Source organism: Choloepus didactylus, chromosome 7 (genome assembly GCF_015220235.1).
Source record: "Choloepus didactylus isolate mChoDid1 chromosome 7, mChoDid1.pri, whole genome shotgun sequence".
Lineage (NCBI taxonomy): Eukaryota > Metazoa > Chordata > Mammalia > Pilosa > Megalonychidae > Choloepus > Choloepus didactylus.
Genome location: NC_051313.1, coordinates 73,414,300 through 73,555,479, shown reverse-complemented (window position 1 = coordinate 73,555,479; position 141,180 = coordinate 73,414,300). Strand labels below are relative to the sequence as shown.

Genomic DNA, 141,180 nt, shown 5'->3' with positions numbered 1-141,180 from the left:
ATTGAAGTATCTTACATATCGTTAGGTCTACTTGATAGAGAAATCAAGATTAATTTAAAGCTAGCCAATAATATGCTACTCATCTGCATATCATTCAAGAAAAGAAAAAATATGCCAATGTACAAGAATACTGAAATGTTTTTTGTTTTCCATCATCTTGAAAACAATTACTAAAATGTAATCCAGGATTTTATTTCTCTAGCCTGGCTCCTCACTTATACCATGAAGGTGATGACATAGGCATTAACTCTTCTGAATTTCATGATCTATTATTGTTCATTGTGCTTTTTAAGTTAGGTACACACCTATATACCCCTTATGCTCTTCCCACTATTCCAATGGAATAGTGTCACTGTGCCCTTCCTAACCCAAGTATGTAGTCTAAATCCAAATGGAGAAAGCTGGATACTTCTTCCCAATCTACCCCTTTTGTTAGCCATTTCAGAAACAGTAAGAGATGATCTGCCTTCTCCATTGCACTCATCAGTTCAGACATACAGAACAGCAAATAGAACAGATTTACATGATGCCCATGTTTTCATATTTCTACACTCTGGAACATGCACACTTGCAAATAATCAGCTCAGGGAATGTTAAGAAGCCCTCAAAAATTAGGAATAATATCTATAGTATAAAAGAATTCAAAAACATTCCAAGTAGTCCCTGAGCACACTGTTCATTCCAGCAAGAGGTCTCCAGAGAGGTAATGAATGAAAGGAACAAATTCTCCAACTTGAGTATGGCTGCATAGTACAGGAGATGGTACACCAGCCAGGCTAATCAAAAGTTCTAATTAATGACATCTCCCCCCAAGTTCCAATTGTAAATCTTGTGCACTGGAAAAACAATCTAATGTTGGATGTAAACACAACACCTTTGACTACAGAAGTGGCAGCTGGGGTACAACAACCCTTGCACAGAAGATAACTTCAAGTCTCCTCTTCTTCCTTTTCCAGGAAATCAGTCAATGTTCCATTATCAACAGGAATTGTTAAATATTCCACTCCATCTGTTCCCTTCTTTGTTCTTATAAGCTTGTGATCCCTAAATTCAGTTAGCTGTGCCCAGAGTGTCAGATCACTACTGACAAGGAATGCCTCCTGACACTGCTGGTAAAAATCTTGAAATGAAAGTCCAATGTAAGGGTTATCCTGGTTATCCAGCTGATACTTTATAAGTAGCCTGAAAATCCCCCTTGAGTTAGGAGTAAGGCTTCATAAGACATGGGTTAGGGAACTAAGTGGTAGTGATCCAGACTGTTTCACCAGAAGAGAATTCTCATAGGAGGTTTCTTCAGTCTATGGACTATATGTAGTAGTTTCATACCAGAGCCAGTTATAAAGACTCTGCTTTGCATGATCCCACATCAGAAGAGCATTGAAGTGATCAATAGATGCTATAAGGTATATGTTACGCAAGGATGACAACTGTCCAATAATTTGCTGATTCTTGTCTCCTCTTAACATTTGGCTATCCAAATTGTGGATGAGCAGGAAGAGTTCTAAAGAAGAATCTTCTTTAAATTTGTTTATTATCCAGTCTAGCTGATCCAGTACACTGTGGAAAGTACCCACATGTTCAAGGACTTCTTCTGTTATACAATTCAGGACTGATTTCACACTGATTCCAGGGAAAAAGCCATTGATGACAACATGAATGGAATCTTGTACCATGGTGGTTTGAAATCTTTCTAGTAAATCTTTCTTAGAACCCAAACCATAAAGCACAATGTTGAACCCCAAGTGTAACTGCAACATCCATTTATGAAATAACTGTTCATATTGTTGATTTAGTTGTGTAAGTTCAGCAGAAAAGGAAGGAGAAACTTTGCTCAATAAGTTATGCAAAGTTTGCTGATCCAATTTAGTTCTCTTTAGTTTCTGCAGCGTTCTATCAGAGGTTAAAACTTTTGAACTGCTGTGAGCTTCAAAATACTCTTCTACTAAGTCACTTGTTTTATCTCTTTTCATTTTCTTAGAAGCTGTTTCTTTGCAAACAGGAGGTGAAACTACTCTATTCTGCGCTTGATTTGGCTCAGTATGGCTTCATTAACATCCTCTTCATATGCCTGTGCACCCCCTTCATCATCCTCTGAGATGGAAGCAGAATATTCACTTTCACTGTCAGAATGAGAACTTGGAACTATTAATCTTTTCCTTAGACCACTAGGTGTTGTTGACAGAAATTCACTTTTGTCATTATTCTTCAACTGAATTTTGTCTGAAGTAGAATGCCCTTTGCTACTTTGAGGATCGCTTATCATTACTAAGGGATCATCCTTTAGATTGCATGAAACACTTTTTCTTGGTGTTTTTGCTAGTTCTGAAGCTAGTTTAGCCAACTTTTCAGAGTGTTTTCTGTTCTGAAAAGAAAAAAGTTTATTGCCATCATCTGCAGCAGAGCCATTTTTCAAGGATTCTTGAACATCTCTTTCCAAGACTTCTACATAGTTTTGATCTTTTAAGACTTCCTGGTCATCTTCCTCCAAGTCATATTCTGGCTTCGTTATTATTTCTGGGGGGGTTGACCAAAAGCTGAGCTCGCTCCTTTCTTAATTTTGCTCCTCCTTCTCTATCAAGAATGTGATTTAAGAACATCATTGTCTCCCACGAATTGAACCTCCAGCCTCTTGCCTTCCTTTAATTCCAGTTTACTCATCACTGTCAGTCTTTAAAGTTACTACACATTCTGCAGCTGGAAAATACAGGGCGTGTCTCCTCAGGAGCAAGAGCTAAGAAGAAGAGGGAGGCAGACTGCCTTGGCGCCTGATAAAACACCGCCAGGTTCTCGCCCGTCGCGACTCCGGCCACCTCGCACTCCTCGCTGGACGCTGCCGGAAGGCGGCTTCAGCCCCAGCCGGAGGAGCAAAGCTCTCAGAAGAAACGAGCAGGGAAGAGCAAGAAGAGCCTCAGATCCAGTTTTATCAGAAATGATCATAGGTTGGGTTGGCACTTAGCACATTCACCTGTAGCATGCACAACAGCTTACACTGCAGCAAATACATTACTTTACCCGAGCCTCACAGTAACCTTGAGAGGGAAACAGAGCAACTATTATTAGCAGAGCAAGGAAAAAATCTCATGGAGAATGAGTAGCATTTGTTGGAAAATTAATTTTCCAATATCCATTTTTCTCCTTATTGATTGGAATGTTGAAACACTTGAAGATACATTAGGTTAAATATTAATGGAAATTTAAAATTTGCTATAATGATACTGCTGCAGTCAGCAAAGCTGTTCCCTAGCTTCTGGGACAATGCAGGTTAAATGGCACATTTTAGCAGAGACAGCTGTGGTTGGTAGAGCAAGGCGATAGCATTGCACCTTCTTAATTAGATGTGACACATTAGTCTGAAAGAATTTTGAGAATTATGGCAGAGTCATTCTTAGCGGATTCCTCAAAATAAGATCAAAACTAAAAGGTATGTCATCACAGTAGCAGGAGTGCAGGAATAGCTGCTGGAAGCTGCTGACTTAGTTTACCACTACGTCGACTCACAGGCCTCCTAGGATGCATTTTGAACTTCACAGGCTAGAGTTAAAAGGGCCTTTAAATGTTCATTTAGATGTCTATTCCAAATGACTCTTAGAAAAGACAGATCCCAGAAAGCATAGATTCCTTTAAATTTCTAGGGCAGGAGATAATAGAAAAGACCTCCTTCCTATGATTTATTATTTTTACCTTAATGGCTATTTTAAAGAATGTGCCAAAGACATACTTCTAAGGAGCCTATCACAACCACAGCATGGCACAGGGATTGGCTGGGCAGGAACTGTAGAGCTCATTATGTCTGGTGGCCCAGTCTCCAGTGTGTGGAGGGAAATGCACAGTCTTCTCCCAGCTTTTTCAGTATTCTCTTCTGGAACCAAGCAAGACACAGCTTCAGGAAAAATGGCTCTCAATGAACTTTGCTGCTGATGGGGTCTTCCGGATTGAGAGCAAGAGTGCAGCCTTGATAGAAGGGAGTGTCAAAAGCTGTCTGCCTTCAGGGCCTCGGCCATCAGCCAGTCTGTGGTCAGGAGAATGGGGCTTCCCTGTTCCAGCTGATCCCACCCCCAGAACTACTGAGTCTTATCACTGTCATAATCCAACTCCACCTGTTCTGTTAATTATGACTATAATTGTTACATTGCACTGTATGGTTGTCAGTACTTGGAAACATTCACATTTGGCATGGACAGCAACTCACATGGCAAGCCAGGTAAGTGGTACCATGCCCATTTTGCGGCGAGAGAAACTAAGGAAGAAGTTAAACAATTGGGCCAGAGGACACTCTGCTAGCTAAGGACCCTTGGCTCCCACCCTTTAAGCCAATGTTCCTTCCTTTATCCTCTATCCTTTTGGCCCTGTGCCATATATCAATGACGCAATCTGATAAAATCACTAACACCAATGCGAGATCAGGACTTCCCTTTAGGCTTGTCTTTCTAAGGTCTTATGGAATCAATATTTTAAGATGGTCACTCTTTTGGTGGGTATTTTAGTCTGGAAAGGACAACATTTTCTCGTCTCTTTTAGAAGTGGTGAAGAGCAGTAAGTAAATGTGCATCTTTGTTTTAATATATGATGTGGAAACACACCCACAGAATTGTTGGGCCATTCATGAAAACTGCCCAAGATAATAGAATTCTGCTACAAAATGGGGGGAGAGAATGGAGGTGTTGGGTAGTACATCAATTAGATCCAGGAAAGTTACTTGTACATATGAAAACTCCTGGCCAGAACATTGTAGTTATTCAATTATAGAGTCATTTAGGATGTTTCTTGTGAAAAAGAGGGGCAATTATTCTCACAAACTTTATTTCTAGTTTCACTAGATTTAAGTAGCATTCTGGCAACCAGTACAGCGGGAGCCAGGAAACAGTTTTGAAGTGCTGTGGGATATGACCAGGAAAGAAGCCTGGCAGGGCTTGGTGGGACTCTTTAGCTAAATGAGCCTTGCTCCAGAATATTCATGGCAAACAGAATTGCTGACTGGGTGGATTAGTCTCCTAGGGCTGCCATAACAAATTACCACAAACTGGGGTAGCTTAAAACAGAAATTTATTGTCTCAGTTTTGGAGGCTAAAAGTCTGAAATCAAGGTGTCAGCAAGGCCTTCTTTCTCTGAAGGCTCTTGGGGAGGAGCCTTCCCTGCCTCTTCCTAGCTTTGGGTGGTTGTCGGCAATCCTTGGCTATCCTTGGCTTGCAGATTCATCACTAGAATCTCCACGTGGCATTTCCCTGTGTCTCTGTGTCCAAATTTCTCTTTTCTTATAAGGATACGAGTCATTGGGTTGGGGCCCACCCTAATCCAGTATGATCTCATCTTAACTTGATTACATCTGCAAAGACCCTTTTTCCACATAAAGTCACATTCACAGGTACTGAGGGTTAGGACTTGAACATATTTTGGGGGGAGGATGCAATTCAACCCACAACACTAGGCTTTCTGATAAAGAGAAAGAAACAGAATCCTAAGGTATATTTTTGGAGTCTTACCCAGTACAGGGTTTATCCTGGAAGCAGGTGGCCTCCATTAGATTAATCCCAATAGTCTAAGAGTCTTCCAATCAGGAAGCCATGGTTTTCCAAATTAAAGAATGGAAAGCTGAAAACAACATTTTCCAGAGTTATTTAGACCTAGGGTTCTGGATACAATGAGGTGTTCATCTTCCTCCATTTTGGGGCATTTTTCTGCTAGCAACCAATGCTGTGGAGACCCCCAAATACAGTCTCCAGCTGTTGCCAGGGCAGCAGGAACCAGACTCTGGGCTCTAGTGTCCAACAATCATGGTGATGGTGGCTTTTTGATCTGGCTTTTTATTCTCTGAATCACAGCTGTGATGATGTGTTCCCGGCATTGCAGCTGTGATGATGTGTTCTTGAAGTCGTGCACTTTCTGAATGTGACAGAGGAAGTAGTTCCCTTGGTGGGTAAAGTCAGACAGTGTTCCAGGAGCCACTCTTGAAAGCCCAGTCTAGAGCCTATTCCTCCAGTTCTTCCAATTTCACAAGCATCTCATGCCTATTAAATTCTTTCTGTTTAAAATATCTAGAGTGGTTTTTGTTTCATGTACTATATTCTCTGTACTTAGAGTACCAGGAAAAATAAAAAAGACCTACACTAAACATGTCCTGTTGACATTTTCATTTCAGTAATAAGGAAACAAAATCTAGGCAAAGAAGTTATTAAGGGGAAGAAATTTGAGTTAGAATAATAGTTGTTCCCTATCACATTAAATACCAAAAGAAATGCAGTGGTATCAAATTTGGGAACTGATACATGCCCCTCTTAGAGATTCATAATTTATAACTGTAAAGTAACAGACTCTGAGAAGCTTGCAATAAAGAGACATCCTTGATTTTGTTTAACCTACTATTTCCCAAACTCATTTCAGAATAACAGTCATTATTTGGGAAATGCTAGTTTACTTAAATTTGAGGAAAAAGTATGATACTGATATAATTTACTGAGGAAATAGGACACTTAAAAACAAGCAATATTTTAAAAAAAGAGAGATGGTCTGATATAGAAGAAATGGCAGTAAGCAGTAAAACCAGGACAACAGAGTAACAGCTAAAGAATTGTTAATACGGTTATTAAACTTAATATGCACATGAAGCAAATGTCTTGAAAGGGAACATAAAGTAAAATAATAATAATGTGAATTTTAAATCCTATATTATTTCAACAAAAACCAAGTTGTGGGAAAGGGGTGGTGGTGAAGGGAAAGTAGGCTAATTTTTATATCTTTCCACAGATTTGGGGGCTGACAGAGAGGGGATCAACAGATGTGGGATAATTCTTGATCCTGATAGAAAAATTTTGAAGTAGATAAATAAATATTTAATGGTAAGGTAACATAAAAGTAGTAGGATTGATAACTTTCAAATCAATAGAGAGAGAAAAAAAGAAAACCTGAATAAAGAAAAATAGATACATCAAGAAATCCTAATATTAGATGATCAAAGTAAAACAAAACCCAGCAAGTGACAACTATAAGTATGAAAAGCAAAATCTCTTATACTGGAGATTATAGGCAACCTAGCAAAAACAATATCATACAGAAAGGAGAAAATAAATCAAGAGATGGACAGATAGGATAAATACAAATCAAAGAGAGGTAGAGAATCCTGTTATCAACATCAAAGTAAAATTTAAGGTAAAAAAAATTAATTGGAACAAAAGGGAGATTTTGCTGTTGCTAAAAATTACGCAGTAATGACAAAAGGAAAGGATACCAATTTCTCCCCCTCTCTGAGTGCCTGCCTCCCTGAAATGGGAACTCCCCACCCCCACCTCTCAGAAGTGTTAAATTCAAGCCTCCAGAGTGTCAAGTGCAAGTGCTTCCCTTTCTTTCTCATTTTTTCTTTCCACGGGGATGAATTATTTGGTCAGTGAAATTAGAAAAAGGTCATTGGGCATTCATGGACTCCTCTCTGACCCACTCTCTTCCAGCCACCTACTTGAAAACAGAATGCGCTCGGTGTGGAAAGCTCTCTGGAACACACACTGGCGTCATCTATGTGTGGCTTGGTAGAGATTCAGCCCCTCCCCACCCAAGTCATCCAAATGAATACATAAGTAAAATACTGGCTTGCTTTGCAGACATGGCTTCACACTCTTCCAACCATATACTTGTTCTTACTTCCTGTTATCTAGAAGTTCAGGGGCTACCACCTTTTCCCATCCTTTACTCCATTGAGGACTGAACAGTTAAAGTGTGTAAGTAGTAGAAAGTCTATTCTGCCTGCAAATCCAAGCTAAATCCTCCAATTCAGCTTAGCATGCAATGAAGCTGATATTTCATCTCAATCTGATTTAAGAATCTTTTTCAATTAGTTTATAAACTGGAAAGAATAGGGCTGTGGGTAATTAACACTCTCTGAACTCCAAAAAGTGGGCCATTAATTTTAATGAAAATACATTAAAGCAATATGCAAGAAAAAATTGACAAAACCACATTCTAAAAGGGAGACTTAAATACTCTCTTTCAATCCTTAAGTGAGCAAAAAGACAAAGAGCAGAACAGGAGATAAATGATTTGAAAAAAGAATTTGAATGAAAAGATACATTGAAATTTGTGCTCTACAAACAGAGAGCATACAAATTCTTTTCATGTAGTCATGGGGGAATAAAACTACAAAACTTGATCATATAGTAAGACACAAACAGAATCTCAATGAATTCTATAAAAGGAATTGAAATATTCTGACTGTGAAAATAAAATTAGCAACATAGACAACAAAAACATAAAATAAAAAATGGATTAGAAATATTAAATACCCTAAAACCTCGAATCAAAGAGGCAATCAAAGTCACAGTTTCAGGTAATTAAAAATTGTATCAGCTGCCTCTTGAGTACCACCTTACAACCCCTTGGTCTCACCTCCAGTTCCAGCTATATCTGTGGTAAATACATTCACACACATTTCAACTTGTTTTGTGCAGACAGTAGCTCACCTCAAGGGTGAGCCATACTGAGCACTCATGGATTCTCAACCAGGAAGTGTGGGGAAGTCCTTGAACCAACGGGGGATGGAAGCCAGTGGAGAAACATTTGCCCCCTTTGTCCCTTGTGGGTACAATGCTATCCAGTCCTCAGAATTTCCCGGTGGAGTCGAGGACCATTTGCTGACAATGATGAGCAACTCAATAGTGCATACACTTGTTGGATTTCCCTCCTTTCTCTGTTTCACGCTTCCTGGTCCCTTGCTCGTGCTTCCGAGGATCACCACTCAAATAAACTACTCGTACACAAATTTTCATCTTTCCCTTTCCCAGGAGCATAAGGTAATTCAGGAGTGCTACTGAAGAGCAGACCCTCAGGGTGGGATCTGGAGCCCAGGAATGGACTTCAGAAAATTGAGAGATGACTGGGGCATTACCACAAAAGGGCTGTCTATGAGCACTGAATATATTTAACTACAGGATTAAGACTGAAGTACATGCAGATTAAGCATCAGAAGAGAATGTAAATGTTTTATGTCCTGATACTATAGAAATGATCCAATAAAAGTTGGGAGTAGAGAGGAGAAAGAATTAGGAGCTATATAGCAAATTCATTAACTACCTCAACTGTATTAGTTTAGACTAAAAGATATTATTTAAAGCTGACTAACCAAGTAGTAATATAACAATATTTAGCAATATAAAGGTAAAGAATAAGAGAGAGAATATTATCAAACAAAAGCTTTTGTTGAAGGAAAAGTGGTCAGGGCAAGAATCATGCTACTTTTTAACTGTTGGATAGGGAACTAATAGATACTGTTCAAAGTAATAGAAGAATAAAGAACAAATACCAAACTTATTTGAATATCAACAAATGTAAAGTTATTTAATTTATACATTGAAAGAGATTTTCAGATCGGATCACAAAACAATACCCAACTCTATACTTAATACAACAGACATATCTAAAACAAAGTGATCCTGAAAAGTTCAAAATAAATACCAGGCAAATGCCTCCTTCCCCCCACCTCCAAGTTAAAAAAAAAGGATCAGGTGATGTAAAGAGAGAACAACTCTTTAAGTTTTATGTTCCTTTTTCTCTTTTTGTACAATGATTTTTAGGTGATGTTCAATATTCTTTAAGCAACCTAATATAACTCTTTATATAAATGCCTGTATTGTTCAAAAAAAAAAAAAAAAAAAAAAAAAAGGATCAGGATCTTAATATTATAAAAGATGGAATTCAGAACCAAAAAAGCATTAAACAACACATGGAAATAAGTACTTTCTTTAAGCTAAAAGGCACAATTCACAGTGAGGTTATAATTGTGAATTTCTTTTATGCACCAAATAACTCTTCTGCAAATTTTATAAAGTAGAGATCACAGAATTTAGGAAGAAACATTGACAGACACACTCTACTAATATAATTCATCAGATTATTACACTTAAAGAGACAATTGTATAATCCCATCTATAGCCTCCAAGAAAGCATTTGAAAAAAAAATCGAACCATTCTTGATAAAAATAAAGAAGTAAAATGGGAAAAGATGTATATTTGCTTAACATGATAAAATAAATATATCTTAGTTCCCGTATCAGCATCATCCTTAGGGGAAAACAATAGAAGAATTCCTACTGAAATTATGTAGAAGACAATTTTGCCCACTATCACCATTATCATATAACAATGTGCTGAGGTAGGAGTCAATGTAATTAGCCAAGAGAAGGAAATTAAGAGATGTGTAAAATGGAAACAAAGAGGTAAAAACTATCATTATCATTATGATTACATGCTTTGGAAAACTCAAAAGAATAGCTTTTACACATACAAATAGCAATCAGAAAAAAGACATGATGAAAGAAAAGGCCACATTTACAAGAAAAGATTAAAAATCTAGGAATAAACTTAGAGAAATGTGTAAGACTTATACCAAACATAACACAAAGCAACAGAAAAAACTTTTAAAACATTATTGAAGTATATAGGAAAACTGAACAAATAAAAAGACATACTCTATTCTTAGGTAAGCAGGGCAAACATCATAAAGCATCAATTTAATATTATTTTAATAAAAATACCGAAAATATTTTTTACAATTAGACAAAATTATTCTAAAGTTCAGAAGGCAAAAAAACCAAACACCTATACGAAAAACTCTGAAAAACATGAGATGAGTAATGAGATGAAGGGCCTAGTGCCAATAGATAGTAAAATATATGTTCTAGTCTTTAAAATTAAAACAGCTGATATTGGCACATGAATAAACAAACCCATAGAATATTAATTTGAGAAATAGATACATACAATAATTTAGTACATAATAAAGGTGTAACTTCAACTCAAAGTCCAAAGATGGAATTTTTAACAATGTCAGGACAATTGGATAGCCATTTGAAAAAAAATAAATTTTATAGAAAATGAAACTGAAAAAGAGAGTTATATGAAAGTAAAAGAGAATTCTGTTATAACCCTAGAGAGAGGGAGGCCTTTCTAAACATGATTCAAGAGAAATGACTGATAAATTTTACATAAAAATAAAAAAGTATGCATGGTGACAAACAAAAATCACAATAAACAAAATCAAAAGATAAGGGACAGATTATATTGAGGAGAAAAGTTCCAAGTCATATCACATATAAAGGATTAATTTCTCTAATATATAAATCAATTCTAGAAATAAAGATCAATAACTTAATAGAAAAATGAGGAAAGTATATGAACAGACAGTTCAGAGATGCAAATGGCTCTGTGTTGGCACAATAAATGAAATTCATTGCCTCACAGTTTCAGAGCCTAGAAGACTTGCTTCCTCCAGGAATCAGTAGTGCTGTGGCTGGCTGCTGGTAATCCTTGGGGTTCCTTGACTTTTTTGTCACATGGCAATGTTCTCTCCTTTCTCTCCTGGATTCTTACTAACTTCCGGCTTCTGGCTCCTCCCACGGCTCTTTCTCTATAAGGCCTTCAGTAACAGGATTAATATCCATCCTAATTCAGTTGCCCACCCTTAACTAAAAATAATACCTTCAAAAGGACCTATTTATAATGGGTCCACATCCACAGGAATGGATTAAGAGCATGTTTTTTTTCTGGGGTACGTAATTCAACCTATCATAGTCTCTTAAACTCTATCTCACACTTAACAAAGGAAATGCAAATAAAAATGAATCTGAGATGTCTATTAGATGGTCAATCTAATGTAGGAAGAGTCCAATGTAGATGGACACTTACATTGCTGATGATTGTGTCAATTTGTTAAAACCATGGACAATAACTTGGTAGTATCTGTTAAAATAACAAATGATACACTTTTGACCCACAAATTCCATTTCTTGGACTTTGTATTACAGATATACTCACACACATATGAAACTGCATGTACAAAGTCATTCAATGAAGTCATTCTTGTTTGCAATAGCAAGAAACTGGAAGTATCCCAAATGCTCATCAATAGAAGACCGGTAAATTAACTCTGATATCTGTAATAATAGAATACCATGAAGCTATAAAAAAATGGAAGATACTTTCATGTAATGATATGAAATCATTAAGAATACATTAAGTGAAAAAAAAATCAAGGTATGCAACAATGTATAATATATGCTACCTTTTGTGTACAAAATAGGAAGAATGAAATTTGTATTGCTTACTTTTGCATACATTCTGGAAGGATTCTCTAGAAACCAATATAAAACCAATAAAGAGGTAAATTATGTGCATTGTATGTGTAACTGATTCGATTAGGGACAGGGGTGGGAGCAAGAATTTACTATATACATTTTCATAACACTGATTTTTGAGGCATGGAATATATACTTAGACAAAATATTTTATTAAAAAAAGATGCAACAATAAGATATGTGGTACAGAAGCAGGAAAAGGCAGATCAATAGAATAAGATACACAATCTAAAAATACACAATTATATATAATGAAAGTGGCATTTCATGTAAGTGGTAGGTAGATCTAGAGGTAGATTTTTTTGTTCTTTTGCCTATATGTATTTCCTATTTCCTCAATGACCTTTTTCTTCAGTAGCAATAGATAAACAATTTAAAATTGTCTTTAATCCCTTTTGGAAAGTCTAGCAGAGACAAATGATTGAGGATTCAAGTCTTTTGAGAATGAGAGAATTCCTCTTCTTCCAAAAATATTTAAAAACTGATAACCTCTCCTATTAAAAAAAAAAAGGATACATTTCTTACCTCAAAGGATTTGAAGAGAGGAAAGCATGAGAAAGGCCCAGCAACTTCATTAATAGTCAGTTTAGGTGTTTATAAGACTCAGAATTAAAAGTGAGAAATGTTCTTTAGGGAAACTCCATTTTTCCAAAGTGGAAGCTGTTTGAGATGGGCCATTTCTTTGGTCTTATTGACATGCTTCTATTCATAGTTTTTATACACTGAGTGACCTTGTGCAGACCCATGGTTACAAATTATACATGAGTGTAATTGAATCCCAAATCAGTATCTCTGGTGGAGATCTTCATTCTGTCTGCTGGACATGTCAATATGGTCATTCCACAGCAAATTCAACATGTTTCAAATGCAACTACTCACTCCACTCCCCACCTCCCCAAACTGCTCTTCTCATAGCCACCATCTCAGTCATTGTCATTGCTGTCTCCTCAGTTGCTGAGCCCTCTTTCTCTCCCCTCTCCACATCCATTTGATTACCAAGTGGTGTCAATTCTCTCTCATAAATAACTCGATGATTCATCCACAATGTATACCCACTGACTCTTTCATTACATCTTTTCTGTAATTCCTGAATCATTCAATCCATCTTTCATATTAGCATAGCAGTGATTTCCAAAATGAAAATCTTATGCCATAATGCCATCAAAAAATCTTTTTATGACATCTAGTAAATTATATCATACATAAAAGAAGCTTAAAAAACACTTGTTAAATGGATGAATAAATGGATGACTGCATGATGGGCACTGAGTAGATCCAGACACAGTTATTCCAGACTATTATTAGCCATAAAACAATTGTTAGAAGAAATGCCATCTGGTTAAAGCCATTTACCAGTCCTCAACCTCTGCAACAACTGTCCATAATACATCAAACTATTATAGATGACTTGTTTTTCCTTTGTTTCTCAATTAAATTTATTAAAGTAGTGCTAAGCTTCCTCTAAGGACCTTTGTTAAGATAACATATGAAACAAAATCTGATGCCAAAATTATATAATTTCTTAGTTTTGTTTTCCAAGATAAAACAGTATTTCCAAACAACAGATTCAAGCTGCAGCATATACTGAAGCTATAACACCATAAACTTTGTAATACATCTGTTAAGCACATTTTTCATACAGAAAATAGCAGTGACCAAGTTTCAGACTTGCACTTTAAAGATCAGGAAAAATGATCACATTGTATATGAAATTTTGGAATTGAATATGCCAATAAATAGCAAATCATAATAACTACAACAGGGTTTCTTCAAGGCTACAGACACAATGGAGATGTTCTTTTCTAGTGGCGATTTAAAATTCAGAATTCTTTCAGCTTTAAATCAGTATACAATGAGTAACACAAAGGAATGCTTTTCTTAAAATAAAAACAACTAATTTTCATCCAATAAACTGTTATTCGAAGCACATTCTTTGTAAGTGTACCTAACCACTATTTCTGTAAGGCTAAAAGTATTCAAAGATATACAGCATTCATCTTGCTATAAATTTAAATGCAATCCTGCCCTGTATTTTTATGAATTAATAAAAATGTAACTTGGGCAATCAGGTTTTTACAGTTAATCAAGAGAATTGTAGCTTTAAAAGAGTATCCTAGCAACCTCTCAGCAGCTATGTAAAGACCCAAGTGACAGTGTACACCGATTTAATTATGCTGCTGATCTCCATCAAACTTTGCAGTTAATCCAAAAGATACTTAGAAACAGAAATTAAGCCATAGCTGAAAGAGGTCAGTTGGTGAAGGGGAGTAAGGGAAGAATTTCACAACTAAAATGAGAACTCACCACTCCAGACATGTTTTTGAACAGAAAAGCATGAAAATTGGTAATGTTATGATTCCAAAGGGGTGTCAGAACCAATATATTAATTACTCTAAGATATTGCTAGTCCCAGAGCCAAAATTACATTAGGCTAATAGCAGCTTTATGAATATATTCAAAACTTTCAGCCCCACTACATTTTTATTGGCCCATCCCAAGGTACATTTGCTAGTGGTGATACATTTGATGGGACCCAAGCCCTGTAGAAAAACGTTTTCTCTAGTACACATTTGGAAATTCCTATTTTCATCACCATCACCTCCACCAACCATCATTTCTCCACCATGACTGTCACCATTTTACGTGGCCTAATACTTGGTACCATATAAACAGATTATATAGGTCTGTCCTAGATGATTTCTGTTTTGTAATAGACATAAATTAAGGAAGCCAGAAAAAGACATAAGAAGATTTTGTATAGCAAGCAAAATCCAGACTCATGAAAACATGACCTACGTTGTCTGTAAAGAAACCTTCCTCTGGTTGTATATAGGAATTCTTGTTTATATATATATATATATCTGTCTTTACAGATGCTAAAGAGGGGACACATGAGAAACTGACTAACAGAGGTGAATAGGTGTTTTAATTTTTTGTCTTTCATTTAAAATATTTCCTGTATATAGCCTAATTTCCTTTGGAAAATTTTAATATTTTTTAAACCTCAACCACAAGAACTACCTCCTGGACCATTAAGTACATACACAGAGACACATACACCTTTCTCAAAATTTCAAAAAGTTGAAAAATTTAAATTTATTCATTTAAGCAATGTTAAGAAACCAGTTGCTACAACAAAATGCTCACAAAGAACATCAAATTTACACCATATTGAATAGCTTTTCTTGGGCAAATGCTTTAAGGACAATGTTTTGAAAGTTTTTCTGAACGCTTGGGGATTATAGGTTCTGTGGAGTGATGACATAGGAGCTACCCAATCTTTTGGGGGCTGGTCATTCCAATAGCATTCCTCTTTCTTGAATTGTCAAATCTTCTGACAAATTACCACAGAGAGCTGACAGTTACAGACCATAACTGATTGTAGCTATTTAAAAAAGAGACTGATTTTTTTCTGGTCCAGACAGTGAGCAGTGTGAAGAGGCAAAGATGAATCCATATACTGTACCTGCACACTGTGACCTCAAACCCTAGGTGCCAGATTTGAATATGCAAACGCTACACGTATACATTTCTGAATATAAAGGTACACCCCCACTTCCTTACTAGTGTTACCTTACAGCAGTGGCTCTCAATCTTACTCTGCATCAGAATATATATACACGTATTACATAAGTTAATTTAACAAGCCTGGGCTTGTTAATATACAGATTGGGGTGGCACCTGAAAAACTGCGCTTCTAACAAGTTTCAAGGAGACACTACTGCTACGATTTGTATTTCAATAAAGCTGGATCTGTTCTTCAAGAGGAAAATGGTGGTTATTGTCCAGGGAAAAACCACCACTTCCTGTCTAGGACTAGTAAGTGCATGACGTTTATTACAAAACTAGACCTCAGAGTTATGGGCCCCATCATTCTATGTTGTGGATTCAGTGATATAATGTTTGAAGCAATAACATTAACAGATTTTCCTGGCCTACATTCTTTGATACAATTGATTCTGTTTCTCTGCTGAAGAATATTTCAGATAAAGAGCATGCACGTTTGTGCTGATTACTTGAAGGAGCTCCTCCGTTAAGTGCTTAAGGAGAGTAAATATTACAGATGTCACATAGCTTAGAACAAATATTGAAGCTAAATTTAAGATTTGGGGAGATGTTCTAATAGAAGAAAAAAAAGACTTCAATAAACCTACGTTACTGTGTGTATCCAGAAGTTTTCAGTACCCATGATTGCTGACTGTGATTGTAACTCTTGGGTAAATATATTAAATCTGAAATCTATAATATACTCTTACAGATTATGTGAAAAGTATGCCTAACCAGCATCATGATCAACTGGGACAGGAATTCTGAAATTTGATATTCAGGTCAGTTAAAGAGAGAAGAAAGGCAGCCCCTTTGGCCTTGCTATTCAGGGCATTCCCCTAGCTCTACTGGCCAGAGGCTCCATCCTGAATGCTAATAAACTGCCTTCAGACCACAGTGTGGGCTCTTGATTTGTACCTATTACTCCTCCAGGGAAGTGGCCAGTGAAGCAAAACTGTGTGTAAAACTGCTTCTCTCACAGGCTACGCATTCACAATAGAAGCCTTAAAGCACCTTCTATGGAAAACTGTAACCCTTGCCTGGTCTGTAAAAGCAAGGGCTGCCTCAATCAAACATGGCAAATTATGGGATTAGCTAATACACATTTAGCTTTTTAAATTCCATATGACAAACTTCTGTTGTTAAAAAACGTTTGGGGTGTTGATACATAAATTTAAAAAAAAAAAATGCTGACTAGGTAATGTTCTCCCTCTATGGTTTATCTCATATTATTCTCTTCTCTCAAAGACACATCCTCTCATTTAACCCTCACAGCAAACTTATAAGATATGATCAGCCCCATTTTACATCTGAGGAGCCTTAAGAAAAGTTAAATTATTTGACCAAGGTTGTACTTAGAAAGTGGCAAACTCCAACACATGTCTTGACCCCATTGCCAGTGTTTGTTCAGCCCACCCTGGCTGCCCACTTCTAACTTTTGTTTTTAGATTGAAATAGGACATGTTCACTTATATATGTGGATATATATTCATAAATGTAGCATTTAGTATGGGAAAATATATATCTGGGTGTCAGTCTTTTCTATGAACTCTGAAGTGTAGTTTAAAAGTCTTGCACACTCATTTTACCTACTGAAATAGCTGAAATAGCTCACCTTTTAATAACCAATGCACTTCTTAGTGCAACCCAAAGGGTTGTAATCAAATCTTATTTGTTACAGGGAATAGGGTTGTTGGTTAAGTAACGAATGCTTACTTAATCGTTTAGTAATTGGAAAATATAGTAGATGTGTTTTCTTTGAATGCCCCAAATTTCTTTCTCTCTTCAGTTCCACAAAAATCCTGTTTATTCCATGGAAAGGGTTAACAGTAAGGAGTCCACCCTTCCCCTGCACAATGCCACCCTATAGGCACATAACACGTATTGGGCCAATCAGACTTCACCCAGCACCACAAGAAAGACTTTTCTTTATCTTTGGGATTGCCAACTGAAGGGGCGATACGGGTTTAAGGCTGCCAGTTGCAATATTGTTACCAAATGTGAAGTTTATCTGAAAATAAGGCCTGGCAAGGCTAAGAGACCAACAGAGTAAGCTCTAATGATATCACCAGATCCAACCACTCTTCCTTGAGCTGTCTGGATTAGTGACAAAAATAATTTCCTTATTTTGTTTAAGCCAGCTCAATTCGAGTTTCTGTTACAACTTAGGGTGCTAATGCAAAACTTCTTCTAAAATATTTATTTCTCTGAACTTTTAAAATTGGGATTATTGAATGCAATCTATTACCTGTGTAATCTAATTGTCTGTGTAATTTATCACCCATATATTACAATGTATTGTAAACTCAACTGTAAAATAGGAGTAATAATGTATCTACTTGGAAAAAGCTTTGTGAGGAATAAATAAGCTAAAGTACATTAAAACTACCAAGTACCATGATTAGCATTCAACAAATATCTCTTTTCTCTCCCCTTTTCCAATGATCTCTCTAAAGCAACAACAGCAGTGAACATCTGAGTGCTCACAGTTCTAAGCACTTTTCATATATTAACTCATTTAATGTCTCCAACTACCATAAAGTAGGTACTATCATTAGCCCCATCTTATAGAGGAGGAAACAGAGGTGAGAGGTTTTGTAATATATCCAAAGATATAAATGAATATTGTGGGAGAGCTGGGACACAAACTGTCACATTATGCAATCGTGAAGTCATAAATATTCTGGATTTTGTTTTCTCTTTGCTCCAAGACCTTCAATTCTCACCTCTCCTGATAGCATTGAACCCGTCTTCAGAAGATCTTTCCAAAGTTTAGTTTTTTTACTCTTCTGTGGAATTAGGAAATAAGTTCATCAAGCTTACTGCATTTTTAATGCTGAATAAAGTAAGGAAAGTTCTAAGTACAGACCTAAGAGGCACAATATACTTACTGCAGATGTTTTGTGCTAGCTAATTCAGTTTTAGAAGGTTTTTCTACTTATATCTTGTGCAAAGTATAGTGTCAATGTACTATATAGATGTATATACCCTCTATATTTTTTTCAATTAGTCCCTAAAAGAAACTCATAGTTTGCTATGATGATAATCGCCAATGTTTAATAGCCAGATACCCTGCCAAGCATTAACCTAACTATTTTATTTACTCCTTATAACAACCTTAAGAAGTATTATATGACCCCAAAACAACTGAGGAAGCTGTAGTCCAAGAATATGCAGGGAAGGCTGGTGTGGGACCACGTGAGGTCTGCCTCCACTGTGCACTTCGTCAACCTTTTGATGCTGCCTCCATGAGGGCAGGGGCCAGGTCTGTCTTACCCTGCTCTCCTGGCACCTAATGCAATGCAAGGCATCCACACACAGGAAGCACTCAGTAAGTATTTAAGGAATATATAAACATGCTTTAATAAAAGGAGTGCTCTTTCAAATGTTATAAAAGGGGAACTTACACATGAAAGGGACATTTATTGTATATAGGTAAAAAGCTATAAAAGGCAGGTCCTTTGACAATTAATAACTTCTTTAAACCTAAAATTCTATGCTATCACCATAACACAAATTTCCCTTCCCTTTTTCAATGGTGAGATTTGCATGCTCTTCCCAACTAACACCCAACTAGGAAGACCAGAAGTTACAATGTCTGAAAATGAGATGGAGAGAAGCAAAAAAAAAAAAAAACAGCAAGTCACCCATGAAATAAGTTTGTTTTTATTTCATGATTCAACTTAATCTTCCTTACTGCCTTTTTTTTTATTATAAGCAATATGTGCCAGTAAGGATGAAAGGATTAATTAAAACCATAATTATCTGATAGCATACTTTCTAACCTGTTTCAGGGCAAATTAAACCAAAATTCTACTTTAAATTCTACTTGAACTAAAAATACTGGACAGGCAAGGAAAAAAAAAAGGTGAATAATGAAATAAAAATAAACCTCTGGTTTCTGTTTCCACTACAAATTTTTCAGGTAACCTAAGGTAACACTCAAATAAAGAGCCATAGTATGTTTTTAATTTTTATTAATAAGAGTTCTTAGTACAAATAACAAATTTAACTTGATGTTTAGGAAAAAAGTGATTCTCTAGGGTTTGTTCATAAAGAAAAACTGTTGTATACACATTAATCTCCAATTTTAATGCTTAATACCATAATGCTTCTAAATCTATAACTTAATTTCAGGTTTAATTTTTATAATTCTGTCTGTCTGCATCTAGTTAAAGAGATGAGAAAATATAAAGTTAGAAAAAGCAGGAGATTACTTTAAATGACCTGAATATAAACCTTCACTTTTTAAAAGGCTTTAAAAAAATTCTTTAAAACAAAACAAGTTAAAAATTAGAATACCTTTGGCAGAAAAATTAGCAGCTATAAACAAAATTAACATTACATAATAATTACATTTTATCAAGAACTGTGTTACAATAATGTTTTAGGTATTAGAATGATTTGCAACATACTAAATGTTTATTTGTATTAGACATAAAAATCTCTTTATTAAAAAAACTTTTTAATATAGTTCAGCACTTTGGGGGGATTCTGTTCCCAATAAATGACAGGAACACAATTTTAGAAGATGATAGGTGATGCATCTTTTAATTAGAGGCCTAACCAGGTAAGTCTTGTCAAATAGTTATAAAATGGTATTCAATAATAAGCCATTATAAAAATTCAAGATAAAATGGTAACTCCAGTCTCTGCATCAAAATATATTGCTTGGCATCAGAAATCAAACTATTATGAGCAAATATGCAGTAAAAAAATTCCTGAAAAAAGAAGCTCATTTTAGAGTAAGTGCCTTAAATATTTTATTCTTCCCCTGACATACTATTTCTACCACTCTTCATTTTAACAGTGCTTTCTCCTTGGTTGGTGGTGTATTATTGCTTCTCAAAGACTAATAATACCCAGCATAATCCAAGGTCATCAACTCCTTTGTAGCTGAAGTGAACTACAAAGAGCCAAAAAAAGAATGCATTACAATAGAAAACCACTACCCTACTTAGCAAAGCAGAAGCCCCATCTCTAAAAGACTTTTATCCAAGATTGCTTTAAAATTAGTCCTTTAAGTCCAATAGTATTACACTATTGTTGTCCCCCTGGTTTGGGGGTAAGTTCGAATCTTAAAAAGTACATATTAAAATTTCCAAATTACATTACTCTGGAAACATAACTGAGTTGAAAATCTTTCTATATTGGGATGAAATTTCTTCTATTCCTTTTATTTGGTATGAAATTTCACACCCACTCATTGAGATATAAAGAGTGTAGGAGAACAAGAATTACTCATTATACTGTACCCAAGCCTCCAGGAGCCACGACTGGGGAACTGTCCATGCAAACAGACAATGTCTTCTAAATACAACCTAATATGCTACCACAGTTGTATGTTAGTGATTTAATGAGATTTGAAATTGAGAAATGAACAGAGTTTAACTGGGCATTTCCAAAGTTACAGGAAATTCCAGTGTTGTCACTATTCCTACATAAGAGTGCCTCTGACTTACCAGGTAAGACAGGGTCTCCTACACACCTAGCCACAAAGAACAGGGCTCCTAGGTAGCACTGATTCTCCACCACGTGGGAGGTACACTTCCCAATACAGTCTCTCACTCCTACTTTCTATTAGCATTGTATTTAGCTCTGTAGGATATGACCAAAAACAAATAGGGATAAAAGTAGAAAATAAATATGACCTCTAATGGAGTAAAGCTCCCCACAGAGATGGTTTAAGAGGTAAAACATATTTGAAAGTAAAAAGTCAAATCCGTCTAAGATACCACTCACTCACTCAATTTCCGGTTTCACTCAAAAAAGCCTCCTTAACTCTTGGCAAACTAGCTATGTGGTATGCATATGGTCTACCTTTTTAAATTTGCATTTAAAAATCACTAAAAATCATTCCTTATTAAGGACGTGTCAACATTAAAACACCTAAATGTTTATAATTAAAACTGTATTAAAATATTTTAATATTTACAATTGGAAAAAATATATACTCTAGCCAGTCATCTCAGTGCTACTTCTTCAATTTCATCTTCCACAGAATCAACTGCTTTTACTGCTGGTCTACTGTTTGCAGGTTTTAATCGATGTCTATTTGGATTAAAATTTCTTCCTTCGCTGAGGAAAAAGTCATCATCTTCATCTTGTTCTCTGCCCCTGCTGCTTTTATCCCCAGGGAGAAAATTTAGAGGGTCAAAGTCTCCTTTGCTGGCAGTGAGAGAATTTGGGTCACTGCTTTTAGAGGAAACGGTGCTGCTGCCACTGGCACCAAATAGCTGTTCCATCAGATTAGCCTTTTTCTCTTTTCTTGTAATTAAATCTCCATTGTCTTCACTAAGTTTTTCCATACTATTTCTTTGGAAATCCAAAAGGCCACTTTTTTGGCTAACAGGATTTGACTTCCCTGTTGTTTTTGCAAATGAAGGCACATAGCTACCAAATGCAAACTCACTTGGAGAGGCTGGGCTTCTAATATCTCTTTGATTTCGACCTTCTTTTGTAGTTAAAAAACCGATGTCGTGCAATTGATGCCCATTAAATAATCTCTCTGAGGATTCAGAGAGCATGTATGTTTTAGGGCTTTTCTCTGGGGAGCCCAGTTTTGATTCCAAATCAGGCAGCAATGGGAGAGGAGGGCATTTGAGGTTCCGAGAATCCTGGAGTTCTCTATTGATCTCATTCAGTTTAGCAAGTAGCATTTCTCTCTTCAGTCTTTCTTCTTCCTCTTCTTCCAATTTATCAATATTTTGAGTTTGGTACATTTCCATTTGGTATCTTCCAGTTTCCAACTCTGGCTTTTCTTCTCTCTCCAGTAAAAGTATGTTTTCTTCTTGCTTTTTATCAAGGTCTTCTCTTTCCCATTCTGTATGAAATCAAATGTTAAAAATGGGATTTTATAGCAGTCAATATTTTTAAATAGGCAAATTCAAACTATCATCTTTTATAAACAGTCATTATCTAATTTGGGTATTATAAATACAGTGAGGATGGACACCATAAATTCCATTTCTGTACTTATCTTCTGGGATTTCAATAGAACATATTTAGTGTGTATTGGATCTAAGTTTTGCATTTATTAAAAAAAATGTGTTCTTCAAGACAGGGTCAGGCAGTGTGGTAGTTTCACAAGAAGCTAAGTATGTGGATGTCATAAGGTCCTGCAACCTCATTATGGGGTATATACTTGGATGATCTGAGAGAAGGGACACAAATGGACACTTGCACACAGGTGTTTATGGCGGGAATATTCAAGATTTACAATGGATGGAGGTGGACTAAGGGTACATTGATGGATGGACAGAATGGTGAACTGTGGTGTATGCATACAATAGAATATTGAGCAGCTGCAAGAAGGAATGAAGTTGTGAGACGCACAACTACATGAATGTATCTTGAGGACAGCATTTTGAGTGAAGTATGCTAGAAACAAAAAGACAAACATTATAATGCTTCACTAATACGGACTAACTATAATGTGTAAACTCAGAATTGAATTTGAGAGCACAGCTTATCAGGGAAACGCTTATTATAATGGTCCCTAGACTGTAAGCTCTTACAGCATCACATCTGTTCCTAAGTTGTAATGCTTATCTCCAAAAACCGAAATGCTGAACTCTTTGTGTATAACCCAGTTGGTCTCTGGAACTTTTGGTATCTGTGAGACACCTGAAACTCAGAGCTAGAGCTCGGCAACTATGAATATCAGCATTACCTCATACAGCAATGGTTAAAAAAGCTGAAAAAGAGTTCAGACTTCAATTAGAGATATGAATGAAGACGATCCGGTTAGGACTAAGGCAAATCAGGCCAAGGGGTAAAGGATGATACTGACTGTGTTTTAAAACTTCAACTTCTTTGTGAGACCAAGGGAAGAGATGTTTATTTGGTTCAGGATCTATATTTTCTGCAGCACACTAAATAATTTAACTTGTACAGTTTACTCAAACACCATAATTACATGGAACTTTGAATGGGAAGTGAGATCTGGTAGGTTTACACAGGTTAGTGCGAAATCCCAATATATCCCAAAGTAATTGGGCAGAGAATAAAAATATATTCGCAGGGTCCTCCTGAGGAACTAGGGAAAAATGCAGAAATGTTGGACTTCCCCACCTATGTTATTACTGCTTTTTCTCACAAACATTGAGGACTAACAATTTAGTAGGATGAGCCCTCGATCTTCGGGCTTGCCCTTGTGCTGCTGCAAAGGAGAGGCCAAGCCTACTTAAAACTGTGCTTAAGAGTCTCCCCCAGAGAACCTCTTTGTTGCTCAGATCTGGCCCTCTCTCTCTCTCTAAGCTGACATGGCCGGTCAACTCACTGCCTTCCCCACTATGTGGGATATGACTCCCAGGGGGGAAATCTCCCTGGCAATGTGGGACATGATTCCCAGGAATAAGCTTGGACCTGGCATCACAAGATTGAGAAAATCTTCTTGACCAAAAGGGAGGAGCGAAATGAAACAAAATAAAGTTTCAGTGGCTGAGAGATTTCAAATGGAGTCGAGAGGTCATTCTGGAGGGTATTCTTATGTGCTATATAGATACCCCTTTTTAGTTTTTAGGGTATTGGAATGGCTAGAGGGAAATACCTGAAGCTATCAAACTGCAACTCAGTAGTCTTGATTCTTGAAGACAATAGTATAACTATGTAGCTTACACGGTGTGACTGTGTAATTATGAAAACCTTGTGGCTCATACTCCCTTTATCTAGTGTATGGACAGATGAGTAGAAAAATGGAGACAAAAATTACATAAAAAATAGGGTGGGATGGAGGAATGGAATGTTTTCGGTGTTCATTTTTTAATTTTTATTTTTTTGGGACTAAGGAAAAGATTCAAAACTTGATTCTGGCGATGAATGCAAAACTATATGATGGTACTGTGAATAATTGATTGTACACTGTAGATGACTGTAGGGTATTGAATATATCTCAATAAAAAAAAGATAGGGTAAGGGAAGAAAGTTCAATGCCTATTTTTAATACCTAAAATAGAGCTGTAAACTGAATGGTGGGTGGTAGAGTGGATGGACTTTTTAAAAAATAAATAAAATCTCTGGATAATGTATTTTTTAAAAAATAAATGGGCCTGTATGTGTCAATAATATCTATTTCATAATATATAAAGGTCAAGAAGTTGTTTCAGATTAAAGGAGACTGAAGAGCTATGATAACTAAATGCAATCCATTATCATAGGGAGAAAAGGAAAAAAAAAGCTACAAAGGACATTATTGTGTCAACTGACAAAACTGTAATATGGACGGCACATTAGACAAATGTGTTGCATCAAAGTTAAATTTCTTGAAATTGATAATTATATTGGAGTTACAGAAGTGAATGACCTTGTTTAGGGGAAATATACATGGAAATATTTAAGAATGTGGGGCATGAGGTATATGACTTACTCTTTTCCTTTCCACCTTTATTAGAGAAATTGTGGTTTTACAGAACAATCATGCATAAAATACAAGATTCCCACATACCACCCTATTAACACCTTACATTGGTGTGGAACATTTACTACAATTGATAACATATTTTTATAAATTTACTATTAACTATAGTCCATAACTTAGGGTTTGCTGCTTTTGTAGTCTAGTTCCATGGAATTAAAAAAAAAAATTTATTCTATTCTGTTACCATATACAATCTACCATTTCCCCTTTTAATCACATTCAGATATGTATGTATGTGTGTGTGTGTGTGTGTGTGTGTGTGTGTGTGTGTGTGTACATCACTACAGTTAATTACATTCAAAATATTGGGCTACCATCACCACCATCCATTATCAAACATTTCTGCCATTCCAAATAGGAACGCTGTACTTTTTTAAGCCTTAACTTCCCACCCACCCCTGGTAACTTATATTCTGGAATCTGACTCCATGAGTTTGCTTATTCTAATTGTTTCAAATCAGTGAGATCAGACAGTATTTGTCCTTTTATGTCTGTCTTATTGCATTCAACATGACGTCTTCAAGGTTCATCCAAACCTTACTCTTAAATGGTTCTTTGGCTATTCTTACCACTTTTCTATAATTTAAAAATTATTTCCAAATGATAAATTAAAGATATTTATATATGCAAGAGCACTACAAATTTGGTAACTTTGGTAAATGGTATACATTCTCACTGACATGAGAGAATATTCCACACAGACTCCAGGAAAAAAAAATCGGTCACACGAAACCAAAAAACGTGGTACTTCTCTGTTGCATTACTCCTTTTCCTGTTACTTATACTGACCATAATACCTAATTTCTATTCTATAGGTTAACATGTGAAAGCATATTGCAACAATTAGGCCATGATTTTATGTTCCATTAACATCAGCTCAAGAAAATAAAAGAATTTCTCTGCAAGCAGCTACTTAGAATTAACAGAACAAATTCAATAGATTTCAATCGTTTTGGCTCACCCTTTCTTATACCTTTCAAGACATATTATCCAGTTGGAAATGAATTTATCCCTAAACTTTATTTCCAGTATCTGAAACTATGTGACTTGGTTTACCAAGCTTCCAAAGTAATGGTTGAACATGTTACAAAATTAACTTTACATTCTAAAACTAAAGAAAAATTATAAGAATACATTCAGAACTTCATAGTGTTTTTGTTGGTTAAGCCAATAAAGGTTATCTTCCAGACATCTCTTCCTCAAACTTTTACTTAACACACAAAGAATGTTTTGTCTCCTTCACCTGAATTCCACTTTATGTAAATTTTCTGAAAGTAACTTATCCTTATTCTTTAACCCCATACAGCAACTGACTTATAGTCTTTAATTTTTTCTTTCCCTAATAACTTCAGTCAAATTTTTGTGATTCCAAATATACTATCCCCTACCACTGTATCAACCTTTTCTCCTTTTGTATAACCAATTAACAGGTCAAAGAAAATACCAGGAGAAACCAACCCTTTCCCAAGGGATGCTGACTTATCAGCTCGCGTAAACAAACTCATTTTCTTACCATTCTTCAAATTCTTAATCTCCTGTCTTACAACATGGAGTCCTTGATCTTTCACAAATTTTTCTTCTCTTTCCACAATTGGGTTTAGAATTTCTGCTTCTTCATACTCATCTCTCTCTTGGGATTTCAGATCCTAGTATACATTTTTTAATGCAAGGTCACATGTAGGAAGGGGAAAAATATTTAAATATCATAGATTTATCTTCTGTTGTGCATGAATATATACCAACTAAGTGAGAAATTAAAGCAAATTTTCAATTTAGTAAACCAGTAAGTCACAAGTCATCATCCTTTGAATGATGCTTCAAAAACACATGATTATTTCTTACTTTAGCTAAAATTTTAAGAAGCATTTATAAGACATATTAGAACCAATGAAATCCTGACGAGACAAGTTCAAAGTATCCTGGCTTTATACATTTTCCACAACAAAATCTGTTTAATTCCATTAACCAGAAAAGGCTATTAACCAACCGTGGTGACTAAGTGAGATGGGTTGAACAGTAAAAACTGCCATGAATCTTTCAAGTTTATACTAGGCCTAAAGCCTCCAACTGATTAATTTTACAATATTTAAATCAAATAAAAATGTTATCAACTTGTTCCTTGTTTCTTACCTATTCTTTCAAATATGTGTGTGTATGCATGTGCACACACATGTATGTGTAATTTTTCTTATAAAAGTAAAATAACAATAAGCTATTATTAGGAGAGACGTGAATTGTACTCTAGTATCCATCTTCCCCTTCTTCCTTTTAGTAACAGAGTCCCCTGAGTTTTAGGAAAACATAGGGCTGATTAGCTGGACACTACATTTGCTAACCTCCCTTGCAGCCAAACAGGACCAATAGGATGTGAACGGAAATATGTGTGCTACTTCTCATCATGTTTATAAAAATGAAAGCTGCTTGCCTCCCACTTCCTTTTTCCCCCTTTCCACAGAAGTGGTGAATCACTCTTAATCAAACAGAGTAGGACTACACTCTTTAAGATGGTAGGTAGTACGATAAGATAGAGGATGACTACCATGGAACAAAGCTGTCTACCTATCCTGGACTTCTACAGACCTTCATTCTATTACGAGAAAGAGAAACCTGTATCTTGCTTGAGCCACTTTATTCTGGGTCTCTTTGCAATAGCAACTTAGCCCGTACCTTAATTAATACAGCTACCATTTTATGAGGCCCTTTAAAGTGGCAGGATCAGTCTTAAGCTTTATAAACTTGATTAAACCCTTACCACATCCTGAAAGGTAACCCACCCCCATCTTATAGGTGAAGAAATTGAGGCTCCAAGAAGTCATATAACTAAAATGCTAGGAAAGAATTTAATTAAAAGGTGGTGTGACTCCAAGGTGCAACTCTTTACTATACCAGGTTGCTGCCTGCTTAGCTGACTCTTTTAATATTAAGATGAAAACGTTTTATCCTTTAAAAGTTAAGAATGACTTCTCAATTTCTATCCCACACTACCATTTTCAAAGAGACAAATCAACATGATCTAGTATTGGTAGCGCAAATACAGAGAGAAACATTTAGTAGACCCAGCTAACTTGTCTAAATTGTAAAATGAAAAACAAAACAAACAAACAAATAAACTAGAGTATAGAGAGGAACAAAATAATCTTTTCTACAGCACAAGAAGAGATCTTAGGGTCACTGGAAAAATACAAGGCACAAAAAAATATAAGATCTATATGAAATACGCTGGATTCCTCATATATTGTTGTCTTCAGAGTTTAAACTGAATACTCTAAAGATAAAATCCACTTAGAGAAAAGGACATGTGATTCAGTATGTAAGCCCTTTGAAATAAAGGTCTGACACAGATCTCCTGTATTCCACTCTAACTTGAATGGTATATTCAGCATTCATCTAAACTGTAAAATTCTCCTACAAAGGCAGCTGAAGAAAATAGATATAGTCAAATTCCAACAAATCAATTTCGAAAACTACTAAAATTTGCTATTAAACATAAAAGCAATGAGGATTTTTCAAAACTATTTGTGGTCATAAAAGGTAAGAAACTTGGAAACTTTGCCTCCAACCCAAAAGGTACAATCATCATTTCTGAAATATCTGAAACACGTGATATGAGCTAAAAGACTCAATCCAAAGAAATTTAATAAAATACATAGACGTTATCTCTTTTCTTTAAAAGGCTAGTTACATATTCACACAGATACAGTACTAGCTGCATGGCTGAAATTTTAAAAACGTTTAATATTGAGTTTTTAGGAATAACTTCAAACCTAGAATTTGGTATCTAATCATACTGCTGCACTCACCAAAGTAAGTTGTTCAGTTTCTTCTTGTTTGTTTTCATAACACATAACAGTTTGTGGCATTATAGGAAATCCTCCCAGCTCAAAGTCTTCACTGGTTTGCACTCCTTTCGTACACTGGTCTGTAAAATCACTCTGGCATGCAGCTACCATGAAAATTATAAAAGAACTTATCTAATTACATTGAACAATGGTAAGAAATATGGAATTCAACTGGTAAATGTTCATCATCTAAATGAGACAATGCAGGTTTTATTCAGCTCAATGAATGTTCACTATTACTATTTTTGTTTCTAGGATTTACTGGCAATTGTGATTTGGGGCAATTCTGACTATAAATCTTATTAAACCACAAGATTGTTCTTAAATGTTTGCAATTCACAGGGGAGGGCAGTATATTTTTTGCTAAAAATAAAGATATGCATAACATCAAAGTATTTATGAGTGACATGAAATATGTGGGATTAGTTTTGAAATAGTTTCATGAAAAAGATAAACTGGATGGAATAAATTGGCAAAATGTATAACTGTTAAAGCTAGGTAATACATACATGAAGGTTAATTATACTATTCTCTCTACTTTGGGATATGTTTACAATTTTTCACAAAAGTGTAAAAATAAATTTAAATAAGAAAACTTCAAAAATATACATAAGACATAATTTTAATGACCTCTCCTCAGGTGAAAATACTGAGGAAGTCTGATATGATTTCTGAAAATCAACTATAAGTATTAAATTTACATTATTAAAAAACATTTAATTGAAATTAAGTTCAATAAGGTTCTTTCTTTTTCCTCCCTTCTACTTGAGAGTTAATTTATTTTATTATTAATAAATAACTACAATGCTGTTTTTTCAATAAGAGCGATTTACCATTTTTTTTTGGTGTAAGGTCTTTTTCTTTTTTTGAAGACTTCGGCTGACGATTAGAATATATGTTTTTTATATCAAGTTCTCTCTCCTTTTCCTGAAAATAAACCCAATACAAGTAACCAAGGATGTGGATTCTCAGTTCAAAATAAAGCAAATCCCTCACCTTCTCAACTGGCACTTTCCTCACCAAATTGAAATAAAGCTGGCTCAGATTCCTTTCATAACTACCAAAGTACAAAAAGGAATGGCTCTAGTACATATAGGTTGGGATGGAGCAGTAAATTTTCCTAAAATGTTCAGAATGTCCTGGCAGAAAATGAACGCAGATAAGGCAAAGTCCATTTTCTACCCACTCTTACTTGAAAGAGATGGTATTGTGTTGACTGTCTTCCAGGCTTAGCCACAAGGACAAAGAATTTAGGTAGCATCTCTCAAACACTCAATTTTGCACAAAATTTCAACCCATCAAGGACCTCTACATAGAGTTAAGAACACTTGCTTTAACAAAATTAATTTGAATGCCTTCTCTAAACACTAAAAATGAAGGAATTATTTGAAACAACTTTAAAAATAAGTTATCATGGGGTCATCTGGAGAAGAACACTGAATTATTCAACCATAAAAGGCAGAAAAATTCTATTTGTCCTAATTTTCTTCCAAGATTTTAAACTTCATTTCATTTACATCATTCCTAATATAGTCAATATTTCACTTTTGGCATGTATAAACAGTGATTTATAACAGACTTTTCCTTTCTAAGTACTAAAGATGATATTAGAATTTTGTAAATTATAGCATACCAACTTATGAGTAGTAACAATTACTGTTTTAAAATATTGGGTTTTCATCTAATATTACAAGGAAAATTAAAGCAATTTAATAAAAGCACTTACCTTTAATTTGTGATATAATTGTTGTAACTCCTTTTGAAGGACTTTATTTTCATCATAAGCCTCACATGCCCTTTTCCTCTCAGCAAGTAACTGTCGTTGGAAACTGTTTGTACTCAGTTCAAGGTTTTTCGATAGCTCCTATGATGTGTTTATAAATAGAAAAGAAAAATAGTACTTAAAAAATAATCCAGGAGGGGTGTACATCTCCCTGGCACGCAGGATATGACTCCCGGGAATGAATCTGGACCCGGCATCGTAGGATTGAGAACATCTACTTAACCAAAAAGGGGATGCGAAATGAAATGAAATAAAGCTTCAGTGGCTGAGAGATTTCAAATGGAGTCTAGAGGTCACTCTGGTGGACATTCTTATGCACTATATAGATAACACTTTTTAGGTTTTAATGTGTTGGAATAGCTAGAAGTAAGTACCTGAAACTACCAAACTCCAACCCAGTAGACTTAACTCTTGAAGAAGATTGAATAACAACGTAGATTATAAGGGGTGACAGTGTGATTGTGAAAACCCTGTGGATTGCACTCCCTTTATCCAATGTATGGATGGATGAGTAGAAAAATGGGGACAAAAACTAAATGAAAAATAGGGTGGGATGGGGGGGATGATTTGGGTGTTCTTTTTTCTTTTTATTTTTTATTCTGATTCTGGTTCTTTCTGGTGTGAGGAAAATGTTCAAAAATAGATTAGGGTGATGAATGCACAACTCTATGATGGTACTATGAACAGTTGATTGTACACCATGGATGACTACATGGTATGTGAATGTATCTCAATAAAACTAAATTAAAAAAAAAATAATCCAGCAGTAAAACACTGCAATTAGCAGTGTCAAAATGGTATTTGTAGTGGTACTATACAAGACATATAAATAAGGCTGAAATTTATGTTCATGAACATAAAATAAACTGGGGAATAGATTTACCCACAATTATAAGATACCTAATCTATTAGTCCTTTCCCTGTTTTTCACAATGATTTGTAAATACATTCTTAAGCATTTGCCTGAAGCATACATGGATAGTCACTTAAATTGGGAGAAAAGACAGCCAAAGGGCACAAAGAGAAATAAGTCTTTTAGAAATCTTTGCTTGGGCAAATAATTAGATAGTGAGTCAACTAAAGTCACACAGCACTACTCAAGGCACAGAGAGTACCTCTTAAAGCATTTCTAGATAAAAACAATAGTCATTTCTCTTATCTTCAAAAAGTCCCATGACATATATGAAAGAATATAAATTAACAAATCTTCTTTAAAAATAAATTTCAATATGCCATTCCTAACTTCTGGATTAAAAGAAAACCTCTTAAATATAAAAAAATGTTATTACAAATACAATAAATATTTATTGTAAAGTATAATAAAAATGCAAATAAATATAGAAAATAAAAAGCAGTTACAATACCCTCACTTTGTGACAACCACTACCAACATTTTAGTATATATAGTTTGAAACTTTTATGTATTTATACTCTACTACCACAATTTTAAAATGGAATTATATTCTATTTTGTATATGTAACATAATTTATTTAAGCAAATTCAGCTATTAAACATTAAGGTGTTTCCAATTTTTCCTATGGTGAACAACACTACAGTGTATATGACTTTGAGTGTATCTTTTATTATTTTTAAACAGGATAAATGTTTAGAAATGAAGTTGCCAGGTTAACAGATATTTGTACAATTTTAAGGCTTTTCAAAGGAATTCCAAAAATGCCTCTGGAAAGTTTGAAACAATTTTCATTTTTCTTCAAAAGTCTAATGCCCTTTATTTTACTACATTTTTGCTATAATTGGATAATGTAATTCTTTAAACTAATGGATTAGGCCCCCCAAAAGCCTATCATTTTTAGTTTGTCTTTTTTTTATTACTAGTGAAATTAATTTTTGATGTTTATTGGCCATCCATATACTTTTTGAATTGATTTTTCATACTGAGTGCCAATTTTGTTTTATTGGTGTGTTCACTGGTGTTTTTTTTTTGTTTTTGTTTTTTTTTGTTTTTTTTACTATGAGTGTTCTTTATACATATTAAGGATATTAACCCAATTTCATACATATTACAAATATCTCTCCCCAACACCAACACACATATACTTTGTCATTTGCCTTTGAGTTTAAGCCATGAGATTCTTAAGGTACACCATTAAGAAAATAATTGAAAACTAAAATGACAATTAGAAAATAAACATCATCTACCAAATTAGCAAATTTAAAAGTAAATGATATCCAGTTTGACAATAATGTTCACACATTACCAGGTGTACTGGTTTGTATATATTATGTCCCCCAGAAAAAGCCATATTCTTTGATGCAATCTTGTGGGGGCAGATATATTAGTGGGGATTAAGTTGAAACATTTGGATTAGGCTGTTTCCATAGAAATATGCCCCACCCAACTGTGGGTGATAACTCTGATTGGATAATTTCCATGGAGGTGTGGACCCGCCCATTCAGCATGGGACTTGATTAGTTTACTGGAGCACTGCATAAGCTCAGACAGAAGGAGCAGGCTTGCTATAGCCAAGAGGGACACTTTGAAGAATGCACAGAAGCTGAGAGAGTAGCTGTGGATGAGAGGCAGTTTGAAGACCACCATTGAAAGCAAACTCTTGCTCCAGAGAAGCTAAGAGAGGACAAACACCCCAAGAGCAACTAAGAGTGACATTTTTGAGGAACTGCTGCCTAGAGAGGAACATCCTGGGAGAAAGCCATTTTGAAACCAGAACTTTGGAGCAGACGTCAGCTAACAGATTTTCCGGACACCACTGGCCATCCTCCAGTGAAGGTACCCTTTGTCGATGGACACTTTATGATCTTAAGACTGTAACTTTGTAACCAAATAAACCCCCTTTTATAAAAGCCAATCCATTTCTGGTGTTTCGCATTCTGGCAGCATTAGCAAATCAGAACACTAAGTAAAAATAAAAATTAAAAAACTATGTTTGTATTATCTATCAATCATTACTCACCTGTTTGGAAAGCAATTTGATTTTATGTATCAGGAGACTTAAAAAGGATTTATGCCCTAATACACAACTTACCAATGTAAAGTGCAGTAGGCAGTTATTGCAAGATATTTTTTAATTCTTATGAATACCAAGTATTGTCCAGAGACAAATAAAATGTCTACAGATACTATGTTTCAAATGTATAGTTTATAAAATACAAATTAATTTTTAATATCCTTACACTTGGTCTAATAATTCCATTTTCTAATTAATGAGAAAATGTTATAAATAAATATGCTCATCACAGCATTATCTCAAAAATATGATTATGAAACCAACAAAGTATTTAAAAAAATGGAGAACACCAACATTATGCATCATGTTGAACTGAGCTAACATAGACTGGATCTCTTCCCAATATGAATACATAGAAATGCCAGATAAAATACAGTAATAATAACAAACAAAAATAACCTATTTCAAAAGAAAGGCAGGGACACTCTTGTACTACAAAGGGAAGTGAGAAATGCAAATCACTGTGGACCAATAGCAACCTACAAGACCATGACCTGAATATAGGCTCTAGGAGCTGGAAGCTAGGGGTCTAGCCCTACCAGGGAACTGTGATATGATCTTTGGCTTAGGTGAAATAGCGTTGGGTAATGAGAAGAATTTGGAATTAAACCCTCTACTTACAACCTCATCTGAGATAAGATGACTAAAAAACTCCAGCTATGATATGCCAAGAAGCAGAAAGATGCTTGCCTTCTTTCCTGAGCTCTGTATATAATAAAAAAGTTCCTGTGAGAAATAAAAACTCTAGCTCTATGCCATATATAGGCATGGCATTTGAATTTATGCTACCTGCGTAGAATGAAAAATTAACTTAAAAATTGATCTACTACTATTGAAATCCCTAAGGATCCACAGTAGCCAGTATGAAACAACTTCTGTGGTGTATTTATCATAACCTAGGGCTCATAGAATTACCACAGGAAAAAAAAAATCTCTCCCTGCTAAAGATGAACTCTCAATTCAAAATTATAAAACACAGAAGGAAGTGAACCACATAAATGCAAGTCATACAAAACAAACAGGAATAATAACATATAAAGAAGTAGAAATACTAGAATAACCAGAAAGAGATCAATAAATAGATATGTTTAGAAGGAATAAAGAGATCCAGAAACTATGAAGAATACATTATGAAAAAAGAATAGTAGATATGAAAAATAATAAAATATAATTCCTACAAAAGAAATTTATATTCACCAAAATATAAAAATTAATGGACAGAACACAAATGGGGACGATATTGACCAGCCTGGGCAAAGTCTAAGCAGAGCCTCCAAGGACAATAAAACTTACTCAGACAAAAGAGGGGAGAGGCAAGTCTAGGCAAAGGTGTGGAAGTATGAGAAACCAACTATAGGAAACGGAGTGTTTCTGGACTATATCAGGGTAAAACTTGTAAGCTCTTCACTTCTTAACCACATGCTGAATGGATCCATCCCATGATTCAGTATTTATCTTAGAGCCATTTATTCTGGTGGGGGAAATGAAAGTACTGCCGTTTCAGTATACCATTGTTTCAAAATACCACACTTGGTTGGCTGGCTTTCTGGCTATCATATCTTTGTCATCCAAAATGGATGCCTCATGTGCTGGTGGTCACCAGGTAAGGCAGCAAATCTAGCCAGAGATCCCAGGAATGTCACAGGGCAGTCAAGTAAATATTTAGAGAAGGAGAAGAATTTTATCAGGGAACTAGGAAAGCTCCTCCACATATGGTGGCGGTGGGATAGAACACTGGAGTGACAGAAAGCAGAGTCATGAAATGGTCCTGAGATTAGAGGCGAGACTGTGGTGCCTGCTCCACTTTGAGAGATGAGCCTTCTCTTTGGCTGCCTAGCCTCTCCTCGCTTGCTGCTGCTCCTTACACGTGTGAGGTCACCCATGACTGGATGCCCCATGCAGGAGAAAGTATTACCATGACATCCATATTTCCCAAACTGTCTCTTGAGACTAGTGCTCTGATAAGTGAGTGAATTATGAGGAAAGCAGACAGAATATTTAAAACAGAACTTCTCAGAGAAAATGGGATGGAGAATACGTGCCTGTGTGAACTGGACTTGGGGGAACAACGGGGGTGACCTAAAATCCAAAGTTGTATTCAAGGGTATGTCTTCCTCCATCTCCCTGTTCCCATCCCCATTTTGTTATAAAAGGCTTGGGATTGTTTAAGAGATCCTGCAGTCATATTTGACACTGGTGAGTCAACATGGAGGGGAATTCCTGGGGTAAAATGTTCTCTTCAACACTGGGCTAGCAACTAGTGACAACCTGATTACTCTGGCAGTGGCTAATTCTTTGGAGTTTAGAAAATGGAGATGCTAAAGAATGACATTGTTGTTTTGGTATTATAGACCTTACAAGAAAATGTTTTACTCCGCATTTAGTGAGAAAGTGTAATAGCTTAGAAAGTATTGCCTTCTGCATTACTTTATGATGACCCTCTATTAAATTCAGGAGAATGAACTATTACAATATTGATCTATGAGCTAGAATATAAGCTTTTTCTTGTGTTTACTGATGTGTATCCCCAACTACCTAGAAGAGTTTCTGGTGCATAACAGATGTTAGATAAATAAATAAATATTTGCTTAACTGAGTATACTGTGTAGAGAGAATATAAAATTGAGTTATTTTCCCACTATTTCATGAGGTTATATTCAAGTTAATGGGTCAGTTTTCTTGAAAAAGGTCTCAAATTTTGTTCATTTGTAAATCATAGAAATCTACAGCATTAGGTTGGGCTTTGAAGTTTTCTTGTCTATTAACTGAAAAAAGAATTGAATAATGTTATCTAAAGGTCCCCTTCATTCTAACAGCCAACAGATCTTTGATTGCAGGTTATTTCTCAAGACTCTTACACTTATAACATTCCATGGTTCTTATAAAAACACAGAAAAGAAGAAAATATATCCATTGGTCCTACTTGATACTTACTTGATCAATAGGAAAAAGCTTTGAAATTCTGAAAAAGCAAAGCAATATCTATTCATCTTTAGTGGTTGTTCAATATATCACCATGTATAAGAGAAATGTTAATTGTTACTCTCAAAAAAGTTGTAGCTCATTATCTGGTCAATTCTTTATCAAGGAGGATGTACCATTTATTAAACCCTTTACAAGCACTGTGCTAGTGCTGTTTGGGTGGCATGCAGAGGTGAGAAGCCAAACAAAAAGCATGGGCCTTCATCAAACAGCCTAGGGCAAAAGTTTATCTGCTTTAAGTCTACAAGAGCACCCAAGAGAAGGAGAAAGTCTACTTCACTGAGACTAGAGGGGGCATTCAAATTCCTGTAAACAGGGGAAATTCTAAGGCCACTAGGAAGCTCAAGTCCAGGAAAGGACACAGGCTCAGAAAAGACAGGGAGCACTCCGTACTTTGCATTCATCCCAGGCTGACCTTCTTGACAGGAGGGCTGAACTCTGAAGGACAGCACTGGCCAATGCAGAGCCAATTTGCAAAGACTGTGAAAGGTATTTTTTGCATTTGTTTGTTTTTTTTAGCTCTTGGCACTCTGTGTCAATACACTAGCTAGGTACAAACTTGAAAAACAGACAACTAAGGGACTAAATCCTCGAGTTAACACTTTAAAATATTAAAATGTACTATATAGAACAAAAGATCACAAGACAAGCAAAGAAACAGGAAATGAAGGCCCATGCAAAGGAAGAGGATAAAAATTCAGAAAACATCAATGAAGAGGACCAGATGTGTATATACCAGACAAAGACTTTAAAAAACTAATCCTCAATATGCTCAAGGACAAGAAGGAAAATACAGAGAGAGAACTAAATGATACCGGGAAAACAATAAATGAACCACATGAAAATTTCAATAAAGAGACAGAAATTTTAAAAAGGAACCAAAGAGAATTTTTTAGTGTCCTAGGCTGCACAAGCAAATGCCACGAAATGGGTAGGGTTAAACAATGTGAATTTGCTCATGATTTGAGGCTGGGAAAAGTGCAAATCAAGGTGTCATCAAGGTGATGCTTTCTTCCTGAAAACTGTGACATTCTGGGGCTGGCTGCTGGTGATTCTTGGTCCTTAGCTTCTCATATGGCAAAAGCACATGGTGGCCCCTCCTGATCTCTCCATTCTCTTCCTGGTTTCATTGATGTTCAGCTTCTTGCTTCCTTTGGCTTTCTCTCACTCTGTATGAATTTCATTCCGCTTATAAAGGAATCCATAAATAGGATTAAGACCCATCCTGACTGAGCTGAGCCACACTTCAACTGAAGTAACCTTGTCAAAAGGCCCTACTTACAATGGGTTCATACCTTCAGGAATGGATTAGTTTTAAGAAGATGTTTTTCTGGGGTACATACAGATTCAAACCACCACAGAGAACTACTGAATTAAGACCACAATAATTGAAATGAATAATTCCCTAGAGGGTTTCAATAGCAGATTGGGACGGGCAGAAGGAAGAATCAGTGAACTCCAGACAAGAGAATTGAAATGAGTTAGACTAAGGAGCAGAAAGAAAAAAGAATTAGAAAAAGTGAAAATAGCCTAAGAGACAAGACCCATGGAACACCATAAAGGGCACCAATATACACATTACAGGAGTCCTGGAAGGAGGAGAGAGAAACTAGCAGAAGGAATTATCAAAGAAAGAAGAAAGCGAGAATGGGGCAAAGGAATTATCAAAGAAATAATCACAGAAAACTTTCTGAACTTAGCAAGACATGAATATGCACATCCAAAAAGCCAACCAAACACAAAACGGGACAAACTTAAAGAAAAATATGCCCAGACACATCATAGTCAAACTGTAAAATGCAAAGGACTAGGAAAGAGTTCTGAAAGCTACATGAGAAAATCAACGTGTTATGTACAAGGGAGTGTTATGTACAAGGGAGTCCCAATAAGATAAGATTAAGTGCTGATTTCTCATCAGAAACCGTGGAGACAAGAAAGCAGTGGGATGAGAGAAAACAATTTCAAACCAAGAATTTAAAATCCAGTGATAAAATAAAAAATGAGGGAGTATTTAAAACATTCCCCAGTTAAACAAATGCTGAGAGAATTTGGTCACCGCTAGACCTGCCCTATGGGCAATGCTAAAGAGAGTTCTTCAAACCGAAAGGAAAGGACACTAGATGGCGGATCAAAGCAACAGAAAGAAATAAAGACCTCTAGTAACAGTAACCATACATGTAACTGTAAAATGCCAGTACTACTGTGTTATATTTTTGGTATGCAACTCCACTTTTTACTTCTTACAGGTTCAAAACATTCAAATGTATAAACAGTAATGATAAATCTATGGTTTGGGAAATATAATGTATGAAAATATAATTTATAACAAGTTGTGCTGTTTTGAAGCTGTTATGTACCCCAGAAAAGGCTATGTTCTTTTAATCCATTTCTGTGGGTACAAACCTTTTGCGGGTGGGATCTTTTGGTTAGGTTATTTCAAACAAGATGTGACCTACCCCATTCAAGGTGGGTCTTGATCCTTTTACTGGAGTCCTTTGTGAGAGGTTAAAGGACAGAAAAGGCCCAGAGACCTCAGAAAGAAAAAGCCCCTGCAGGAGCTCAGAAGCCACTGAAGCCAGAAGCTGAAAGCAACAAGACCTGGGAGAGAAGGGCCCACAGACATGGCCATTTGTCTTCCACGTAACAGAGGTATCCCAGATGCTGGTGGCCTTTCTTCAGAGAAGGTATCATCCTGTTGATGCCTTAATCTGGACATTTTCATGGCCTTAGAACTATAAATTTGTAAGTGAATAAATCTCCATTGTAAAAGCCAACCCATTTATGGTATACTTCATTCTGGCAGCTTAACAAACCAAAACAGATTCTGGTACCAGAAGTGGGGTGCTTTGAGATGCAAATACCAAAAATGCTGGGACAGCTTTATAAATGTATAAGGGGAAGATTCTGGAAGAATTGTGAGAAGCTTGATAGGAAATGCCTAGATTGCTTTGAAGAGACTGTTGACAGAAATGTGGATGCTAAAGGTACTTCCAATAAAGCCTTAGAGAGAAATGGCAAATATGTCATTGCAAACTGGAAGAAAGGTGACCCTTACTTTAAAGTGGCAGAGAATCTGGCAAAATTGAGTCCTGATGTCAGATGGAGGGCAGAATTTGAAAGTGACAAGCTTGGATACTTAGCTGAAGAGATTTTCAAATTAAATGTGGAAAGTGTGGCCTGGCTTCTCCTTGTAGTTTATAGCAAAATGTGAAAGGAAAGGGATAAGCTGAGAACTGAACTCTCGGATACAAAGAAGCCAGAAACTGATAGTTTGGAAAATTCTGAGCTTTTGGAGAATGAGTCCTCAGAAAATACTGCCCCATCTGAGGATTTAATCAAATCTGGAACCAGTCATTTCAATACGAGTCAAGATTAGAGATGCAGTTATCAAGAAACAATCTGTGGAAAGTCCTATTGCCTGAAGATTGGACCTCTGTGTGCTGCATGTGAAACCTACAAGTTTTTTTTGCCAGATCTGTATGAACAGAACCACTGCCAGCCTGGACTAAAAGGGACAGAAAAGGGACAGATTGAAGGAAAAATGACTTCAAAGGCAGAATCATGGAAGCCAAGATCTGGAGCCAAGAAACCTCGGACCAAGAAAGCAGACTTAAAAAATGTTTTACTGACCCAGAGACTTTTACTTCTAGAAATTTTTCCATTTTCCATACATATATAAGTATGCAAAGTTCAATTCCATGCATCTTTTATACTACCCCAAAACAAGAAACCAATACCTATGTTAATAAGGAAAGAGTTCAATATATTTTAATATATTTACCCAATGGAATAGTATGCAGCCTTTAAAAAGAATAAGGCAGATTTTATAGGTGTGAGTGTATGCATACATACATATACATACACATATACTCATTACATACACATACACAATGATATGTAAAGAGTGGCAAAATATGCTTTTCAGTGGGGAAAAAAAGATATTGAGCACCTCCCTATTGTGGTTAGTGGATTAAAAAAAGGAGATATATATACATATATGTGCTTGTACATGTTGAGAAAGTTTCTTAACAGTGGTAGCTTCTTGGGAAGGGGCCATAAGCATAGCACAGAAAGATAACTGTGTTACTTGAATTTTTGGTGCTTATATTACTTTTTAATACAAAAATTATTATTTTAAGTATTAACTAAAAATTGCTTTAACAATTATTCTATCTAAATGGGTAGTTTCTAAGGACTTGCAAAATTTATTTTCTAAATGGTTTTAAACTTTATCCTTTAATCATAGATCTCCTAATTTCACTGTGAATCTTTACCTTCAAGAAACAGTAACATGTGTGTACGTACAAAATAAATAAAATCTAGCTAATTCTTTGGATTATTATATATTAAAAATTAGTAGGATCTAAATGAATGAGATTTTATTTTATAAGCAGTTCCCTTTTTCAACACTAAGACTCTTTCTCTCTCCAATATTAAATAATAGACAAAATAAGGGACTTAACATTTTGGAGGGATAAATATGGTCTCCTGTGCTAAAAACACTTTTGGCACATAAAAGGCTTAAAAAGTATGAATTAAGTCACCAGATTTCAGAACTGAAAGGGGTCTCAAAAAGTCATTCAGTAGGAACAAGTTTGCAGAAATGCAGTTATTTTAGGTTATTTGTTTTTCTTATTCCTTTGTTGGGTTACAGTTTTTTTTTTTCCTTGGGGTAGGGGAGGAACATATTGGAAGCAATGTAGTTATTTTAGGTTATTCGTTTTTCTTATTCCTTTGTTCGGTTATGGTTTGTTAATTTTCTTGGGGTATGACAGGAACATGTTGGAAGTAATGTGGTTATTTTAGGTTATTTGTTTTTTCTTATTCCTTTGTTTTGGTTTTGTTTGAAATGTTTTTATACTGTTTTTTAATTTTTTGATAAAGTTTAAAAAAACAATGAGTGAGTGTCAAAAAAAGTAAATGAACAATGGGCGGAGGAGGGGAATGGAATGTTTGGGATGTTCTTTTTTATTTTAATTTTAATTTTATTTTTTGGAGTAATGAAAATGTTCAGATTGTGGTGATGAATGCACAACTATATGATGACACGATGAAAAACTGTATACTTTTAAAGACTGTATGTTATATGACTATATCTCAATAAAATTGTATTCAAATAAAAAAATTTTTAAAAAGTCATTCAATTTAATTTCTCAGGTGAAACAACTGAAACCTGGGAGTTAAGAGAGCTACACAAAGTCAGGATGGCAATTTAGTAAGTCATGCCCTAAATTTTGGGGCTTACCTTTATGAAACTTATTCCTGCAAAGGAAAAGCTAAGCCTAATTATAATTATGCCTAAGAATCACCCCAGAGAACCTCTTTTGTTGCTCAGGTGTGGCTTCTCTCTCTCAGCCAACTCTGCAAATAAACTCACTACCCTCCTTCCTATGTGAGCCTGGCCCTGGCATCATGGGATTGGGAATACCTTCTTGACCAAAAGGGGGAAAAGAAATAGAAAAAAATAAAGTCTCAGTGGCTAGGGGATTTCAAACAGAGTTGAGAGGTCATTCTGGAAGTTATTTTTATGCATTATATAGAGATCCCTTTTTAGTTTCTAGTGTATCAGAACAGCTAGAAGGTAATACCTGAATCTTTTGAACTGTAATCCAGTAGACTTGATTCTTGATGATGACTGTGTAACTGTACAGCTTTTATTGTGTGACTGTGATTGTGAAACCCTTGTGACTGACACTCCCTTTATCCAGTGTATGGGAAAATGGGTAATCAAATAAAGCCGAAAATAAATATAAATAATGGGGTATGCGTAAGAGATATGGGATATTTTGGGTGTTCTTTTTATTTTTTTCTTTAGATTGGAGTAATGAAAATATTCTAAAATTGATTCTGGTGATGAAAGCACAACTATATGATGATACTCTGAGTCACTGATTGTATAGTTTGAATGGATTATATGGTGTGTGAATATATCTCAATAAAATGGCATTTAAAAAAAGGCAGGGTGGGACAAGCTCAGAGATGACCTCCTGGTTTAGCACTATTACTCCGTCCTATTTGTTAGAAATAATACAGATCAAGCAGGTGAGGCAAAGGCAGGGTTTCTGATTTTGAGTTTCTGTAGGGCGGAAAACCTTTCAGAGCAGGTATCTTTTAGCCACTAGAGTAAGTAATGGGAGGAAAAGATGAAGTAAGAGAGACTTATAAGCACTAATTAATTTCCAGTCACATTACTTGGTCCAATACTAGAAAGCTCAATTCTAATTCTGAATAAACTAAGGCTAAAGGGAAGATAGTGCTGAATTAACGCTTAAGTTTGAAAATGGTTTACAGTGGGGTGGGGCAATATCATATTTATCAATAAGAAACACTTAAATACCTACTTGAGGGCAGCTCTAGAGTCAAGGGAATTTGAATGCCAGTTTCTTACAGGAAAATCTGTCAAGAGAAAAAGAAGTCTATTCAAACTTCCTTTGACAGCTCCATGATACTGAGGCCACTTGAATCATTCCCCCAAATCTTTAGAATTTCTAAAATGGTAAGAGAAAGTCTTGTTAATATTTTCATTGTTTTTCTGACAAGGTAATTCACTCTGTCAATTTGAAATTAAAATAGAGTTCTATTTATGTGCTGTATGTATATATTACAGTTTACTGGAGTCCTTTTAATAATCATATATATGCTATTACATTTATTGCCTTTCTATAAGACTTAAGAGATAATTTTCCATTTAATGATTATATATTCTAATGATAGTTGCAATTCATGATATTTGCTTTATGGCATATTGTTGGCCACGTCTATGATTAACCTGCTACTGCACCCTTGGCAGGAAAGCAATGCCACCTATAAGTCATTCAAGTCTTTTTTATGAGGATTTGGGACAGAATTAGTCCTATATCTTCAACCCCTAATAGAGTCCCAGGCCTACGAGCAATGCTGCAGTTTGGTAGTCACTACAAGAAACTGCAAAGTGGGGGAATCGCTAATGAAATTGCTAACAAAAGGAACTGGTCAAATTAAATGAGTGATTTTTAAAGAGTGGCATGGGGACCTTGAGACACGTTCGGGGGTCTGCAATATTTTATAATGATACAGTAATACATATTATTTGCTGTTTTCACTCTTATTGTCTCATGAGTATACTAGTGGAATTTGCCAAATGCTATATGATATATTGTATGAAGAAATGTATCAACATATGGAAAATCTACATAACTTGATGAATGAATACCTTCTAAATGACCAATGCATGATGTTACAAAGCCATGGGGTAACATCCATTTCAAAGGGCAAGAAAGACCAATGGATTTTATTGCAATAGAGGAGAAAATGTTCAATGATATGGTTTCAGATTCCACATTGGAATTAACCTTTAAGAAACACTACTTAAGCTTTGGTGTACTATTAAAGAAAAATATCCAGTTAGCTAAAAAGAATATTATAATAATCCCCCATTTTCTAACTACTGTACACAATGGTGTGAGGCTGAATTTTCTTCACATTTCTTAACCAAAACAATATACTGGAACAGACTGAAAACAGAAGCAGATTTGAGGATCCAACTGTTCTCTATTAAGTCTATTAAAGAGATTTGTAAATATATATATAACAATGCCACTCTTGCCTTGATTTTTTTTTTGAAAACACAGGTATTTTCATAAAAAGCTTTTATTTATGATAAGGTATAATGACTTATGGTTTCCAAATGGATTAATAAATATTTTTTTAAGATTCTCAAATTTAACTTATAACATGGTAAATACCAATAGATATGCACAGAAACAAAACCTTTTGGGGGACGGGGTATCCTCAGGAATTTAGAAAGGTGCCTTGAGATCAAAAAGTTTGAGAACTGCTACATTATATAACTAAGAATGTTCTTCTGCTGTAAAAGTTGGTTTGCATATATATTGCAGTTTTAGTTAAATATTGTCTTAAATTAATAATATATATAATTATTAATATTAAATTGGAGCTGCTACTTTGACGGGACTGTATTTGAGAAATTTACTGAAGTAAAAGCCAAACTAAATGTATACAGCCTCCTCTAAACAAGGAAGTAAATATGTAGTCCGATTTAGCTGACTGCCTCTTTGTGCAGAACATTCAACCCCATTAAGCAGTTCTCCATTTCTGCTATAGGGCCCTATAGGGTCCGGGACTGGGGGAGACCACATTGCACAAGATAGGCTGATTTCTGAAAGGGAAAGACAACTGTCATAGGCGGTTGCCTGCACTCATACATTTGGTTGTTTGTTTTACTAACCATGTATTCATTTCTAAACTACTGCAATACTAAATTCCTGAGATTTTGTGCATTCTCTCTCTTCCATCAACTAACAAAATGAGTCTGAACCCAGCCTACAGGTTGATGTTAAGATAACTAGGAGGAAAAGTTTTCACTGCTCAACTAGTTATAGGTAATCCTGAAGAATTTTCTTCTTCCTAAGAAGGAAATATAACTAAGATTTGTGGCCTGAAATCTTTTCTGAAATGAGCTATATACAAATAATCAAAGCTGCCTACCACAAGTTCCAGTATGACAGGCTCTGAAAACAAAAAGCTACTTCAAAAGAAAAACAAAACACCAGCACCATACAGACAGCCATCCTCATGAAAGAACAGCACAGAACTTGAAGACAGCACCACTAGGATTTTTCTGAAATTTCAATTTAGAGTAATACCCATGACTTTCTTGAGTTTTATTTAATTTGAAAATTAGTTAATATTCAAAATCACAATCAAGTTCCTAGATCTCTCCCTTAACCAATCAGTGGTGGTGATTATAATCTACTGTTAGAAGAAAAAAAAGACGAACTTAAAGTTGGATGAAGTAAAATTTGACCTCTGAATGAGGTACAAAAATAAAAGCTTAATTTCACACTAAATAAGAATCTCAATAGTAAATATTTCAAATTCTGGATTGGTTATTGATATTATAAAAGACAAAATTATAAATAACTGGCCAAAAGCCAAAGGCTTTTGGAAGTATGAAAAGGTAAACTAAAAAAGTAGAGAATAATTACTCTCAGGTGGGTTGCAGAGGTTATTCCATTCAGAAAAGAACTAGTACGGTGTGACAGCTTAAGTGAAATTATTGATCTGAGAGGAAGACGTTCATAATAACATTAAATGTTGATTTCATTATAATTTCAATCACAGCAGAAATTAGGCAGTTTAGAGCTCCTCACCAAACTGAGGCATAGTGTTGTTAAAACCAACATTCCTACCAATGAGAATAAACTTCTAAAACCAAGTCACTCCTTCATGTGCATGAAACATTCATAATCCCTTTTGAAAATAACTATTACAACAAAAATAAGCTTGGAAATTTGAAAATAATAGCTTGAAAGTAATTTTTAATCCAGAGAGAATCTAGACCATTTACAATTGCTTCAAAGAAAATGAAATAATTAGGTATCAATCTAACAAAACATGTACAGAGCTATATCCCCCAAATTACAAAGTTTTGTATATACAAAATGATGATGAAAGAAATAAGGATGACCTAAATAAATGGAGAGACATGCTGTGTTCAAGAATTGAAGGATTCAACATAGTAAAGGTATCAATTCTCTACAAATTTATTTAATGGAATTCCTATCAAAATCCCAGCAAGGTTTTGTAGACACAGACAACCTTATTTTAAAATCTATATGGAAAGGCACAGAATCTAGAGTCCATAAAATAGCTAAAATTTTGAAAATGAAGAATAAAATGGGAGGAATCATACTACCTGATGTTAAGGCTTATTATATATGCTTTAATCAAGAGAGGGTGATCTTGGCAGAGTGATAGACACATAGGACAATGGAACAAAAAAAAGAAAACTCAGAAATACTCACAAAAATGTGATTTTTGACAAATGTGCAAAAGAATTCAATGAGGAAAGACAGTTGGAACAATTGGACATCCATAGACCAAAAAAAAAAAAAAAAGAAAGAAAGAAAGAAAAGAAAAAAAGAATCTTAACCTAAACCTCACATCTTATACCAAAGTCAAAAGTTAACTCAAAATGAATCATGGACTTAAATGTAAACCTAAAACTGTAAAATTTGGGGGGGAGGGGGAACATTGGAGAAAATCTTTGGAGCTTAGGGATAGACAAAGAGTTCTTAGACTTGACACCAAAGCACAATCCACAAAAGGAAAATTTGATAAACTGAACCATATCAAATTTGAAAACGTTTCCTCTGTGAAAGACTGTGAAGAGGATGAAAAGACAAGTAACTAGAAGAAAATATCTGCAAACCACATATCTGACAATGGGCTTGTATTTAGAATATATAAAGAACTCTCAAAAACCAATAGTAAAAGTATGAACAAGCCAATTAGAAGAAAATGGGCAAAAAACATGAACAGACTAAATCAGATCTACAGATGGAAAATAAGAGCATGAAAAGATGCTCAACATCATTAGCCATTAAGCAAATGCAACTTAAAACCACAATAAGATAGCGCCACACACCTATCAAATGGCTAAAATAAAAAATAGTGATAACACCAAATGTTGTCAAGGATGAGAAGAAACTAGATCAGTCATATATTTCTAGTGTGAATTTAAGATAGTACATCTACTCTGGAAAAGAAAATGGCAGTTTCTTACAAAACCAAACACATGCTTACCATACTACCCAGCAATTGCAATCTCAGGCATATACCTCAGAGAAATGAAAATTCATGTTCACACAAAAATCTGTACATGATTGGTCACAGAAGCTTTATTAGTGAATGGCCAAAAACTGGAAACAACCCAAATGTCCCTCAACAGGATGGACTATAACAAACTGTGGTACATCCATACTATGGAATACTCTAACAGAAAGGAACAAACTATTGGTACATGCAGTAACTTGGATGGAGCTCAAGGAAAAAATTGAAATCGGCCAATTTCAAAAGGTTACATACTGTATTATTCCATTTATATGACATTTTTGAAATGACAAAATTATAGAGATGGAGAACATACTAGTGGTTAATAGGAGTTAGAGAAGGGGGAAAGCAGGGACATGGCTGTGATGATACACGGGTTAACACAAGGGATCCTTGTGATGGAACTGTTTTGTTTCTTAAATAGGGTAGTGGTCACACAAATCATACACATGTGATAAAACTGCATATAACTGAATACATATACACGCGCACCAGTGAATGCACATAAAACTGGTGAAATCTGAATAAGGTTGATGGATTGTATTAATACCAGTTCCCTGGTTGTGATATTATATTATAGTTATTCAATACATTACCATTGGGGGAAACTGGGTGAAGGCTACATGGGATCTCTTCCCATTATTTGCTTACAACTGCATGTGAATTGACAATTATCTCAAAAAAAAAAAGTTTAAAAACAAATTTTTAATCCAATATGAAAAAAAAAGAATTGAGAACACCTTAATTTCCAAGCAAATGCCAAACTACTGTTAACAAGTATTTCAAAGACTTATTACAGATAACTGATTTTTATGCTCCCAAATAAGCAACTGTATAATTTACCTCCTCCTACAACTCAGAATCTACAGGTTGATTCTATTTTCCCTCCCTTTCTTCCTTCTTGCTCCCACTCCACCAATCTCCCTCATAATGGGCTGTAACAGACAACTGCAGTATATGTGTGTAAATGTATGCATGCATTACAGTTCCACATTACACACACACAAACAAAGAAATATAGTTATTTACCATATTTATTAATTAGCATCCTGCTCTGTTTCTAATTTTAAAAGACGTTATATAGTACATTATATACTGCTCTTTAATGTCAGTTATTTATTATTTATGATGATAACTGCTTCCAGCCCCCACCCCCTGCCCCATCCCAGATACATGGCCCTTTTAAAAAAAAGAAGCCTCCATAGGTTTGCTTTGAAGTTTGACTTGATCATTGCTGGAGGTTTTACAATAGGATATCTTCTGTGCAATGAAACAGTCACCCCTTATCTGGGTTTTTATTTCTTGGAATGGGGCACACCCTACCCCCTAAAATGTACCATTACTAATTTAGTCATTCACAAACATGCAAAGAAATAAAAAACAGAAAACATTATATGGCATTTTTTACATGAAGGCCACAAAATGTCAATTTTACACACTATGGCAATTATAGTATCATTTTCAATTTTAGAGAGACAATCAAATAATCAAACAGAGTATTTCCCAAAACTGCCTAAGATCCATAAAGTTAAGCATTCATCCATCAATATATGGACCATTAATATATACAAACCTTTGCATCTTGCTCTTAAACATACATCTTAAATTTCTCCTAATTTCTCACTTAGAAAGATGATACTAAAAATAATTTTAATTTCTAAGCAAATGCCAAACTTCAATAAGCAGCTTAAACAGAGCACATTAAATGCCCAATAAGAAACAACAGAAGACAGCACAATTAGAAGTAGAAATATTACCTTAATTCTTCTCTCAGTGTCATCTAATTTTAACTCTGCTGAGACTAGTTTCTTTGCTAAATCATCTCGTTCAGGTAGGTGTCTAGCTTCAGAGATCTTTTTCAGTTTCTGTAAGGAAAATTTTGTCCTAAATAGTTCACCTTCTGTATCTTTCACCCTTTTCTCAGTTGCCCGTTCTTTCTCTTGAGATTTTCTTAAGCGTTCTTTGAGTGCTGTAATCTCATTGTTATGTCGAGCAATGAGTTGTGAAATTTCATTTTCTGTATCTTCAAACTTATTCAAGGCTTTCTCCTGTCTGTACTGAAGTCTTTTCAAAGCCTTATTTTCTTTCAGCAGCTCAACTAACTTGACCTGGAGTTCAGTGACTTCATTCTGCAACTCATTGATTTTTAGCTGTCTTGCAGAAAGAACCCGTTTTGTAACAAGATCAGTATCTTTCAGAGGTGGCTCCCTATTGAGGCTCTGGGAACGATATCCCACTTGGATTCTCCTTTTGTTTGGTAGACCCTTAGGGCTTGGTTTCCTTGGGGCTAAAAAAGAAACAGTAATAACAGAAAGTGAAGGCTGTATTGAATGTAGTATTTATTCATACTAACACAAGTGGATTCTTAATATTCTTTAGGAAAGGATTTTACAATATTTAGTTAAATATCAAGTTTTATTCAGAGCTCATTTTATAATGTTTCTATTAAGAAAGGTTTGCTACCTTTTAAGGGAGGTCAAGAATATTTCAATCTATCAAAATGACATCCAAATACTTTACATGAAATTATTATACACTGCTTTAAAGAAAGCAGTATTAGGATTAACAATTTCTAACTTTATATATAAGATGGAAAGTCAGAATTCAAACATGAGGGCATCAGCATTGCACACTAATAAAAACTGGATTAAAACAATGAGGCATTTAAGTCATTTGGCCAAGATATTTAGGATCATTATTTGAAATGTGGAAATGTGTTTTCTCTAAATCAATTAAAACTCTTTTTCTTTATTAAAGGGAAATGAGATGAAGCATACTGTATGGCGAGAAGATATGAATTTAACACTCTGATTTGCCACTTAACTCCTTGGGCAATTCAATTAAGTCCTTCCATGACCATATCACCACCTATATAACTAGACCATTGTGACAATTCAATGAAGTATGTATGTAAAACAGAAAGTGTTACACAAACATTCTCTGTTAGTAATAAGTGCTTTCATCCCATTTGTCAGTGAATGAAAATGGAAAAGCAGTACAGATATAATTCTAAATGCTTTCTCAGGAGATTTCTTTTGTGAATATTCATTCAAATCAGTAATTTGAGAACAAGACAGAAACAAAAAATCACACTCTAAAAATGTAAGGACATAAAATCTTTAAAATGTACATATTAAATCACATTTCATGAAAATTCTAAATAATGTTATTATTTTTACTGAAAGCTCATTAATCTTAAGTTTCAATATATAGAGCATCTGCCCTTTAAAAGAGGCATCTGGAAGTCTGCCACAGTTAAAAAAATCTCCAAGATGAGACTGCCTTTTTTCAAGGAGGAAATGCATTTCAGAAGAAAGAAAACAAAGAAAAAGTAACAGATGTAACTTTCCCCACCCACCTCACCAGCTAAGGATACTCTGCTTCCATTATGTAAACAAGCACAGAAAAACAATATTTACAATTTCGTATTATAAAGTTCCATTTAAAAGATAGAAGATTTTATAGAAGCTGTTTTGAATATGCGTTGACTTAGGATTCCAGCTTTATATTTGCCTGAATACATGAGAGGAACTGGTAATAAAAACAAATTAGGGAATACCTAATCACAACTTTGAACCTACACAGTCCAATATGGTAGCCACTAGCCACATGTGGTTACTAAGAGCTTTGAAAGGTGGCTAGTCCAAATTGAGATGTGCTGCAAGTGAGAAATACACACTGGATTTTGAATACTTAGCACACACAAACAAAAGAATGTAAAATAGTTCAGGATGTTTTATATTGAGCATTATAGAAATAATATTTTGAATATGTTGAGTTAAATGAAATATATTATTAAAATTAATTTCACCTATTTCTTTCTAAAATGTCATTATTAGAAAACATAAAATTAAACGTGTGGTTTTATATTTGTGACTTGCATTATATTTCCATTGGATAGCAATGATTTAGAGTGCAATCTTAAAATCTGAAGAGCCCATCATTTTAATTTTCTTTCTGAACGTTCTGACTTAACAAAGTTTTGGTGTGTGGATAGACAGATAGATAGACAGATAGATTATTCTGGAATATAAACTCAGCTCTTGGAATGACTGAAATGTTACACATAAAAGTTATTATTCATAAAGAAGAATGTTAATTGATCCAAATCTCTGATTTTTATGTATAAGATTACATTGCTTGGAAAATTATATTTCATATCAACAGCAACCAATTTTATTTGAAAAAGTTAAAGCCTACATAAGAATCAAGATCACAATTCTCCATTAGTATTTTACTTCAACAACTTAATCAGATACCAAAGGGCATCCACAAACCACTTTTTATATCCTAAAAATTTGAACATTTATTTTTAGCATATTCTATTGGTATGACTAAAAACTGATCATTAAAAGTGCATTTAACCAGGAAAGACAGAAGAAGATGGTGGCACAGAGAGAAGTGGAAGCTAGTTTGTCCCCCTGGAACAACTAATAAATAACCAGGAAAAACTAGTAAATAATCTGGAATAACTGCAGGGGGACAAACATGACTGTCCACTCATCATACACTAACCTGAATTGGGAGGAATGCCTGAGATGGCAGCATAAAATCTGTAAAAAAAAAACTGCGGACCCAAGCCCAGAGCCCCCTCCCCCCACAGCCTGAACTGCAAAGCCTCGTGGTGCTAGAGAGCAGCACTCTCCCAGCAAGCGAATATAACTCAGCTGAGCTCCAACTGGGGTTTTAATTATCAAGCATGGCCTGCTCAATACAAGCTACGAATTCCCAACAAGCAGACAGAGGCTTTTGGTGATGACTGACCTTGGAGAGCCAGAGGGTGGCCGTGGGTTGGCCCTGAAGGGGGCTTTCTAACCCTTTTTCAGCTCAGTGGAGAAAACCTCAGCCATTTTCAGTTGCCAGTGCTCTGACCCAGACAAGGGTGGAGACAGCACAGGCAGAGAGACTATTCAAATGTAAATGACCTCTCCCTAGGGGGTATATCTTCCCTAAGACAAAGAAGGTGGCCTTCCATTCAGAACCAGACCCCAGAAACTGGGGGAAACAGCCACAGGCCACACCTCCCTACAACAGTCAGGAGCTACATGCTGACAGGCGCCACCTGCTGGGCAGAAAAGCACAGCGGCTTGGGGCCTCACAGGGTGTCTAAGAAACCCTCAGGGAAACCGGATACTACTGCTTCCTTCTAAGACCTGAGCCCGTTCTGGGCTGGAAAAACCTGATTGGGGTAATCAAGGAAACCAGATGCTTAGACAACAGAAAACTACAACCTACACTAAGAAAAACAAAGTTATGGCCCAACCAAAGGAACAAACTTACACTTCAACTGAGATACAGGAATTGAAACAACCAATGCTAAATCAATGCAATAAGTTTAGGGAAGACATGGCAAAAGAGATGAAACGTATAATAAAAAACACTGGGCGTACACAAGGTAGAAATCAAAAGTTCGAAAAAACAACTGGCAGAATCAATGGAAATGAAAGGCACAACACAAGAGATGAAAGACACAATGGAAACATACAACAGCACATTTCAAGAGGCAGAAGAAAACACCCAGGAACTGGAGAACAAGACACCTGAAAGCCTACACACAAAAGAAAAGATAGAGAAAAGAATGGAAAAATATGAGCAATGTCTCTGGGAACTGAAGGACAACATGAAATGCAGGAATGTACATGTCTTTGGTGTCCCAGGAAGAGAAGAAGAGGGGAATAGGGGCAGAAGCAATAAGAGAGGAAATAATCAATGAAAATTTCCCATCTCTTATGAAAGACATAAAATTATGGATCCAAGAAGTACAGCGTACCCCAAACAGAATAGATCTGAACTGGTCTATGCCAAGACACTTAATATTCAGATTATCAAGTGTCAAAGATACAGAGAGAACCCTGAAAGCAGCAAGACAAAAGTGATCCATCACATACAACGGAAGCTTGGTAAGACTATGTGCAGATTTCTCAATATAAATCATGAGGCAAGAAGGAAGTGGGGTGATATATTTAAGATACTGAAAGAGAAAAACCACCAACCAAGACTTCTATATCTGGCAAAACTGTCCTTCAAATATGAGGGATAGCTTAAAATATTCTCTGACAAACAGATAATGACAGAGTTTGTGAACAAGATACCTGCTCTACAGGAAACACTAAAGGAAGCACTGAAGACAGAAAGTAAAAGACAGGAGTGAGAGGTTTGCAAAACAATTTTGAGAGATAGCAGCACAGCAATGCAAGTACACTGAACAAAGAGGACTGTGAGTATGGTTGAAAGAGGAAGGTTAGAAGCATGTGGGACACCAGAATAAAAGACGAAAGATAAAGAATGGGACTGTATAACTCAGTGAAAACTAAGGTGCTCAATGATTGTAATAAAAGCTACAAATATGTTTTTACATGAGGTAGAACAAATGAATGTCAACATTGCAAGGTGTTAAAAATAGGGTGGGATTGGGGGAAAATACAATCAATGCAAATTAGAGACTATAATTAACAGAAACATTGTATTATGCTTCCTTTAATGTAACAAAGGCAATATATCAAAGCTAAATGCATATGGGAGGGGGGGTGGGAATAGGGGAAGGGCATGAGACTCCTGACATTGGTGACGTTGTCCGACTCTTTATTCTACTTTATGTTAATGCTATCTTTCCTTTTGTTGTTTTCTAGCTGCCATGTTTTTTTTTCTCTTTCTTTTTTCTTTTTCTTTTGTCTCTCTACCTTCTTTGATTCTTCCTCCTTCTTTGAGGAAGAAATGGAGATGTCCTTAGATAGATAGTGATGATGGTGCTGAATACATAAATACGTGACTATATAGGGAACCAACGATTGTTTACTTAGGACAGAATGTATGGTGTGTGAACAAAACTGTCCTAAAAAAAAATGGGTTGATGAAGAAACCTTGAGGGCACTCTACTGAGTGAAATAAGACAGACACATAAGGACAAATATTGCAGGGTCTCACTGATAGGAACTAATTATAATATGTAAACTCATAGACATGAAATATAAGTTACCAGGATATAGAATGAGGCTAAAGAATGGGGAGTGGTTGCTTATTATGAGCAGAATGTTCAACTACGTTGAACTTAAACATTTGGAAATGGACAGAGGTGATTGTAGCATGTTGTGAGAATAAATAACAGTGCTGAATGGTGTGTGAAGATGGTGGAAAGGGGAAGCTCAGAGTCACGTATGTCATCAGAAGGAAAGGTGGTGGTTAAAAGAGGGAATGTATAAAACAGTGAATCTTGTGGTGGACAATGCTGTGATTAATTGGACAAACATTAGAAATCTCTCTCATGAACTAGAACAAATATATGATACTATAAGTTAATAATAGATGGGCATATAGAAAAAAATATATACCTATTGCAAACTATATACTACAGTTAGTAGTATTTTAACATTCTTTCATCAACAGTAACAAATGTACTAATCAATAATCAATAATGGAGAGGGGGTGGTTAGCAGTATGGGAGGATATCAGTTTCCTTTCTTTTTCTTTCTTTATTTTTTGGAGTAATGAAAACATTCTAAAAATTGAGAAAAAAATTATTGTGGTGATGGATGCACAGCTGTATGATGGTACCATGGGCAATCGACTATACACTTTGGATCTTTGGATAGTTTTATAGTATCTGAACAATCTCAATAAAAAATTTAAAAAGTAAAAAATAAAAATAAAAAAAGGTCACACTGAATCAAATTTTACTCTATAGAAGTAATGAGCACCCATAAACCTACAGTGGCAGATGAGTAAAATCAGTAAAACTGAATATGGATCTGTTATGTAAAATAAAATAGTCGACTGCATTGGGTGTTGCTGGAGGGATCCCTTTTCAATAAAGGATTTTTCAGAAGACAAAAACAGTTGGGGCATTCCGAGATAAGGGAACAATAGAAGTCACCTGTATTAGTTAGGGTTCTCTGGGGAAACAGAATCAACAAGATATCTATAAATAGAAAATATTATAAAAGAAAAAAAAAGTGCACTTAACAAAAACTCAAAAATATTTCCCATCTTTGGATTACCATTTTAGTTTTCATTTTAAAAACTATCAAGATGAAATACAGTGCTAACAGGATTGTAGAAGAAAGATGATTGGCTGTCATGTATAACATTCTTCATCTGTCCCACAAGTGTGTGGAAAAATACTGCTTTTCTTCCTTCAGGTGTTAAAAGTAAAATTTAACTTATTTTAAAAACACAGAGAGAGAACCTAAGATGGCGGCTAGGTGAGACAGGGCAAAAAAACACCTCCGTGAAAAACACTAGATAAAAACCAGAAAGTGACCCAGAACACGACTTCCAGAGTAGCACCAGCCAGAAAAGGTCTGCTAAATCCACAGGGAACGTGCATTTGGCGAAACCAGGAGTCTGCATTCTGAAATGAGTGAGTGAGTCGGCTGAGTCCCTCGGCCACGCTGCAGTGTGGGGAAATGGTGGGTTGGTGTTTGGAGAAGGACTAGTTCTTTAAAAAAAAAAGAAACCCGGGAGCAGCTGCAGATACGACGGGAGCGGGCTGGGCTAATGCCTCAGTGTCTGGCATGGAGGATACCCCTTCCCACACACACTGCTGATTGTCTCGGGCCCAGGGGAGCAAAGGGGAGTCAAAAGGAGAAAAAAAAACACACAACTTGCAGCCATCTCCCCGGCGAGTGGGGGCACACCCACCCGGGGCTGAACCCACAGCACAGAGCCGAGCCAAGAAACCCAGCCTGACAGGGAGTGTTTCCTGCAGCACCGCTCACATGCCAGAATATCGGCTGTGGACAGTGGCCTTTAATACACCCATGGCTGACTGTCCTGGAGCTGGGAGGGTGGAGCTGTGCGGAAAGGGGGAAATTAATGCGTCCCATTCAATCATCTTTGAAGCGGGCTGGGAACGCCCCTGCACTGCCTGGCATTCCAGGGCTTCCCTAGAGGCTGGCGTGCACTTGTGATGTGGCACAGCCCTCCCTCCCTCAGTAGAGGTCCTGGAAAAGCACAGCAGGGAAGGGGGAACAGCTTGAAAATCCCAGGGAACCTAGGCCAATACCAAGGACTTTGGGGTCAGCTGCAGAGAACAGCCTTAAATCTCTGGGAACACCTGGGAGGTTTGATTATTAAACCTGCCCTTCCTCCCTAACCGCTCAGACACACGCCCCTCATTCAGGGCAGACAGCACCGACAACACACCCAAATTAAGTGCACCAATTGGACCCCACAAGAATCAGATCCCCACACACCACAAAGCTGGGGAGAACTGACTTGAGGGGAATAAGTGACTCACGGATACCATCTGGTGGTTAGTTAGAGAAAGTGTATGTCACCAAGCTGCAACCCTGACAAATTAAAGATCAAGTAAAGCAAATGCCAAGAGGGCAAAAACAACAGAAAATCTTAAAGCATATGATAAAACTAGATGACATGGGGAACCCAAACCCAAACACTCAAATCAAAAGATCAGAAGACACACAGTACTTGTCACAATTAATCAAAGAACTACAGACAGGCAATGAGAGCATGGCATGGGATATAAAGGATATGAAGAAGACCCCAGAAGAGCATGAAGAAGATATTGCAAGAGTAAATAAAAAAATAGAAGACCTTATGGAAATTAAAGAAACTGTAGGCCAAATTAAAAAGAATCTAGATACTCATAATACAAGATTAGAGCAAGTTGAACAATAAAACAGACTCCTCGAGGACCACAGAACAGAAAATAAAAGAACAAAAGAAAGAATGGGGAAAAAAATTGAAAAAATTGAAATGGATCTCAGGGATACAATAGATAAAATAAAATGTCCAAATTTAAGACTCATTGGTGTCCCAGAAGGGGAAGAGAAGAGTAAAGGTCTAGAAAGAGTATTCAAAGAAATTGTTGGGGATAACTTCCCAAACCTTCTACACAATATAAATACACAAAGCATAAATGCCCAGCAAACTCCAAATAGAATAAATCCAAATAAACCCACTCCAAGACATATTCTGATCAGACTGTCAAATACTGAAGAGAAGGAGCAAGTTCTGAAAGCAGCAAGAGGAAAGCAATTCACCACATACACAGGAAATAACATAAGACTAAGTAGTGACTTCTCAGCAGCCACCATGGAGGCGAGAAGGCAGTGGCATGACATATTTAAAATTCTGAGAGAGAAAAATTTCCAACCAAGAATACTTTATCCAGCAAAACTCTCCTTCAAATTTGAGGGAGAGCTTAAATTTTTCACAAACAAATGATGAGAGAGTTTGCTAATAAAAGACCTACCCTACTTCAGATACTAAAGGGAGCCCTACCGACAGAGAAACAAAGAAAGAAGAGACAGATATAGAGAATTTTAACAGACATATATTAGAATATTACATCCCAGGTCACTGAGACACACATTCTTCTCCAGTGATCACGGATCTTTCTCCAGAATGGACCGTATGCAGCGACATAAAAACAAGCCTCAATAAAATAAAAAATAAAAAAATGAATTTGTTCAAAGCACATTCTCTGACCACAATGGAATACAAATAGAAGTCAATAACCACCAGAGACTTAGAAAATTCACAAACACCTGGAGGGTAAAAATGAGGGGGAAATGAAAACATTCCCAGATAATCAAAAGCTGACGGACTTCATCACCAGTAGATCAGTACTATAAGAAATGCTAAAGGGAGTTGAGCAGGCTGAAAGGAAGGGACACTAAACAATTGACTGAAACTACATAAAGAAATAAAGATTTCCAGTAAAGATCACATGGTAAATATAAATACCAATACTACTGTATTGTTGACTTATAACTACACTATTTACTTCCTACAGGATGTAAAATACATAACCTGCAATGATAAATCAGTGGTTTTGGACTCAATGTAAAATATGTAATTTTTTACAAGAACTACATAAACGTGGGTGCATGGAGGAGTATAGGAACACAGTTTATGTGTCCTATTGAAGTTAAGTTAGTATCAAAGAAAAACAAGATTGTTATAGATTTAAGATGTTAAATTTAAGCCCCATGGTAAACACAAAGAAAGTATCAGAGAATATGACCAAAGAGATGAAAAGCAGAGTAGGGGTTCCGAGAAGTAGGGGAAGGGGCAATGGGGAGTTAAGAAATGAGAGTAGGGTTTTTGTTTGGGGTGAAGGGAAACTTCCAGAAATGGATGGTGGGAAGGTGATAGCATTGCAACATTCTAAATGTGATTAATCCCACTAATGGAATGCTAGGAAGGGGGTGGAATGGGAAGATTTAGGTATATATATGTTTCCACAACTAAAAAAAAAAAAAATTAGACAGTCTAAATAGATGACAATTAAATGCCAAGGATGATCCTGGATGGGATCTGAAGATGGAGGAGAGGAGGCTCAAAGGGACACAGATGGGACACACACACAAAAAAAAGGAAATATAGAATGTAAGCTTTATATCAACGTTGAATTTCTTGAACTTCTTAGCTGCGCTTAATGAGATTGCATAAAAGAATGTTCTTGTCCATGGGAAAGGTATATGTGAATTATAGTTTGTTCAAAAGATATGTGCAGCTTGCTGTCATATGTTCAGAGGACAGAGCAATAGATGATGGATGTCAGATAGGGAGGGAAGAAGGGAGGGAGAGAGGGAGGGAGGGAAAGAGACGGTGGTGTGACAGGATCTTAAAGGTGATGGATTAGGGTATTGGGGGAGGGGGTCGGGGTATGATGGAGTTCCATGTATGGGGTTTGTACTGTTTTTGCAATTGTTGCTGTAAGACTGAATTTATTTCAAAATAAAATTTATTTAAAAAATATAGTAAAAAACTAACACAAAATCAAGATACAGTTATGTTACTTATAAGACAGGGAATGGATTAAATGTATAATATACAAACATATATAACCTAAACTATTATTAAATTTTATACATATAAATGGTGATAGAGCACCAATTAAAAAAAATAAAACAGGTGGAAAACTTCAAATGAGGGGTAAGGAAGAGTATGCTATCAAACACAGAAGTATGCAAATTCTAGTATTCAAGATGCTGTTTTAATCACACTTGTTCTTTCCTTAGTTTCATCTACACTGGTGATTAAAATTTAAACCAAGAGAAACTTATTGTTTATGGAAAGGTATCAATGTGGTCCTGTCAACTGGTAAAAGGCAGAAAAATTACCACAGATTTTAATTCATAAAACAGGGCAAAGTAGAAAACACTGCACATCAGACTGAAGACAATAGAATGATGTTTTTCTGGGTGACGCTGAAAACTATTTTTCACAGCTTTTTCCCAATTATCTTATGAAATAAAGTAAGTTCTGACTAATTGGATGGCCTCCTTAGTTGCTTCTGGGGAAAGAGGGAAAATTAAAATATTCCTACCAATAATATCCTAGGTATGCAAATTGTTTCTTGGGAATAAATAGGCATTTTCTAAGCTTCAACCATTACGGTCTATTTGTTCTTAATTATATAGCAAATTTTAATATCAGATCATGCTCTAAACCACAATTAGAACAGGAGGCCTTCGATAATAGAGATTTTGATCAAGAGATCAAAAAACCTGCAGCATTGCACTTTGAAAAGAAAAGGCACCTAATTGCTAAAAGTATGGTCATCCCTGGGGAGACAGATGGAAATATATGCATATTCTTTGTAGGTTTTAATGAGTAAGTATTAATTTTCAAGGTAAAAATTTATAAAGCCAAATCTAATTACACTCTTGCTTAAATCTTTTCAATGGGAAACTATTCCCCACAAAAAGAGGTCAGTATAATAGCATTGGAATGCAAGGTATTTAAAAAACTGGTCCTGTTTTCCTTTTCAGCCCCCAATTTTACCTCCTCCCAACTTGCAATTTAAATTCCTACCATTCTTAAGCCCCTCTGTTATAACTGTGCTGCATTTATAAAGGAATACTATAATTACCTCACTTAGCATAGCTTATTTTCCTATGGCTATTTTTTGTGGCCCTTACATATTTGTTTACTAAGAACATGGGGTTTTCTTTTTTTTTTTCTTTATTAGAGAAGTTGTGGGTTTACAAAACAATCACCTATAACATACAGGATTTCCATATCCCACCCTATTATTAACACCTTGCCTTAGTGTGAAACATTTGTTACTATTAGGGTTTTCTTGATCAGTGATTCATTTATTAAGATGAAGAGGAGATTTATGGAACATTACAGAGTCAGATGTGTATAAATACCTATTTCTAGACTAGGAACACTTCAGTAAGAAAAATTATTTCTAATGATTAAAATGTTTCCATTATATCACAGTTTGATAGGAAATAAATTAGAGTGGAGGTCCCAAGTCCCAAATTCCACCTTCTGTTTATTTGAGTTTTTGCATTTCGCAGTAAGCACTACATTGCCTGGAGAAGGTAATTTTACTCAGTCTATAAAAATGCCCCATAACCACTTCATATCAATGCATTTCACTCCTTTTTCAAAATGAAGATACAGAAAGGTACAATGTTTTGTGACTTTTTTTGTCCTAACAGTACCTCAGAAACTCCATGACAAGCATTTATTTAGAAAGTAAATAAAATGAGAAGCCTTAGCTGTCTTGCTTTCTTTTGTATATTATATGACTTCAAATATAACAAAGGTTGTAACATAGCAACATAAGCAACATTTATATCAATTTATAAGAAATACATAATATTCATTTCCAAGTTAAGTAATAGTTCATTAATAGAAGAGTTTCATTATACAAGCTTTCCTTAAGCACACAAAATGAATCTTCTAAGACCATCACATTCTTTGAAAAAATACTTACCTTGGTGATGTACTTGGCTATCTGAAATCCATCCTTTATGATGTTTTCCCTTAATACCTGTGGGTGAAGACTGGCCAGAAGATTGTGGTGTAGTTCTAAAATCAGATGATTCATAATAATGTTTGCCTGAATTTCCTTCTTCATCAGTATCTGGACTTTTTTCTCTTTCCCCCATTGTTTTGAAAAATGTTTTCTATTCACATAATTTCATAGATTCTTTTCTCCACAAGCGTCCATGACAGAACTGAAGCATATTTTATGGTCTTCATATTCTGGCGATAATATTCATTTCTTTACAATTTGTTTTCTCCACATATCCAGCAGTCCAACATTCACAACGGCAACCACAAGATATACTTTTTCTCCTACAATTAAGGAAGGGGAAGAAGACTCATCATATAGTTGTAAAATAGTCCACCTTTAGATTTCTATAGATAATTACAATGAAAGCTACTAAAAGCAAAATAGTTTTCATTTTTAAAAAGAGGCTACAATTTAATTTATATGTATTTTCTTATAGTTATTTACAATAATTGGAGAAAAGACAGATTCTACCATAGTGTTGTTAAATAAAATACCATGTAAAATGCCTGACACATAAATGCTTCTCAATAAATAATAAATGTTAGCTGAATCTGACTCCTTGAATCTTGAGACTTACAAAAACAAAAATGATGATTTTTAACAGGTCAATAATGATCAAATCTCCAGTAGGTTTTTTCTTGGGGGAGGACAATAAAAGACAAACCTGTTAATAAGAACGAAGAAAAATATCTAAGATTGACTACTCAAAAATGTCAAACTAAAGTATTATAAAAATCAGCCAAATTAAAAAAAGCATTTGATGAAAAACATTGGCAAACATAATGGAAAAACGGCTACCATCATTAACATGCACATAAATAACTCTTACTACCCACCCCATAAGAAAAATGTGGGGTCAAAAGCAGGTCTAGGAAGTAATTGGTTTAAATTAAAATAGAAAGTCACTGGTCTCCAAGAAAATGTCTTTAAGAGCAAAGATGGAATTGCAGGATATAGACAGAACAAGTAAGAAGACTCTAGATATTAGTCATAAAAGAAACATGTTTTTCCGTCTCAGTAAGAATAAAGGACAATTAGAACTTTCAAGGAAAAAAAAACCCTTCATAAGTAGCATGCAGTAGAATGCTGAAACCATCTAAAATGAAGCATGAATTAAATCGTAATCCTTCATAGTCTAAAATTGCTAATGAAATGAATAATATAAGCATAGAAGTATAAGCCAATTAAAGAATGTGCTAGGGAGCATGACCTGGAAGATGAGGTAGAGGATATTTCCTTTTTTTCCCACTATTTACATATATTATTTTGTTGGGAGGTGAGAGAGTGTGTGCTTGGCCATATGCAATGAGTGACAAGTAAATCTGTCTTGTGGATTCTTCCCCTTTGCCATGAAAATCGGCAATTTTAGATGGAATATGTCATAGTGAGTTAATTCTGATACATGCATGTTAACAAATTATCTTAATTGATACCATATAATTAGCTGAATTTTTTTAATTTTTAATTTTTGGATTGTATAGTTCTATGGATTTTTTTTTCCTCTGGTAACTTATATATAATCTAAAATTTCCCATTTTATCCACTTTAAAATATACAATTCAGGGGTATTTATTACTTTCACAAAGTTGTGCCTCCATCACCTTCATCCATTGCCAAAACTTTTCCATCATCCATGCAGAAACTCCATACCATTTAAACATTAACTCCCCATTCCTCACTACTACACAGCCCCTGGTAACCTATTTCCTGGTTTCTGACTTTATGAATTTGCATATTCTGCTTATTTCATATCAGTGAATTCATACAATATTTGTCCTTTTGTGTCTGGTTTATTTCACTCAACATGGTGTCTTCAAGGTTCATCCATGTTGTACCATGCATCAAAACATCATTCCTTTTTATGGCTGATTAATATTCCATTGCATGTATATAACATATTTAATCTATTCATCTGTTGATGGATAGTTGGGCTGCATCCACCTCTTGGCATTTGTGAATGCTGCTGTGAACAGTAGTGTGCAAATATCTGTTCCAGCTTCTGCTTTCTACCCTTTTGAGTATACATCTAGATGCGGGATTGCTGGGTCATACGGTAATTCCATACTTAGCTTTCTGGAGAACTGCCAAACTTTTCCACAGCAAAGAATCAGCCATTATGCAGGAGACTTCTGTAAAAGCTAAAATGAGGAAGACTTACTACCAGTCAAACATCCAGCATGGCAACTCCACTTTTCCTCTAGTGTTTTATGTCCAGAAGAAACGCCTCTGTACTTTTTTGCATGGAAGGCAGAAGAGGTGAGGGGCCCGAGGGTATTGCACTGTCACTGTGCATGGACTTGGGTGTTGTATTAGTTTCTTAGCTGCTAAAATAAATACCATGTAATGGTTTGCTTAACACCAGGAATTTAATGGCTCACAGTTTCAGAAACTAGAAGGCTTGTTTCCCCCAGGCGCTGGTATCTTATGGCTGGCCAGCATTCTTGGGGTTCCTTGGCTTTTCTCTCATATGGCAATGCACATGGCAGCATCTTCTCACTTCTCTTCTGGGTTCCACTGATTGTCAGCTTCTGGCTGCTCCTCGTGCCTTCCTCTTCTGTGTCCTATTTCTTTTGCCTATAAAGACTTCAGCCGTATTGGATTAAGGCTCACCCTCATTCAGTTTGGACACAACGTAACTGATAACATCTTTAGAGGTTCTATTTAAAAATAGGTTCACACTCACAGAACCATGGGTTGGGACCTGAACATGCCTTTTGTCGATAACATGATTTAAACTCCAACAGGTGGTGTTTCATTTTGCTAAAGCTGCCAAAATGCAATATACCAGAAACAGACTGGCTTTTAACAATGGGGATTTATTAACTCACAAATTACAATTCTAAGGCCATGAAAATATCTGTATCAAGGCATCAACAGGAGAATACCTTCTCTGAAGAAAGGCTGCTGGCATCTGGGACACCTCTGACACATGGGAAGGCATATGGCTGGTATCTGCTGGTCCTTCTTATCAAGGTTTTGTTGCTTTCAACTTCTGGCTTCAGTGGCTCTCTCAGCTTCTGTGGATGTGTCCTTGTCTCTCAGCTTGTCTGAGCTCTCTGGGCTTTTTGTGTGTGTCCTTTATCCTCTCATAAAGAAATCTAGTAAAAGGGTTAAGACCCACTGTGAATGGGATGAGTCACATGTCAACTGAAATAACCTAACCAAAAGGTCCCACCTACAACAGGTCTGCACCCACAGAAATAGATTAAAAGAACATGGCCTTTTCTGGGGTACATAACAGCTTCAAACCATCACAGGTAGTTTCCAAATATTCTTCCATTCTGCAGGTTATCTTTTCACTTTCTTGATAATGTCCTTTGATGCACAAAAGTTTTTAATTTTGATGAAGTCCAATTTATAAATTTTTTTTGCTGTTATACTTTTGATGTCATATCTAAGAATCCATTGCCAAATGCAAAGTCCTGAAGATATTTCCCTATGCTTTCTTCTAAGACTTTCATAGTTTTAGTTCTTATATTTAGACTGTTGAGCCTGTTAAGTGAATTTTTGTATATGGTGTGAGGTAGGGGTCCACTTTCATTCTTTTGCATGTGGATATCCAGTTTTCTGAGCACCATTTGTTGAAGAGACTGTTCTTTCACTACTGAGTGGACTTAGCATCCTTGTCAAAAATCAATTGGCCATAAATGTGTGGGTTTATTTCTGAACTCAATTCATTTCCATTTATCTATATGTCTGTTCTTATGCCTATACCGCACTGTTTTGATTACTGTAGCTTTCTAATTAGTTTGAAATCACAAAGTGTGAGTCTTACAACTTGCTCTTCTTTTTCAAGATGGTTTCGGCTCTTCAGGGCCCCTTGCCTTTCCCTGTAAATTTGATGATGGACTTTCCCATTTCTGCAAAGAAAATCATTGTAATATTGATGGGTATTGTACTGAATCTGTAAATCACTTTGGAAATTACTGACATCTTACTTCCAATCCATGAACAAGGGATGTCTTTCCATTTATTTAGGTCTTCTTTAATTACTTTCAGTAGTGTTCTATAGTTTTCCATGTATGAGTCTTTTATATTCTTGGTTATGTTTACTCCTAGATATTCTGTTCTTTTACTTGCCAACGTAAATGGAACTGTTTCCTTGATTTCCTTTCTGAATTGTTTATTGCTGGTGTACAGAAGCACCACTGTTTTTTGTGTGCTGATCTGGAGAATATTTTCTTGTTATCTTTACAAAAGTTCTGATTATTTAGGTTCTATTCTGAAGAAAGGCAATATTTGTAACCTAATCTTTCAATTTGCTAAAGCTGCCGGAATGCAATATAACAGAAATGGACTGGCTTTTACAATGGGGGTTTATTAGTTCACAAATTTACAGTTCTAAGGCCATGAAAATTATCCCAAATAAGGGATAAACAGGACGATACCTTCTCTGAAAAAAAGGCCGATGGCATCCAGGGTCTTCTGTCACATGGGAAGGCATGTGGCTGGCCCTGCTGATCCTTCTCTCCCAGGTTTAGCTTCTGGTTTCAGTGGATTTCTCCAAAATGTCTCTGGGCTTCTGTCCCAGCTTCTCTGTGCTCTCTCCAAAATGTCTCATAGAGGACTCCAGCAAGGGGATTAAGACCCACCTTAAATGGATGGAGCCACATCTCCATGGAAATACCTAATCAAAAGATCCCACCCACAGTAGGTCTGCCCCCACAAAATTGGATTAAAAGAACATAACCTTTTCTGGGGTACATAACAGATCCAAACCAGCACACCTAAATATACTGCATTACTTCTATTATGTAACAGTTCTTCATGACATTTAATGAACAAGTATTCCTTAGGAAATAGAGCAACCCCAAATCAAAACTTTCTTTGAGAATGGAAACATAGACATGCATGAAAGTTTACCCTAAAAAATTAGTCCTTAATCTTTGTAGAAACACTGCTGCTTGGCTGACAGTGATGTCAGAAAAATAGCTCAAACATGCAGGCAAATAAGTGTAAACAAATTAAAGAAAAGAAAGAAAGAAAAAAGACATGAAAAATGAGACCAAAAAGAAAGGAAGAAACAGATAAGGATGAGATAAAGCAACTACTGAACAATAACTATAACTTTTCTTTATAACTATTACTTTTCCTTATGAAAAATTTTAAAGAAATAAAAACAAATAAAGTTCCATAGCTTTATAAAATCATAACAATTTAGCATTGGAAGGAATCTAAGGAATCATCTAGTAGTTCAACTCCTTTCCAATCAGATAAGCACTGCCTCATCTTTGAAGCCACCTCCACCTACATACATCCCATATCCTCTGCCTCCCTCCTGCTAAAATGGAAGAAGTAATTCTTCTCATCTTCCCTGAACCCTCTCGCCAACTCAAAAGACTGTGCTCCTGCAATTGTGCCCTCTCTACAGGATCATTCCTATCAATATACAAAGATATTTTGATAAAGCGGTTGTTGTTTGACTCCATTTCCCATTGCATCTACAACCCAATTTCTCTACTCCACTTTTACAATAAAATTTTCTTGGAGGAATAATCTAGAATGCTGTCTCTACTTCCCTTTCGACCACCTTGTTTTTAGCCCACCAGGCAGACTACCATTCCTACTAACCCCTTCAAGTACCTTTTGTCAAGGTTACCAATGGCCTTCATCTTGCCAAATCCAATAGTCAATTCTCAGGTCTATTCATACTTGACCTCACAGGAACATTTGACAGAATTAACGATTCCCTCTGTTCTAAAATATTCTCTTCTCTTACTTAGCTTCCATACATGTACTTCTCCTCTGTTGAATCTGCCTCCTCTTCCTGATCTCTAAATGCTGAGGGACTCAAGACATCACACCTTGGCCCACTCTTTTTCATCTACACTCCCTCCTTAGGTGATCTTACTTAGTCCTCATTTATCCTGAATTCCAGATTCCTATATCAACCTTCCTAGTTGACAACTCCTTCTGGTTATCTAAAAATCATCTCAAACTTAACATATCCAAAAGTGATTTAAATCAAGACCCACTTCTACTATTCTGTCTTCTTGATCTCATTAACTGATCCCTCCATCTACTAAATTACTCATGCCCCAAATCTAGGGATCATCCTGGATTCCTTCTTCCCCCTAATTCCACCTTCAAACCAACTGTAAAACCAGATGGTTTTAGCTCCAAAATATATTCCAAATATGACTATTTCTTACCATTCCCACTGCTATCACCCTAGTTTGAGCAACCATGTTCTTTCACTTGGATTTATGCAATAGCCTCCTGATATCCTACTTTCATTCTTGCTTCCTTACAGTTGGTTCTTCACACAGCAGTCAGAGAGCTACTTAAAACAGAGATTACAACCTTCAGTGGCTTCCCACAGAATCAGTATCCTTAACTAGGCCTGCAAGTTCTGATAAGATATAGCTCCTCTGCCTACTTCTCCATCCTTATCTCATGCAACTCTTCTCCATATATGCTGGTTTGGCCAAAATGACCTTCTTTTGTGCCTCCAACATACTAAGCATGTTCCCAATTCATAGCTTTTATACTTGCTGCACCCTCTATCTAGAAGGTCCTTCCTACAGAACTTCACAAAGGTGGCCCCTTCTCTTCATTCCATTCATAATACAAAAATGACTTTCTCAAAGACAACAATTTTATTAAAGTAAGCCCAGTCACCCTTTACTCGATTTTATTTTCTTCATAAATCTTGTTACTATTGGAAACAATCTTCCATTTATTGTCTTTCTCCTCGTATGAGAATGTCAGACCTATAAGAACAAAACCCGTCTCTCTAGTTTACCACACCACCTGCAACACCATTCTTTAATTATTTGTGGAACAAATGATTATTCTATAATGCTATTCCAAATAGAATAGTTTTATTTCTAAAATTCTGCTTAAAAGGCAATTTTAAATCTTCCCTCTTTCAAAATAATTACTTAAGACTTACTTAAATGCCCAGAACCATTACCATCATAAAGTTGGAATGTTTTCCCTGAGTTGACCTAATGTGTGTTTGGATGAAAAAAGTTTCACCTGCAGTTATGCCAATAATTTCTATTTGACTACGAAACCATTCATAGCATTAATTAGTAGCAAGTAAAATTATTCCCTTAAAGAAAAATGTAATTTACATTAACAGATGGAACACTTGAAGATTTATATTCCATATATAGTTTTCCAACAATGTAAGCTAATTCTTTGTGACTGAGAATGAATCAGTTAACAGTTTCCCCCAGCTATAAACAGGTGGTGGGAAAATGTATTCCTTTAGCTCCATCAAGGATAAAGACTTAGCTATTTAAAAGCAAAGAAGAAATATTTCAAGTTTTGTCCAATTTAAACTGCTAACAACCATTTATTTTCTAAAAATGACCAAGAATGCTACTATGGAAATGCTAGAAAACTTTCAAATCTAATACCTGTCATTTGTTACGCAAAAATAAACTTCTTTAAAAAAAAGTGTCTCAAACTGCATAGGGTGCACATGATAGATCAGAAAAAAGATTAGCTAAAACATTTTTCAATACCAGAATAGTTTCTTTACAAGTCCAGTTTCAAATGAATCAGAAAGTAAATAGAAGTTATTAGCTCAATGTAAATAAAATAAAATAATCATCTTCAATTCATGTGACTCTAGGAAAGACTCTAAAGTTTTAAGAGAAAAATGTCTAAAATCAAGGTATTGTTAATTTTCAATGTTTCCCTGTGCTCAGGTTCTTTGTATAAAATATTGCTTCCTGGCTACCACTGCTACCGGCAAAGAGCACAAACAACAGGCAAGTAAGCAAGTAAAATGAAAATAAACTAAGCGAGAAAAATATGAATAAAGAGAGCTCTCCCTCCCAAAAGGAAAATAAATAACTAAAGGTAAGATAAAGGTAAAAACTATATAGCTGCATTAGAACTGCAAGTACTTCTTTCCAATAAAGGAAGAAACAAATAGAATGAAGTAAAGTTTTTCACTCCTCTACTTAACTGTTCCAGGATATCCCTAAACATTTCTTTAACCTACTACATTTATCTAAACAACATCTACTCTTGCCTAAATATGAAACTATATTTAGATTTTTAAGTACCATTTCCTAGAACCTCAATCAAATCACAGTAAATCTTTAAAAGTTTAAAGCAGGCTTCCAGAAAGATGGCGTTTTAGGAGAGACAGAGCAAAATTCTCCTCCATAAAAAACAATAACTAAAGGACAGAAAGCACCCCAGAACAGCAGTTCCATGATGAGAAGGAGAAAGTTCTGAAAACAGCAAGGGAGAAGCAATTCACCACATACAAGGGAAACAACATAAGACTAACTACTGACTACTCAGCAGGCACAATGGAGATGAGAAGGCAGTGGTATGACATTCAAAATTCTGAAAGAGAAAAATTGCCAGCCAAGAATTCTTTATCCAGCAAAGCTCTCCTTCAAACTTGAGGAAGAGTTTAAAATTTTCACAAACAAATGCTGAGAGAATTTGTTAACAAGAGACCTGCCCTAAAAGAAATACTAAATGAAGCTCTACCAGCTGAGAAAAAAAGAAAAGAGAGAGAGGCGTGAAGAAGGGCACAGAACTGAAGAGTATTAGTAAGGGCACCCTGAAGGAAATAGAGAGGGAGAAAAACAGATCTGACAAATTAAAACCAAAGAATAAGATGGCTGATTCAAGAACAGCCTTCACAGTAATAACATTGAATGTGAATGGATTAAACTCCCCAATTGGCAGAATGGGTTAAAAAACATGAAACATCAATATGCTGTTTACAAGAGACTCATCTTAGACCCAGCGACACAAAGAGATTGAAAGTGAAAGGATGGAAAAGAATATTTCATGCAAGCTACAGCCAAAAGAAAGCAGGGGTAGAAATACTAATTTCAGATAAAATAGACTTTAAGTGCAAGGATGTCATAAAAGACAAAGAAGGATACTATATACTAATAAAAGGGACAATTCACCAAGAAGAAATAACAATCATAAATGTTTATGCACCCAATCAAGGTGTACCAAAGTACATGAGACAAACATTGGTGAAACTGAAGGAAGCAATATGTTTCCTCAATAATCATGGGAGACTTCAATACATCACTCTCTCCTATACATAGATCAACCAGACAGAGGACCAATAAGGAAACTGAGAACCTAAACATTATGATAAAAAATTAGACTTATGAGACATTATATCCCAAATTTCCAAGATTCACATTCTTTAGTGCTCATGGAACTTTCTCCAGGATAGATCACATGCTGGGGCATAAAATGAGCCTCAGTAAATTTAAAAAGACTGAAATAATTCAAAGCACATTCGCTGACCACAATGATGCAACTAGAAGTCAATAACCATCAAATATCTAGAACATTCACAATATCTGGATATTAAACAACACACTCCAAAAACATCAATTGGTCAATGAAGAAATCGCAGGAGAAACTGCTAAATGCCTAGAGATGAATGAAAACAAGAACACAACGTATCAAAATTTATGGGATGCAGGAAGGGTGGTATCGAGGGGGAAATTTATAGTTTGAAATACATACATTAAAAATGAAGAAAGAGCTAAAATCAAAGAACTAATGGAACAACTAAAGAAGCTAGGAAATTATCAGCGAACTCATCCCAAAGCAAGTAGAAGAAAAGAAATAACAAGGATTAAAGCAGAAATAAATGATATGTGGAACAAAAAAAACGATAGAATCAATAAAACCAAAAGGTGGTTCTTTGAGAAGATCAAGATTGACAAACCCTTAGCTAGACAGATAAAAGTCAAAAAGAGAAAAGACCCAAATAAACAAAGTAATAAATGAGAGGGGGATATCACTACAAATCCCAAAGAAATTTAAAAAATCATAAGAGGATACTATGAACAACTGTACGCCAACAAACTAGAAAATTTAGAGGAAATGGATAATTTCTTGGAAACACATGAATATACCTCAACAAACCAATCACAAGTAAAGAAATCCAATCAGTCATCAAAAAGCTTCCTACAGAGATGGAGAAGATGGCAGAATGGTGACGTATGTCTTTTAGTTACTCCTCTGGGGCAGCTGCTAGATAGCCAGGAACCCTGTGGAATGGACATGACAGAGGAATAGGAGATTGGACACATGGCACACAACAGTGTCCAGCATGTGGACCAGCTAAGATCAGCGAAATCTGTAAGTTCTCGCAGCCAGGAGGTCCACGCCCCTCCATGCCAGGCACAACAGACTGTTTTGTGGCTACTCTCCCAAGAGAGGAGGGACTGTCGGTGCTGGGAACCAGGAGGGACAACTGGCAGTTGCAGCACTGATTAGCAAACTCAGACTGCTGAACAAAAACACCAACCATAGATAATCTGAGACCAGACACTGGGAGCAGTCAGCCCCACAGAGAGGAGATAGGGTAGCAAAAACAGCAGAAAAAACAAAAACAGAGATTTTTGGAGTCCAGGGTGGGGTGGGGGTGGTTAACAATTCAGAGAAGAGCTGGGCTCATACAGAACCAGCCACATTTGCAAACCAGGGAAACCTCTGAAAAGCTGGTTTTTATGGTTTCATGTTTGCTACTCAATTGCCTTATCGTTTTACATTTCAATAGCCCATCAGAACTACAAGAATGGAATTAAGGGCTTGTCTTTATAAATAGTCTATACTGGGCCTTCCTTTTTCTATTTTTTTTTCCATCTTTTCCCTCTTTTCTTTAAATAATTATTCTAAGTAACCCATTACAGAAAGCTTCAAAGACTTGTAGTTTGGGCCCAGGCAAGAACAGAGCTAAGAGCCCTGAGAGACAAAGCAATAAGTCTAATGGGGGAGAAAATTCGCTAAGGATCATAACTTCCCAAGGAAAGGGGGGAATGGCTCAGCTCCAGTGGCAGCCCTCCCTTGGGGAATTCAGATCCCAGGGGCTAGAATTCAGAAACAAGCTTCAGTCAGCCACAGCCCCAACAGAGTCAGGTCACCAAGAGAACTAAAGACACTGCATCTCCTCATACTGGTGTGGGAGCTGCAGGCTGGCAAGCGCCACCTGCTGGACAGCATAGGAGAAGCACAGTTTAAAGGCCTCACAGGAGAGTCTCATTCTCAAGGAAACTCCATACCCTCCTCCTGAGACCTGGGCCTCTCTGAACTGGGAAAACCTGACTGGGGTTGACAGTATCTGAGGAGATCACCACACAAAAAGGCTACATAGAGGCAGGGCAAGAAACAGAAAAACAAGAGGTGAAAAACTCTTATCAACTAAACAGAATCTAAGTTAGAGGTCTAGAATAAGTTGAACTGAACACCAAATTTTAGAGAACAAAGCCAACCAACAAGAAAACCCCCCAGGCAAAAGAGTGAAAACAAGCTCCAGAATAAAGTAATCAAGAAAGTCAGATGCCTAGACAGCTTAAGATAATGAGTCATATTAGGAAACACGAAAATATGGACCAGCCAAAGGAACAAACTAATAGTTCAACTGAGATACAGGAGTTGAAGCAATTTTTGCTAAATCAATTCAATGAACTGAAGGAAGTACTAACAGGGGAAGTTCAAACAAATCTAAACAAATTCAAAAATCAAGTCAATGAACTGAGGGAAGACATAGGAAAAGAGATGAAGGATATAAGGAAGAACCTGGATGACCATAAGGAAGAGTTCATAAACTTGAAAAAACAAATGACAGAACTTATGGGAATGAAGGGCATAATGGAGGAAACGAAAAAGACAATGGAGGGACACAACAGTAGATTTGAACAGGCAGAAGAAAGGATCAGTGAATTGGAAGACCGACATCTGAATTCACACACACAAAAGAACAGATGGTGAAGACAAAAGAAAAATACAAGCAGGGCCTTAGGGAGCTGCGTGACAACAAGAAGCACACAAATATATGTGTTATGTGTGTCCCAGAGGGAAAAGAGAGGAGAAAGAGGGCAGAAAGAATAATAAAAGAAATACTCACTGAAATTTTTCCAACTCTTACAAAAGACAGACAATTACAGATTCAAGAAGTACAGCGTACCCCAAAGAGAACAGATCCCAGTAGACCTATTCCAAGACACTTACTGATCAGACTGTCCAATGCAAAGACAAAGAGAGAATTCTGAAAGCAGCAAGAGAAAAGCAATCCATCACACTCAAGGGAAGCTCAATAAGACTATGTACAGATTTCTTCGCAGAAACCATGGAGGAGAGAAGACAGTGGTAATGCTATATTTAAGATACTGAAAGTGAAGGACTGCTAACCAAGAATTCTATATTCAGCAAAACTGTCCTTCAAAAATGAGGGAGAGATTTAAATATTTTCAGACAGACAATGAGAGATTTTGTGAATAAGAGACTGGTGCTACAAGAAATACTAAAGGGAGTGCTACAGGCTGACAGGAAAAGACAGGAGAGAGAGGTTTGGAGAAGAGTGTAGAAATGAAGATTATCAAGAAGGGTAAAAGGAGACAGAGGAGAAAATAAGATATGACATATGAAATTCAAGAGACAAAATGGTAGAAGAAAGTACTGCCCTTACAGTAATGACACTAAATGTTAATGGATTAAACTCCCCAATAAAAAGACACAGGCTGGCAGAATGGATTAAAAAACAGGACCCATCTATATGCTATCTACAAGAAACTCACTTTAGACACAAGGACAAAAATAGGCTGACAGTAAAAGGTTGGAAAAAGATAGTTCATGCAAACAGCAACCAGAAAAAACCAGGAGTAGCTATATTAATACCAGACAAATTAGACTTCAAAAGTAAAACAATTAAAAGAGACAAAGAAGGACACTATATATTAATAAAAGGGTCAATTCATCAAGAAACCATAACAATAAATATAGAAGATAAAGACTGAGACTGTTTAACTTAGCAAAAACTGGAGTGGCTAAGGATTGTGACTAAATGTACAAATATAAAACTGTTCTTGCAGGTGGGATAACAAATGAATGTCAACCATGCAGAGTGCTGGAAAGGGGATAGTATTGGGGAAAAATATAATAAAAGCAAACTGGAGTCTATGTCAACAGTAACACTGTAATATGCTTCCATTAAATGTAACAAAGGCAATATACCAAAGCCAAATGTGTATGAGAGGAGGATATAAGGGAGGGATATAGGATTCTTGCTAGTGGTGTTGTCTGTCCCTACTATTACATTGTATTGTATGATATTTTACTTTATTTTGATTATCTTTTTTATCATTCATTAAAAAAAAACTTTTTTTCATAGTAATCAATATGTCCAAGTTCTGACTGTGGTGATAAATGCACAACTGTATGATGATACCATGAACTGATGGTACATTGTGGATAATTATATGGTTTGTGAATATAGCTCTATAAAATTGTATGGAAAAATACAAACAAGGATAAAAGTGCTAGAGAAAACATGGAGAGAAGGATGTACATATTTACTGTTGCTTAGGAGGTAGAATGGTATAGACTTTCTGGAGGACTGTGGGGTGGTTCCACACAAAGCTAAGCAGGTGGTTGCCATAAGGTCCTAAAACCTCATTAGGGTGCATTTACTTGGAGGATCTAAGAGCAGGGACATAAATGGACAGTTGCACACTGGTGTTTATGGAGAGTGTATGCATGATTTGCAATGGTTGGAGGTGACCTAAGAGTACATTGACTGAGAAACAGAATGGTGAGCTGTTGTGTGTACACATGAAGGACTATTGAGCAACTGTGAGAAGAAGTGAAGCTGTGAGACATGCAATGAGATGAATGGAACCTGCAGACAGCATTTTGAGTGAACTACACCAGAAACAAAGGCAAACACAATAATGCCTCACCAATATGGACTAACTACAATGTGTAAATTCAGAATTGAATCTTAGAGCACAGCCTAATGAGAATGATTATTGTAGTGGTCCCTAGATTGTAAGCTCTTACAGCAATCAAATCTATTCCTAAATTGTAATGGCTGTCTCCAGACTCTGAGATGCTGATCCCTTTGTGTATAACCTGATTGGTCTCTGGAACATTGGGTATCTGTGTGACACCTGAAACTCAGAGCTAGAAGTCAGCAGATATGAATGTCAGTATTAGAACATATAGCAACTGTTAAGAAAACTGAAAAAGAGTCCAGACTCCAGAGATATGAACGAAGCAGATGTGGTTAGGACTGGGCAAATCGGGCTAAAAGGTAAAGGACAATACTGACTGCATTTTCAAACTCAAATTCCATGTGAAACCAAGGGAAGAGATGTTTAGTTGGTGCAACAGCTATATCTCCTAAACAATTTAACTCGTACAGTTTGTTCAAATATCATAATTACATGGAACTTTTAATACAAAGTGAGACCTGGTAGGTTTGCATAAGTTAGTGTGAAATAGCAACACATCCCAAAGTAATTTTGGCAGAGAATAAAAATATATATGCAGGGCCCCCCTGAGGAGCCGGGGGGAAATGCAGAGGTGTTGGGCTTCCTCACCTGGGTTGTTGCTGATCTTCTCATGAACATTGAGGACTGACGGTTTGATGTGCCGAGCCCTCTATAACGGTACTTGCCCTTATGAGGCTCGTTACTGCTTATAATTGTGCCTAAGAGTCTCCCACTGAGTACCTCTTTGTTGCTCAGATGTGACCTTCTCTCTCTAGCTAAGCCAACTTGGTGGATGAACTCACTGCCCTCCCTCCATGTGGCATCTGACTCCCAGGGGTGTAAATCTTCCTGGCAACACAGGATATGACTCCCGGGGATGAACCTGGACCCAACACGATGGGATTGAGAACATCTTCCTGACCAAAAGGGGGATGCAAAATGAAACAGTTTCCGTGGTTGAGAGATTCCAAATGGAGTTGAGAGGTCACTCTGGTGGGCACTCTTATGCACTATATAGATAACCCTTTTTAGGTTTTAGTGCAGTGAAACAGCTAGAAATAAACACCTGGAACTATCAAACTACAACCCAGTAGCCTTGACTCTTGAAGATGACTGTATAGCAATACAGCTCACAAGGGGGTGATAGTGTGATTGTGAAAGCTTTGTGGATCGCAGTCCTTTTATCCAATGTATGGACAGATGAGTAGAAAAATGGGGCCAAAAAACTAAATGAAAAATAGGATGGGGGGGGTGATTTGGATATTCTTTTTTACTTTTATTTTTTATTCTTTTTTTCACTTCTTCTGGTACAAGGTAAATGTCCAAAAAATAGATTGGGGTGATGAATGCACAACTATATGATAGTACTGTGAACAACTGATTGTACACTTTGGATGACTGCATGGTATGTGAATATACCTGAATAAAAATGAATTTAAAGAAAAGCTAAAGAGTGACCTAGGGAAAGTCTTCATAGAAAAAAAATGACACTTGTAAGACCTTTAAATAAGAAAGTAAACTTTGAATAAATAGAGTTCTGAACTAGTTTTTTTTTTAGAAGCCTTAACTTAATTTTGTGAACTAACATATTCCTGGTATTATTTAGTACTTGGGAACAATGTTGGGAAAAATTTGAACTTTTTTCTGGAAATAAATCTCTTAATTATTGAAGAGCTGATTATATTTCAAACTTGGGCTCTTCTGACCTTTGAAAGTAGTGCTGGATTGGACTGAGAGGTTCTAGGCATACTATAAAGTAAATCTTTTATGTGTTCTGACTATCAAGTATATAAATGCCTGGCTGTGCTCCAAACCCAAGCATAAATTTCTTCCTTCTTCCATTATGTTGTAGTATCTCTGTCTCTTCTCCCCTTCATGAATAATGTTATTGGAAGGTAGTATGCATGTTCAAAAAACTTTGTAAATTTGCTATCAAATTTATTTCTAATTGTATGCAGTCTGGATAAATAAAGACTACAGTGGGATGGATAGTATTCTTATTATTTCCATACTAAGATGATCATATTTTCTGATTAGAGTAAATTTTGTTTGTTGCTGTTAAAAAAAAAAAAAAAAAAAAGGCTTCCTACAAATAAAAGAAATAACAAGGATTAAAGCAGAAATAAATGTTACGGAGAACTAACAAGCAAACAAAATACAGAGAGAATAAAAATACAGAGAGAATAAATAAAACCAAAAGTTGGTTCTTTGAGAATATCAACAAGATTGACAACCCTCAGCTAGACTGACAAAGTCAAAAAGAGAGAAAACCCAAATAAACAAATCATAAATGAGAGTGGGGACATTACTGCGGATCCCGAAGAAATTAAAAAAAATAGATAAATAAAAGGATACTATGAACAACTGTATGCCAACAAACTAGACAATTTAGAGGAAACGGATTATTTTCCAGAAACACATGAACAACTAGACTGACCAGAGAAGAAACAGAAGACCTCAACAAATCAATCACTAGTAAAGACATCCAGTCAGTCACCGAAAAGCTTCCTACAAATGAAAGCCCAGGGCCAGAGGGCTTCACAGGTGAATTCTACCAAACTTTCCAAAAAGAATGACCAACATTCTACTCAAACTCTTTCAAAAAAATTGAAGAAATGGAACACTACCTGTGCTGGTTTGTATATATTATGTCCCCCAGAAAAAGCCATATTCTTTAATGCAATCTGGTAGGGGCAGATGTATTTGTTGATTAGGTTGGAACCTATTGAGCGTTTCCATGGAGATGTGACTCAATCAGCTGTGGGCAAGACTTTGATTGGAGAATTTCCATGGAGGTGTTACCCCACCCAGTAAGGGTGGGTCTGAATTAAATCACTGGAGCCATATAAAGGAGCTGGCAAAGAGAAGGAGCTTCGAGCTTGCTAAGAGTGACATTCTGGAGCTGCAACTCAGAGAGACATTTTGAAGACAGCCTTTGAAAGCAGAGTTTTGCTCTGGAGAAGCTAAGAGAGGACAAACACCCCAACAGCAACATTCCGAAGAATGCACAGGAGCTGAGAGAAGAGATGGGACACAACCTAGGATTAGCAGATGCCAGCCATGCACCTTCCCAGCTAACAGAGGTTTTTCAGATGCCAATGGCCTTTTTCCAGTGAAGGTACCTGTTCTAGTTTGCTAATGCTGCTGGAATGCAAAACACCAGAGATGGACTGGCTTTTATAAAAGGGGGTTTATTTGGTTACACAGACAGGTCTTAAGGCCATAAAGTGTCCACGGTAACAACAAAACAACAATCAGGTACCTTCACTGGAGGATGGCCAATGGGGTCCGGAAAACCTCTGTTAGCTGGGAAGGCATGTGGCTGGTGTCTGCTCCAAGTTCTGGGTTCAAAATGGCCTTCTCCCAGAACATTCCTCTCAAGGCTACAGTTCCCCAAAAATGTCACTCTCAGTCGCTCGTGGGGCGTTTGTCCTCTCTTAGCTTCTCCAGAGCAAAAGTCTGCTTTCAACGGCCGTCTTCAAACTGTCTCTCATCTGCAGCTACTCTCTCACTTCTGTGCATTCTTCAAACTGTCCCTCTTGGCTGTAGCAAGTTTGCTCCTTCTGTCTGAGCTTATATAGTGCTCCAATAACTTAATTCAGACCCACCCTGAATGGGTGGGGCAACACCTCCATGGAAATTATCCAACCAAAGGTCTTGCCCACAGTTGACTAAATCACATCTCCATTGAAACAACCAAAGGATTCCAAAATATAATCAACACTAATACATCTGCCCACACAAGACTGCATCAAAGATAATGGCATTTGGAGGGACATAATGCATCGAACTGGGACAGTACCCTATTGTTGACGCCTTACCTTAGACACTTTATGGCCTTAAGACTGTAACTTTGTAACCAAATAAACCCCCTTTATAAAAGCCAAACCATTTCTGGTGTTTTGCAAAATGGCAGCATTAGCAAACTGGAACACTACCTAACCCATTTTGTAAAGCCAACATCATTCTAATACCAAAACCAGATAAAGATGCTACAAGAAAGGAAAACTACACATCAATTTCCCTAATGAATATAGATGCAAAAATTCTCAACAAAACACTTGCAAATCAAATCCAAAGACACATTAAAAAAATTATACTCCATGACCACGTGGGGTTCATCCAAGGCATGCAAGGGTAGTTAAATATTAGAAAATCAATCAATGTAATACAAAACATAAACAAATCAAAAGGGAAAAATCAAATGATCATCTCAGTAGATGCTGAAAAAGCATTTGACAAAATTCAGCATCCTTTCTTGATAAAAAGACTTCAAAAGGTAGGAATTGAAGGCAACTTCTTCAATATGATAAAGGGCATATATGAAAAAAACCACAGCCAGCATAGTACTCAATAGTGAGAAACCGAAAGTCTTCCTTCTAAGATCAGGAATGAGACAAGGATGCCCGCTGTCACCACTATTATTCACCACTGTGCTAGAAGTTCTAGACAGAGCAATCCAGCAAGACAAAGTAATAAAAGGCATCCAAATTGGAAAATAAGAAGTAAAACTGTCTTTATTTGCAGATGATATGATCTTATATTTCGGAAACACTGAGAAATCGACGACACAGCTACTTGACCTAATAAACAAATTCAGCAAAGTGGCAGGATACAAGATTAATGAACATAAGTCTGTAACATTCCTACACGCTAGAAAAGACATAACTGAAGAGACACTCAAAAAAAAGATACCATTCTCAACAGCAACTAAAAAAATCAAGTACCTAGGAATAAACTTAACCAAGGATGTAAAAGACCTCTACACAAAAATTAAGTAACTTTAAATAAAGGGCATCCTATAAAGATGGACAGATATTCAGTGATCATGGACAGAAAGGCTAAACAACATTAAGATATCAATCCTATCCAAACTGATCTACAGATTCAATGCAATTCCAATCATAATTCCAACAACCTACTTTGCAGACTTGGAAAGGCTAGTTATCAAATTTATTTGAAAGGGAAAGGGGCCTCAAATTCCTAAAAACATTCAAAAAAAGAAAAACAAAGCGAGAGAAATTACACTTCCTGACTTTGAAGTCTACTATAAAGCCACAGTAGTCAAAACAGCATGGTATTGGCACAAAGATAGACATATTGATCAATGGAATTGAATTGAGAACTCAGAAACAGACCCCCAGATCTATGGTCGAATGATTTTTGATAAGGCCCCCAAATCCAGTGAACTGGGACAGAACAGTCTCTTCAACAAATGGGGCTCACATAACTAGACATCCATAACTAAAAGAATGTAAGAGGACCACTACCTCACACGCTATTCAAAAATTAACTCAAAGTGGATCAAAGACCTCAAAATAAGAGACAGCACAATAAAATTCTTAGAGCATAATACAGGGAAGCATCTTCAAGACCTAGTAATAGGAGGTCGCTTCTTAGACCTTACACCCAAAGTACAAGCAGCAACAACAAAAATAGATAAATGGGAACTCCTCAAAATTAAAAGCTTCTGTCCCTCAAAGGCATTTGTCAAAAAGGTGAAGAGACAGCCAACACAATGGGAGAAAATATTTGGATACCATGTATCTGATAAGATACTGATATCTTGCACATATAAAGAAATCCTACAACTTAACAATAGTACAAACAGCCCAATTATAAAATGGGCAAAAGATACAAAAAGACGTTTCTCAAGAGGAAATACAAATGGCTAAAAAACGTATGAAAAAATGTTCATCTTCACTACCTATTACGGAGATGCAAATCAAGACCACAATGAGATATCATCTCACACCAATAAGAATGGCTGCCATTAAACAAACAAGAAACTACCAATGCTGAAAGGATGTAGAGAAACGGGAACTCTTATTCATTGCTAGTGGGACTGTATAATGATACAGCTACTCTGGAAGAAACTAGATATTGAGTTACCCTACAATCCAGCAATTTCACTTCTTGGTATATACCCAGAAGATCTGAAAGCAGTGACACGAACAGTTATTGCACACTGATGTTCATAGCAGCTTTGTTCACAATTGCCAATAGATGGAAACAATCCAAATGTCCTTCAACAGATGAGCAGATAAACAAAACATGGTATAAACTTACGATGGAATACTATAGAACAATAAGGAACGAGGTCATGAAACATATGACAACATGAATGAACCCTGAAGAAATAATGCTGAGTGAATTAAGCCAGACAAAAGGAGAGATATTGTATTTTACCACCAATGTGAACTCTGTGAAAAACGTAAAATAAGTGTCTTATAATGTAGAATGTAGGGGACCTAGAGATACAGACACTAATGGATTAGAATGATAATCTAATATGTACAGATATGATAATGAGGGTGAACTTAATGGTATGGGAATGGTCAGGTGTGACTATGGTTCGGTAATGGGATTGTAAGTATCGGTGACACATTGGAGGCGAACATGTTTGTAAACGGTTGTTTAAAGGCATGCAACCCACAGAGTAGCACCACAAACATGCAACTGATAATTTGCATTGGATGTTTTATGTTATGATAATTGTTTAAAGTTGAGAGTGATGATGATTGTACAACCAAGTGAAGATAATGTAAGAAACTCACCATTTATCTTGGGACAGAATATATATTAAATGAAATAAGGAACCCACTACTTAACAAATTGTGAAACTTAGGGCTGTAAACAGGAGTCTGAGCCTTCCTATAATTATGCCTAAGAGGTACCTCCAGGGAACCTCTTTTTTTGCTCAGATATGGCCTTTCTCACTCTAAGCCCAACTCGGCAAATAAATACATTAACCTTCCCCCCATGGGGGACATGACTCCCAGGGGAATGAATCTCCCTGGCAACATGGGACATGATTCCCAGGAATGAGCCTGGTCCTGGTAGCAAGGGACTGAGAATGCCTACTTGACCAAAAGGGGGAAAACGAAAGGTAACAAGCCAAGGGTACAGAGGCTGAGATATCCCAAATAGACTTGAGAGGCTATCCTGGAATTTCTCTCAAGGAAGTTCTAGTTAGACATCCCAAATGGCCACAGTATGCCATGCCCTTACCAAAAGTAGTCCCCAAATACCTAGGTCCCTACCTGAGATTCTATAAATATTCACTCACTAAGTTTTATCTCTCAGATATATAAATGCACCAGAGGGTTCCTATGCCAGACAAGTCCTAAAACCCAGAGGCAACAGCCTCTTTAAGAACACCATTCAGATACAGCCCCATTCCCCATACTGTTGACACCCCCTTTCAATTTGAACAAATTAGGGTGGCCACCACCTAGATACCTCTGAAGATGGAGAAGGAGATTAAGTGAGAGGAAAGGGTAGCAACAAACAAGATAAGATTCAACAAAGGTCTATGAATACTGAAACTTTATATAAATATAAATATATATATTTATATATGTATTTTAGATGCTGGTGTGCTGGAATAGCTAGAAGGAGGTAAATGACATGGTGGAACTGTAATCTGAAACATTCTTTGAAATTTGCTCTATAGCCATTCATTGAATTGAGCTTTGAAAGTCTTCACCTTTCTGTATATACCGTATATTTCATAAGGAAAGAACTGAAACTGTGGAACTATCATCCACAATTTTTGAAATTACCTATATAACTGCTTGTTGAGCTGTACATCAAAAGTTAACACCTTTCTGTATGTATGTTATATTGTACAATAATGGAAATAGCAGAAGTTGTGGAACTGTGACCCATGACATTCTTTGAAATTTGCTAACTACTTATTAAATTGTACTTTGAAAGTTATCACTGTTAATACATACATGTTAAAGTTCACAATAAAAAAAGCATCAAAAAAAGTTTAAGGCATAATCACCTTCTTTTTATACAGTATTTTAAAACCCCAGGTCAAATTAAAACATCTTAACAACTACAATATGTAAGCCTAAAGCTTATTTAGTCAGTCAAATGACATCACAGAATGTTCATCCACCCACTCATTCATGTATAAACATCTACTGAATGCCTCCTTAAGTGTCAGGCACTGGATTATGGATGGAGCTGGAATACAAAAATGAGTAGACACAACTGATCCCCTACTATTAAGAAGCTCCCAGCCAAGAAGTGAAAGATAATGCAACAGAATATGAATAATAATGATAAAGCTAAGTATAAGAAGCTAAGTAAGCTCAGAACTAAGATCAGGGGAGAATGAAAAGGAGTCTGGGAAGGTTTCCCAGAGGAGATAATGCCTAAATTACTCTTAAAGTATTAGCAGAGATTAAGCACGAGTAACTGCTTGTGCTTTTGAGGTTCTGAGGTTTGATTGTTGTATATTTTGGGAGGTCAGTAGGTAAGATTAGTAAATGAGAGCCATTGGTGAAGGAAGAGTATTTCAGTAAGAGGAAGCAGCAAAGGTAAAAGGCATGAAACAGCATGGCATATTGTCAAGCTGCAAATAGTTTACAACTGTGTTGTTTAGTGCGGTGGCTACTGAGCACTTGAAATGAAGCTAGTCAGAAGTGAGAAATACTATAAATGGAAAATACATGTGGGATTTTGAAAACAGTACGTACACAAAGAACAAAATAACCTCTTTAATAATCTTTTTTATATTGATTATTTGTTGAAAAAATATTTTGATATACTGGGTTAAATAAAATTATTATTAAAATAGCCTCATCTGTTTGGTTTTTTTTAAATGTGGCTACTGGAAATTTTTTTTTTAATTATGTATATGGCTCGCATTATGTTTCTGTTGGACAATTCTGGTTTAGAATGACTGCACTGACTGGGAAGTAGTAAAACCATAATAAAAAGTGAGACTGTGTCAGCTGGAAGAGAACAATGCAAGAAGCATCTTGTGTCACACTAAAAGGTGACTGGGAACAAACAGGGCCTTCAGCAAGATTAAAATTATCAGATCTTACACTTATAAAGGTCCATCTCCGATACAAGAATTGGAGGGCAATAAGGCTGGAGGAAGTTTGTCTCGATACCATACGTGAAGCAACAGTGATTTAAACCAAGATAGTGTAATTACAGATAGAAAATGTAGACTCTATTCCAGAAATGTTTACCAAGTAAAATAATTTGGACTTGGTGAAAGAGTGAATGTAGGATATAAACGGGAAAAAAACCTGTATGAATTCCAAAGTTTGGGGTTTATGTAAGTCAGTGGCTTCGTACAATTCAACAGGATGGTTTGGGTAGGGAAAGGTGACAGGCTCAATACTGGACATACTGAGGTTAGGTATGCTTGTGTGAAATCTGTGTGGAAATACCAAAAATTAGCTGTATAAATTTGGAGCTAATTCAAAAATCCCAGAACAGAGATTAAAAAAAAAAAGGGACTGCACTAATCAAGTATAGATGGTAGAAGCCAAGGGAGAGATAGTGAGCGAAGCACAGAACACAGACTGAAAAGAGAAGGCTGAAGATTGAAATAGGAGAAAAAATAATAATAATTAAATGGTGGGCAAAGGAAGAGATTAAGAATAGCATGCAGGGACGTGCTTCCAGGGAAGATGGCAGAGTAGGGAGCTATAGGACACACACTTCCTACAAAAACAGCTAGTGGACAGGGAGAAACTGAATCAACAGTTTTGGGGCTCTGGAAACCAGGGGAGCACTATGTAGCATTCAGGAAAGAGCAGGAGAGAGACTGAGAATCTGCAGCAAAAACTGTGAGTGAATCACTCCCACAGCAATGGCTGGCACCCATCCCCCATCAGTGGCCGGCACCCAGCACCCATCCTTGAGGCTTGCTTCGGATATAGTCTGTGACTGGCTGATATAGATGGAGAGAGGTGTGAAGGTCTTCCTCCCTGGGAACAGGGTGGGGACATATTTGAGTGCTGAGCATGGCTTCTGATCAGTGAGTTTCGACTGTTGGGTTCCAGCTCTGAATTGCCGGTTCTAGCATGCCCAGAACAGGGATCCCCCTGGCCAACCTGGTAGAGGTTAAAAAACTACACTCCCTCCTTAAGGCAGCAGGGAAGGTTTTCCAAAGAATGCCATCTGCTGGGCAGGCCAGGCCAGGAAAGGGCAGCTTCTCGGAGGAGGAAAATGAAAGAAGGCTTTTTGGTGTCTTTCCTGACCCTCTCCCTAGGACCTTTGGACCTGCTCTGTGCCCTACTTGTGGAGCCCTGGCCCTGTGCAATTTTAAATATCTAGAATAAGTCTTGAAGATGAGACTTAATGCAGAGCCAATCCACAATAAAACTCTAAGCAACAGAGAGAAATTGGCCATCAGAGTAAACACATCAAGGTAATCAGATGCCTAGACACCAGCAAAAAATGACAAGCCATACTAAGAAACAGGAAGATATGGCCCAGACAAAGAAACAAATTAAAAAGTCAGAGGAGACACAGAATTTAGAACAACTAATCAAAGATGTTCAAACAAATCTCCTAAATGCAATTCAAGGAGAAGAAGGGAAAATATGACTAAAGATAAAAGGAACTTAAGACACTGGGTGAGCATAAAGAAAAATCTGAAGGCATTCAAAAAAAAAATAAAATAACAACTTACGGGAATGAAGGCACAGTAGAGGAGATTAAGAATAAATTAGAGGTATACAACAGTAGATTTGAACAGGCAAAAGAAATGCTCAGCAAACTAAAGGACAGGGCATCCAAAATCTTACAGACAGAAAAACAGAGAGAAAAGAACAGAAAACATTGAGCAGGGTCTCAGGGAATTGAGATGAAGCACAGAAACATATGCATCATGGGTATCCCAAAAGCAGAAGAGAAGAGAAAAGGGACAGTAAGAATATATGAGGAAAAAATGGTTGAATATTTCCCCTTATGAAAGATACAAATATACATGTCCAAGAAGCAAAAAATACTCCAAATAGACCTACTCCAAGACACATACTAACCAGAATGTCAAATATCAAAGATGAAGAGAGAATTCTGAAAGCAGCAAGAAAAAAGTGATCCATCACATACAAGGGACGCTCTATAAGACTACATGCTGATTTCTCATCAGAAACCATGGAGGTGAGAAGGCAGCAGTATGGTATATTTAAGACAATGAAAGAGAAAAACTGCCAGACAAGAATTCTTTATCCAGCAAAACAGTCCTTCAAAAATGAGGAAAAGTTTTAAATATTCACAGAAAAACAGAAACTAGGAAAGTTCATCAAGAAGAGACATGCCCTACAAGAAATACTACAGGGAGTTCTGCAGGCTGCTAGGAAAAGACAAGAGAGAGAGCCTTGGAAGAGAGTGTAGAAATGAAGAGTATCAATAAAGGTAATTAAAAGGGTAAAAAGAGAGACAAAAATAAGATACGACATACAAAAAACCAAAGGATAAAATGGTTGAAGTAACTACTGCCTTTCAAGTAATTAACATGGAATGTTAACGGATTAAACTCCCCAATCAAAATACATTATTTGCAAAAAAAAAAAAAAAAAAAAAATATATATATATATATATATATATATATATATATATATATATATATATGTATATATATGATCCATCTACGTGCTGCCTACAAGAGGTTCATTTTAGACCCAAGGACACAAATATACTGAAACTGAAAAGCTGAAAAAAGATATTCCACACGAACAGTAACCAAAAAAAGAGCTGGGGGACCTATTACTAATATCAGACAAAATAGATTTTAAATGAAGGACATTATATATTAATAAAAGGGGCAATCCACCAAGGAAAAAATAATCATAAATATTTATATGCTGAACCATGGTGCCCCAAAATACATGAGGCAAACACTGGCAAAACTGAAGGGAAAAATAGATGTCTCTGCAATAATAGATGGAAACTTTAGTACACCACTCTCATCTATAGATAGACCATCCAGAGACAGGATCAATAAGAAAACAGAGAACTTGAATATCATGATAAATGAACTAGACCTAACAAACATATACAGAACATTGCACCCCAAAACAGCAGGATATCCATTCTTCTCAAGTGCACATGGATCATTCTCCAGGGAAGACCACTTGCTGGGTCACTAACAAGTCTCAATAAATTTAAAAAGATTAAAATTATACAAAGCACTTTCTCTGATCATAATAGAATGAAGCTGGAAATCAGTAACAGGTGGAGAAGTGGAAAATTCACAAATATATAGAGATTAAACAACATACTCTTAAACAAGCAGTGGGTCAAAGAAGAAATTGAAAGAGAAATCAGTAAATATCTCAAGATAAATGAAAACAAGAACACAATACATCAAAACTTATGGGAAGCAGTGAAGGCAGGGCTGAGAGGGAAATAGATAGCCCAAAATGCTAACATTAGAAAAGAAGAGCTAAAATCAAAGACCTAACTGCACACCTGGAGGAAACAGAAAAAGAAGAGCAAACTAATCCCAAAACAAGCAAAAGGAAAGAAATAAAAAAAGATTAGAGAAAAAATAAATGAAATTGAGTAAAAAAAAAAAAAAAAAAAAAACAGAAAGAATCAACAAAACCCAAAGTTGGTACTTTGAAATGATACAATAGTTGACAAACCCTTTGCTAGACTGTCAGAGAAAAAAAAGGAAAAATAATAAAGATGAAAATAAATAAAATCAGAAATGAGAGGGAAGACATTATTACTGACCCCACAGAAATAAAAAGATCATAAGCGGATACTATGAACAATTGTATGCCAACAAATTAGACAACTTAGATGAAATGGACAATTACCTAGAAACACACGAAAAACCTACCTTCACTCTGGAAGAAATAGAAGACCTCAACAAACCAATCACAAGTAAAGAGATTGAATCAGTCATCAAAAACCTACCAACAGGCAGATCATTGACTTCCATTACCCAACCAGCTGCCAATGGAAAAAATCCTTCTGGTGTTGTGATTACACCAACAACGGACCATCCTATGTCAATGCAGCCAGCAAACATGATGGGCTCCCTGACACAACAGATGAATCAACTTTCCTTGGGCACAACAGGAACATTTATGACTGCTGTTGCCTCCTATGCATGGGGACCTAAATTCCCCAGTGCATGCCTATGCCTCTGACAGCTGTCTCTATTGAAGGTGTTGTCACTGATAACTCTCCCTAGACAGTGGCACCTTCATCCGAGGACACCAGTGGTCAGCAGAAACAGATAGCAGTGGAAAACCCAACGAACATGCACCTGCATACATTATCACAGTCAAACCATTAACAGGACTAAAGAATGTCCATCTGAAACTTTGCCTTAAATGAAGAAACTTCATTGAACAAAAAATTGGCTTCCAGTTTGCACAGGTATCAACCGAACGCTTTTTCTTAACCAATGAAATCAAAGTGTTTTTATGTGCTGTGCAAATGGTTCCTTCATGTGGTCTGACAGTTTTATTTTTGCCATCATTTTTTAATTGAATAAAAAAATCCTAGAAGAGGAAAAAGAACAACAAAACACTGAAGCCTGACAGTGTATCTGGAAGAAGATGTGAACTCTGAATTTACCTGAGAGTGTAGATAGATTTGTTTTTTTTAAAACAGCAAACCTGATGTCAAGAGGCAGGCAAGCAGAAATGTAAACAAATTGTCTTCCTCAGTAATTAAGCTATTCTTTCTCTCTTTTTCCCTTCTTGTTTAAATCTAATGGGTTGGTTTTTCATTTTAGTTTTTCTTACAAATATTTTGGTAAGGTTTATCTTGAATCTTAATTGCCTTAATTTTAAAGATGTCAGAGGCTCTTGAGGTATGCTGCCAACATCTTGTAAAAAAAAAAAAAAAACTCAAGAAAGAATTAAAATATTGTGTCAGTTTTGACTGGTACTAAAGTTTAAGACCAAGAGTTTTTAGGATAAAAACAAAACTGTACAGTTAAAAAGAAAATGTTTTTCTTCATTTGAAGAAAATTTGTTGATAAAAGAAACCATGGCAACTGCAAGAATTCAGAAAATGTTGGGACTTTTCATGAACTTTGTCTAAGTGTTGACATGAATCATTCTAAAAGGTGAATACATTTTATGGTAAAGTCATTAACAGCTTACAAACAACTGCATTAGAAATAATGCATGTTTGGGGGGCAGAATGCAGATTTTTTTTTCAATTTACAAAGCATGATTGCTAGCAAAAGCATTAATGCTCATTATCTGCAGTCTTTTTAATGAGTTTTACAAAGTTTTTAGTCAGCTTTGCTTGTTACATTGCAAAACCTAGCTTAAGAAATTAAAACAAAAAACTGAAGTAGGTAGGAGCTTAAGGTCAAAAAGTACAAAAAACAAAAAAAAGCAATAGATAGAGAAATTGTTGACAATTTCTGTAGTCCATCCTAGTTCTGATCAAATTCAGCCTATGGATGCCCTACTTTATACCAAAGATGAAGTGGCACCCTACTGCAGTCAAGAAGATAGAAATCTGTTTTACTTTCTTTTTTTTTTTTGGTTTAAATTTTATTTGACCTACATGGCCAGACCAGTTCTTACTTTGTTGTTTGTTTAAACTATCTTTCACTGGTGTTTTACATACTGGGAAGCACACACACGCACACACACAAAACCTACCAACAAAGAAAAGCCCAGGACCAGATGGCTTCACAGGAAAATTCTACTAAACATTCCAAGACTTAACTCCAATTCTGTTCAAACTCTTCCAACAGATTGAAGAGGAAAAGTACACACCTGTTCCGGTTTGCTAATGCTGCCATTATGCAAAATACCAGAAATGGATTGGCTTTTATAAAGGGATTTATTGGGTTACAATTTTACAGTTCTAAGGCCATAAAAGTGTCCAAACTAAGGCATCAACAAGAGGATACCTTCTTGAAGGAAGGCCAATGGTGTCCAGAACACCTCTGTCAGCTGGGAAGGCACGTGGCTAGCATCTGCTGGTCCTTTGCTCCCAGATTGTGTTTCAAAATGGCTTTCTCCAAAATGTCTCTGGGTTTCTGTCTTTGCTTCTCTCTCTCAGCTCTTGTGCATCCTTGCTTCTTTCTCCCAAAGTGTTTCTCTCTAAGCATCTGGGGGTCCTCTCAGTTTCTCCAGGGCAAACTCTGGGCTTCATCTCTTAGCTTAGCATCTCTAAACATTCTTCAGTCTGCATCTCCAAGCATCTCTAAGCACCAGCATCTGGATCAGCTCTTGAGTTCTCTTAAGTGCTCCAGTGAACTAATCAAGACCCACCATGAATGGCAGGGCCAGGCCTCCACAGAAATAATACAATCAGAGTTTTCACCCACAGTTGAGTGGGTCACATCTCCAGGGAAACATTCAATTAAAAGGTTCTACCCCACAAGATTGGATTAAAAGATCATGGCCCTTCTGGGATCCGTAACAGTTTTCAAATTGACACAACTCCCTAACACATTCTATGAAGCCAACATCACCCTCATATCAAAGCTAGATAAAAATACTAAAAGAAGAGAAAATTACAGATCAATCTCTCTAATGAATATGGATGCAAAAATCCTCAACAAAATACTTGCAAATTGAATGCAACAGCACATTAAAAGAATTATATTCCATGATCAGTTGGGTTTTATCCCAGGTATGCTACGGTGGTTCAACACAAGAAAATCAATTAATTTAATACACCATATTAACAAATCAAAGGGGAGAAAACCACCTGATCATCTCGACTGATGCAAAAAAAAAAAAAAGGTATTTGAAAAAATCCAGCATCGTTTCTTAATAAAAGCCTTCGAAAGATAGGAATGGAAGCAAATTTCCTCAACATGATAAAGGGCATATATGAAAAACCTAGAGCTAACATCATACTCAAGGGTGGAAGACTGAAAGCTTTTCCTCTAAGATTGGGAACAAGACAAGGATGCCCACTGTCAGCACTGTTATTCAACAATGTGTTAGAAGTTCTAGCTAGAGCAGTTAGGCAAGAAAAAGAAGTAAAAGGCATCCAAATTGGAAAGGAAGAAGTAAGACTTTCACTATTTGCCGATGACATGATCCTATATTTAAAAAGTCATGAAAAATCTATAAGAAAGCTTCTAGAGCTAATAAATGATGTTCAGCAAACTAGTAGGATACAAGTTCAACCCCAAAATTAGTGTTTCTATACACTAGTCATGAGCAATCTGAGGAGAAAATCAAGAAAAAAATTCCATTTACAATAGCAACTAAAAGAATCAAATATCTAGGAATAAATTTAACCAAGGAAATAAAGAATGTTTACACAGAAAACTACCAGACATTGCTAAAAGCAATCAACGATGACCTAAATAAATGGAAGGACATTCCATCTTCATGCATTGGAAAACTAAATATCATTAAGACGTCAATTCTATCCAAATTAATTTACAAATTCAATGCAATCTCAACCAAAATTTCAACAGTCTACTTTGCAGAAATGGAAAAGCCAATTATCAAATTTATTTGGAAGAGTATGGGGTTCTAAATAGCCAAAAACCTCCTGAAAAACAAGAATGAAGTTGGAAAACGCACACTTACAGACTTTAAAGCATATTACAAAGCTACAATTGTCAAAACAGCATGGTACTGGCATAAAGATAGATACATTAATCAATGGAACCAAACTGAGAGTTCAGAAATAGGCCCTCACATCTATGGTCAATTGATTGTTGATAACACTGCAAAGTCCACTCAACTGGGACAGAACAGTCTCTTCAACAAATGGTGAAGGGAGAAATGGATATCCATATCCAAAACAATGAAAGAGGACCCTTATCTCACATCCTATACAAAAATTAATTCAAAATGATCAAAGACCTAAATATAAGTGCCAGGACCACAAAGCTCCTAGAAGAAAATGTGGGGAAGCATCGTCAAGATCTTGTGGTAGGCAATGGTTTCTTAGACTTTAAACTAAAGCACAAGCAATAAAAGAAAAGATAGATAAATGGGACCTCTTCAAAACTGAATACTTTCATGCTTCAACAAACTTTTGTGGTGATGAATACACAACTCTGTGATAATACTGAGCACCATTGAGTATAAACTTCAGATGGACTATACGGTGTGTGAATAAACTGCTTGGGAAAAAATGTGTGTGTGCGTGTACATGCATAGAAATAAAGGCCCAGGACTATATGTTAAAAAAAACAAAAAAGAATGGCAGGCAGGATAGGCAGAAGAACCAGGAGGGTAGCATCTGTATTGCAACGGGCTTCTACTGTGTTTATGGAATTATGGTTCCATGATTTGCTCAATGGAAGAGATGTACTTTTAACAAATGGGAAAAAAAAAATCTCTTTTCTAAGGTCACTGTTGGGGACTGAATCATGTCCCCCACAAAAATATTCAGGTCCCAACCCCATTTGTAAATGAACCGATTTGTAAATAGGGCCTCTGAATATGTTATTAAAGTGTGCCAAAACTATGCTTATAAAGTCCTTATTAGAAAGAAAGGTAATTGGACAGGAAAGAGAGAAGCCAAGGGAAGAACCAAGAAACTGGAAGTCAACAGAACCCAGAAGAGAAAGGAGAAGATGCCAGAAGAGAAGGACATCTGGAAGAAGTAACCTTCTAGCCTCAGAAATTGTGAACCAATAAATTCCTATTGTTAAGCCAACTCATTGTATGGTATCTGTTTTAGCAGTCAGGAAAACTAAAACAGTCACCAATTACTTTTTGATGTTTGAAATAACACTCATTCAACTTAGAGAATCAAAACAAACTCTTATTTCCTGTTCATGTTTGGGTAAACATACAGTCAACAAGTAATATAAAATTCACATGTGAAACTACAACTGGGAAAAGTATCATGCTTCCTTAAGAAAGAAGAAGAGAAAAATGTTTTTCAGTTTTACTTTTTTCCATACTGCATGTAGACATCCCTTAAAAAATCACTTTAGTAATGGTTTTTGATCTCAAAGAGATATCCAATCCAAAGTTCTTAAACTAAGGTAAAGGATGGACACAAGTATGAGCCTAAGTGGACCTCCCTAGGGAGAGGAGCCAAAACTTAATCTTCAGACTTTCAGAGGTCCAAGACCCCAAAATAAAAAAAAGCCACCAGTTAATTTAATCTTATCCCCTTCAGAACCCTTCGGTGCAGTCCAATGAGGAGCTCACACAACCCAAATCCTAATAACAAATCCACTTTAACAAAACCATACTTTTTTCCATTTACCTTCCTAGTATATGTACAAACATCTCAATAAAACTAATCCTCACAACAATAAATCTACTATTTCCATTCCTCAAAGGAAAAAAAAAATGACGCTACGTTAAGTAAATGAGTAATTTGTCCAAGACCCTAAAGGGAACAAAGGAGGAATTTAAAGTAAGGTGAACTGGACTGAACTAAGGTAGACTTCACTACTGTTAAAACCGCCCTTTGGCCCTCCCAAGACACCAAGTATTCAAGCACCTACTCCAACTCACCTACGCAAAGGGAGCTCATTTTTTTTTTTTTTTTTTTTGCCACTCATCTTTCTTCCTCTCATTCCATCCCTATTGATTTGTAAAAATTTCTCAGCCTGCACACAAGTGCCCTTCCACTCTAATCACAATCTTAATCACCTATTACTATCTCAGCGCTAAAAACCTCAGCCTCCTTCCCCTTCTTGGCCCCGTCCCGCTTCTCCCACCTCCAGCTGCCAAAGGCCTCGACGGTTTTCTAATTCCGAATTCCTTCTCTAGATCGCCTGCCCTGCGTTCCCTTCCTTCTCTTCGCGGACCCAAGAAACCACCAACCCTTGCCCGCCTCCTTCTTACTTCCCAATCCCCCACCTATCGGTCAGCCTCCCCTCCTCTGGGCCCTCCAGTTGTTGCGGAGATCTTGACTTACTTTCCTAGGATTCTCTTCTCCTTCTGCTCCCCACACCACCCCCCACCCTAATCCTTTCATCCTCCTCATCTTCCCGGCTCTAATACCTCACCCGCATGCCGCGCCATCCACGAACATCCCACCGTCAACTTCCCCCATGCTCCCAGTCCCAGCCTCCCCTCGAACCCTCAGCTTCCCTACCGTCTCCACGCCCACCCCAAAGCCCACCCCCAACCCGACCCGGCCCCTCACCAGAGCCGACGCGACGTCCCGCCTCCTTCCAGTCCCTTCCCAGGTGGAATTCCCAGCCAAGGTCTCGACGTCTGACCGTCAAAGTGAGAGTGTTTGACTCCTCTGGGGGCTGCGAGGCGGGCGCCTAAATTGCTTGGGTGCCTAGATTGCCTGGTTGCGGGAAGTTTGAATGGCGGTCTAGGCCAGGGGCGGGCGTCGGCCTCAGCTCCAAGGTAACGGAGGCGGACGTCCAGACTGCACTGCGGGAGACCGCAGCCAATGACGCCTCTGCCCCAGCTCCCATTGGCCCCTGTCACCAGACAGCCCTTTCTATTGGCTTCAGTAGAACTGGAAGGCGGGACGACCGGTGAGGGTGAAAGTGGCCATTGGTTGCCCGTTCTAGCGGTCGCGGCGGCCTAGAGTAGGGGAGTCGGCGCTGGCGAGGCTCGGTGGAGCGTTCGCGGCGCTGTGGTGCAGTGTCGAGCGAGGAGCGGAAGCGGAGACGCCCCGGCCTTGTGTGGAGGAAGGAGGAGGGTGCGGGCGGAGGGGATAGGAGTTCGTGAGACGAATTGTAGAATTTGGCAGTTCGCTAATTGAAACAAAACCCTCTGTTTTTGTTGCTTCAAATCCCTTTTGGAAATAGCTTGGTTTCATATTATAAAATATAAATAAATAGCTCGTTACTTCTTGTTCTTGTCACTGAAACTGCTGGGGTCGATGCACCATCGCTCTTGCCTCGTAGTCCTGGCGTTCGTAAATCACTTAAAGGTGATTTTTAGGTTTAGGAACGGGTGTTGAATGCCCAGTGTTTGGGTGGAATGGTATACTTGAAACACATTTGCCCACAATTTTTAAAATAAAAAGCGTTCCGTGGTTCATGTCACTAACGAATCGAGATACATTTAAAAAATAAGATACGTTTAAAAACTGATCTGCATTAAATGGTATTAATTGCAGGGGGAGGGGAAGGTAAAACTAAAATCCTCTCTCGGATAAGGTTTATTTTAATTCACTCTCCATCTTCTAATCATCACAATGGCTTAACACGGTTCTCCGCTGTTCTCACCATTGTAAATTTCTCGAGAACAGGCTTTTACCTCCGTTCCGCAAAGAATCTAATTGTTGCAGACAGATGCATTCTAATCAATCTTCTGAGCATGAAATATGGTAATTCTTGTTTGCTTGACCTCGTTTTCCCAACTTTGCACTATTTTGCTAATGTTTTCATTTTATCCTGTCAGTATCTTTTACTTCAAGTTACAAACTCATCTGCTAAACAATCTTGTAATTAAATGTAATTTTCTGTATACACAATATGTCTGTGGAAGATAGCAATCATGTTAGTGAAAATAAATTAAGATGAGCAATCCCTAAAACTGCACTAAAATAATTTTTCACCAATTTGTCTGCTCATAAGATTTTTCATTAAAATCGCTCACTGGTTATTATTAACTCCGTTAGAGAAAACACTCTGTAGTTTAATATTCACATCGGTGGATTACTTTTAGAGGAAGTTGCTAGAAAGAGTGAAGAAACATGTTGTACATACGAGGAAAAAGAAGCATCTCTCCATAGTGTCATATCGGGATTGCTGGATTGAGGATAAAAGTGAACGTTTATTTAGCATTCAGAATGTGCCAGTCATTGTAATCTCATTCCGTCTTCAATCCTGACTATTATTATTCATCGTTTATGCTTGAGGAAACAGATTCAGAAAGGTTAAAGAATTTACCACAAGATACTAAAGTAGTAAGTGGTAGTGCCAGGATCCAAGGCTAGGCCTGCTAATTTCTAAATTTCACCGTTTCAAATTTCAGGCCTTTAATGTGTTTCACCTACAGGTTAATAACCTTACTGATAAGCTAGAAACTAATTAAAAGGTTGGGATTCTCCAAAAAAAATTGTCTAATTGTGTCTAAAATATTTTCAAGATTCTTAAAGTGTGCAATTGTATTCATCCTATCATTAAAACAGTGACTATCAATTTATTTGACTTTGAAAATAAAACCGAAAGTAAAGACTAGTTACTGAATAATTTTTAAAAGATTAGCTCAAAATATGAGGTCACAATTTCGGAAGTGTTTATATAGTTTTACATGGTTTTGTTATTATCATTTTTGAGAGGACTAGATTTTTCTAAGGTTATATACCATTTGCCATTTCATTTCACTAGGTACTACATAAGATTTTGTGGAAATTTTTTTTCAGGAAAAAGGAATCAAAGCTAACAAAAACCACACTTCTATTTCTGCCACTTGAAATTATATTTAACAGAAAACAGGCTTCTTATTTTTAAAGATTGTATTTATAAAACACATTCTGCTAATGATTATTAAGCACTTAAGAGTTTTATTTTTAATATTCCTGTACTTACTTTGATCTCCAGATTTGCTATGTTGCTAATTAAATTTTCATACTCTGCAAGACTTTGGTTGCCTTATTTAGTACTATCCAGTGATGATGTAGAAAATATTAACTAAAATCTTCCTACAAATGCTTCCTACCTTAAGGGGAAGCTAAAGTGAAGAGTTTGCATGATTTGTTAGAGGTTTCATAAAAGTTAATAGGCAGAATAATAAGTAGACTTTACAACTGCAGATAGACCAGAAATTACAATTGCCATAATTTAAAAAAAAAAGGGGAGCATTGTACAAGTAATCATATCTTAGAAGGCACAAGTATCATCCTCAGCCCAAGTTCAATTGTCCTTTTAATACCATTCCCTCAAAAACAGCAGTCACAATTTTATATCTTTTACCTAGGAGTGTGACAAATAACAAAAAAAATTCAACAATTTTAAATGTAACCTCTTGGCATCCACATTGCTAGAAACTTTAAATTTATTAATAGATTCCAGGTAAATATAGTTGCCGGAATATAACAGTAACTTTTAAACAGTATCTAATATGCCAGGTATCTAAAAGAAATTAAATGGTTTAGGAAAACTTAAGCTGGCAGTAAATTTGGAAACACAAAAAGTGTTCTGCTCTTATAAAAGCAAATTTAACTTAATCTGACTGTGTCGTTTGCCTTTGCAACACAGAAATCTGGCAGCCTTTGATTATTCCTCACTTTAACTAGGGGATAAATCTTTTTTGATCACTTGATGAAATTTATAGATTAATAATTGTGTTAGTGGAGAAAGAAATGAAACAATTGCGATGTTTACGGGTATTTTTCTTGTTTTATAATTGGTGCATGAGTTTCATGGCACTTATTTGATTAGGGGAAAGTTTTGCTTTTATTTTACATAAAAAGAACAAAATCAAAAGTTGGTTTAAGCTAGTTTTTAATACATGTTTTCAGATTTTGTTATTCTACAACTGCATCTTTAAGTAAATTGACCCATAGATCAAATCCTATTGATAGAAACCATAGTAGTTCTGTTTGTATTCAATTGTTAGATTCAAAGGGAGAATGTCAATATGACTTTATTGTATACAGTTGCCTATTTTCAACTGGAAGTAATCCACAGGAGATTCTGTTAAGATGAGTAACAACATTTTTAATGAAAATAAATAAGCTAGGTAAAGAAAAAAAATGTTTTTTTATTAATTTACTGTTATAGCATTTAAAAATAGTTATTTCTCTAGTACAAATGGGAAAATGGCATAGCAGAATTGCAATGAAAAATGTCTAAGTTAGAAAGCTTCATTCATTCAGTAAATACATGTCAAGTACTTTATTAGGTACCCTTGGGGAATACAGAGATGAAAAAGTCCTTGTCCTCCAGCAGCTCACTGTCAAATGAATAAAGATTAGTCAAACCCTGATTCCAGGGACTGTGTAGTAAGGTGATTACAAAGGTATACATAGGGTACTAAGGGGACTTAGAGAGGGGCACTTAACTCAGCAGTTCAGGCATGCCTCCCAGCCTGGTGGCTCAGAAAGTAACACTTGAGTTGGAGTTTATGTTACATAAGCACTAACCAGAAGAGAAGTGGGAAGATACATAAGATAGAAAAAGTCAGCATATACTCAGGCACTGGAGAGGCTAGGCAAATCGTTTGGTAAGATAAGATGGAGGAAGACATGGTGAGGGGTTCACTGGGAGAAGGAGTGGCCAGAGATATGGCTGGGGAGGACACAAAGGCTAAATGTTTAAATGTCTTTTTAAGAAGCTTACATTTAATCCCAAACACTATCGGGAATGACAGATGAATTTTAGAACAAAGGACTGACATGATTTCATCTGCATTTTCCAAAGATAACCCTAGTGGCATCATGCAGGGTAAGACTTGAAACAGAAAGATCAGCTAAGACATTTAATAATTAGAAACTGAGACCAGTAACACAGGCAAAAAATAAGGAAGGCCTGAGCAGCTTCTATTCCTGGCCTTGAACTAGAGTTTTACATACTCATTTTAATTCTTACTATAACCTATTTTAATCCTTACTATATCCCTATGATATAGTATTATTATTATTTCCTTGTTACAGGAGAAGACTGGGGCTTAAGGTGGTTAAGTACTTTGCCCATGGTTACTGTTAGGATATAGAAGAGTAGGGATTTAAAACCTTGTCTATCTTGCTCAGATGTGGCCCTCTCTCTCTGGCTAAGCCAACTTGAAAGGTGAAATCACTGCCCTCCCCCCTACGTGGGATCAGACACCCAGGGAAGTGAATCTCCCTGGCAACGTGGAATATGACTCCCGGGGAGGAATGTAGACCTGGCATCGTGGGACGGAGAACATCTTCTTGACCAAAAGGGGGATGTGAAAGGAAATGAAATAAGCTTCAGTGGCAGAGAGATTCCAAAATGAGCCGAGAGATCACTCTGGTGGGCACTCTTACGCACACTTTAGACAACCTTTTTTAGGTTCTAAAGAATTGGGGTAGCTGGTGGTGGATACCTGAAACTATCAAACTACAACCCAGAACCCATGAATCTCGAAGACAGTTGTATAAAAATGTAGCTTATGAGGGGTGACAGTGGGATTGGGAAAGCCGTAAGGACCACACTCCACTTTGTCTAGTTTATGGATGGATGTGTAGAAAAGTAGGGGAAGGAAACAGACAAAGGTACCCAGTGTTCTTTTTTACTTCAATTGCTCTTTTTCACTCTAATTATTATTCTTGTTATTTTTGTGTGTGTGCTAATGAAGGTGTCAGGGATTGATTTAGGTGATGAATGTACAACTATGTAATGGTACTGTAAACAATCGAAAGTACAATTTGTTTTGTATGACTGCGTGGTATGTGAATATATCTCAATAAAATAATGATTAAAAAAAAAAAAAAAAAAAAAAAAACCTTGTCTATCTGATTCCGGGAACTGAGCCTTCAACCACCTGCTTTTCAAACTCTGGTTGTGACTCGTTTATGAATCATGAAAGCAACTTACGGTTTGTAACCACATTGTTAAAAAATGGATATAGAGTAGAGTATAAAATATCAAAGTATATTGTGTATGGTAAGGATAAGTATTATTTTATGAAACTTTTGTTTCAGTTATTTTTATACACATGTCATAATGTATTTTTAAAAATGGTCAAATTTTTTAAAAGATTGAAAATGACTGCACTAGGTTATAAAAGGGGTAATAGTGAGGAAAGAAAAAAAAAATAGATAGGTGCTACCCATATGAGATGGCATTTACAAAACTTTGTAGGAATGTGATGGGAGAGGAAGGAGCCTAGATTGATTCCCAAATTCCTAGCCAAGGCACCTACCACCCTTCACCAAGACAGTGAATACAGAAGTACAAGTGTGAGGCAAAACAGTAATAAGTAGTTTGGAAACTATGCTTGAAACATCTATGGGACATCCAGATGAATATGCAGTTAGCAGTTTCTTATGAAGTTAAGCATGCATTTCTGATGTGACTCAGTAATTTCACTCCTAGGTATTTACACAGGAGAAATAAAAACATAATCAAAAAAGTATGTAATCAACAGTGTTTCTAGCAGTTTTGTTCATATTAGGCAAAACAGGAAACAACCCAAATATCTGTCAACATGAGAACAAATGAAAAGAGAATGTCCTTACAACATCATGATGGTCAACAATAGAACGAACTGTTACACACATCTTCATGGATGAATTTCAAAGACCATGTTGAGCTAAAAAAGCCAGACACAAAAGAATATGTTCTGTATGTTTCTATTAATAAGTAGTTCAAAAACAGGCAAAACTAATCTATAGCAGTAAAAATCAGAACTGTCGTTGACTAGAGGATGGGGCTAGGGATTGGCTGGAAGTGAACACAAGGGATTTTTGGTGTGATGGTAGTTAAAAAGGTATCTCCTTTATCAAGACGAATCCAAATATTCACTTAAGATAACTGCTTTTCACTTTATGTGAACTTTACCTGGATTTAAAAAATGTTTAAGGCAAAAATGAGAGTATATTGCCTTATATAACTGAAAAATCTAGAAGTAGACCTAGTTCCAAGAATGGTGAATCCAAGTGCTTGACGTCATTAAAATTTGCCGTCTCTTAATCTATTGGATGTACTTTACTGTGTATTGGATTTATTTCAAGCAGACTTTCCCTGCCAGCTATGGTCACCAAAACTCTAAACTTACATTCTACTTACCTAGCAACCCCTTTGGAAAGTGAATTATCTCTTTTCTGAGTGGTCTAGCAGAAATTCTGATTTTGACTCTGATCGTCCATACCTGAACATGAACCAGTTACTGTGGGCAGGTGGTTGCTTGAGTGGGAGAGGGTCAAGTGGTGTGAACAAGTCACCTGAATATCATAGACAAACATCTGGGAGAGGTGGTTATTCAAAGGGAAACTGGAGTGCTGTTATTCAAGAAAGTATACTGGGCAAAACTAATAGATGTCCACAACAGTGATGATAATTATATTCAACCAGGCTGATAGACCAGTCTGGTGTGCTTTTTAATTTCATTTAAGGAAAGCACATGTAATTCTCATTTCCCCCACCTTCCCCAATCTGTAGATACAGTTAAGATCAACCAAATTATGCTATCATTTGATCCTCTCTGCTTTATAGTACTTCCATCCCCAAAAGATTTCCACACCAATAATTTCTGGAACTTCCCAGGGAGTGTCTTAGACTTACTCACAAATGTATGCATCTTCACTGGTAGCTTCTGCTAGGCAGGGCCATTGCTTTGTTGGGCAATAATCTACTTCTGTCCAGGGCACAACAGTTCCCACTGGTGGTTTTCACTGATTCGCTGTCTATCTACTTAAGACAGTGCTCCAAGGTGGAATGGTAGCTGTGCCAGTTAAATGCCTATTGCTTCTCAGAATTTGCCTACCCTTCTATATTCTGTTTGTTGATGCTGGGGCTAAGACTCTGCAAACTACATTTCCCAGACTGCCTTGCTAGTTGGCTCATTGTTAGGTTAGGTTCTGCCAAATAGAAGCACTGGGGAGAGACTGGAAGGTAGGAACTGGGGAGAAGGGTTTTTCTTCTTGATCTCTCTCTTGCTATCACTGCTACTCCACTAGCATTAGTTGGCTCTAGCCTAACAGACCTGTTGCTGCTCCCAAGAATAGATTCCTAGAGCTTCCCCCAACAGTCCAGCTACCAGCCCTGTGGGGTCCTTTCTCTGAGGTCCTAGGCTCTGGTGACCTCACCCTTCTCTTTTGTTCCCTTAGCCATACAGGTAGTAGCTGCTTTCTGCACTTAGAAACGTCTGGATTATCTCAGTGTTCCCTTTTTTTCCCCTTTTAACCTTTCAATACCTGTGACTAATTCCCTGTATTTAAAAATTTCTGTTTAAGTAACAAATGTACTATACTAACACTATGAGTCAACAATTGAGGGGGATTGGTTAGGGATATGGGAAGTTTCGAGTTTCCTTTTCTTTTTCTTTTTCTTTTTCTTTTTCTTTTCTCATCTCTCACTTTATTTCTTGTCTGGAGTAATGAAAAGTTTCTAAAAATTGAACAAAAATTAAGTGTAGTGATGGATGCACAGCTGTATGAGGGTACCAGTGGCAACTGATTGTACACTTTGGATCTTTGGATAATTGTATGGTATCTGAAGAATCCCGGTAAAAATTAAAAAGAAAAAAAAAAACTCTGTTTAAATCTAGTATGGTTTCTGTTTTCCCGACAGAATCCTGACCTAGTGGTCTAGAGCTCAGTTTAGGAGGCTAAGGTGGAAAGTCCCCTAAGTGTTAACTCTCTGTTAGCTGGGTCACATGCATGAAGTGTTATTGGTTATGCCCAGATATTTATATAATTTAGTGAAGCAGTGCTTTCTTTTCTCTTGCCCTATGTTGCAAACATACTTGGACGGAACAGTTAACTGTGCTACGGTCGGAGATGCTGCCTTCTCTGACTGCTCTGGGTCAGGATAGCTGTATTTGGTTGCTTTTCCCTTAGGAAAGTTCTTTCCTAAGAGTCTTCTCAGGTCTATGCCTCAAACTTAGATCCTCACTGCCTGTAAATAGCATCTTCAACCTATAAGGCCCAGTGCAGAAGCTAATGGGTTAATGGAGTCAGAACACACATAGAATATAAATGAGGAAACTGAATGAATGTGCCTTTTATTGTGTTTGTAGCCTACACTATTACCTTACCTACCCAAAATTCATATAAACAACAGCAAAAGAAAAGCCTCCACAAACTCTTCCACTTTTCAGGGGGAAATTAATATAGTTGGTGACTAAACAAGCTTCCAAATAGTCTTGGAGTATAGTTAGCATTCTGCAGAGCACTTCCACAAAGATTATCTCATTTGATTTTAAAACAACCCTGAGAAATAGGAAAGGCAGATATTTTCCCTTTTAATACATGAGGAAACTGGTCTTGAGGTTAGGTCAGAGCTGTCCAATAGAAACATAATGCCAGTCACATATTAAAATAAGTAAAAAAGGAATACATGAAATTAATTTTGTAATATGTTTTATTTAGCAAAATATAGCCGAAGTGTTGTCATTTCAACATATAACCAATATTTAAGTACTGTCAAAGAGATACTTCACTTTCTTTTTTTTTTTTTATAATAACACTTTAAAACCCAATGTATATTTTACATTTAGAACAGTTTCAGTTTAGTCCAGTCACATTTCAAGTGCTCAGTAGTCACATGTAGCTCGTGGCTACACTATTGAACAGCACAGGGTTAGATTATTTACCCAGAGAAATATAAGGATGTAGCAACCCCGGGTAGCCAGCTTCTGAAAAGGAAAATAACACTGGTATGGAAATCTAGAGATCTTGATTCCGGAAATGACTCTGCCTCTTACTGTTTATAGAATAGTGGACAAACCATTCTTCTTTAAAACTTGGTGTCTGGGTTAAATGAAGCAAGAGGCATAGATCAATATTTTTACTCCCCACCCACCCCCATAGCAGAACCCTTTCTTCAAATGAAATCGTGTATGAAAGCCCCATATTTAAAACATTGGAAGCAGAACTGCTTCTCTGTTGAAGGGAGCATGACAGTGGGCTGCTCTGTGAACTCTTTGGGTTTAATTGAAAACCCTTGGACTAGATCATCTCTGAAATCTTTCTCATTTTAAAAAAGTTTTTTGATCCTATAGATTCAATTTCACTCCAGCCTGATTGCCTCCTTTCAGCCAGGATTTAGTTTAAGATTTAAGAAAGAGAAAGTATGATTGTAATACAGTACTATCCACAGACATCAGAATACTAGTGTTTGACTCACATTTTTAGTTTCATAGAATCATCAGTATTTATCATTGGAAGGGGGCCTTTAAGATCAATTGTTCAAGTGGTTTTCCAGTTTTTTCCTTAGTAATATACCCTTCTCTTCAAATGATACCAAAATACTCTATGATTGTTAAAATCAGAACAGCTCTGCAAAGTTGAAATGGATGCGAGGAGACGGAACCTCCCAAATATCATTTCCGTAAGTTGTCTTCAAGATTCCTCTCTCAGATGCCTAGGGCAACCTGGTGCCCTATTTCAACACCCAAAGACTGAGTCCCGTTCCCGTCCTTTATCAAATGAAAAAACTGAAGGTGCTTAAAGTTCCACTGCAATTTTGTGTCCAAGCTGGGATAAAACCCTATCAGCGATATGCTGGAGCCCTCTACTACTGGCTCACAAGAGCATTTATTACATTTTCAGAAATTTTACAAGCCCATACACATCCTGCTTTCTAGTAGCTTAAAAGCAGCCAAGGTGAGAATACTTACACCATGGAAATCAGCAAGTGCTTCAAATATGGGCTTTCCCAGAAGAAAGAGCTGTTAAACCTTTACCAGCACATCTCTGAACCCAGGGTTTCTGAACCCAGGTATTTATATACTACACTGCAACCTGACACTAGATGCACTGCCTTTTGATAGGAAACAAAATTTTAATTTGAGAACAAATTAAAAATAACCTAATTAGAAATTAGAAATTATATCTGTTAATGAATAAGAAATTAATAGCTAAAATATCATTTGTTTTTCTTGATATTTACGGTATCCTATTATCCAGTGAATACTGGTTCCATTAATTTCTTTCAAGCTGTTATTTGGTCTCTAGCTACTATGGGGATTGATTTTTTTAATATTAGGTGAGCCAGAAAAATCAAACCCTTTGAACATTATTAAAGGTAAAGTCTGAGCATAAAACAAAGAGAAAATAGAAGCTATGGAAACTGTTGAATATGGAATGATCTAATACACCTTGTCTCTCAATCTCCCTCTGGGTTCTATTTCTGGCTAAGAAGGTATTAAAAGGTCAGCATAAACAACTGCTGAAGTCTTAAAACTTCTCCATTGGCCTCCTGTCCCCTCATATTTAATCCTCCCCAACTGAACTTCTGACTCATCATCTTAACAATGACCCACTTCGCTTTGCCTCTTCCTGCCCTTCCTTCACTGCCTTTCTTCTTGTTCTTTGTGGTGCTGTGGCTTTCCTCCAGGCCTGCATGGGCATGCCCTAATGTCAGATGGCCTGCCCTTCGGCTGTCCTTTTGTATCCATGGTGATGGATGAAAACTAAGCTGCTTTGCAGTGATTTAAAATTTAATCCATTCAAATGATGAATGCTTTATTACTCAGGTGGTTTTTCCCCAATACTTTCAGATCACTGAAATCTTGGATTATTAAAGAAATTAACATGCTTACTTTTTCTTTTCTTTTAAACCTTTTATTTATGTCTTGTTAAAATCAAATAAACTTCTTTGATCTCAGCACTTAAATTTTTTTGATTATTAAATCAATAGGAAAATAATTTCAGAAATAAAATTCCAAAGGAAAAGAAAGTATAAAAGATATTATTTGAATTCCTTCTCATTACATAAATAAAAGTAACTTGTTTTAAACTAAGTAAAGACCTGCATAATGCAAGGGAAAACATGACAAAAACTGTAAAACATTTACAAAGTAGTGTTGCCCAAATATTGGCCACTTACCACTGGTGGTACTTGAAATTATTTGAGTGGTCCAGAGATGTGGTATTAAATAACATTGGCTTCAAATCTTTTTAAATTCAGGAAAGAGAAAATCTCAGGCTGGTGGTAGTCTTATAGCACTTTGCTAACACTTGTTAATAGGAAGGAAAGAAGGAAGGGAGGGAGGGAGGAAGGGAGGGAGAGATGGGGGGAAAAAGCAGCCTTTTTTGCACGCAATCTTTGCAAGTGATATCTTCTAGCTAAAATGTAACTATTTTCCATTATTTCAATTTTTGTAGTTTCCTTCTAGTTTTAAGGGATATGGGGTTTCCAGTGATGTAAAGTTTCCTTATATAGGAAAATTATGTAATCAGTAGCACAAATGATATGAACAAATAGCAAAAATTATGAAGGTGGTGGTCATCAGAAACAACCATTTATATGTGCTACAATCAACAGCTAAGTTTCTGCCTCTCTCTCTGGGGATTGACATTCATTTTCTTATGTTTTCTTAAGTTAACTATTACCTTGTTGTTCCTGACAGCAAGAAGGGGACCTGGGGAGAGCTGAGTGCTGTCCAAGGGAACCACACATAACCTGCTTAGAAACCATCTCATCCACTGGAACACCAGCCAGACCCAAATGCTGAACCACAGTGAGGCCAGTGACGTCTCGTACCTCTGACCCATGGACCATTCATGTAAGAAGGTAGATGGCTTTCCTCTCCCTCCACCAGAGCCAGCTGCACTGCCCATCATACTGTTCCCCATACTTTAAACAGTCACATTCACAGCTCTGGTTTGTGCCATATGGAGGAAGGAAAAGAGATTTGAATCAGAAAAAAGACTGAAGTTTTAAAACTGTATTGTTTAAAAAATGGAAACATTCCAGAATGTTATGGAATTTGTTATAGTGATGGGAACCTGGAATTCAACAGAGTATAGGTGAAAGGAGTGACTGCTCAATTAACCTGTGGAGTCAAACTATGTACGTAAGTTTTATATCATTATTTTTTCACTTAATAAAGACAAAATTTTCTCATCAGCTTAAAAATCATCATAAACATAATTTATACTAGTTTCATATTTCCATTTTACAGATATGCCATAATCTACTTAACCATTACTCTATTGTAACACACTGGTGTTGTGTCAAATTTTAGGATGTGAATTATAATATCTATTCTTTTAAACGTGAATATTATTATCATTATTAAGTATCCACTGGTCTATGGATAAGAAGGTCTCGCTACCTGTATTTCATTAGAAGACAGTTTGTGGTATTGGTAAGTAAGCCAGGAGTTTCGATGGTATGTTTACTATGGTGACAGCATTACACAGGGTTTGATCCTTCCACTGTTGGTCAATTTGTGCACAGCTGATGGTTGTGGTCTTACAGGATGTATCATGTACCTGTCTTCTCGAATATAAGTACCACAAGGGTGAGACTTTTTACTGTTTCATTCTGCTATATATGCTGTGCACTCAGAACAGAGCCCTGAAACAGGGTAGGCATTAAGTAAGGGTTTTTTTTCCTCATATAAATGCAATTTGTTTCAAGTCGGAGTGGGACACAATTAATCCTCGACTTCCCTTCTGCTTTTGCAGAGTGAGTATATGGAACCACAAAGGACCTTGGGTAGGGCAAGAATAGATCTAATAGAAGAAACACTGAAAGGAGGCAGTGCCTAAAGCAGGGGACAGAGACAAAGGGGAAGAGGGAACTTCAGGTCCCTTGCATCTGAACAAATATCAGTGTCATCATGTGGCTTTGTTCTTATTAACAGTTAAATTAATTAATCCAATTAATGAGATATCAGGTTCACAACAATGTGGCTGAAATTCAACAATGGCTGTATGGGGAAAATTAGTTCTAGCATTGCCAAGTGGTGGACGGAACATAAATGTCTAACCTCTGCCTCCTAAAGTCCCAGTGAAGTAACAGAACAACCGTTAAATAAATAGAAAACATTTTTAGAGATTAAAATCATAACATTAAGGGAGATGAGCGTGGAATAGAGAGATAGCAGTCGAACAGAAGTTTGAGAAAATTCTGAAAGATAGAAACTAGATAGGATCAAATGAAAGGGAGAAACTGAAGAGTGAAAATCTACAGCCCCAAACCACATAGGTAAGAAGAATCCTCCATAAAGGACCAGAACAATTACAAGGTCAGAGGTAACATTGCAAAAGTCAGTTCAGGATGAGGTGATCATCAGGGTAATTAATTAAAGAAGTGTTGAGACAACCAGGTCCTTCCCTCTCCTTTCTCCCCTTCTTCCCCCTGGGTTTATGTTTCCAATCAATCTGTAAATACAGCAGAGAAGAGCTATTTACAGTCATGAAATTATATCAACAGTATAATCTTTGACAGCTAAAAAAATACAACAAAAATCAGGAAGGAGGGAAGTGGGAAATAGAGCTAAGTGTCCTAATTTCTTCATCTTTCATAACAAGTCTATGAATGTGTCTAAAGTTAATAAGTCAAGAAAAAGAGGGGAAATATGCTATTTGAGGTTAAAGAGCAACCACCACGAGATCTAAACAAACAAACATCCCTTAAAAATATTAAGTGGGCTACTGATGAAAATGGTTATCACTGGGGAGTGAGACTTGGGTTGGGAGGAGAGGAAGAGAGCATTATACAAACATGTTTGTATAATTTAGAATTTTTTCCATACTTTAATATGACTAATAAAAACAAATTAATTTTTAAATGCTTAGTAAGATAAAAACATAAAGAAATGCACTAAAATGTTTAGTAGTGGTTGTTTTGGAATGGTAGTTTTAAAGGATGTTTTTTTTTTTGGGGTTTTCTATAATTCTATATTTTCCAAATTTCCTATCTCCATTGCTTTTATAGTAGAAAAATATCATTAAGAAAATGTTACAACCATGGGGTTGCTATAAAACATTGTATATACAAATAAGGAATTTTAAAAGATGGTTAGCAGAAGGGAAAAGAATTAAAGAGGCCATTAAGAAAGCCTGGACTTTGCAGCTACTGGTAACAGGAATGGCAGAAGTTGGAACAGAAGGCAGGACTCCAGAAAGAAATAAATTCTGCATGTACACTGGAATGAAAAGTTTGGCCACCCATGGATAGCCACTGGAAATCACTGAGCTGCCCCTGGATTCCTCTACCCCACCCCACCCCACCCCACCCCACCCCACTATAATCCTCTGTTTATCTGGGGATTTTTCTATATGAGACCTTCAGATCCATTTTTCCTTCCTTATTCATCATGACCACGTGAAAACCTAACCACTGCAGGGATCACAGATTATACTCTCCCCATTAGGACATACTCCTGCCTGGAGGTCCAGCTTCCTGGTTTTGGTCTCACTGATCATGCGCTCCACAAACCAGACATGGTCAGATAGAGAGTTAGCCTTCATTATCTCATCTGACTGCTGTTCTTACTTGTTCAAGGATTCAGGGCTGTGCAGGCTGTTAAGTTCTTCTATGAGTTGGTCACCCCTGGAGAGGTGCCTACTGTGCTGACATATATAGTGTGGTTAGTATAGAATATTAACAGAAAGTAACTGGTTACGGTAGGAGATGCCTCTGTACTACGGCCACAGTGCCGGCACATCTGTTAGTGTCCAGAAAACCTGACTTACTTTTGCTTTAATATCATAACCATGGCAGCTGTTCTGTGCCTTTCTTTTCATACATTTTCTGCAAATGCCCCAGAAGAGCATATACTTTCATGCAGAATCCAGCAAAGAATTTCTTCAAAAGTCACCAGGAAAGGATGCAGTGTTAGGTGAACATCAAAAGGGTAGCATGACAACCTATCATGGGAAAAGAGCCACTTTGGAAATATCCACCATTTCAGGAAACCTGAATGAAGGTCATTTGAGAATTTTGTGCAATGACTCCAAGATTTGAAGAAGTGTTACTTTTTTGGAGGACATTTTTTTACTGGTCCTTCTTGTGGGCTTTTTCCATTGGAAGGTATGAAGAAATTTTAAACTATGTATAAGTTCTTTTGCAAAATTACAAAGCCACATCCCCCAGTTCTTTCATATATAATGGAGCAGGAGAAGCTATTGCAATATTAAGGTAGCTGTGGTTGCCCTCACAGTGGGCCATCTAAAAGTCAACTGGGATCTTTTTTGGCCAAGGTTTTGCTTCTCAAAAAGGGGTCCTTGAAGAAGCAACAACAGCATCACTTTAAGTCATTCAGAATCTTAGGCCCCACCTCAGAGCTACTGAATGAGAATCTTCATGCTAGGTGATTCATATACACAAGTCAAGTTTGTAAAACACTGCTTAGAAGAATCCAAGGCCATGTTGGGATACTTCCCTAGCTGTCAACATAGGAGCATCTTTTTCATTATCTTTTTATTTCACTACAAACTTCTGTGTTTGCTATACTGGTTGGTTGACATTCAAGTTAGGTTAGATGCTTTTCTTAATGATAACAGTTATTCAGATTGCAGTTACTCTATGCATGGGATGCTATGCTCTATGGTTTAAAATCACCTTTCATTGCCTTGGTGTTATAGAGCATTTTAATTGTGATTGCAGTACACCAGCAAAGATTCCATCTCCCAAACTATATTCAGTTTTTAGTGTGGTAATTGCTTTGCCAGTTATTGCTGGACTTTTCCTATAAGAAGCATTTATATAATCTATACAGCCAAATGCAGAAAGAAACGACAGAGCTCTACGTGAAGTCATTACTAGAAGAATGAACTGATGCAAGCCAAGGAACAAAGTTCCAGCTTTACCATCTTATATGCTACATTGTTTGTGATTCCAATATTACTCGTGATTTTTTTAAAATGCAGAATATTAAGGAAGATGGTGTTTGCATGTCTTGTTACATGTAGAATTTCTTTGCAAGACTGAATTTTGACGAACTTTTTCAAAATCACAACAAAACCTCAGCTTTAGACCAGATAGACACACTGCCAGCTGAGCTGAGTGCAGAAGAAAGAGTTCACAATCCCAATTAAAATAATCCATGTTTGTGGCCCTTGTGAACAGCAAGGACTCAAACATTCTCTGTGCGTTTTGTTTGTGGTTTGTTTATTTTTTTACCACTTGCACATGACACAGCAAAACAAGTAGAATGACTCCATCATAAAAGTCATAAGATACAAACCAGCATAACACCAAAGGTCTGAGGTTTGACAATTTATTCACGTGCAGAAAAACTAACAGAACTGACCATTGTTGTCTGGCTAGATAATTGTTTGATCTGATAAAAAAGACAACATTTAGGACATTTTTTTTGAAAGACAGAGCCATTTTCCTTCCTCTTCCATTAAGCATCTCTGATAACCTACAGTTTATTGAGAAATTATATGGTCTGGTCCCATTTTTAAAGAACTCTTCTTTATCCTGAAGAAATGCTACAGTATTATTCATAAGCTTTTATTTGAAATGTCGCTATCCATTTTTTAATGATAATTTTTTATTATGTAGTCACTCCAGCTCACAAGTACAATTCTCAATGGCTTAGAAAAGGCAAATGACACATCTTTCCCTCTTATTTTTTCCTGTCTTGATCACAGTAGGTGTATTAATACTGTATCATTGTTCCAATTATCTAATGTATAAAAAATGAAGTATGAATTTCTAGAGGATTTTAAAGTCTTTTTATATATGATATTCCAGGAGTTGGGAGAGGGCAGGAGGGAAAACATAACTTTTAAATCACAGAGATTGTGTTAAAGGATGTAACATATGCAAAAATATTAATAGAGCTTTTCTAATCTTTTGGAAAATTCTTCTAACAGGCATTTGAGAGTTCTTGTTTCTGTAGTATCCTCTTCAATAGAGGATTTATTGAGTAGTCTGCAACAGGGAATAAAGAATGCTAATTTAAAATTTGTAATTCAAATATACTTTTCTCTAAATCCTACAATTCAATCTGAATATAAGTACAAATATAAAATTCAATAGCTTTCATGTTGCCGAGTGGTGTGGTTAAGAACACAGGCTTTGAAATCAGAGGTCAGAGAAACCCGGCTCTGTCATACAGAAGTTGCAATCAGGGCAAATTATTCAAACTCTCCAAGCCTTAGTTTTCTTATTTGTAAAATATAAACCATAATGTTCACCTCCTCAGGTTGTTTTGAATATTAAATTAGATAACTGCTCAGTTAAACCTTAAAGCCAATGAATACAGGTTTTATTATTATATACTTCACAATATCTAGCTAGACAAGTTGGGAAATACATATCACACAGATTAATATTATCATTGATTTTATTATGTATCTAGTAATATCTAGATAGATAATGTAAAAGGTAAGATACTTCACAATAGTCACATTCTGTGACCATTACATAAAGAAAAAGCTAAAAATATGCCATATCCCTGGAAAGGAAAATGGACTAATTTAAAGGTAAGTCATCCCAGATTGATTTATAAGCTCATTTGGCCTACCAAAAACCATATTTTAACTTAAAATATAGTTAGAGGAATAAACAGGCAAAATAAACAGGAAAAGATTAATTATGAGGATAGACTTAGCAGGCCAAATGTTAAAATATTATAGCGCTCCAAAATTAAGAAAAAAAAGTTGCTACTAACACAAAATTTAAAAATATGATAAAGAAAACTCCCCAAATCAAAGAATAAAGAAAGAATTATTCATCAAATGATTCTGGGGTAAGTTATGGAATCGATCATCTTTGTTTATAATCTGTACCACATACCATTTCATCAAACACATACTAAAGGAATTTAAGAATTAAATGTGAAAATTTTATATATGAAAAGAATTAAATAACAGTAAATATTAAATTTCTGCAAGGAGGAAAACTTTCTAAAATTAAAAGTTTAATATTTAAAGATAATACAATTTGCTTGATAAAAATGCAAAATCTCCACTAAACATATGAGCAAAGGATATGAACAGACAATTGCCCAAAGAGAAATTAGGACAGGTTTTTAACAAATGTGGAAAAGTCTGCCATTAGAAATCTTTCAAAAATTTCAAAGTAGAACTATTAGATACAACTAGGTTCTGCTTTCATCTCTCCAATTATTTCATATTTCAAGAATTAAAATACTGAATGCTGGTAAAGCTGTCATAAAACAGGCCCTCATAATCTCTGGGGCTATAACTTGGTTTAAACTTTGATATATAAATATATGAAAAAGTCTTAAATTGCTGTATTCTATAAGCCAGTAATTCCACTTGTAGGATTATTTTCTTTGAAGAGAAATTCTTAAATACAAAGTTGTAATATTCAAAATACAGTTATCACAAAAATTGTTTATAAAAGATAATTAAAGATTCCATGAATACAAATATAATTAAATATATTATGGTGTATGATTAAATGTTGGTTAATGTTTAAAATGTTTGTAAAATTTATAATTATGAGGGAAAATAAATATGTCATAGTTTTTAAAAAGATGCAAACTTGAGTATAAAGAATGCAAAAAAACATAAACTCTTTGTCTTTGGATGATGGAACTATGGGGATTTTTAAATTTCTTTTCAAAGTATATGTTCTGATTTGTCTATCATGAACATATTTAACTTTTATAATTAAAATAAAACAAAGTACTTTTGAAAATGCCAAAAGTAATACATTTACTTTTATAAGTCACACTTTTCTGCCTCTGTGAAAAACATATAAGATAAAAATTGTCAATTTGTATTTCTGCCCTGAACCACATGCATAATTATAAATTCACAGGTCTCCAAGTAGAATGGTTATATATATATATGTATATTTCAAAAGACTTTAATTAAAAAAATGAAAATTTTTTAGTTTTAATCAGCACGTTAGAAGAGTATCTGCAGCTTACATTTTTATAATATTTTATAGATCTGTCAAAAGTAATTTATGATAAATTAAATGATTGGGAAAAGAAGTAGTAATACAGAATTCTTACTGTTGGTCACATTTTAATTTTTGTTAAAATCAATAGCTATCTCTAACCTATTTTTGCCTTTGTAAGTAATGGTAATTTGAGCAGTTCATGCCAAGAAAAATTAAAATTTGTAATTGTGGGGAAGATGTTGAATTTTCCAAATTATTATTAAAATATAAAAGATTTAAATTCTTATTAAACAACAAAGAGCATCCAGTATAGATTGTCAAAAAACATCTGTAACGTGAAGAGAAATTGTGGGGAACTATTAATAGAGAAATGAGGAAACTGGAGCTAATCCATTGGGAATGTTCTCAGATTGTAGCAACCAATACCCTGCAATAGCCTTCCAAGGGTAATTATGTTTGGAATATTTACATTTGGACTAAATGAGCACTAGAGGAAAGTACATTGTAATTAGTAGTGATTTAGCTTGCTAGGACACAACCGTGCTTCAGCCAGCAAACGTTAGATGTCCAAAGAATGTCTTTTTCCTAAGTAAATTTTAATTTTTTATTAGATAATTATTCATTTATATGTCTCATTTGGCATGGAAAATTTCCTCCAGAATGCTGACAGGAGAAAAGTTACCCTGATTGCAATGAATTTGGAATCAATCAGGCTGGAATGGAGAAACAATTATGTACATTACATCTTACTATTTTGAATCTCACTGATTTACCACTTACGATCATTCAGATCTGACTGGGCTATTGCTTTCCTTTGAACCATCAAGGAAGAAAATGTTTGTGATGCAGATTAGCATCATAAACAAGAATCTCCTGTGTTTTGCTCTGAAAGTCAAATGAGTTTCACTTGAATTAGTGACACATGCTGGGAAGGAGGTGGGGAATGAATAGCATGTAAAGGGATGTGTGCTGGGTCTGCTGCTGTAACTCCTGCAGATAGCTGGGGTCCAGAGATGGATAGAAGACAGAGAGAGCACAGTCATCTATATGCACAAGGGTCAACCACTGTAGAATAAAGTAGGCTATTGCTTAGGGTGTTGCATATGTAATAAGAGCACTAGATCCTGGCACCAAGGCCAGCTTTCCATGATTACATAAAGTATATGATAAAAATGTGATTTTTAAAACTCTTTTTCAAAAGTGAAAGGCAGTTTATTAGAGGGTATTTGTGCCAGTTTGAAAGTATTATGTCCCTCAAAATGCCATTATCTTTGATGCAATCTTGTGTGGGCAGACATATTAATGTTGATTAGATTGTAATTCTTTGATTGAGTGTTTCTGTGGAGATGTGACCCACCCAACTGTGGGTGATAACTCTGATTGGATAATTTCCATGGAGGTGTGGCTCTGCCCATTCAGCGTGGGCCTTGATTAGTTTTCTGGAGCACTATATAAGCTCAGACAGAAGTAGTGAGCTTGCTACAGCCAAGGGGAACACTTCGAAGAACTCACAGGAAGCTGAGAGAGGAGCTGCAGATGAGAGACAGTTTGAAGACAACCGTTGAAAGCAGACTTTTACTCCAGAAAAGCTAAGAGAGGAAAAACGCCCCAAGAGCAACTAAGAGTGACATTTTGAGGAACTGAAGCCTAGAAAGGAATGTCCTAGGAGAAAGCCATTTGAAGCCAGAACTTGGAGCAGACGCCAGCCACATGCCTTCCCAGATAACAGAAGTTTTCCAGACACTATTGGCCATCCTCCAGTGAAGGTACCCGATTGTTGATGACTTACCTTGGATACTTTATGACCTTAAAACTGTAATTTTGTAACCAAATAAACCCCCTTTATGAAAGCCAATCCATTTCTGATGTTTTGTGAAAAGGCAGCATTAGCAAACTGGAATAGTATTTAAACCACAGAACCCAATAAGTAAGTATAGTCAAATGTTGACTTAGAACAAATAAAAATGCTACATATGGTCTCTGTAAAATAGAGAAAATGTACCACAAGAGCACCCCTAATGAACCTTCAGACCAATTGGTGAGACAGCTGTTACTCAGCAAAAGATTCTGATGACAGTTTAAAGGATGTATTCTTGGCACTTTGGGTGTTTCCTTTAATTTAACTTTTTATTATGGGAATTTTTCAGACATGAATCTCCATATATCTATCACCCTGTGAAAACAATTATTGAATATTTAGTACCATTGAATTTTATTAGAATTGTCACTGCAGGGTGTGTCTGCCTTTCTTACCATGTTATCTGACACACCAAGCACAGTCCTGACATATCAAAGTGCTAAATAAATATTTTATGAATAATTTATTAGATTAACAAACTTCAAATTAAAAGAAAATAGAGGGATTTAGTACAGAAAAAATGTAACCAGAGAAAAGGCTAAGGCTGCTGGAAGACTATTGCACGCTGAGCGGTAGACCAATTTGATGTATGAACTGATGAAAGGGGAGGGTGAAACAGAACAAAGCAAGATCTAACCACTCACCCACAAACAATAAAATGGTTGATCTACCTTCCAGCGTCCAGAATGAAAGGGGGAATGAAACAACTCAGCAGGTACCAACTTTCTGAAGAATAACAGAAAAGCTATTTTGGATCTGTAAAGGAAGAACAAATCAGGACTGAGGGTTGATTGATAAATAAATTAGTGTGTAGCAGACACAAGAAAAGGAAGGGGTGCAGGGCAAACTGGATGAAGAAATCAGAACTAGCTAGGGATGAGTGAAATAAATGGGAAAAGACAGGAAGAAAAGAGAAAGGGAAAGCACTGCCCAATGAAAGGGCCTGGAAGCAAAGACATTCCGGTAACACCAACTATACCTAGTGCCCAGATCTTAGGAACTAGAGCATCTAGGAGAAATGATTGATTTCAGGGCCGGGGCATAAATTCAGGAAGGGGAGAAGTATAGGCATTGAGACTAGGGGAATGCGACATAAAGAAAAAGAAATAAAAAGGTTAGAATGAAGCTAGGATTGTTACCTAATAATAGTAAAGTATTACTGAACGTGCAATAGCACCAAACCGAATGAAGATAACTAGAAGCATCTACAGAACTGTGGGAAAAGTGTTAGTGAAATGGAAAAAGGAAAGGATATCACAACTTTATGGTGTCTGTGAGGATTTAGGATATAATAAATATGTGAAATATTTTAGTTCAGATAGTCTTTCTGTTAACATGGTTTTTAAAACTTCAAGGAACAAAAAAATCGAACTCATACTGCCTAAGTCAGTGATGTCCCATGGAATATATAATGCAATGTATTATACGTAATTTGTGTAGTAGGTAATTTAAAATGTTCAAGTAGGAGTATAAAAAGAAACCGGAGAAATTAATTTCAATAATACATTTTATTTAATCCAATTTATCCAAAATAGTTTTATTTCAGCATGTTATCAATATGTAATCAGGCTAACGTGATGGGGTGTCTCTTTTTGTATATCTGTTAGAATTGGTTAGATAGGGAACAATTATAATCACTAACCATATGTTCTCAATTGACTAGCATAAGCTTTTAAATTACAAAAAGTCTTGGGAAACTGCTATACAATTAAAAGGTGTGTTACTAATTATAACACTACAAACAGCATTTGGGATTACTTTAAGCTATTGTTTCAACTCTATATTCTTGAAAGCAGGTGTGCTTCTAAAACCTACAATAGAGATTTAACAACTTCGGACTTAGATCGAGCAAAACGTATTTTAGAGCTGTTTCATAGCTGTACTAGTGATGGCTGCCACAGCCTCCCCACCCTCATATCCTGCCATTAAATTGCCCCTCACACAAATTGCCCCAAAGGGATGGGTGTGGGCAGTCATATGTGTGCCTGGATGACCCTGACCCTCTATTTACCTGATTGGACCATGTGTGGACTTTTGATCCAAGTTGTGCTAATCATATTCTCCTAAAGGAGAATTTAAACTAAAAGATAGATGGTTTGGGGCTCTGAAGCTTTGAGTAGTGGGCTAGAGTCAGCTCCATGACAGGTTATGGATACCTGCAAGTAGAAGCCTTTGGGGAGGAGATATTAAGAAATTTACAGGAGAGGATTAGAGAGTAAAGAGAAGTTGGCTTGGCAACTCTCATTTATGAGGCCTGATTACTTCCTGGGATTGCTTTCTGTATTGTTGTCTCCTATCTGTCAAGCAATATCTCTTTTTTCCACATAGCGTTTAAAAAATTTTTAAAAATTTTATTCTATTACATATATACAATCTAACATTTCCCCTTTTAGTCATACTCAGAAATATATTTCAGTGCTGTTAATTGTGTTCACAATGTCATGCTATCATCACCACCATCCATCACTAAAACATTTCCAGCATTCCAAATAGGAACCCTGTACATTTTAAGCCTTAACTTCCCATACCCTGTCTACACCTTATCTACTGGTAAACCTATACTCTAGATTCTAACTCTGTGAGTTTGCTTATTCTAATTGTTTCAAATCAGTGAGATCATAGAATACTTGTCTTTCTGTGTCTGGCCAATTTACTCAACATGATGTCTTCCATGTTCATCCATGTTGCCGCATATATCAGAATTTCATTCCTTCTCACAGCTGAGTAATTGTGTACCACATTCTGTTTATCTGTTCATTGGTTGATGGACACTTGAGTTGCTTCCATCTTTTGGTAATTGTGAATAATGTTGCTACGAACATCAGTGTGAAGATATCTGTACAAGTCCCTGTCAAGTCATACGGTGGTTCTGTACTTAGCTTTTTGAGGAACCACCAAACTGTCTACCAAAGCGTCTGCGCCATTTTACATTGTGACCAGCAATGAATGAGTGTTCCTATTTCTCTGCATCCTCTCCAACACTTGTTATTTTCTGTGTTTTTAATAGCAGTCTTTTACACTGTTTTCATTGCCTCAGGAAGGCAAATTCTGGGAAGAGGGCTTCAAGTTTACATCGAGAGGAAAATAAAAAGACTGAAGTGTTTTAACCAAAATTATTGTATCACCAGATAATCAGTCCTGCAAAGCAGCTTTTATTTTAATGAGGGGAAGAAGCCATTTTCCAATAGGAGTCAGGTTTCTGCTCTTCCTTTGAAGTGTTTTGTTGGATAATCCTCATTCGGAAAATGGAAGGATCATATCCACAAAATATTCATTATGTGAGGATGACTGGGTTCTTCTTTTGTTCAAGCATTCTCTATTTAACTCACTTGTGTTTTCTGGATATTAGAATTTGTACCTAGACCTTGAATCTTTATTAGTGAGTGCATGATTAGATTAGATTATTTCCAGATAATAGCTTTGTTCTTCTCCACAAAGAAAATTCAGTTGCTGCTGGGTATCTAAAAGGCAGAGTATGACTGGTTCCTGCCCACATTATTTAATCTTTAACTTTTTGGAGTTAGAGTATCCTTAGAGGTTATTTACTACAGTGCTATCCAAAATACAGAACTTTCTGTGATGATGGAACTGTCCCATACAGTATCCACTAGCCACATGTGGCTATTGAGCACTTGAAATGTGGTTAGTGTGACCAATTTAAATAGCCACATGTGGCTAGTGGCTACCATATTGGACTGTGCAGGTTTAGTTCATTCCTCTTATTTTAATGACCAATAAATTGGGAAGTTATGTAACTATTCTAAGGTCATACAATTCCTTAGAGGCCAAATCAAGCTTAAAATCCATATCTCCTGATTACTAGAAAATGCCCTGTGCACCATGCCATATTATATGTATGTGTATAATATCTATCTGTCTATGAAGGAAAACAAACACATTTAAAAATAAATGCTAGACTATAAGCTCCATGAGAGCAGTGGTAGTTTTCTGATTCACTGACATTTCCCCAGTGCCTAGAAAAGTGCTGATATTAGGTGCTCATTAAATATTTGTTGAATGAGTGAATGCATGATGCCAAAGTCATCAGCTACATGATTATGTTAACTAGATATGATCTAGACGTAGGCAGGGTCTATATCTTTTTCACTGTCCTACCCCAAGCACCTAGAATTTGTGTCAATATCAATATTTAAGTAGCTTTTAAAAATAGTTATGTAATGGTGATTAATTTGTACCATAAACTTTGTTTTGATTAGAGGCAATCGCCTATTCAACTCTAATACTCTAAGGTTGATTTCCCCATATCCCCCCCCCCAAAAAAAATAATCATAATTTTGCAAGATTCTAGGTATAAGAGCTTAGGAATTATTCACTGATTTTGAAATGTATGACATTATTCTGAAAACTTTCTTATCACACAGGTCACGACAGAGCCAAGACATGAAGTTGAGTTATGACCGTTTAGAGCTACTGTTTTCATCAACCAGGTCACAGAGGTAAAACGTTGAGAAAGAGACACCTTGGCAGTAGCATAAAATAAATCTGTAGCAAATTTTTGTGGCCTCTGCAGCTAAACGTGAAACATATTTGGACACAGATGTGTCTTTCAGTTTTGAGAACATTAGAATATGGAGGGTTGTGTGATGTCACTTAAGCACAGAGTAGTGTGTGTGACATAATGGTTTTATCTCTATCATTGGCTTAACCATTTTCTGCATAAAACTGATGATTGCTGATAAATTTTACTTGGTCTTGAGTTCCCCTATTACTTAGGTATGACTGTAAAACCAATCATGCCCAACAGAGTCTATTTTTTTCAAGGAATTCTGTTGGTGTACTTATTGTTTTCATGTACTGCCCACTCTCCCCCAAATCTGAATTGCCAATGACTGGAAATAATATCAATGATTCCTTTTATTCTTAGGTCGTTATGAGTTAACTCATGAAGTTGTGTTATACAGGCATACCTCATTGTGCTTTGCTTTACCGAGCTTCGCAGATATTGCATATTTTACAAATAAAAGGTGTGTGGCAACCCAGTGTCAGCAAAGCTATTCAGCAGCATTTTTCTACAGCATGTGCTGTGTCTCTGTGACACATTTTAATTAAGGTATGTATATTGTTTTTTCAGACATAATGCTACTACACACTTAATAGACTACAGTAAAGTGTAAACGTAACTTTTATATGCACTGGGAAACCAGGAAATTTGTGTGACTCACTTTATTGCAATATTTGCTTTGTTGCAGTGGTCTGGAATCGAACCCAAAATATCTCTGAGGTATGCCTGTGCTTAGAGACTCTGAAAAATTTGAAATCTGAAAATCAAGTTAGGTCAACTATACAAATTTGTTTTTTTAAACTATTCTCTTTGTGATTTTTCAAATATTTCTTCTATCATAAACTAATTGGAATTCAAATTTGATATTTAAAACAATGATGTAAGTTTATTTCTTGAAGCTTAAAATACACAGGGTTGAGAGGCAACGATGTTAAGGAAGGGTAAAAATTAAAAGGGCTATGATGTTTACTCCTCTATGGCTTTAACTATGCTCCCTCTTCTTGTCTCTCCATAAAATTCCTTTGTATCCTTTAAAACTGAGCACAGATATGAATGCTTGTTACAGATTGTTTTCAAAATTCCACATTCTGCCCTTGGATAGTCACTGTGCCAGTTTGAATGTATTATGTCCCCCCAAACACCATTATCTTTGATACAATCTTGTGTGGACAGACCTATCAGTGTTGATTAGATTGTAATTCTTTGAGTGTTTCCATGGAGATGTGCCCCACCCAACTGTGGGTGATGACTCTGATTGGATAATTTCCATGGAGGTGTTGGCCCGCCCATTCAGGGTGGGTCTGAATTAAATAACTGGAGCACTATGTAAGATCAGACAGAATGAGCAAGCTGCTACAGCCAAGAGGGACACTTTGAAGAAAGCACAGGAGCTGCAGATGAGAGACAGTTTGAAGATGGCCGTTGAAAGCAGACTCTTGCTCTGGAGAAGCTAAGAGAGGACAAATACCCCAAATGCAACTAAGAGTGACATTTTTGAGGAACTGAAGCCTAGAGAGGAACATCCTGGGAGACAGCCATTTTGAACCCAGAACTTTGGAGCAGACACCAGCCACGTGCCTTCCCAGCTAACAGAGGTTTTCCGGACACCATTGGCCATCCTCCAGTGAAGGTACCCGATTGCTGATGTGTTACCTTGGACACTTCATGGCCTTCAGATTGTAACTTTGTAACCAGATAAACCCCCTTTACAAACGCTGACCCATTTCTGGTGTTTTGCATTCTGGCAGCATTAGCAAACTAGAACAGTCACCTACTACCTTGACTCTTGGTTTGGCCAAGTGGCTTGTTTCACCAATGAGAAAATAACAAATATGACACAAGCAGGGACTTGAAAAGTTATTACACATTGAATCTTACTCTCTCTTGCTGCTTTTGGAACTCAGCTACCATGTGGAGAATCCCAGGCTAGCCTGTTACATCTTGGAGATATGTGACCCAATTTCCTCTATCATTCCAGCTACCCACCAGATATGTGAATGGTGCTGTTCACAACCAACCAGACCCAGATGACACACCAGCTGTAGGCAGCCACATGAATGAGCCCAGAAAAAAACTTCCAGATGTGCCTGGCCAAAATTGCCATTCTACAGAAATGTGAGCTAATAAATTGTTATGCTTTTAAGGCACTATGTTTTGAAGTGGTTTGTTATAAGCAAAAATTAATTGATACAGAATTTTGTGTCTGTAAGTGGGGCGTATGTTGCCATAACAAATATCTAAAGCATGTGACAGTGGCTTTAGGACTACTCAGCAGATGGAAGCTGGAAAAGCAGTGGACGAGGGCTGTTAGCAAGCATTGAAACAGAAGCCAAAAAAGTGCCAGCAAAGGTGGGAAAAAAGTTGAGCAAACTGTTATTGGCACTAGAGAGCAGTAAGGAAATGCTAGAGCAGACTGGACATGTTATATAGCAATAAAACAATGGGTAAAACCTGTTTCCTTGGAAGATATCAAATATAACAAATAAACTTGTGAATCTGACTGAAGAGATTTCCAGGCAGAATGCTGAAAGTGCCAATTGGTTTCTGCTAGCTTCATATGAGAAAGTACTGCAAGAGAGAGATGAGCTAAAGAATGAATTGTTCAATTTGCTAATAGAATTTAGAAAAATGAGTGTCTGGTGGTTTGGAACTGTATGTACTCCAGAAAAGCATGCTCTTAAACCTAATCCACTCCTGTGGGTGTGAATCCATTGTGAGTAGGACCTTTTGATGAGGTTACTTATGGTGTGGCCCACATCACTCAAGATGGGTGTTAATCTATTATTGGAGTCCTTTACAAGTGGAATGAAATTCAGACAGGAGATCCCCACAGAGGGATCAACCAGAAACTGAACATCAAGACTATGTGCCTTGCCATAGGACAAGCTAAGGAACAAGGATGCTGGCATCCAGCCCCAAAATGCAAGTCATTGGGGAGAAAGCATTGCCTTGATAATGTCTTGATTTGGACATTTTTCCTTACCTCAAAACTGTGAGCTAATAAATTCCCATTGTTTAACCCAATCCATTTCATGGTATTTACTTGAGCAGCCCGGGAAACTAAAACAGGGTCTAACACTTGCTGTGTTGACAAATGAAACAGGTTCCTATCTCCAGTCTCCCCAGGTGGTATATTTCTCAAAATTGAAGGAAACCTGAATTCAAAAGTCAAATCAAGGATGTGAAAAATTTAAGTTGGTGCCTAGTATATCCTGTTAGCCAGATAAAATGATTTCCAAGACTCTTAACAGCCCTATCTCACAGGAACTTGACATGAAATCTAAAGTAGAGAGAAGACTTTATTGAAAAGAATGTGAGGTGTCTTTTGACAGATAGTGGAAAACAATCCAATTCACAGAAAACCCATGAAGTTTTTAAGGACTTTTGTACTAACTTGTATTGAAAGGAACTGAGATTGCTCCAGTTTAAAAAGATCTCTGGACCTTGACTTTCCACCTGTAGGAAGTAAGCTGAGAAAGCCCCATTTCCTATGAAAAAGGAAAACAATCACAGATGGTGGAGTTAAGAAACGATAGTGGAGCCATAGAGAACAATGAAGTAGGGACTCACTCCCAGGGAAACTGGACCCTTATTAAGAAACCATCTCTTCCTTCAAAATAGAGGCATCTGGCAATATTCATTGCACTGGATTTCAGAATTGTTATGGATCAATGACTCCATATACCTCCCATTCTTCCCTTTCTTGGGTAGGAGTGTGTTTTGTGATTATCCTGTCTCTATCGTACCATTGCATGCTGAGTATGTTGAAGACAGATAACTTATTCTTTTTAGTTTACTGGTCTCTGTTTCAAAAGAAGCCTCACCCAAGGAGTCACACCCAAGTAGCTTTATCCAAATATTGACACCTGGACCTAATCTACATGATAAGATTCTGGATTGTGAATCGGATGCCATAGTGGGATGAGACTTTTAAGGGAGGAGGTGAGTGTATTTTGCATGTCAGAGACATGTGGATTATTACAGCTGGCCAGAGAGAAGACTGTGGCAGATTATTTACACAAAGGCTGCCATAAATTCTTTTCCTGCTGTTGTTAAACTTCCCACATGGAAGCGTTTCTCAGTGAAGCACAAATTCAGTGAACCTAAGCATTTCTCAGTGAAGCTAAGATGTTTTCTGTGCATTAAAATTATATAAGGTGTTTATCATCTTTACTATTTATTAGATTACTATAGTGGGCCAGGAATTATGACAAGCGCTTCCTATATGTTATGTGTTACCTCAATGGCTCTGAGTTTACAGATGAGTAACCAAAGCTAAGAAATTTGCCCGATTGTACAGCAAGTAGTCGAGCCAGGATTTAATACTGAGCTCTCTGGCTTTAAAGCTAGTACTCTTTCCAAATGCCTTTCCTTCTTCCCTGTTTTCCAAATTCTTTCAATGAGAAAAGTCTTCCAATTTACAATGAGTTATGTAACTTATAGGAAAATATATATTATATTTTCATTCATAATGATTTTTTTAAAAGACACAAGAGTTACACGGGACTGAATTCTTTTAATATTCAAGATGGGATGATACATTATGTGTGAAGGGCTAGAACATACTTTCCACTTTTGTGATGATCCAGAAGTTTCTGTCATTGAAGGTGGACTCTCTGAAATCTGATCCATAATTCTCTCCTGGTACATCTCCTGCTGCTTCTGGCTCAGTGTCTTCCTCTTTTTCTGGAAAAGCTTTTCCTCTTTTTTCATTCTGAGAATTCCCACTTAGATTAATGAAATGGAATTTTCCCTGGCAAGAGAACAAGGAAAAAAATAATGTTCAACAACAGGAAGATATAATATTAAACTTACTTATGAAGGGAGGGAATATATTTAGTTAAGATAAATGCTAAGGTTTTTTTTGTGCTTTTTTTTTTTCTTTTTTTTTTCCTTTGCTTTTCTTTGCTTTTTTTCCATTATACAAAGGACAGAGAACTCTATTCTTGGAATGATTTATATGTTATCTTCCCGGAAATCAGAGAATTTCTTTGTAAGTCCTTTATTCTCCAAATTTCCACACTAATCTCCATCCTCTTGGGATTTGGAAAGGAGAAAATTCTCCATCTCTTTGAAACATGAATTCAACAATAATTAGGACTACAGTGACCTTTATTCGTGGCAAAAGAAACTTTAAGGATATAAAACTGTAGTGTGTTTTGTTCAGTTTCTAGATTTTTAAAAATTCAATATTAGTTTGAAATTTCTTTGACTTTGCAAATTCTGTCTTTTACTACTTTCATAATTATATTTTATTAGAAAATTAATCAACTATTTTAAATATTGCCAGAAAATTAAAGAATTAGAGCACATCCTCATAGTGAACTCTGATGAATCATATTATTTACTATTGTTATAGTGCAGGGTTTCTCAAAAGAAGCACTATTGGCATTTTAGGCAGGAAAAATTTCCTTTGTTTGGGATTGTTCTGAGCACTGCATTAGTTTATGACCCCTGATCCCAAACCACTCAATGCCTGTAGAACCCCACAGTGATTGTGATAAGTTAAAATGTCTGCACACATTTATGGACATTCTTGGAAGTGATGGTATTGCCCCCATTTGAGATGCATTGGTATAGGGCAAAGCTGGTAAAAAAAAAGTCTCTTCTCCCCTCTAAATCGCTCCCAACTAGTAATGGGAGTATCTAGGGGACATCTCACTTGTATTCATGAAATAGTGCTCTCAACTTCCATCTAGCAATAGCTAATTTCCTTCTCACTGCTTTAACTTTCTGCAATAATGTCCAGTTTATCACTGCTGGTGCTTTTTCCTGCTACATCTCTTTCTAGATCTAGATTGTGTTTTGGTTTCTTAGGGCTCCTGTAAAAAAGGACAACCAAGTGGGTGGCTTAAAACAACAGAAATTTATTGTTACCATTCTGGAGGCTGGAAGTATGAAATCCAGGTGTCAGCCAGGCAATGCTCCCTCTGAAACCTAGAAGAGAAGATTTCCTTGTCTCTTCTGAGTTTCTAGAGGATATGGGTAATCTCTGCTGTTTCTTGGCTTGTGGCAGCTTACCTCCAATGTCTGTCAACATGTACACATGGACTTCTCTTCCGTGTCCATGTCTCATCTCCCCTTCTTATAAGGATGCCGGTCATATATAATTAAGGGCTCACCCCACTACAGTATGACCTCACCTTAATTTAATTCCATTGAAATGGCACTATTTCCAAAAAAAGTCACATTCAGAGGTACTGGGGGTTAGGACTTCAACATTTCTTTGGATGGGGACACAATTTGTCCTGTAACTGATTAGTACAACTTGCTGCTCAGAAGGTACATGTTTCCTCCTAATTCCTATAGTTAGTATTAAGTGAGATGAGTGGCATGCTATGCTTAGTTTCATAGTGCTGTCGTACTTACAATGTCTCACAGGGATTTTGGTAAATGCGTTACTTCCTACAAGCATCTCAGTTCCTACAGATTCTGGATTCCACAGAGCAGAGACCTCTGAGGCGCAATATCTAGGCACTCAAATATTTGCGACTTAGAATTAAATTGAATTCAACCGTTAAACCTCTTGAACTGAGCATCCTACTGGACCTCTGGGTACATTGAAAAGTGCCCCCAATCCAAATGTAGCCCTATTTAAATTCTCAAGCTGAGATCCCACTATAATTTTAGCTTTTTAAACTTGGTTGACATCTCAACCATATTTTCATCTCGCACTTCCAATTGCTTATATTCTTCTATTGTCTCAAGCTTAACATGTCCAGAACAAAAGGATTATCTTTCCCCTCAAACCTGCTAGAAAGTCTTTCCATCTTCTCAATTTGTGGGGAAAAGGCGAGGAACCAGTAATACAATCATTCTTTATATATCCCAGGTAAGAACATTTGAAGTTATTCAAGGTAATCTTTGACTCTTCCCTTTCTTATTTCATACTTCGATATGAATTATTAGATATTAATAATTTCTTCTTAATGACTTAGTCTGTCACTATTTAATTGATTCCTTTATAAATATATGTTTTTAATTTGCTAAATTATGCTCTATTCATGTTGCCATTACACTTTTTTTTCAGGCTTTCCCTGCCTTAAAACTAGATCAATCACTTATCTTGCAGATCAGTTTCTCTGTGATTCATTCTGCCCTCCACTTAACCTGTCCAAATGAATTTTCCATCATATGTTTTCCAAATATACCTTCTGTCCCTATTTGGCCAACCATTCCTTAATGTTGCTCATTTTACAAATATTTATTTAATGTCTTTTCTGTATTTTACCTTACTCTGCCTTCTCTTTTTCTTCTTCTGCTTCTGCTTCTTCTCATTATTATTACTATTACTCACTTTTAAAATCCTACCTATTATATAATATGAAAATTTTCCTGATTACTTCAGTCCACACTGTTCTCTCCTTTTTCTGGACTTTATTCCACAATAGCTTATAGTCAAAACTGAGAAGTTTGAAATTTGTTTATCAATTATTTCCACAAAATTATAAATCCTTAGAAGATTGAAATAATATTTTACTCTATTTATATATTTTCTACAGTATCTATAATATGGCTGGGTACATAATAATTGCTTATAAATAAATATTTATTCACTAATGTTTTTGGAAAGCTTAGATTCTCCCAAGAAAGACGTGTTTTTTTAAAAAATGACCTAGTTAGGATAGAACATTTAAGATCTCCATTCATTGATCTTGGCTGGCTTCCTATAAGCTGTGATGTTTCATGATTTTTAAACAAAAGGATATCTCATTAATTAATTTTTTTAGAATGTATGTTACTGAGTTAATTCATTCCTTAATCTCTCCGCACTCCTTTAAATGATATAGCACTTATTTATGTAGACTCAGTCCATGTTACAAAAAATAATAATGATGATGAAAGAAAATAAACCCACATAAAAAGTTTATCAAATTGCTTTTGTGGAATCACATAAACTACTTATAAAATGTATGAAATATCAAAAGGCCAAGAATAGCCAAGAAGAGAAAAGAAGAGTCAATACACTCTTAAAAAATCAGTGTATATACAAAAGCGGAAAGAATTTGCCCACCAGATTTCCAAGATTATTTGAAATTTCAGTAGTTTGATAGTGTGTTACTGGTGCAGGGATAGACTACTGAAATTAAAATGGAAATCTCAGAGACAGAGCATCATGTATATTAAAGTTCAATAGAAGTCAGAACTGAAGTCAGAAGTCAGAATTTTAGAGTAATGAGAAAGCAATGGGCAAGTTAATAAACAATGCCTAGATGATTGATTTTTGTATGGACCCACATCATAAACAAATAATAAATTCCCAATGGATTAAGTTTGCATAAAAGTTTTAAACTTTCTAAAGAAATTTCAGGAGACTAACTTTGCAACCTTGTGGTACAAAGGATTTCTTAAGACAAAAAAAAGAATGAAAGAGAGAGAGAGAGGGAAAGAGAGAGAGAGAATCCATAAAAGAAAAGACAGATAAATACCACTCTACTAAAATTAAGAACTTATGTATATTTGAAGATAGCATAAAGAAATGTGAAAAGACAAGCCACAAACCAGAAGACTGTACGCCAACATATATTAATTGGAACAAAAGATTGCTATTTTGTATACATAAAGAACTCCAATGCATGAAAATATACTCAACATCATTAGTCATTAAGGAAATTAAAACCACAATGAGATACTACTTCATAGCCACAAGGATGGTTACTATCAAAAGAACAGAAAATAATACGTGTTGGAGAGGATGTGGAAAAACTGAAACTACTGTAGCATTGTTGGCAGAGATGTAAAATGGTGCAGCAACTGTAGAAAGTGATATGGTGTTTCCTCAAAGAGTTAAATATAGATTTACCATTTGACCCAGCAATCCCATTTCTGTGGTGCTATGGAACTGTATGTATACCAGAAAATCATGTTCTTAAAGCTAATCCATTCCTGTGGGTGTAAATCTAATCTAACTAGGAACTTTTGATGAGTTTACTTTATTAAGGTGTGGTCCAGGGTGGGTTTTAATCCTCTTGCTAGAGTCCTTTATAAATGGGATGGATGCAGAGAGAGAGAGAAAGCCATGGAAACAAGAAGCTGAAAACAAGGAAACCTGAAAGAGAAGGGAGAGATCAGCAGACACCACCATGTGCACCATGTGGCAGAGAAATCAAGGATCACTGCAGCCAGTCTTCAGGAAGAAAGCATCTCCTTGATGATGCCTTGATTTGGACATTTTTCTCAGCTAATAAATTTCCATTGTTAAAGCCAACCCATTTCATGGTTTCTGCTTTGAGCAGCCTAAAAAACTAAAACAACCAAAAAGAGCAACAACAGGATTGCAAACAGATACTTGTACACCAGTGTTTATAGCAGTATTATTCACAATAGCCAAAAGCTGGAAACAACCCAAACAACCATCAACAAATGAATGGATAAACAAATTGTGGTGCATACACACAATGGAATAATTTTTGGCCATAAGAAAAAATGAAGTCTAGACACGCTGCAACATGGAAGAATCTTGAAAACATTATGCACAATGAAACAGCAAGGCATAAAAGGGCAAAATTGTATGATGTCACTTATAATCGATGACTAGAAATTAGCAAATTTTCAAAGATAGGAAGCAGATTAGAGGTTATGGGGGCATTGGGGAAGGGGGAAAGGAGTGTTTGTAAAAATAAAAAAAGAAGAATTTACTCTGAGAAATGAGGGGGTGAAGCCATATGATTTATGAGAAGATATATATATATACATGTATGTATATATGTATATCCTATATCCATTTATTCATTCATCCAACTAACATCAGTAGGACGCCCATAAAGAGTAAGACTCTATATTAGGTACTGGGGTTAAGAGATAAACAAGACATGATTCATGGTTTCATGGAGCCCGCAAAATTCCACAAACACACAAGCCAAATACTAAAGAAAAAACAAAGAATTCCAGTAAAAATGACAAGCAAATCAATAGAAAAATAGGCAGAAAACATGAGTACAGACTTCAGAGAAGAGGAAAAACCAATGAGTAGTAAACATATAAAAATACGTCCAACTTTGGCAAATGCTGAAATACCACTGTTCCAATTTGCTAATGCTGCTGCTATGCAAAATACCAGAAATCGATTGGCTTTTATAAAGGGCATTTATTAAGTTACAAATTTACAGTTCTAAGGCCATAAAAGTGTCCAAATGACATGACTCCCGGGGATGAATCTGGATCCGGCATCGTGGGATTGAGAACATCTTCTTGACCAAAAGGGGGATGTGAAATGAAACAAAATAAAGCTTCTGTGGCTGAGAGATTTCAAATGGAGTTGAGAGGTCACTCTGGTGGGCATTCTTATGCACTATATAGATAACACTTTTTAGGTTTTAGTGTATTGGTATAGCTAGAAGTAAATACCTGAAACTACCAAACTCCTACCCAGTAGCCTTGACTGTTGAAGATGATTGTATAACAATGTAGATTACAAGGGGTGACAGTGTGATTGTGACAACCTTGTGGCTTGCACTCCCTTTATCCAGTGTGTGGATGGATGAGTAGATAAATGGGGACAAAAACTAAATGAAAAATAGGGTGGGATGGGGGTATGATTTGGGTGTTCTTTTTTATTTTTATCTTTTATTCTTATTCTGACTCTTTCTGGTATAAGGAAAATGTTCAAAAATAGATTGGGGTGATGAATGCACAACTATATGATGAATAGTTGATTGTACACCATGGATGATTGTATGGTATGTGAATATATCTCAATAAAACTGAATCTTTTTAAAAGAAGTGTCCAAACTAAGGCATCAACAAGAGAATACCTTCACTGAAGACTGGCCTATGGTGTCCTGTAAATCTCTAGTAGCTGGGAAGGCATGTGGCTGGCATCTGCTGATACCTGGCCTCAGAGTTCTGGTTTCAAATGGCTTTCTCCAAAATGTCTCTGGGCTAGCATCCCCAAATGTCGCCAAGCATCTCTAAGCATCAGCTCCCAAGTGTCTCTCCAAAAGTCTCTCTCAGTTGCTCTTGGGGCATTTTGTCCTTTCTTAGTCTCTCAGAGCAAGCTCTGGGCTAGTATCTCAAAGCCTCAGCAAACATCTCTCCAAAAGTCTCTTTCAGCTGCTCTGACCTCCTTCTGTTTGCGGGATCTTTTATAGGACTCCATTCATTTAAATAAGACCCACCCTGAATGAGCAGGGTCCATAGCTCCATGGAAATAATTCAATCAAGGTCTCACCCACATTGATTGAGTCACTTCTCCATGAAAACACTCAATCAAAAGATTAATGTTGGCCCTCACAAGATTTCATTAAAGAATATGGCTTTTGGGGGGACATAATATATCCAAACTGGCACAACCACTTTACACCCATAAGATTGGCAAAATTTCTAAAGTCTGATAGATCAACATGTTAGTGAGGATGAGGAACAACAGGAAATTTTATATACTAATAATGAGAGGGTAAATCTGTCCGACTCCCTTAGAGACCAACTTGGCATTATCAGCAAAGTTGAATACACCCTCCTAATACTCAGGAATTCCATTCGTAGATATTTACCTTTGAATAGAGAAACTCTCATATATGTGCGAGAGGACACAGGTTACAAACATATTCATCTCAGCACTGTTTTTAATAATAAAAAACTGGAAACAACCCAAAGGACCACTGACAGGAGACTGGCTAACTACATAGTGGTATATTCATATAATGTAATACTTAATATACATCAGTGAAAATGAATGGACCATGGCTTTGTGCATCAACTTGAGTGAATCTCTTAAACATCATGCTGATGAAAAAGTGATAAAAGAATACATAGATAGTCTGTATATTTTCTTGGGGTAGAATAGGAACATGTTGGAAGTAATATAGTTATCCTAGGATATTTGTTTTTTCTTATTCCTTTGTTTTGGTTTTGTTTGAAATGGTTATTTATTGTCTGTTTTTTAAATTTTTTGATAGAGTTAATTAAAAAAAAAGAATACATAGATTGCAGTTCTATTCATATAAAATTCAAACACATGAAAAAACCCAGCAACATATTATTTAGGGATACATACATTTTTCAAAGCACTACAAAGAAAAATAAAGGAACGATAAATCCATCAGTCAAGATAATGTTTACCTACCATTAAGTAAAATAAAATGGCCACCTACACTGGGTGTTGCTGGGAGAGACTCCTTTCCGAGAAAATGATTTTCTGGAAGAGAAAAGCAATTGAACTGCCGGGACTTTATGAGAAAATAGAACAATGGAATACACTCTACAAAATTGCAGATAAGCAACACTGGTGATAAACCAGTTTGGGTCTAGTAGTGGTAGCTTGTTAGAATGGACAAGCATACCATTCTAATTAATGCATATCTGCTCTCCATTTTGTAAGAGCCCCCCCCCCATGTAAAATGGAAACTTGACATCTGCCATTCAGAACATTTCCTTAGTTGCTTCCATGTTTGCCCTCCCTTTTCTCCTCCTCAGTGGAACTCCTTTCCATGTGTGGTTTGGATGCTAACCAATTCATGAATCAAAAACTGCTCAAACTCCCATAATTAATATCTTTTTCACAATAGGAAGAAAGGAGTGGAGTAAGGTGAAAAGGTTGGTGATGTTAGGGTGCATATAGGGGGCATCAAAAATATGTTAGAGCTTTCATTTGTAAGCTGAGTGGTGGGTACAAGCATGTTTGTTTTATTTTTTTCTATAAATTTATACCATACTTATTAGTTTATATATTCTTTAAATACATATGAAATAATTCAAAATGATTTTTTATTGTTACCATATGTGATGGATGTTTAGCTAAATGACTGTGCTTCTGGTTTGTATCCAGATTCTAAAGTGAATTTGTTTGCCTAAATTGTACAGTTAAGTACCAACAATGGTCACTGTGCTGGTTTAGATGCAGTATGTCCCCCAAAACTCCATGTTCTTTGATGCAATCTTGTGGGGGCAGATGTGTTAGTGTTGATTAGTTTGGAATTCTTTGATTGAGTGTTTCCGTGGAGATGTGACTCAATCAACTATGAGTGAAACGTCTGATTGGATAATTTCCATGGAGGTGTTACCTGCCCATTCAGGGTGGGTGTTAATTGGATCACTGGAGTCGCACAAAGGAGTTCACAGACAGAGGGAACTCAGAGAAACCGAGAGTGATATTTTGAAGAGGAGCTGCAGCTAAGAGAGGACAAAATGCCCCAAGAGCAACATTTTGGAGAACGTTATTTTGAAACGCGACCCGGGAGAAAGCGGATGCCAGCCACGTGCCTTCTGAGCTAACAGAGGTTTTCTGGACACTATTGGCCAGTCTTCTGTGAAGGTACCCTATGGTTGACACCTTACCTTGGACACTTTTATGGTCTTAGGACTGTAACTTTGTAACCAAATAACTCCCCTTTGTAAAAGCCAATCCATTGCTGGTATTTTGCATTCTGGAAGCATTAGCAATCCAGAACAGTCACTTTAAGCACAATGTCTGCTTTGCATACATGGCACCAATGACTGTTTGTAAAGAGAATTCACTCTTTACTACATAGAGAATTTATATCTAAACTCTATAGAGCAGGAGAATCGATGGAAACATGCAGAAAGACAGGGAGAATAGTTTTGCTGAAATTGAGGACTAGAATGACTTATATTTGTTCTGTACATGAATAAATTGGGAGATTTCCACTTTACTTTGTATTGAGTGGTAATAGTCCACATGACTACAATTTTAAAATAACATTTGAAAATATCATCTCCCTACCCCCTCTTTTTTTACAACTCTCCCCACACTGTCTTTAGGAACATATGGTAGTTCCAAGAAAAAGCCAAGTGAATATCTGAAATATTAATGCACCAAGCTGCAATCATCACAAGAATAAAGAAAACTGGGAATCCAGCAATCTCCTAACACAACTACTGTTGCCTGCCAATTCTTATATCAAATAAAAATCATCACTTGGGGAAGGATGGTTGCATGGTGACTAGGCAGAGAGATGGCAGGTGTGAGTCAAAACACTCTGGGATGCTAGCTCAAATCACTCTACATTACTCACTGCTGGAGAGATTGGGAATCAGAAAGCAACTCGCCCATTGGATTAGGAGTAAAAAGCTGAAAACCCAGATAGACAGAAATATAAAAAGTAAAGGAAACAATCTAGGTTTTAAGTGTTGTGTTGTAAATTTCTAAACTAAATTCTTTTGATGTGCCCTTTGATCTCTCTCTGTCCTTATCTGATTTACACCTCTGTGACCTCTCTGGAAGCACAAGGAGGTATCTGTTTCTCCACTTTACAGCCCCTGTCTGAGCTAGGACCACCTGTTACACAGGTTACCTGGCTGCATTCCTGCAGGGCAGTGTTCCAAGACCAGAGATAAGATTTTAACCACCTCCTTGCCTGGTGGTTCACTGCTTTAAGCCTACAGTTCCTGAAAGTGACCAAATCTATTTTTTATGTGTTAGACACATGATAGTGGGAGGAAGTGGTGGGAAAAAAAATTCCACCACTCTCTTATTTGCATAACTGCTTTACATATTTCCCTCATAAAGGAGGATATTAGCTTTAATGAATATGAACGTAATTACAGAAATGGGCCCTAGGTGGAGCCTCAGTACTGGTAGGGACAAGTGGAAGAGCCAACTGAAAGTAAAATAAATCAAAGTCTGCCAAAAATTCCAGGAGGAATCATAGCATATTATAGAATGAACTGCTTGTCATTATTCCAACTGAAAGTAAAATTATATGTTATACGTGTTAAGAATAATTCTAATAAGACCAAGTTCTGTAACAAAGAATGAAAGGACATTAAAGCAAGTATTCTGGTCTCCAACAGGGTTTCTACAAGGCACTGGTGAGAGGGAATTATCCCTAAACTGTTAGCATACTTTTCTGAACATCTCTCTTTCCTCCTTACAGGCAACTACCATAATTTATTTACTCTAGCACATAATAAAAACATCTCACATTGTCAGAGAAATAATCAGCTTTTTTTAAAAAAATGATTTATCTTTATTAGATTATAAAAACAGAAACCTTAAGAAGTCAAAATTACTTTTTTTCTTTTGTTTTCTTTTCTTTTTTTTTTTTGATATTTGTCACCATTGACAAAGAATCTAGACAGACTTCTTAGATTGTGAAACTTTATTTTCTTGTAAGGGATTTATGTAGCACATAGAAAGACCTATTTGTATTTGTTGTCACAGGTAAAAAAAAAATCAGTGATGGAAAAGTAAGATTTGGAAAACTTTGATGGTTCTGCTCAAACAATAGCAAACAAGTGGTGGACACTGAAAAAAATTGAGAACACTTATCTATAATGCTGGGATGCTTAACCTGGGGAGGATGGTCCTTTGGGTCTGTGGTTAGAATTCAGGATATCTATACTGATGCTCTTTTTGTTTAAAATTTTGGTATTTTGTTCATGATGGATTTTTTTGCATTAATTTTGATTTTTTTTAAATTTTGCATTAAAATATTATTTTTCTTGTTTACTGAGTTTTTTGGTGGCTTCTTCAATTTTGCTCCTAAACTGATTGCTTTATCTTTGCCTCACCCTAGTGCCTGCCCTGATCAATAAACTATTATTGCCACTAACCTCTACTTGAAATTTAGCATTTTCTTTAACTGTTAATGTACTCAACAAACCATAATGTTATAAGGTAGTATCTGTGATTTTGCTGGCAACAGAATTACAGATATTTTCGTATATTATAGTTGTTGCAAATATCTCCAAATATCATTTACATACATCACCATTTTCAACTTATGGTAGTTATTATACCTGCAATAAAACTTATTATTTAATATTTTATACTATTATATCACAAATTTACTTTTAAAATTATTTACAACTGTATTTCAATACATTTCTTTTGAAATTCTATGCAATTTATTTTATTCATTTAAATACATTATTCTGAAAAGGTGTCCAAAGCTTTACCAGTCTGCCAGAGGGATCCACATTACAAAAAAGGTTAAACACCCTGTGTAGGGTAGCTACCTAGCTAACTAATCTCTAGTTTACTTCTGAGTGGGGGCCATTCATTAATTCAGGCAACCTAAAATACATGCATACATATATACATATGTACATACACACACTTATACACATGTAATTTCACATACACATAAGGTATGTGTGTATGCAAATAAATAACAAGTTTTTAAAATCAATTTGTGCCTGAAATAAATCAAATTAGTTTGCATATATAGGCATACCCTAACTCAATGGTATAAGAACACTTATAGAGGAGTTGATAAAAGTACAATTCCTGGGTTCTTCCTGACTGGAAATATTTTGGGGCAGGAATCAAACTTTTATGTGGCTTCTCCTGAGATTCCGATTCAAATGGCTGTTTTCCTAAATGTTCCTCAAAGCCTAATGCTTAAGATTACTACAGAAGTTGCCCAAAATAATTTTCAGTGAGACTTCCAAATCATTAGAAAAAATATTTTTAATTCTTTTGTGTTTAGTAATGCTTTCCTTTCTTTCTTCCTTTCTCCCTCCCTCCCTTCCTTCCTTTCTTTATTTCAGGGAAACTGACTATGTTCTTATCAGATGTATCAGATAATTGAAAGAGCGAATATTCTTACAAAATGCATATATGTACCCAATACGCAACTTAATGAATGAAACGTTACAAATAAAATTTAAACCCTGTCAGTAACCATGCAATCATATGCCAGTTCCCTCCCCTTCAAGAAGTTATTAATATTCAGAACTTGCTGCTTATCATTCATATATATATATGTTTATAATTATACTGATATGTATGTATTTTTTTTTTTCAGGACACAGCTACTATTCATGAGTGGTAGATGCAGGAGAGGTAGCTGGCTCCAGCACGAACACGGAGGCGGCAGCTCATGCCATGGTGCTGTGGGCATCTCACAGCTAGGCCAGGCCCCCGTCCTAGGGGGTGGCACAAGCTCACTACAACAGGAGCAGCCAAGGAGCCTGCTGGGGAAAAGATGGCCACAGCTCCCAGGACCCTGGGCAAGAAGTGGCAGCCGAACTTGGCCCAGGGGTCTGGGCGGAGGGGGACTGGGGCCTTGGCATCCTCAGGGGGAGTCGGGGATCACGTCTGCGGAGTAGAGACAGTGGTGGTGGCCGCGGGGTCCTGGCACCTCGGAGAAGAGCAGAGGAGTGGTCCATGTCTGGCTGCCCCTGCACAAGCCTGGCTCGCACCCAATGATGCCATACCAGCTGCCTGAGCCTAGGCTGCCTGACATGCTGGTGCTCTCACCCTGGCTGTGCTCCCAAGAGCAGCCCTTACCCTCACAGTGCTCAGGCCAGTGCAAGAAGTAGGAACCGGAGTCGAAGACCTGTCCATTGAGGAAGCGGCTGGTGGTCAGGTCCTGCGTGGACGGGTGCACCCGGAAGAAGCCCACCAGCAGCGTGGTGGGCAGCAGCTCCCACACCTGTTCTCCAGATCATTCACCAGGTCCGCCTGGTCAGAGACGTTGTAGAAGACCTTATATGCGAAGTTTCTAAATTTACATACTTGATGAGGAGTGTGTCTTCTGCAATTTGCTATTTTCTCAACATTGTGAAATTTATCAATAGCCATACAAGTAGAGCTCTATTTATTCTTTTCTTATCTTTCTATTTTGGAATAATTTTAGACATACAGAAAAGTTGCAAAGATAATACAGAGAAGTCCCATACACCCTTTTCCCATGGTGTCCCAATGTTAACATCCCACACAACCATGGTACAAACTAAGAAGTAATATTGGTGGGTTACAGTTAACTAAACTACAGGCTTTATTCAGATTTCACTCAATATCCTTTTTCCTGCTAATATCCTTTTTCTATTCCAGGATCCAAGCCAGGATACCATATTGCATTCAGTATTCATTCAGTTTTCTACAGTATGACTACACTAAAATGTATTTCCTCATTCTTATGTTGATAGACATATAGGTTGTTCCCAGTTTTTCATTAGTACGCCTGATGACAGCCTCATGAACACATATGTAAACACATGTTCTTCAAAGTCATTGAACCAATATACATTCTCACAAATATATGAAAGAAGTTGTGTCCTGCACCCTGAGATTCTGGTGTTGGTCTGGGATATGACCTGGCCATCAGGATTTAAAAAAAAAACTTCGTAAGTGATTTCAATATGCTGGGAATGTTGAGAACCACAGGTCCCAAGTTCACCTTAAGTTGCAAAATTTTGCAAAATTGATCTGCAAAATAAAAAATAATGGGTAAGTGCTTGTTGTGCTATTAAAAGGCAAAGTAATATTTGTTGAATTTAGACAAACTATGATCAGGAAAAATGTGTAATTGCGTTTCTTTCATTGACAAGGGAAACCAGAAGCACTGTCTTTGGTTCTTTAACTTGAGCCAAGCAAGCAAATGTGGAAGCAAACATTACTATTACTCTTAATCTTATGTTCTGTCACACTTGATAGGCTGTCTTAATTATCTGATTTTACATTGGAATGAAAAATTATTAAGGCTTGAAATCTCTAATGGTCAATGGCTTCAACCAGTGACTGCCCCGGCTTCTTGGTATCATCAGAATGCATTTTTGCCACTTTCCTGGGTATGATACAGCAACCATTTTTGTTTTAATTTTCATTTCCTTTATTAGTAGTGAGACTGAGCATTTTCCATGCTTCCTATTTTGTAAATTGCTTGTTCATATCCACTGCTATTTGATTTTTGTATTGATTTGTAGAAGTTATATATAAATATAGAATGGGGCTGAGAGGTGATGTGGACAGTGGGCTGAAGATGAAGGCCAGAGGACTTGGATCTCAGCTAAAGGACAGGATTCCAGTTACTGAATTTTCAACAAGTGGCCCCTTTGCAAGTCAGGATCTTCTTCGGAAAGGATTTCCTTGTGTGAAAAATGAACTTTTGCCCAGTCATCCTCTTGAATTATTAGAAAAGAATTTCCAGCTCAACCAAGATAAAATTAATTTTTCCACACTGAGAAACATCCAGGGTCTGTTTGCTCCACTCAAATTGCAGATGGAATTCAAGGCAGTGCAGCAGGCTCAGCAGTTTCCATTTCTTCCGAGCTCAAACTTTTCACTGGATATTTTGATGGGTAATGATGAGACTTATTGGATTTGAAGATATCAATGATTTGAAGATATTAATGATCCATCACAAAGTGAACTAATAGGAGACCCACACTTGATGGTTGAATATAAACTAGGTTTACTGTAGTACAGTTGTACTATTAATGGAAATAGTGACTGTATCTTGCTTACAGTTGTCTTTCTACTATAATTTGATGTATACAACATTGAAAGTACTGACACATGAGAATTTTTCACTAAATAGTATCAGTGATTGTTTGAAATTATTTGGTTCTTTGGTTTATGGCCCTGTGACAATTGAAAACACTAAAGGAAGATGATTTTAAAGCTAGTTTTATATTAAAACAGTGGCCTTCTAAGTCTTTAAAAAATCATTGCTAATGAATATGATAAATCTGCTTGCAGGTTCCAAATAAACCCCTTTTTTAGATATTCCATATATTTAGTTTTGAATAATCATTATCAGTATTTGAATGTGCAGCCTTCATAGTGGCATCTTTTAGAATAAATATTTGTAATTGATTTCACTGGCAACTTCAAATTAAGAACAAAAAATGGTGTTTATACTTTATCCTGTTTCAGTATCAGCCATTAATACTCATAAGAATATTTGCTTTATTGATACATCCTTTGTTTCTTTCTAGTTGAAAACTGTAAGTTCAGAGTTTTTGATTTTGGTCTTGTCTTTAAAGTGAAAAGATTAAAGTAACTGGCAGAAATATATTAACCTGAGGTTCTTCATAGACTTGATATATATTAATATATATTTAATATGTTACTAAGTAATACTGTTAAAGAAAAGTAAGTCTCATCTTTCCTTGTTCTTGTTTTATATATCACAAGATGTTTAAATTAAAAAAATTACAACCTTCATACATACACTCACACAATAATTTCTTTAAAAATTTTCACCATGCTTGTTCTTTCTTATAAGGTATTCTTTATGAACCTATTACACAAAAATTAAAGATTTTTAGAATATTAAAATATACAGACACACACACACAAAATACACACATATTTTGTGCACTAAATCTTTGTTGGCAGCATGCATTGCAAATGTCTTCTCTAGTTGGTGGTTAAACATTGTCTTTAGATGAACAAAAGTTTTATATTTTAATGCAGTCTAATTGATTCATAGTCTTTTCCTGAAAGGTTTGAATTTCTATTTCCTTTTGATAAAATCTTTCCCAACCTTGAAATCATACAAAATATTCTTCTGTATTTTATTTTAAAAGTTTGAAAGTTTTGCTTTGTCATTTTGGTTTTGCTCCACTTGATATAGATTTTTGTGTATAGTGTGAGATAGGAATTCAATTTCACTTCCCTCCTATGGATCCCCGTTGTCCCAGCAGCATTTACTGATTGATTTATCTTTCCCCACTCATCATCATCATTAAATAACAACTTTCCATATGTGCTTGAATCTGTTTCTGAACTCTTTATTCTTTCCATCTGTCTTTTTCTTTTGCTAATACCACACCACCTTAATTATAATATGTTTATAATGCTTTAATGTGTGGAAGAGCCCCTATCTTATAATTTCCAAGAGTGATTTAGCTGTTATTTGCCCTTTACTCTTCCATTACACATTTTAGGATCAGCTTGTTAACAACCCCCCCAACACACACACACACACACACACACACACACACACACATACACGCACAGAAAGAGACAAGAAAGGAGAGGAAAGAGGAGGGTATGAGAGAAGAGGGGAGGAGAGGAAAAACTTTGTTGGCATATTGATTGGAATTGTGTTAAATTTGAAGGTAAATTGTTCTGAGTCTTCATATCCACTCAAGGTGGTATATTATTAGATCTCCTTTAAATTATATCAATGAAGAGTTATAATTTTCTTCATAAACTCTGTACAACTATTGATAAATTAATTTTCGGCACCTTATTTATTTTTGTTTTTGTTCTAAATGTTACCTTTAAAAATAACATTGCCTACTTGTCATTGCAGTATAGGAATACAATTAATGCAACTAATTTTTGTACTTTAAAACTCCCCAATTCATTTTTTCTAACAGTATTCTAGTTTTTCTAGTGTTTTCTTTGTAGAAAACTGTTATTTGCAAATAACACTGCTTTTGTTCTCCTTTCCCAGTTCTTGTATGTTTTATCCAAATATTTCATTTTAAATTCTCTGTTAGGTACAAGATTTTATATATGTCTGCTTAGGTTATATATTGCTGTGTAACAACTATCCATGTACTATCACTGCCATGTACTCTACTGGTCTAAGCAGTCAGGGGAAGGCAAAAGAGTCCCCTTCTCTATAGGGAGAATGTCAGAGAACTGCAGGCATCTTTAATCAACTACATGTTTATTAGATACAGTTTTTTATTGTGTTGTTAGTTAAAATCTTTGAGGATCTTCTTAATTTTCATCTGACTTATCTATCAATTTCTGAGCGTTGTATTAAAATTTTCCATATTGTACGGCAATTTTGTTAACATCTTCCTGTGATTTTTGTCAAGGTTTTTCCTTAGGTGAGCTAAGAAAAAGGTTTATATTCATTCAGAATTTTTTAAAAAGTTTTTCCTGTGAATTTTACTTTCTCATGTCATGTAATGAGCCTATTTATTCCCGCTAATTATGGTTTACCAAGTACAAACCAGATTTATGCTAGCTGTCCTAGAAAATAATTAACAGTTTTCTCTCACTCTCAGATATGTCCTATGGATAAGAAATTATGTGGTTACTCTAAAAATTATGGCTTTTTGGTTAAAATTATCTTTTTCAGATATTACTATAGATATAGCATCTTTCTTCTGTTATATGTTTTCCATCCTCTAATTTTTACTGTTCCTTCACCCTTTGTTTCAGAAAATTCTCAGCTGGATTTTTGTTTAATATTTTCTTCTATTGCTTCTGAAAAATATCTGTCATTAATTGATGAGTCTGATCCATTTACATTCATTGAGATTACTGCTGTCTTTGGATGTGTTTTCACCATCTTCTTTAGTGCTCGCTGTCCTGCATTTGCTCTGCTTCCTTGTTGTTTCTTTTGGATATATCAAGAATTTATAAGTTCCTTTTGTCCAAAGGAAGTTATAAATTGTAGTTCTGTTCTTTTAGGATTTACCCTTTTTTTTTTTTTAACATTGCTATATAACTAACAAAGCGAAAATTAATTATTATGACAGTCTAAAACCTAAACAATA

At 36.3% G+C, this 141,180-nt stretch overlaps 1 protein-coding gene and 3 pseudogenes across 2 annotated transcripts; 1 reads left to right on the top strand and 3 right to left on the bottom strand.

Annotated features, from left to right (window-relative positions):
- Nucleotides 1-656: 656 nt before the first annotated feature.
- LOC119540975 lies at nucleotides 657-2,658 on the bottom strand (annotated as a pseudogene).
- Nucleotides 2,659-19,619: 16,961 nt separating this feature from the next.
- LCA5 (lebercilin LCA5) lies at nucleotides 19,620-93,849 on the bottom strand. Of its 2 annotated transcripts, none has more exons than XM_037844876.1 (8): nucleotides 93,628-93,849; nucleotides 60,983-61,347; nucleotides 49,041-49,570; nucleotides 30,643-30,780; nucleotides 29,750-29,843; nucleotides 28,878-29,020; nucleotides 26,591-26,723; nucleotides 19,620-22,482 (listed from the first exon to the last, which is right to left on the bottom strand). In XM_037844876.1, exons 2-8 carry the CDS (start codon nucleotides 61,155-61,157, stop codon nucleotides 21,623-21,625), a joined length of 2,073 nt encoding a protein of 690 aa, XP_037700804.1. In that variant the 5' UTR covers nucleotides 61,158-61,347; nucleotides 93,628-93,849; the 3' UTR covers nucleotides 19,620-21,622. The 2 variants fall into 2 exon arrangements, with proteins under 2 accessions (XP_037700804.1, XP_037700805.1); XM_037844877.1 differs by lacking the exon at nucleotides 93,628-93,849 and adding an exon at nucleotides 65,455-65,501.
- A 42,109-nt stretch (nucleotides 93,850-135,958) lies between these two features.
- On the bottom strand, nucleotides 135,959-136,513 carry LOC119540613 (annotated as a pseudogene).
- Nucleotides 136,514-137,559: 1,046 nt separating this feature from the next.
- Nucleotides 137,560-138,134, top strand: LOC119540284 (annotated as a pseudogene).
- Nucleotides 138,135-141,180: the final 3,046 nt, after the last annotated feature.

Bases quoted from the DNA above. Each gene is read 5' to 3' on its own strand.
- LCA5 (XM_037844876.1), bottom strand. From the start codon at position 61,157: ATGGGGGAAAGAGAAAAAAGTCCAGATACTGATGAAGAAGGAAATTCA. The intron at 29,021-29,749 runs GTAAATCGCTCT...TTTTCATGGTAG, and splicing joins CCTTACACCAAAAAAAAATG to CTGCATGCCAGAGTGATTTT. The intron at 22,483-26,590 runs GTAAGAAAATGA...GATTTCATACAG, and splicing joins GATTAAGAATTTGAAGAATG to AATGGGAAAGAGAAGACCTT.